This window comes from Quercus robur, chromosome 10, assembly GCF_932294415.1.
Source record: "Quercus robur chromosome 10, dhQueRobu3.1, whole genome shotgun sequence".
Lineage (NCBI taxonomy): Eukaryota > Viridiplantae > Streptophyta > Magnoliopsida > Fagales > Fagaceae > Quercus > Quercus robur.
This window is the reverse complement of record NC_065543.1, coordinates 36,422,668-36,566,846: the sequence shown is the minus strand read 5'-3', so window position 1 is coordinate 36,566,846 and position 144,179 is coordinate 36,422,668. Positions and strand designations below refer to the sequence as shown.

General features: G+C 34.3%; 5 protein-coding genes and 2 long non-coding RNA genes across 13 annotated transcripts; 2 read left to right on the top strand and 5 right to left on the bottom strand.

Moving 5' to 3' along the window:
* Window positions 1-19,371: 19,371 nt before the first annotated feature.
* On the bottom strand, window positions 19,372-22,198 carry LOC126701720 (zinc finger protein CONSTANS-LIKE 1-like). Its single transcript, XM_050400052.1, has 2 exons — window positions 20,311-22,198; window positions 19,372-20,016 (listed from the first exon to the last, which is right to left on the bottom strand). Exons 1-2 carry the CDS (start codon window positions 21,077-21,079, stop codon window positions 19,994-19,996), a joined length of 792 nt encoding a protein of 263 aa, XP_050256009.1. The 5' UTR covers window positions 21,080-22,198; the 3' UTR covers window positions 19,372-19,993.
* A 3,312-nt stretch (window positions 22,199-25,510) lies between these two features.
* Window positions 25,511-31,885, bottom strand: LOC126701719 (uncharacterized). 3 transcript variants are annotated; one of them, XR_007647477.1, is made up of 7 exons: window positions 31,552-31,885; window positions 30,233-30,375; window positions 29,064-29,207; window positions 28,446-28,631; window positions 27,993-28,117; window positions 26,300-26,585; window positions 25,511-25,780 (listed from the first exon to the last, which is right to left on the bottom strand). XR_007647477.1 is itself a non-coding variant. In XM_050400051.1 (6 exons), the coding sequence occupies exons 1-6, from the start codon at window positions 31,769-31,771 to the stop codon at window positions 26,360-26,362; spliced, it is 1,044 nt and encodes a 347-aa protein (XP_050256008.1). In that variant the 5' UTR covers window positions 31,772-31,885; the 3' UTR covers window positions 25,877-26,359. The 3 variants fall into 3 exon arrangements, 1 of the variants encoding a protein (XP_050256008.1); XR_007647478.1 differs by having other exon boundaries at window positions 25,511-25,771; XM_050400051.1 differs by lacking the exon at window positions 25,511-25,780 and having other exon boundaries at window positions 25,877-26,585.
* A 2,775-nt stretch (window positions 31,886-34,660) lies between these two features.
* LOC126704102 (uncharacterized) lies at window positions 34,661-35,182 on the bottom strand. Its single transcript, XM_050403135.1, has one exon. It carries the CDS (start codon window positions 35,180-35,182, stop codon window positions 34,661-34,663), a length of 522 nt encoding a protein of 173 aa, XP_050259092.1.
* A 29,653-nt stretch (window positions 35,183-64,835) lies between these two features.
* Window positions 64,836-73,635, top strand: LOC126703434 (uncharacterized). The gene is made up of 2 exons (XR_007648071.1): window positions 64,836-64,933; window positions 73,244-73,635. It is a non-coding gene; the product is annotated as an uncharacterized LOC126703434 (long non-coding RNA).
* A 3,716-nt stretch (window positions 73,636-77,351) lies between these two features.
* LOC126702624 (uncharacterized) lies at window positions 77,352-78,629 on the top strand. The gene is made up of 3 exons (XR_007647806.1): window positions 77,352-77,443; window positions 77,905-78,053; window positions 78,341-78,629. It is a non-coding gene; the product is annotated as an uncharacterized LOC126702624 (long non-coding RNA).
* Window positions 78,630-84,568: 5,939 nt separating this feature from the next.
* LOC126702435 (TMV resistance protein N-like) lies at window positions 84,569-102,956 on the bottom strand. 5 transcript variants are annotated; one of them, XM_050401136.1, is made up of 12 exons: window positions 102,773-102,956; window positions 101,281-101,793; window positions 99,943-101,032; window positions 99,602-99,817; window positions 98,435-99,496; window positions 97,241-98,347; window positions 94,105-94,208; window positions 90,244-90,712; window positions 89,955-90,107; window positions 89,684-89,785; window positions 89,099-89,512; window positions 84,569-84,955 (listed from the first exon to the last, which is right to left on the bottom strand). In XM_050401136.1, the coding sequence occupies exons 2-6, from the start codon at window positions 101,766-101,768 to the stop codon at window positions 97,619-97,621; spliced, it is 3,585 nt and encodes a 1,194-aa protein (XP_050257093.1). In that variant the 5' UTR covers window positions 101,769-101,793; window positions 102,773-102,956; the 3' UTR covers window positions 84,569-84,955; window positions 89,099-89,512; window positions 89,684-89,785; window positions 89,955-90,107; window positions 90,244-90,712; window positions 94,105-94,208; window positions 97,241-97,618. The 5 variants fall into 5 exon arrangements, with proteins under 5 accessions (XP_050257093.1, XP_050257092.1, XP_050257090.1 ...); XM_050401135.1 differs by having other exon boundaries at window positions 89,099-90,107; window positions 97,533-98,347; XM_050401133.1 differs by lacking the exons at window positions 84,569-84,955; window positions 89,099-89,512; window positions 89,684-89,785; window positions 89,955-90,107; window positions 90,244-90,712 and adding an exon at window positions 92,479-92,628.
* Window positions 102,957-115,690: 12,734 nt separating this feature from the next.
* LOC126702189 (agmatine deiminase) lies at window positions 115,691-125,599 on the bottom strand. Its single transcript, XM_050400847.1, has 10 exons — window positions 125,289-125,599; window positions 124,037-124,150; window positions 123,851-123,940; window positions 123,661-123,745; window positions 123,098-123,153; window positions 122,897-122,975; window positions 120,717-120,851; window positions 119,122-119,354; window positions 117,296-117,454; window positions 115,691-115,913 (listed from the first exon to the last, which is right to left on the bottom strand). The coding sequence occupies exons 1-10, from the start codon at window positions 125,373-125,375 to the stop codon at window positions 115,824-115,826; spliced, it is 1,128 nt and encodes a 375-aa protein (XP_050256804.1). The 5' UTR covers window positions 125,376-125,599; the 3' UTR covers window positions 115,691-115,823.
* Between the last annotated feature and the right edge of the window lie 18,580 nt (window positions 125,600-144,179).

Below are 144,179 nucleotides of genomic sequence, written 5' to 3'. Positions count from 1 at the left end.
TTTACATTTATGACTTAAACTGGTCATTGATAAGAAGATAGGATGATGTGAATGCCTAAATGAAATACTATTCATACAACACGCTACATGACAGAATCTCATACTCTCCTGCATGAGTTTTTTACTTTTATATAAAGAAGCATTAAGTGAGGTGGAAGACTGACAATGTTGAAATAGATACCTTGGGCAAGACTGCGGCTCAATATCAAGTTATCAATTATAAAGCCAAACAAAATAATTTCCACATGAAATTAAAAATAAAAATAAAAATAAGCAATATGGAATTTAATTCATAAAGCAATGACTTTTAGAAGGGCCTCACCTTCCGTTCTTTCCATGTGGCCCAAGCTTTGCTTCTACTTTGTGAGCATCTTTTCACCAGAAAGGGTTAAATGCACCATTGCGTTCTTTTGACGCTCAAAACTGGGAGGAGCCTCTCAGCTTCCAACAGTTTACCTCTTTTAAGCTTTAGCTCTCCTCTTGTTGGAATATTCACATTTGAATGGTGTGATTGCTTAAGTGATCAAGTCCAACATCACTCAGTTAACAGTGAGAAGAATAAGTGGTAACATTGTTGAGTAAACCCTCTTTCTTAAGTTTTAAATTAAAGTTGCAAAGCAGCTTTCTTTAGTGCCAAGTCTGAAATCCTCCATCTTGCATCTTCACTTTTTTTCAAATCAGAAATATAGTCAATAGAGGTTCTACTTAAGATAAATCTATATAGAGATAGATGATCAATATCATTTAAAACATTAGGCATAGTTCTAATATGAAACAATAAAGTCTCTAATTGTAGAAGGTGTGATGTTACTAGCTGTAGCGGTAGTTGCATAATAACCCATTTGTCTTTGCAAAACATCTCTAATTGTCCGTATGGAATCCGCTTATTTTGCTGAAACTGAAAACTTTTTACTAAAAGTACTGTAGATAAAAGTAAAAGTTAGATGAAATAGTACAACAGAACCTATAAATAGTACCAAAAAGTGCAGTAAGACTTATCACTACAAAAAAGGGGTCTATAACTGCGTTTCAAAAACGCGGCTATAGACCCCAAAACGCAGCTATAGGATATAACTGCGTTTCCTATAGCTGCGTTTACAAACCTGGCCTATACTATGCATGAATAATACCAAAAATAAACTGAATAGTAAAATAAGTTGACAAAAATAATCTTTGCTGAATGGACACTATCTAAATACTCTCTGCCTGAGCCCTCTATGAAACAGGTTGCTCTCTTTTTCTTTTTCTCTTTTTTAAAATTTTTAAATTTTACTTCTATTACATTTTACTTGTGCCGTAATGTCTTCCAATAATCTCAGGTAAATAAAAAATAAGTTAAAGGTTTCCAGATGTTTGAACGAGACAAAAAGTCATACAATATTATTATATTATAGATGGGTCATGGGTGACAATTGAACTCATCCTCGAGTACATCTACTACAATTCGATTTTTGTAAGCAAGAAAAGGAAGAATGTTTGAATAAAGTAGGATATTCTTTGTTAGCATATTCCCATAAATAAGTATTACATAGTTTTATGTAATATTATGGTTAACATGGTTTTGTAATATCATGGTTTTATTTTTCTTCTTTCTATTTTAATATGTATAAGAGCCAAAGTTAGTGGCCATTTGGTAGAGAAGTTTGAATATCGTTGTTTAAAATGATGTGGATAATGTAGTTTAAAAAATGTTGTCAAAAATACGTATTTATATTATTCATAAAGAGAAAAATGTGTTTCAAATAGTATATTTTAGTGTTAGAAATATAAGTTGTGTGATTGGTTTGTGTTTTTTTTTTTTTTAATAATAAAAAAAGCTGACAACAATACTATTTTGAATTGAGATGCCACGCTGCACTGACGCGTGGGAGAGACGTTGCTGAGATGCCACAATGCACTGACACGTGGGAGAGAAGAGACCATCTGCAGAGACGCATGGGAGAGAAGAGTGAGAGTTTACTGTCAGGTGGGCCCAGAGTGCTTCACTCTCTACGGTAATATGTTAAACATAAAACTCAAATAACACTTGTTCTGAATCACTTACCAAACACATAGTTCAACATAAGGCCCACATGTTTGGGTGTTTAAACAGTAAATAACGTTGCTGAAGTGTGCATACCAAACGGGGCTTTAGTCTTTTAGGATTTAATAGTCATATGTTGTACACAATCACGCATTCATTAATGTCATCAACATTTAATTATATCATTTGGACATTTTAAGATTCAAGAATGATAAGCATGTTCATCATATATTCAAAACCCTTTTGCATTATCTCATACAATGATCATAAACTAACCCTGACATGCATATGCATCATATTTCATCTCATGTAATCTGGTTATATAATATATTATAAACCCGGTTTAAAACACTAATATTACTATTTTTTTGTGTGTTCTAATAAGTATTACTTTTTACTCAAAAAAAATAGGGATGTTTATCCCACATTGGTTGTGTGTATCCAGTATCCGTTGCTTATAACCCCTATCTATAACTACAAAGGTTAGACTATTCTGTAGTTATACTATGGTTATATAATGTATTATAAATCAGGTTTAAAACACTAGTATTACTATTTTCGTGTGTGTTCTAATAAGTATTACTGTTTACTAAAAAAAAAATCATATTTCATTTCATAGCAATGCATCTCATCATGTTAGGGTTTCTTTCAAAAATCATATTTAATTTAATGGTCGATCAATTCAAGGTATTGGAGGTGGAAGCCAAGGCAGCCGAGGAAGGGATTATATCATTATACTAGCAAGGGATTTAGGTCTTGGGGAAGTGGTTGTGGAAGATGATTCCATGACAGTAATGTTTGCTCTATCAGGTGTAAATCAATTCCCAAGCTCTATCCAAAAAGTGGTACAAAGCTCTGTAAGTATGCTCTGAAGTTTTAAGGATTGGGAAGCAAAGTATGCTGGTAGGAATAGCAATGTTGCTGCCCATCAATTGGCTAGGAATGCGAAATCAGTTTCAGATACTGTTATTTGGGTGGAAGACACTCCCCTGTAATTGTAAACCAAGTGCTCTTGGATGTAGCTTCAATGGGCCGTTGCCCCTATTAATGAAATTTCAATGAGTTTGGCGTTCAAAAAAAAAAAAAAATTCATGGTATTTATGGATTTTGTGTTATGGAGGATATATATATATGATGAGGGGATGATATATGTTATGTATAGTAACCTAATTTATCTCTACAGCTTCTCATAAAAATAAAAAAAAAATAAAAAAAAAATTGTGTCTAGAAGGTATTTTTTCTCACCACATTTTCCCCTTCTTTGTTGATTTGCCTTTTATTTATAGAGGGAGAGGTTTTGTAAATTTAAATGTCATTCCTATCCCTCTGTCTCAAAACATTTAAACTCATATTTACCCCTAGCTCATCTATCTATATATATATATATCTAAAAAGCTGAAGTGTATCATTTATTATTATTACGTTTCAGTTAATCCACTTCAGCGTTTACATCATTATCTTTTTTTTTTCTTTTCAATTTTCCTATAATTATTTTTAACATTCACTTATTTTTTTAATATTTACACTTTCTCTAACTTTTCTCCATCCCTTACCTTTTCATCTCCTCACTACCCTCTACCTTAATATCACTATTCATCTTTTCCTTCATCTTCCTTTATTTTGTCTCTTCTTATTCATCCTCTCTTCCATTCTTTGCATAGTTTTCTCCTTACAAAAAGATTATTTTCTCTCTCTCTCTCTCTCTCTCTCTCAAATTTTTTCGTAGAGTTTTTATTTTTCTTGCATCTCTGCTTAGGGTTGATGAGATTTATTTTTGTGTTTTTTTTTTTTTTTTTTCATTGATTGTTAAATTTTATCCTATTATTGCATTATAAAGAATTAAAGATAGTATATAAAAAATATTATTATTTTATTACATAGCATGATTTGGATAATTTAGTGTTTATTGTTATATTTTTTATTTTTTCTTTTCTTTTCTTTTCTTCTCATCTTATTTTGTTCAACATTGAAATATCATTAAATTATTTATATTTTTTCATCTTTTTTATTTAAAAAAAAATTAAAATTTAATATTTTACACTTTCTCATTCCCTTTACCTTTTCATCTCCCTAAACCCTCTACCTTAAAATATATAAATATATATCACTCTTCCACTTTCTCTTTATCTTCTTTTATTTTGTTTCTTCTTATTATCATCCTTTTAACATAAATTTCTCATTCACCCTTCCATTCTCTAGGCACAATTTTCCCTCACAAAAAAAGGTTATTTCTCTCTCAATTTTTAGGTGGATTTTTAATTTTTCTTGCATATCTGTTTTAGGTTGATAAATTTTTGTGTTCTTTATAACTTTATTTTAGGTTGGTGCAATTTAGTTTTGTGTTTTATGTTTTTTTTTTTTTTTTTTTTGGTTAACTTGATTATTATTATTATTATTATTATTATATTACATAGCATTCTTTTGATAATTTGGTGTTTATTATTATATCTTTTATTTTTACCATTTTTCTTCTCATATTATTTTATTCAACATTTAAATTTAGCTATATCCTCCATATCATTAAATTATTTATATTTACTCTCCTTTTTTTATTAAAAAATTAAGCATATAATATTTTACTTAAATTTGATAAATAAAATTGTCTTCATAAAGTGGAGTAAGGCTAGGGAAATACTCATTCTCAAACCCAATACATTAAAGGAAAAATAGAACAAAACAAATGTCAATTTAGAAACACTTAATTAAAACAAATTAATTAGTACATTAAACCAAATACAACATAAAGAAACTAATAATGTATATTTAATTCCATAGAACCATCATCAAATTTTGGAAAACGATTTGTTGCCAATGGAGAGAGAGAGAGAGAGAGAGAGAGAGAGAGAGGGTAAAGAAAAGAAAAAAAAAAACAAAATAATAAAGAGTAAAAAAAAGACAAAAAAATCATACGTCATTGGTAGACGTTAATTGAAAAACAAAGAGGTTATAAGGAGAAGTAAAAAATAAAATTGAATTGTCCATACGAAAAATATTAAAAACTTTATATATAGTGTAGTAAAATAATTCGTTACATTCACTTAAAAAATTAAATCAATAATCAACAATTAAATACAATCATAGTACTAAATTTAAACTTAAAACTAACCAAACTTTAATCATGGATACCATATTTCCATGTTGGGGATATTACACAAAGTAATAATGGAAGAACAAGATTAACACAAAAGACAAATAGAAAATAGATAACTTGGAAGTATAATATCATTTTCCTTAAATAATATTTGCCCCCTCACACTATTATTGCTAAAGGGTTATCGCAAATTTGTCCCCAGGATACAATCAAGATGTTAGATTCTACAGATAGCAATTCTAGAGAATGACCACAAGATTTCTTGTGTTTCTCTCTAACTTACTATTTTGTGGACATAATCCTCTATTTATAGCCACAGAGTTATATTTCAAAAAAAGACACGTATGGAGAATTAAAATGTTTCATAAAACTGTTCATAAGACTTGAAACCTCTTCAAGCTCTCTGAACAGTCACCAGAAAATTCTGCAGAAAATCCTGTTTTTCGACTTTCGATCAATCGAGTGCTCTTTTCGATCAATCGAACAGGAATCGAATAACAATCGATTCATCGAAAGACTCCAAGATTATTTTCTTACCATTTCGATTAATCAAGCCAAAATTTCAATCGATCGAAAATGCTATATTTCGAATTTTCACTTAGAAAATTCCAGAACTTTAATTTTCACTTTAACAACTTTATGAAACAATATTCTTCAAACTCAAATATCATTATTACAATCTATCCATGTATATACCTATATATATAACATTCCAATCATAACTAAAAAGGTGATGTGGGAGGAACGAATCTTTCCCCACTTAAGTATTGTGGATTGAACAAATTTGTGAGTGTGGCATCGGCTCTTCGACCCATTCCCAAAGCAAACAATACTTGATTGGGGAAAGATTCGTTCCTCCCACAAAAAGGCGCCTTTTGGGGTTTAAGGGGAAACCCCCATCTTCCCCCTGCTAGTTCAGTAGATTTGCTCAGGAGTGTATAGTGCATGCGATGCGCTACAGTTGTTGAGACTTGCTCTATGATCACACACACTATGGTACACCCTTCCTTAGGTGAGGGTGGCATCGGCTCCTCAGCCCATTCTCAAAGCGAACAATACCTGATTTGGAAAAAATTCGTTCCTCCCATAGGTGATATTATCAATAATAATAGAAATTGCATAAGAAATAAAGTTTTATTTATTTATTTATTTTTATTTTTTATAGAAGGAATAAGAAATAAAGTTAGAAAATTTTAAATCATTTTTTTTGACATTTCATTTAACCTTTTATATATATATATATATATAATGAGATCACCAAAAAAAATTATCACGAGTAACGCACAAGTTTATGGCTAATTTAGATAAAAGTTTAAATAAAAAAACATATTAGAAAATTCCAAGATTAGAGCTTCTGAGTAAAAGTGCCAATGTGCTAATTAGGGCCCTCAAAGGGCCAATCAACACTTCCACTTTGGATCAAAATGGCGATCGACTCAGTTTTTGCATGATTTTTTTATTAGCTTGAGTGTATATTTCAAACCACTTTTAAGCCATTTTATATTCAGATTACCTTCGGAGGATAATTAAGGTTTGAAAATTTTAATTAATCACAATTTTTATATGATAATTAATTAATTATTCAAAAACCATGATTATTTATAGGAATTATCATATGCATTTATTATGCCACTGTCTTAAGATTAAAACAATGAAATTTTGACATTTAATTAATTGAAATTAATTGTTTAGGAAAAAATAAAAACTAACTAATTAATATTAATCAACATGAATATAATCTTAGATTCCAAGAATGTATCTTAACTGTCAAAACTTGATGTGTGACTTTATCTTTTGGTCCAATTTTTCATTTTTGCATTCAACGTGTCATTTTGATCGCTGTAAACTCTTATGTATTTTAGAACTACGTTTTTGTTTGTTCATCTAAGAGCATTTACATCAGCTCTTTTAAAATTTTCTTTCTATTTTACAGAAAGAACGTACTTTTTTTTTTACACAACCGCTTTTACAAAACACCCATATTAATTTATATATTTTAAACATTTGTTTCAATAAAATATTCATTCTTCTATATTTTTTTAATTATTTCCTTCACACACACACTCTCTCTCTCTCTCTCTCTCTCTCTCTCTCTCTCTCTCTCTCTCTCTCTCTCTCTCTCTCTCTCTCTCAAAGACCCAACACAACCCAAAATCACCAACAACCTACCACAATCAACGGATCAACCCACACCCACCATCAACCCACCTAGCCACCATCAATGGATCAATCCCACTAATGGATTAGCCACCATCATCAACCCACCATCAACGGATCAACCCGACTAACGAATTAGCCAGCGCCCACCCATTATCAACCCACCTAGCCACCATCAATGGATCAATCCTACTAATGGATCAGCCACCATAATTAACCCACCATCAACGGATCAACACCACAAATGAATTAGCCATCATTAGCCCACCATCATCAAGTAACTAGCCATCATCAACCCACCACTAGCCCATCCATTGTCAACCCACCATTTATCAAGCAACTAGTCTCCATTAACCCACCCTTGTTGACTACTTGACCCATATATATATATATATGTATATTTTGGTTGAGCCAGGCAGTAAAAGAGGTTGGGTTAAGTGGTGGTTTTGTGGTTGATTTAGGGTGGTGGTTTGGAATGAAGGAAAAGATGAAGAAACAAGGAAGGGAAAACGAAGATTGAGGGAAGAAAAGAGATCAAAAGAGAAGAAGAACCTTGTGTGAAGAGAGAAAAAAATTAAATAAAAAAACCAAGGAGAAGAGGTGGTGTTTGGTACGCAAACAGAGAGAGAGAGAGAGAGAGAGAGAGAGAGAGATAGGAGGACTATGGTAAGAAGAGAGAAAAAAGGAAATTAATTAAATAATTGATACATTGTAGCTCTTTTGTATATTTGCACAATTATAGACAAGCTGATGATATAGGTCAATTTGGAGAGAAATTGTGTAAATTCTACATCTTTTTCTACTATGCACAATATCTACACTTTGCTATAACGGTTCAAATGACATTTCTATTATTTCTTGGTTAAAATTACCATTTTACCCTTGATTCATGAATAGATTACAAAGTGGGGTGACTACACTTTGCTATATTAAATTGTTTATTACACAGAACCTAATATAGGTTATGTATAGGAATACATTAAACTTAATATGATAACCCTAAAATCATAGTAACCCATGGTATTATAAAACTCCATTAACCCATGATATTACAAAACCATAGTAGCCATGGTATTCTTCAAAACCATAGTATACTTATTATTTATGAGAATATCCTGATATATTCTAACATCCCTTAAACTTAAGGTGGAAGTTGGATGAAAACTCAAGTTTAGGAGGAAAATATTTTAACGCAAAAAGGGTCTTCAATGCCTATCAAATGATTGGGAACCACCAAGAATTGCAGGAAAAAAAGCACCATCGTAGAGGAAGAAACCTGCGACGTGTGTGATGCATGTGAAGGACTCTTATGGAAAATAACCTAGGTTTGAATCCCCTTTCTGCTTGTTGTTTGCAAAAAAAGGAAGAAGAAAGTCCACCGATTTTCAAGGTCCAGAAAATTTTCATTTTGTTTTCAATCCTTTATTGGTTGATGTTGCTACCTGCTAATAAAATTTGAGAGAAGTTTCTCTTCTATTCTCTACTGGATGTCAAAGTTTTTCTTGTAGATTTAAACAATCCAACGTGAATGTGGCTTTATTCCTAAGACAAACATGTTACGTTTCTTGTGCCGACCCGTTGCAACAAAAAACAAGGTATCCTTTATAAAAGGTGGAAAGCGCAGCCCAGATGAAAGAACATTAATAATGGGTAAGATGCCATGGTTTGAGCCAGTCCAATCTTTACTTTGCACTTGGATTGCTTTTTTGGCAGTTCTTTCCATGTGGATGAATTTTGTTCAGCTTTTCCCACATTTTGGCAGTTCTTTCCATGCGGTCCACTTTCTTAAAGATCTCCAATGAGAATATAGTCTTTATATCATGATTCATGAATCCAATCTTCAAAAAATTCAAACGTGTAATTGCTTCAGTGTCATGACATAGACTCAAAAACTACAACATATCTGTCTCACTCTCAAGAATAAACCTTAGAATCAAGAAGCGACTCATTGAATTCATAAAGAAAACTTTGAAATCCACTAGAAAATAGAAGAAGATAAAACCTTTCAGAAAATTTTATTAATTAGTAGTCTGAAGTGACGCCCAAGGGGCTAAAATCTCTAATTTACAGGAAAGATTTTTTTTTTTTTTTTTTTTTGAGAATGAACTTGTGTGATTTTATTAAAGTAAATCAACTACATCTGATTGTAAAACAGAAACAATATGTAATGGGGCATCTTCCATCCATACTTGAAAATCTGATATGCGTATCGCATGTTTCGCCAAACTATGAGCTACACTATTGCTGTTTTTCTTATTGTGAGAATATAACAATCTTACAAAATTATTTGCAAACACCTTCACATCCTCTACCAGCATACCTAATGGGGATAGAGTATGCTCCTCTGACTTCAATGCTTGAATCAGACCAAGAAAGTCACCTTTGAGAATAGCACCTCGGAAACCCAGTTTGTGCGCAAACGATAGAGCTTTCAGTGCTACCAAAGCTTCTATCTCGTCGACCTTGTAAGCTTGGGTAATTTTTTCAGAGCAAGATGCCAAAACAACCACCCCGATACCTGACATGTTTGAGTCTTTGAAAACGGGGCCATTAAAGTTTATCTTAACAAATCCCACTGTCGGAGTCTGCCACCTAGTTCCACCATTTCCCCTGCTCACTTGCACTTCAGTAACCTGCAAATTTGCTCAGTATTGTGCTAGCATTAATTTTGATTGTTCCGCAACTTGGTGAAGCATGTTAACATGTATAATGTTATGGGCTTTAGGCCCAACTAGATTACTTATATAGCACACATTCTTGTATTACACTCTTACTTGTACTGCACACATATGCCTCATATATATAAAGGCACTCGTGTATATTCTTTAACTAAGAAATACAATACCATTGCATTCAGTATTTCTAACATGGTATCAGAGTCATTGCTCTAATTTTCTTGTGTCTTGCAGTCCTGTCTTTGTTGGTATTTTCCGCTGCCTCGACTTTTTCGGTCAGTAAACCTTTTCCGTGCCCTCTCCTGACAGCTCCACCACCGTTAGAGGTGCCAAGGTTGAATCTTCACCATCAGAAGCTTGATCACCACCACCAAGATCACTACCTCCGTCGGATCTTTCACATGAGACATCCGATTAAGACAAAAGAAATATCACCGTGTAGATTTTCAGTCAATCTACACAAAACCGTCGGAATCATCATCATCTGACCTTCCACGCGCCGCCACACGTCGGTCAACGATTCAACAGCTTTTCCACGTGCCTTCAGTGTTGCTCCGATCATCTCACTGCCGCCGTCATCGGAATCATCTTTCTTTGATCTACATCACCGGAGATGCTCCACGCGCCTTTACGCGCCGACTGAAGTTTCGGTGAGGATTGAACCACGCACTCACGCACCCCACGCGCCGTGGGGTCACTTATTGACGTCATCGCTGACGTCATCACTGCCACGCCAGCATCTACGTCAGCCCTAGTTGACGTCATCAGATTACGTCATCTTGCTGATGTCATCACTGGGAGTTGACCGTTGACTGTTGACTTTGACCGTTGATCGTTGATTTTTTCCTCAGAGTTGACTTTTTTGCAATCCAGGTGCTCCTTACCCAATTTTTCGCGTAGATTTCATTTTTACAGTCCTTTTTTGCATATTTTTCTTCGAAATGAAGAATAAGGACAAGTCTTCTTCCTTTTGCAACAATCGTCGCTAACAATCCAACAAATGTTTTTGCAATTTTTGCAAACATTTTGGCCATAATATTGAGACTTGCTATCAATGCAACAAATTAGCTGTTTCCATTTTTGCTGCTACAGTTGCTAACATTGAGAGTTTCTAACCTATGGCTCCCATCTCTACAAAGTCTTAGTCTTCTAGATCCACTTTCACCATTTCCAGAGGTGATCTTGTAAATATCATCGCCAATGTCATTCATATGGTTGGTAATGCATCTTATTCCTTTTCTCTCTTAGCTTTATCTAGTATGTCTCCTACCTCTTGACTTATGGATTCTGCTTGTTACAATCACATGGCACCTCACTCGTCCTTATTTTCTAACCTTAAACCTGCATTGCACCCTTTTAATATTTGCATAGCAAATGGTTCCCAATGTCTGGTCATAATATAGGTTCCGTTGCGACCTCCAATCTCTCGGTTCCTGGAGTCTTTAATGTTCCTGGCCTTTCTTATAATTTATTTTCTGTTGGACAGTTAGCTAAGTTAGGTTATCGCATTATCTTTGATTATTCTGGGTGTATTGTGTAGGATCCGAGGACGGGACGAGAGCTTGGGACCGGTCCCAGAGTTGGGCATATGTTTCCCGTGGACAACCTTTGTCTTCCACTTGTTGCTCCTGTTTCTGTTGCTACAGCTGCTGCAGTTCCTTCTATTCCTTCCCTTACACTTTGGCATGCTCGACTTGGTAATGTATCTTCTTCTCGAGTATAACAATTGGCTTAGAGGTTTGTTAAATTCAGTGTCTACAGAAAATTTTGATTGTGTTTCATGTCAGTTAAGAAAACAACCAGCTTTGCCTTTCAATACTAGTGAATCAATATCCACTGATATCTTTGACCTTATTTATTCTGATGTTTGGGGGCCTTCCTTCGTCTCTAGTATTGGTGGATCTCGATATTTTGTGGTCTTTGTTGATGATTACTTTTGCTATAGCTGGATTTTTAATATGAAACATCGTTCTGAATTGTTGCAAGTATATTCTAATTTTACAAAAATGGTTGAAACTTAATTTTCCAAACGTATCAAATTTTTTGATCTGATAATGCTCTTGAGTACACTTAATATGCTTTCCAAGCTGTTTTGCATTCCTATGACATTGTTCATCAACTAACTTGTCCAGGTACCTCTCAACAAAATGGTAGAGCCGAACGAAAACTTCGTCATATTCTTGACACTATTCGTGCTCTCCTTCTCTCTGCCAAAGTTCCTGCTCCTTTTTGGGGCGAAGCTACTCTTCATGTTGTTCATACTATTAATCACATTCCAAGCCCTGTCATCCAAAATCAAACTCCATATGAGCACCTTTTTGGATCACCTTCAGACTATCACCACCTTCGCTCCTTCGATTCTGCTTGTTTCGTTCTTCTTCAGCCACATGAGCATAACAAACTTGAGTCTCGATCAAGACTTTATTGTTTTCTTGGCTATGGTGAAACTCAAAAGGGGTATCAGTGTTATGATCCTGTCTCTTATCATCTTCATATCTCCCGCAATGTTGTCTTTTGGGAATATCGCCTCTTTGTCGAGCTCTCTTACTTCCGTGCCTCCCTATCTTCCTCCTCTGTCTTAGATCTCTTTCTAGATAAGGCACATATTCCTTCTATAGTTGCTCCTAATTCTCTTGTAGACTTCTCTGTCCAACCACCATATATCACTGATTTCTTTCCTAGTTCACACTTTAATGAACAGGTCAAAGATGAGCTACCCAACCCCAACCCTAAGCTTAGGTCTCCTGCTCCTGCTCCGCCTGAAGATCTTGCACAAGACATTCCACCTCATCACTTAACTCGGTAAGATCTATTTCTGCAGATACACTTGACTATCATTGTTACACTGCCCTTGCTACACTACACAAGCCTCACACCTATAATGAGGCTTCCACTGACCATTTATGGTAACTTGTAATGAAAAAGGAACTTGATACATTATCTAAAAACCATACTTGGGGTTTAGTGACACTCCCTCTTGGGAAATCTGTGGTTGGTTGTAAGTGGATTTACAAGATTAAGACTCACTCTGATGAGTCCATTGAGTGCTACAAAGCTCGTCTTGTTGCAAAAGGATTAACACAGGAGTATGGGATTGATTATGAAGAGACCTTTGCTCTGGTTGCTCGTATCTCATCTGTTTGTACTCTCTTAGTTATTGCTGCTGCCAGTAAATGGGACATTTTTCAGGTGGATGTCAAAAATACATTCCTTAATGGGGATTTAAGTGAAGAAATTTATATACAACCTCCTTCTGGTCTCTCTGTTGATTCAAACAAGGTGTGTCACCTTCGACGTGCACTTTATGGCCTTAAACAAGCTCCACAAGCTTGGTTTGCCAAATTTAGCTCTACCATCTCTCACTTGGGTTACATGGTCAGTCATTATGATTCTGTCTTATTTCTTCGTCGTACTGACAAATGCACTATTTTACTTCTCCTGTATGTGGATGATATGATCATAACTGGTGATGACCTCAGTGGCATTCAAGAACTCAAGAATTTTCTCAGTCAGCAGTTTGAGATGAAAGATCTTGGACATCTTAGCTACTTCTTGGGTCTTGAAATCACTCATTTTACAGATGGACTTTATATTACTCAAGCCAAGTATGCTTCTGAACTCTTGTCTCGAGTTGGACTCACTGATAGCAAGACTGTTGACACTCCAGTTGAGTTTAATGCGCATCTGACTCCCTCAGGAGGGAAACCATTATCTAATCCCTCTCTTTACAGATACTTGGTTGGTAGCCTAGTTTATCTCACTGTCACTCGTCTAAACATTTCTTATGCTGTTCACCAGGTGAGCTAGTATCTATCTGCTCCACGATCGACTCATTATGCTGTTGTTCTACACATTCTTCGATACCTAAAAGGCACTCTATTCCATGGTCTTTTCTATTCTGCTCAATCTCCTCTTATTCTCCGTGCATTTTCTGATGCTGATTGGGCAAGAGATCCCACTGATCGCAGGTCCTCCACTGGTTATTGCTTTTTTCTTGATTCTTCTCTGATTTCTTGACAAAGTAAGAAACAAACTCATGTGGGACAATTAGTTGAGTTGGGCACTCATGTAAATTCTTTAACTAAGAAATACAATACCATTGCATTTAGTATTTCTAACAAAGTGGACTGACATGAATAGTCATTCGGACCTTGTTTCTCTTTGATTCCAAGCATTCCAAGCCATATAAGTGAACAGTTCCAACGACTCCCCTTCCCCAATCATCCATGACAGCAACTCCTTCACACCTATGTACTCAATCTCATACTTGAAACTCTAGGCTTCCTGATCAGCCCACACTACATCCAACTCCGAACATGACCATAATGCGTGCTTCGTATCCTCCACAACAGTTTTACACCTTTCACAGATTGGGTTAACTATAATTTTTTTTCGCATTAGTGCCTGTTTTGTTGGTAAGGCATTACAACAAGCTCGCCAAATAAAATTTTTTACTTTTGGTGGAGCTTTCATCTGCCATATCTCTTTCCATACCTGCTTGTCACGGATTGGCGGGTCTTGCGTGTTTGCTTGCATATCCGATTTCTCTTTAAGGAATCTGTAACCAAACTTGCATGTGTAGTCTCTGGTGCTAGAATAAGGCCAATATAAGGTGTCCTCTGTTGCATTTTGGCTAAAGGGGAATTTTCTTGATCAACTTAGCATCCTCTGTCACAAATAGACCGTCCACCAGCCCTTCATTCCATTTTCTTGTGATTGGATCAAAAAGTGTATCCACGGCATAATTTTGAAAACTCTCCAAGGGACAAATTGGCTGCTGTGGTGGGTGTTTTCTTGACAGCCAACATTGCTGCCAAATGTTAACTTTTTTCTCCACTTCCTTTCCTTTATATTGTCCCCCTTTGAATGATGTCTCTCCCTCTAAGGATACTCTTCCAAGCATAAAACCCCATTCTTGTATCGGCAGCCTCCATAATTGTTGAGTTTGGGAAAAAGCGTTCTTTAAACACTTTATAGAAGAGTGAGGTTTTATTATGCAAGAGTCGCCAAGTTTTCTTTGGTTAAAGAGAATCATTGAACATGGAAAGATCTCTAAAACCCATACCTCCAATAGTCTTTGATTTTGTCATTTCCTCCCAATTAATCCAATGGATTTTCTTGCAGTCACCTCTTTGTCCCCACCAAAACTTCTTGATTAGGGCCTCAATCTCATTGTACAAACCCAACAGTAATTTGAAACATCCCATAGTGTAAGTTGGGATGGCTTGTATGACTGTCTTTAAGAGCACTTCCCTTCTAGCTTGAGAAAGTAATTTAGCTTTCCAACCTTGAAGTTTCCGCCATAACCTCTTCTTTATGTAGTTAAAACTTTTTTTCCCTTGCCAACTAGAGAGGGAAGCCCAAGATATTTTTCATATTGCATGATTTTTGGAACAACCAAGGTCACCTTAATTCCATGCTTCACTTCCGCTGTTATGGACTTGCTAAAGAACAAAGGGGTTTTACTCCTATTTACTTTTTGTCCCGAGGCTTCCTTATACATATTTAGTATCTCCATCACCTTATCACATTCTTCCATTGTCACCCTACAAAAGATAAGACTATCATCTGCAAAAAGCAGATGTGTTAGTTTTGGGCCTCTCCTACAAAGGGAGTAGCCATGGATATCACCTTGTAATTCAGCCTTTTTAATCAAACCATTTAGCCCTTTAGTGCAAAGAAGGAAAACGAAAGGGGAAAGTGGGTCTTCCTGCCTAATCCCCCTTGTAGGAAAAATCATTCCACATGGTTCTCCATTTACCAAAATAGAATATAAGACTGTTTTCATACAACCCATTACAAGATTTATCCACCTCCCCCTAAAACCCATTTTCCTCATTATCCCGTCTAAATAATACCACTCTGCCTGATCGTACGCTTTACTCATATCCAATTTTAGTGCCATATATCCATAGGAAAGAAGTCTTAGGCGGCTAAAATTCCTATTTTTGGGTTAAGCACAAAATTAGGCTAGGTTTTTTTTTTTTTTTTTTTTTAATTATATATATATATATAATTATAAATCATTAAAAGTGAAACATTGACAAAATTATAGAAAAGAAACATCTTAAAACCAAAAATTATAGCAAAAGGGAAAATTACTATTACCATAAATAACAAAATTGTTTAAACAAGACCTAAACGAAGGGATTTGGTTGGCATAGGTTCTAGCCATAGGCAGTTTTGATCAGTGGTCGCTAGGGTGTACTATTTATGGCACAGTTTGGTTCAGTATGGTGTATAAGATGTAGTTTGGTCGGTTTTGAGATGATATATTTTTCAAGATGTCATGGATAATTTCTAATCTATATATCTAAAAGTTGAAGCGTAGCATTTATTGTTGCTATGTTCTAGTTGAGCCACATCATCAACCATGTCACTTTTTTTATTTTTCTTTCATTTTTTAAACAATATTAATATATAAATAAATAGTGCAATTTTACACATTCTCTAACTCATTAAATCCAACTCACCATTAATTTAGCCTTCTTCCAATTCTCAACTCTTCATTTTCCCCTTCAAAACCGTTTCGCTCTTTTGAAGTTCAAACCCTTCAATTGTCACTCTTGTGATTAATTATGTTATTTTTAATACTATAAATTTCCAATTGCTCTCTCTACCTCCACAAAAGTTGCCAAAGTAGCATCAGATTTGGAAAGTCTCTTAGAGGTGTGCTATTTCCCTTCTTATTTTTTCTTTTCCCCCTACTTTGGTTTTTCCATTGGATTTCTAAAGTTTGTGGATGATATGCTTTTTTGTGGGTTGCCAATAATGTGATCACTTTGGGGCTATGGGTGGCTAGGATTGGTTTGTCAATTATGAGAAGGGTTTTCAAGAATTAGAAATCTCTACAACAACTTCTCACTTCATATTCATGTTGTACAATTTTTATTTTATATTTATGTTTTACCCATTCAATTTGTTTATCTTTGACATTTTAGTTTTCTTACATTTGACATTTGTTTAACTCTATGTAAAAAAGAAGAAGAAAAGAAAACCAAAGTTTAATGTATTTACCTGTGATAGTTTTGAAACAATAATAGAGTATACGCTATAATTATACTCCAATTACTGCTATCATATTTTTTACTCAATGGTTCTTTTTTGTTATGGGACCTTTCTCAATTTCTGTTTGGCTTCGACAATTATAATGTTTAGCACACTTTTTCTTATTATGTGCATCACATAATAATTTGATCTTGTAGTCCAATAGAAAATAAAAAATCTTTCTCAAAAGTTTGGTCACTAAGAAATAGAAAATCTCAAAACATGATTGGGGGTGTAATTTTTATTTGATTTTGATAATACTAAACATGGAATTTGGTTCTTGCAGGGTTTAGGATCATTGACCTAGATATATGAGAGTTTGAAAATGAAGGTTTCTTAAGTGACTAGAGACATTTCTAAGAAACTTTAAGAGAAGAAAGAAAGTTTTTTTTTTTTTTTTTTTTTTTCAAAACTTACATTATTATATATAGTATAGGTATTTATAGACATTGTTTTTGGTTTTTGATTCTTCATTGATTTCATGATTTAGTTATTAAAGAAACCCAAAATAATAGATCGGAAATGGATGATACTTTTAAAAATAGTTCAATTTTTAAGGAGAACAAATTATTTTCAATAATTTTTAGAGAATAAATTATACATTATACCATATTACAAAATAATTATATATTCTTATGCATCGTGTAGATCCATGACTAGTTTATTGTTAATAATCATGACAATATAACAGTAAGTTTTTTTTTTTTTTTGGTATAAAAAATATAATATATATTTACTAACATTAGGTTGACCACTTATCATAAATATATGGGTGCAATGGGGTGCGGTTTTGTGTGGTTTTCTTAATTATCATTAAGCCACACTCCCTACCACAAAATGCGGTGCAATGCAGTGCAATTCATTGTCATTTATAGGCGGTTTTGGTAATTTTGAGTGTGGTCGTGCGATTTGGTGAACACCCTTAGCAGTGGCCGCATATTAACATTAGGGTGTTCTTGAACACCCTCAACTTGTAAAATAAAATTTTTATATATATAATTTTTTTGAATTTTTTTTTTTTTGTCTACCATAAATAAAATATGAAGACCCTAAAAATATAATTACAAAGACTAATAAGTTGAGTAACAACAAAAAAATAATACTATGGACATAACCAAAAAGCAACAAAAAAATTGAGTTGAGTTAAATTGTACATGAAGAGAGTAATGTTATGAACATAATAAAAATTAAAGTATTAAGAAAAATTATTTTTAGTAGAGTAATACTATACACACAATAAAAATATTGCAACAACAAAAATTAAAGTTGGGTTGAATTTTTAATTTAATACAAGGAAATTGTAAGATTTCATGTATTTATGAGTGGTATTTTTTATTTTTATTTTATTTTTTACGTCAATATATTTAAGTTATTTTCTTTTTTAAAGATTTTGTATAATTTAAGTCTCTAAGAGCATTTTCATTAGCTTGTGCAATTTTTTTTTTTTTTTTGTCTATTTTAGTAGAAAAATTTACATTTTCTATATCATATAACCACTTTTCAAAAATATTTACATCAAATTATTTATTTTACATTATGTTTCATAGGGTCCGTTTGGTTGGAGGGATGGAAAAGTAGGAGAATAGAAAATATTTTATTTTCCTTCTTTTATGTTTGGTTGGGAGTGAGAAAGTGGATGGATGGAAAAAATAAGTTTATATAAATTTACTCATATACCCTTATTAAAAAATGATGCCCAGTTGAAACAAAAAAGTGACAAACAAAAAAAATGCAATCACCCAAATTTATTAAAAAAAAATAAAAATCACGTGTAAATTAAAAAACACAAAAAACACAAAAAAAAAAAGAAAAAGAAAAAGAAAAAGAAAAAGAAGGAGAAGAAGAGCGATGTGATGGATGAAGCCTGCCCAGGAAAAAAAAAAAAAAAAAAAAACACATTTTAGTGAGAACTTTTTGATGGGCCTGGAGAGAAAACATATGGGTCCCATTATCATTTTCCTCTCTCCCTCTCCCAACCAAACACTCTTCAAAAAGTTTTATCTCCTCATTTTCTCTCATTTTTTTCCCATCCTCTCTAAAATCCACTCTACCAAACACACCCTAAAGCATTAGTATTTCTTTCTCAATTTTTTTATTAGTCTCTGGAATCATCTCTCTCTCTCCTCTCTCTCAAAGTCAAGAAAGTATTTTAAAAAAATTTGCAAGTGAATGGTAACTATGTATATTCGCACAATTACTGTTGCTATAAATGCATTTTGCAAAATAGCAAATAAGTTGACTTGGTGATTTTTGGGATTGGGTGTGCAAAATTTGGTTCTTAAGTCATTTTACGCATACTGATGTAAATGCTCTTAATGAACACCCAAAAAATTCCTAGAGTTGTTACTGGTTTTGATCCTCACAACAATTCCCTTTAGATCATCAAATTTCAAACAATTTCATCAGTGGTCTCAATGATTTCTACTAGTACTGCTGTACTGTTACTTTTCAAACTTCTTGCCGTTTGACTTTTGACGGTCCCTCGGTTCAAAGAAAGTCTGGTGTCTATTCTATGCCAAGACTTGAGAGCTAATGAGAAAAAAAATTCTTAAGAACACAGTCCTATTACCGTTAATGTACTGGGAAATTCTGGAATGACAATATTAATTGCACCAGAACTAATAATTCAATTATTGCACTGTATAGTAATCTACTTCTCTTCTTATTTGACTTCAGCATGAAGGAACAATGGCATAGCCATATTCTTCTATTGAGATCAACTGATCCTCTTCCAGCTCTATATCTGTTCTTCTCGCAAACCTGCCTTTGACTCGGGGTCGGGTCTCTGCATAGGCCTTTCTAGATGCATACCGTATTTTCTTCTCAAATTTCCTTGCTTTCCTTTTCTCTCGATATTTAAGGACCTTTGCTTCCCGGTTCGTTGGAGTTAATTGAAGTGGCATCACACGTGAATTGTTCTGCAATAGTTCAGTTGTCCCACTCTGAAACCTGGTATAAGAACATGAGAACTCGCTAGTTGTTTCCTTTAGTGAAATGCCATCACTCATAAAGGACAAGGCAACCTAGTGTAAAAATGAATAAACATTTAAGAATTTATGATAATATATTAACAGTAAGATAGAATAGTAGGGGGAAAAAATAGTGGGAGAGATATGATTAACTTGAGAACTGTACTAAGAGATACCATGAAAGTGAAAAATCTAATTTTCAGAGCCAGTAACTTGGGAATCAAGTTCTAAGATTTTTAGATCATTAGAAAGGCCAATGAAAATTGAAAAGTAAAGAGCTTTGAAATTTCCCACAAAAACAACCTTGAAGAAGTTAGATTTTGTACTATAAGGTATATAGAATCTTACGCTTTTGACTACTTGAAGGAGTGTTGATAAAAGCAGCTCTTGAGGCTTCATACTCCCCATTGAAGGAAATATTATGTTCTTCTTCTTCTTCTTGTATTTTTCGCACTTCAACTGATGGAACTGGCACAATGATATCACTTATATTTTTCCCTTTATGAGCACTGTATGATTGCTGCTGCGAGTACTCATCTTGGTACTGTAACTTAGTACTTGAATCATACTCAACAGGTTCCAAATACTCAACTGCCTCACTATTCATTAATTCACTGTTAGTCTGATTCTTTGTGTTTTCAGGATCAAGCAACAGAAAAGAATCTGCTTCAGCCTCATTTATTTCCCCATTGGTTTTATAAGCAACAATGTCATTTCCTACATCAAACATTGGAGCTGGCAGCTGTGGCAGCTCACAGTGGCAGTAGATATTTGATGACGCGTAGACTAGACCAGTTAGAGGGGATACTGGAACCCGGTTGTGACGGCAGGCTATTGCGTTGGCAGAGTGTATCTCAACATCACAACTGATACAGAGTGATGCTGCATCAGCCTTACAGGTGAAAGCTGCTGGGGCATTCTCACATTCAGAGCAAACCAACACACGATGGTGTTGCAAAACCTGTGGAGTCGCAGCATGAATACATTCATCATAGCTAAAGCAAAGGTAAGCTGAGTCAGTATGGCAGTAGAGGTTGCAGGCTGCTGCATGACATGCATCACAAGTACGCGGCCAGTTGCAAGGATACCCGTCTCCAACAGAATCCACATTGAACATACTTGTTTTAAGAAAGGGGAGCGAATATCTTTATTATCTAATGCTTCTTCTATCTGTAACTTATTTATTCAGGAGAGGGAGGGGGAAACTGTGAGCAAGAAAGGTAAAGAGAGAACCATAAAAGTGAATAGTGTTGAGGCTTTTTGGTGGCTGAGATAGGTTGTTCCACAATCTTGTGGTTAGCCGTGTTCCAGGTGGGGCAAAAGGTTCTTGGGGGGCTTACACTTTGTTACCTTTTGGAATCTTTCAAGATAGGGAAAAGCTGTGCTTAGTGAAATCAACATTAATAGCTGCTATGACACTATAGGATGTTTGCTTTTGAAAATAATGAAGTGGTTTCAATGGCTTTGTGATATTCCATGGAATGAACAAAACTGGTGATTATTCTTGTGGCTGAAATTCTGCATTCTAGAGTCAGCTATGTTGGAACTTCCAGCCCTTTACTCCCTTCCCTTTTAGCCTTTAGGTTGGTTCTGAATTAACTTCACTAGTGGGCATGAAATCTTAGAGCTCATGATCTGGTATCTTGGAGCCTGGACCAGGCATAAAGTGGTTTTCCATAAAGTGGGTTCAAAAGCCTTTGTTTATATCTAATTATCATAGCCTATCACCTCATTGTTGAAAACGACTCAAACAAATAAAATTGATCTCTGTTAACAAAGAGCGCGAGTTTGACCTTTTGACTGAAAAAAACATATTGATGTTTCATTCAGTTGGTTATTTTATAAACCAACATGAGCAAATGCCTCTTGTAGAACTTTGGGACAAACCAAGATTTTATGTTTTTGGAGGGGGATGGGGAACATGAACAAATTTGTTTTGACCATTCAATAGTAAGGCTGTAAACGAACTGAGTTTTGTCGAACAGTGAATGTTCAAACTCGGCTTGACAGCAAAAATAGAATGTTCAAGCTTGGCTTGAGTTTGATACGAGTTTACAAATAATGTTCAAGTTTGAGCTTATTATAAAGCATAAAAGTTTGAGCATGGCTTGGCTTGATTCATTGGTCAAGCCAAGCTCGAGCTCAATATCAAGCCCAAACTCAAGCTCAATATTATGTTTTTGAACTTGAGATCCAACATAAGTATATTATCAAGTTTATTATCTAGCCTATTTGGTTTAGATGAGTGGTCTCAACTTATAATTAATTAAAGTCTTGGAAGGATATGAGTTTACTTGTCAAGCTTATATCAAGTTTATTATCTAGCCTATTTGGTTTAGATACTAGTGGTCTCAACTTATAATTAATTAAAATCTTGGAAGGATATGAATTTATTTGTCAAGCTCATATTAATTTTATTATCAAAATCATAAATAAGTCTAGACTTAACTTGTTTTGTTACTTTTGTATCGAGCTTTGGTGTTCACAAGCTTGTTCACGAATGATATTTTTTACTTGGACTCAGCTCGTTTATTAAACAAGCCTAAATTAAGGCTTAAGCTTGGCTTGTTTATAAACAAACAAACATGAACGAGCTTTTTATCGAGCCAAACCCGAGCTATTTATGAACGGCTTAGTTCATTTACAGCCCTATTCAATAGAGATAATATACTTAAAAAAAAAAAAAAATCATTTTACTTGGTATTAACGAAATAATCATTTCTTAATACATTTCAATTCAACCCTATATGATCTATCAATACTTTCAAAATGGAACTCGAGGCTTTTCTAAAATTCCGATATTGATTTATGCAATAAGTTAGCAGCTGGCCCTTGGTAACAAACACAAGTAGATAGATTTATGCTTATGCGCAACAAATATGACCAACACAACATTGTAGAGAGTATATAGCGACCTATGTGGATAAAGTTATGCAGAACAACATACTGAAATAGTGACAAATTTGGCTGAATTTTCACAGTACTTACAATCATTTGCATAAATAAAACCAAGTAGCATACAAAAAACGTGAACTCACTGCTGAAGAAACATGCATATTCCAAAGTGGAATTCTTTTAAAACAGTTTGAACTGCAACTGAAAAGCATATACAGAGCTGAATTAAAATTTCATATACATTTGAGAGAGAGAGAGAGAGCAGTTTGGTTGGCCCCCACTAAGATACGCCATCCACGGATGAGGGATACTGATTTTTGTTCATTGTTAGATTCTATCAGAAATTCAAGCACTATAGTTTACCATGGTTGATTCAAAGCAAAAAATTTTAAAATACTTACATTTGAAGAAAGAAATGTTAGTAATAAAGAAGAAGAAAAAAAAGATTGAAAAAAAATGAAACATTTTCCAGGATGGTTTAGATGAAGAGCTGAGCCATAGACGCAGCAAAGTGTATGGAGGGGGGAGGGGAAGATAAAGTAACACACGTAGATTGTGTCAGCACGTGAGAAAGTGCAATCATGGCCATATCATGTGGCTTTCCAACAGAATTTTTTTTCTAAATAACAATAAATATTAAAAAATTTAGTTAATTGTCACGTTTCAAAACAATGTTGAAAACTAGCATCTCGAGTGTCTAAAACTTGAGTTCCAAGATAAAACTCGAGTTTTTAAGTCTCGATTTGCAACTGGATTAGTTGGAACTGGGAAAAAAATCAAGCTGAAAATCGAGTTTTAAAGACTCGATTTCCATAAATTGAATAAAAACGCCGCTATAGATCTATAAAACGTCACTATAGAGCTTAAAAACGCCACTATATGACTCTTAAACCTGTACTTAAAATTTTTTGCAAGAAAACGTCGCTATAGGGTTTTAAAACGTCACTGTAAGATTTAAAAACGCCACTATAGGTTAAATTTTTTTGCATGAAACTCGAGTTTTAAAGACTCGCGATCTAAAGCAAGTCTTTTACACTCGAGTTCTAATATGGATCTCGAGTTTCTAAAACTCAAAATGCTACTTTCCTTTATTGTTTCAAACGTTGCCTATCTTACTATTTTGAATGGCTAAAGACATCTGTTATGCACAATACCTCCTTTCCAACATATGATTTTCTAGGTTTTGCGGTGTTCAGGCCTTTTTTTTACCATTTACTCTATTTTCACAAAAAAATTTGTTAAGTAAACTCAAACTAAACTATTTTGCTAAGTAGTCTTATTTGGAATTCGAGTTCCACTAGGAACTTAAAAAAAAATTATAATAATAAAATTGTGGGCTACTTTTTTGTAGTCTAAGGGAAACTATTTGAGTACTTTCTGGAAAAAATTTTGCAGTCCCACATTGAAGACAACTCTTCCCACTTGCTGCCTTATAAGCATGAAGTTAAAGGAATAGTGTACCATCAGTTATTTAATTAAATCATGATGGGCCCTGCAATTTTCTCTCCGACCCTATCAAAATTGAATCATTCCAATTCAAAGTGAAAATACGGATGAAAATGTCTGGAAATATTGTGGACGAAATCGCCCAGGCCAATGTTCAAAGCTTTTTTGTCCTTTTCTTCTCTGTTCCTTTGGTCATTCGGTTTCTTTCTTCATTTGTGCAGTTGTTTGATCTTTTTTTTTTTTTTTCTTTTTTTGTGCTTATCTTTGCCTTTTCTTTTGTGCTTATCCTTTCTTCGGTTTTTTACTTTTTCTTTTCTTTCTTATTTTGACATTTTCTTTTTCTTTTTCTTTTATCATGTGCAGAATGTTTCTTTTCTCAAATGGTTAATTGGGTTTTTTTTATTAAAAAATTTTGGGTTCTTGAACTTCTTGCCTTTTATTTGTTTAATGTATAAATGAAGTACAATTCGTACACAATTTTGTAATAAAAAAATGTGTTACACTTTGTTTTTTTTAATAAGGAAATAAGGATATAATTGTAAATTTATGCTAATTTCAATTTTCATCTTTTCATTCATCTTTTCAACCAAACAAATAAGTTTTTCATCTTTTCACTTTTCTATCATTTCAACCAAACACAAATAAAAGAAAACTAAAATTTTTTTTATCCTCCTACTTTTCTATCTCTTTTCCATTTTCTATGCTCTCAATTTTTCACCATTCCAACCAAACAAACTCTAAAAGAGAGAGAATAGAAGTGTTGTTTGGTAAGGAAAGATGGGGAAGAAATTTTTTGGTGGGCCTAGACATTTTCTATCTAGGCTCACAAAAAATCCATCTTTCCAAATTGGAGATAAAACAGGCATGAAAATGCCTATTACTGGAGAATGACCAAACTGCCCCGACTTTTTAATGCTTCTCAAATATCCTAAGGGAACTTTCGTAATTTATTTATTCTTATTCAACGCAGTCACTCTGGCGGACAATGTAAAGGTTAATACAACCCCCCAGGTCTGTCGGGATAATTTAGAACTCATCTTTCTTATGGGTGAAATTAAGTAGCCATTCTAAACGTGAACACCAAGCCTGTGGCTTGTAGCTATGTGTTAGGTTAGGACAATGAAATATTACTCTAGGAAATGAGGAGTTTTTCCACGCCACAATAAAATAAAATGAAATGGAATAAGAAAAAAGACCATACCAGCACTAACCAGTAACCACAACTCAAAATGATGGCAGCGTGAAAATGTTAGATTTTGGTGTGCCCTTAGAATTTCTTGAAATTGAATTCATTGAGGTTTTTATAACAATCGAACAATTGAAGTTAGTCTCCAATAAACACCATTCCCATGATCCCATCTAAAGATGGATCCATAGACCGCATTGCACAAATTCAACACCCCCAAACCAAAACTCAAGCATGTCCTAAGATTCCATACCACAGATTCCACATCTCAATAGCCAAAGACTGCTTGTCCTGAGAAGATTAGGGATTAGAACCACGAGCAGGCATAATATTATTCAGCAATTTTCAACAAGAGGCCTTGCATAAATGCTAAGATGCTCCATTACATGAATTACAAAAATATATTTATTTGAACTTAAACTTGATGTACATCACAATGAAATAATTCACGAGCTTAACCAAATCCTAACTTTGTAAATTTTTGTAACAAGAAACATAAATAGCTTGAGTAGATCACAAATAATCACGCATTTACTAAGCAATAAAATCTAATCAAGAGGAGCCAGCACTTTGATGCATTGGAAGAGAGAATACTAAAAAGTTATGACAGGACAAACAAAAAAATTAAACCAATGCACAACTGCCAAACTACTTCAAAAAGGTAATCTGTGTACCATTGGACAGGGAACACTATTTCTTTCGTTGCCATATATCTTTCTTTTTTTGGTGGGGTGGTAATTTCGCTACCATATATCACTTAGAAGGAAAAAAAAAAAAAAAATGGATGACGACCAACATTAATAAGCCAACCTGCTGACATGTACATGGTCAATTGATGTAGCACACTCCCCTGGTCTCATTCTGATATTCTCAGTTAGAGAACTTTGCAATCAACTTGTCGACATGAATCACAATATCATCTATATGAGGGCGGACTGCAGCCTGGGGCTGAAGCATCCATGTGACAAACTGGTGAAGTGCGTCTGGATACTTAGGCTTAGGACCAGTTGGCCACTTTACCTGTGCATTTACAATGGCCAACTGTAGGCTTCCACCAGATTCTCCAAGTGCATATTCAAATGGAGATAAACCATACCTATAACAATTAGTCATCAGTAATGGGTGGAATAATCCATTTTCTCAAGATGACGATGCTTATAAATATATTAAGAAAAACAAGAAAAAGCCATTCGTAATTCATGAAACCAAAAGAAATGTTCCACAGTTTTTCCATAGCATTTGAATGCAGATATAAAGGCTTTAGACTAGAATCATGTCACCTGAAAACACGTGCACACACAAAAGACATAGCACATGCACAGAATATTTCAAGAGAGGAGAAAAAAAATAAATAAATAAAGCACCAAAAACATGCAGATTACTATTTTTATTTTTAATAAGTTATATCTTCAAAAGCATTCCTACCTTGCATGCCACCAAATCAAATTATTTCAATATAAGAAAATAAAGTTTTAAAAAAAGACCAAAATAATAATCTCAACCCAAAATTTCCAATTACTGCATAAAACACAGTATTGCTTCACTATTGTTCGGTAGCAATTCACATACATAATGTGCTTATATTCAGAATCACAGATGTATCGATGTGTGTATACAAGATGTACAACTATATCTATAAAGAAAATACACATGTATTAGCATTTGCAAGTATGCTCATTTGTCTAGTAAAGCAAACTACATTTTTCATGCTCGAACAACTCCCAGGTATCTTGAAGCAAGCTTAGTTGTGTGTTTTGTGATAATTCGATAATTAAGAGTGGGGAGATTTGAACTTGAGACGTCTCCATTGGAAACACTAGAAGGAGCCAGTTGAGTTACAAAGCTCTTGGCAGTTATGTGTGTTTTACTACATTTTCCTAGCACGTGCATGTGTGTTCAATTGAATATGTATATGCATATACCTCTATTATAAATTCTGCAGTGATTAAAGGCGGGCTCTTTGTTGATGCTCACAGACTTCCAAAATGTATAACATGACAGTCGTAAAGAGGTGTATAAAACATCAATCCTCACAAAATATCATGCAAAGATGAAAACAGGTTTTGAGACGATTAAGCTTTTCATTAGATGGTTTTTATTATGGTAAGTTTCATAAATATATTTTTCAAGTGAATGATATTATTGTTAGCCAGTAGTATTAGTATAAATTTATTTAGTGTTTTAAGGTAATAATCCTTTGGACAGACATCAGGTCATTTCTTTTAGAAATCTGATGCACAATATCAGGTCAAGCTATTAAAACATTCATCCAAAAGTTTCAGCCTTTGAGCTACCTAAATAGCTTGAATGGATATGCATGTATGACTGTATATTTGTGTCTATCTACATATATACAATATGTATGCACATTCTGTTTAATTGAATAGATGCTCAAATAGTTTAATCCTAAGAAGTTCCAGTTATAAGACACAAGATACAATAAAAAAGTTGCTCAATGCCAGAACTGTAGTAATCATAGCAAAAGATAAGGAATCGTCCTCACATTATTGCATACAAAGTGCATCCTAATGACCAGATGTCAGTTCTCTCATCAATATCTGCATGGCTTGGGCAATCCCATAACTCAGGTGCTCGGAAAGGAGCTGAACAATGTTCAGATGCCCATTCCTACAAAAGAAGCAACATAAATGGCCATCAGCATAATAGAGGATCCAATGGGTTGCTTGAGATAAAAAGTGTTCTCATTTAAACTAGAAAATCTTGATCAAAATGGCAAAGGTAGAGACAAGAGGCTGGCAGCATCATAACAAGGACATAGAAAATGCAATCAACATTTAAAAATTTTGGAATCAAGAATAAAGGATTAAAAATACAGTTAAAATGTCTGTCTTAATGATATGATAAAAATTAATAAGCACACTGATAGAAATCAGCTGCTGAAAGGAAGAACATCACAAATATTGAAAAGGAAAGAATAATGTGGTAAACCAAGCACCTGCAACTGTAGCGCCTCTGAACGAGAGCGAATTTGCCTCCTCGCAGGTCGAGCACTACCAAAGTCCATTAATATGGCAAGAGGTGGTTGTCCTTTTCTATGAGTTAGAACAACATTACCAGGTTTGACGTCATTATGTGCATAAGGAGGATCAAGATTATGCATATGCTTGAGGCCTGCACAAAGCTATGAAAATGAATTTCTTTGTTAAAACACTTGCAATGGATTTAAGCAATTTCAAATCAATTTGTAATATACATAGATCCAAAAACACAGCCATTATAAACTAAAAGGAGAAAAAATAAAATTACAAATGCCTCCCAGATAGAATCTTTAACACAAGAAGAGTAAACCATGGACATCCATATTCTAATAGCATATCTACCTTGGGCATAAAAAAAAATAAATGTGACTCTCAAATAGAAATTAACCAATTAGTTTCAATGATTGCCAGTTTGATGTTAAAGAATGTGTTGACAGAAGATCAAGACAGTAGGATGATATTAAAATAATTTTATTCTAAAAGGAAAGTACCAAGAAAAACAAATTATCCTAAGCTCAGAAATTAACCTTGCAGTGTCAACTGAAGTAAGAAAAAAAATTGGTTATTCCATTCACCTGTCGAAATATATGTAGAACATCTGAGGTAGAAAAGAACTCCTTTTTAGCTTTCATGGCATTTGCATTGTCCAGTAAAGTTCCATCCAAATGAACAGGAAATAACAAGTACGCTTCATGGTTCCGAGATCCTCCTGGTGTAGGCTACCAATAAAATAATATGTTTGGATAAATACTAAACCATATAAAAACTATTTTGTAAAAGAAATTGAATTACATATGAAGAATATTGGACAAGACATGTAATTTCTCAGTGAAGCAGGTAAACGCTACTTAGATAAATATAGATCCAAAGATGAGAAAGACAGCCCTCTTTAGGTTAAGTTAATCTTCCAAACATGCTGGATTGACTGCAAGTTGCAATTGATTAAAGCACTATCCACATTTTTATGAGAAAAAACTTCCACAATATGTGCCAATAAACTCTGGTTCAAATGGCACTTTCTCCTCCCACAAGAAGGGGTGGAGGGTTAAGTCGTGGGTTTAAAACCCACTACATGCGGATGTAACTAATATTTTTTTTTTAGAGAGAAAAAAAAAAAGTTCCATGATATGTAAGAGTCATGTACAATGGTATCTTACAATACTAATCATGACATACTAAAAACAGAGGACTAGTATGATATTTACTAGAACATACTGAAGCATGATCATTACCTATCAATTAAAGGCAGAATAGCTCTTATTTTATATTTAAATCACATAACACTCTAGCAGGAATCATTATATAATAAATTATGTGAAAAACAAGCTGCTATGGAACAAATAACTTGTACAGCCCATAATCTAGGGAACTATTTTATAAAATAAATAAACAAATAAATAATAATTTAAAATAAAAAATTGATTATCCAAGCAACCAGTGAGAATCCCTGCCAATGTGGATTAAAAACTTACTCAACATAGCAACCCTAACAATAATAAGTAATAACTGCCAACATGTTTACCACATTTCCTCATATTTAAATGAAATATTTCAACTTCTTGTGGCTCAGCAACCAAAGTCAGAGCCAAAACTATGGTTTTATACCATCAGTTTTATACTAAAGTAGTCCAAACAAAGCAACAGTCATGTAACAATTCTGTGTGTACATGTCAAATTTTATATTGAGAAAAATATATGAATAATAACTGTAAATTAGATAGGACTGATCACTATGACTGATTACCTTAACAGAAATGATAGCATGATCAAGAAGTGGAAGCAGATTGGGATGACTGAACAGTGAGGATACACGGATCTCCTCCCTCACCATCTCCAACTGTTCAGTATTCTGAATCAGAACTTTTTTCATAGCGTAAGTGCCATCATCTGGACAATAAACCAAATTCTGATCAAAATCAAGATTTCATCCCCTTCCCCATCCTGATACTGGAAAAATAAAAAAGAAACAAAAACAGAACATATGTATATATAGTAAAAGAATGGTGAGAACCAATCAAGATTATTAATTATTAGTGCAACACCCTATCATAGTTCTTCATATATAGAGGGCAAAACAATGATGCAGCGGTGCCTTATAAAATTCAACGGGGTCATGCCCTTTTTATGTATAATAATCATATTCTTTATAAATCTAAACTATTCAAACAAAACAATTTTTAAATTTTTCTTGAATCAACTAAGTTAAAGTAAAGTAATCAATTTCTTTATTTAGAATGAATAGTGTTGCATATATGAGCCAAACAGTAACTTTTAATTTCAAGTAAACATAGGCATTGAATGAGTGTGTGTGATAGATATATAGATACATATACACATACACACACTAAGAGCATTCACATCAGTTGGTAATATAATATCAAATTATCACCAAAGAATAGCTGCTCACTCCACCAATACAATAATTAAAAAAAGGATATAACGAATTCAATATGAGATTATTACTACAACCCCACTTTTCCAAATCGACAATGCACAATTGAATATGTATGCATTCACATATCAATAGATTTTGAAAAAATAAATACACCCAGAAATTAATAAGCTCATTTTCATTCGAACATCAAGGCCTATAAAGTTCAGAAAATGTAGTTACGTACACGGATCATCAAATCCCAAAAGCAGATATAAGAAAAAATAGAAAGGAGAAGATAAAGAACACCACCACCACCCCAGAAAACTAGAAATATAAGAATTCAAGGCTGCCACATTGTAAGATCTAACATCATAGAAAGATGCAATAGTTCCAACAGAATTCCCACATCATAGTATCAGATCACAATACAAAAACACCAATAAAGCCACCATTTTGAGAATTGAGATTCGCCCAAATTATCAAATTCAATCACTTTGAAGCTCAGACACTCAAAACTAGTGGAATTCAGATTCAAAACCGGATGACCCAGATCACAAAATCCCAAAACAAAACCATTTCTGAGCTTATAAGATCAAAATAAAACAATTTCAGATTGACACCAACATGACCCAGATCACAAAAATCCCAGAAAAAACTTGAAACAGGGTTAGAGAAGAGAGGGATCGAACCAGCGAGATGAGAAGGGTCCTTGACTTTCTTAGCCAAACCAGACCCACCACCAGAGGCGGAAGCAGAGTCAGCGAGCACCTCCTTGACCAAGAAAACGTAGGAGAACCCACCCTCGCCGAGTTGCCTCACGACCCTGAACCGGTTGTCATTGATCCACACGTCCCCTCCTCCATTAACGGCGTCGTATAGCGCATTCAGCCCAGAAAATGAGCACCCCATCTTCTTTTTTCTTAATTCTTTCTTCTAAAGATATGAAATCAGGTTTCCAGGCAAGAATTTTGAAGACCTGATTTCATGTCAATGGCTCATGAGAGAGAGTGAATTCTCTTATTTATGCTTTTTTTTTTTTTTTTTTTTTTTTTCCTTTAATGTATAGGGTCTCTCTCTCTTCTTACAAGATCTCTCTGGTCCAATCTCAACCATACACATGTTTTGCTTGTCTCACTCCATTTTTTTTATAGATGCACTCCTGGTTGTAACATACTAAACATGTCTGTATGGTCCTTGAGTTGACCTGTTGACACAGTTATAAATATATTTTATGATCTCTTTTTAATAAATTATTTTAGGGATGACAATTTAAATGATTGGGGTTAACATTTTTCCTCACGTTAATTTAGGACTTAACTCGATTTTGAGAAACTCGATTTTCAAAAGAGAGACATTTCTCTATTTAGTTTGGAAAGAAGGGCAAAAAGTTAATTAATTTTCCTGAAAAGGGCAGAAGCCCATTTTGTCCGATTAAACTATGTGAGGGAAGAAATTCATGAAAACTTTAACATCATTGTATGGCATACTTATTGCCATTGATTGGGAAAAGAAAATTCTTCTGTTCGAAACTTCCCTATGTTTCCAAAGGCAAAATGTTTAAACATTATAGAACTTGGCTCAAAGTAGTGGAGTATAAAATGATTTACATCTTTACTTATATTTGAATCATAATTATATATTATTATTATAGTCTAGCATGTGTAAACCACAAAAATAAGGAGCATTTTGTGATAAAAAGAAGAATTTTTAATTTATAAATTTAGTTCTGTTCCCTCTTTATGTCCTTGATCTATTATATAGCCTAAATTGTTTTAAAAAATCATAAATATGTATAAAAATCTGTGAGGCCTTATCAAATATGATGGGCAGTGCCCTATTATAGGTTATCAATATAATTAGTTTCACTATTATTATTTCGATATATCATAAAAGTAAAATGAAAAGAAAGTTACAATCAAAGTCAATTTTTTTTTTTTTTCAAATCAGCTACAAGATAAGAGTTTTAGTTGACATGTCAATTATTCAACCAGAATGTATTTAACAGTTTATCTGCACAAACTGGTATCACACCCCTCCACAAATTTATGAATGAGGCTTGTATATGTGAATTGAATTTGTTTGCTTACTACATGATTAGGAAAGGCTAGAGACACAACACGAGCAGCTTCATCATCTATTCCTCCCACTTTTGGTCCCCAAATTGTGTTACGATGATTACTCCATAGGCAGTGTAGAAGTTTACAGGAACGTTCAAGATAAGCACGACAAGATTTTGAACTCTCAAGCATTCTTAAAGAGGGCTTAATTGAAAGATCTTCAATAACACTAGCACAAAAGATCCAAATTAAGAGTGGGAGTAAAACACCGTCTTATTCATTGTCCATTTGTCACTTACATTTGGGATTGGTATTACCTAAATTCGGGGCAGTGAGGCTTAAGAAAAAAAAAAAAACAAAAAAAAAACAAAACAAAACAAAAAGTCCATGGCATTTTACCACAGTTTTGTGTTAGGGAAACATGATCCCAGTGATGCAATTTGAGAATTGCAATTAATAGTGAGTGTACAACTAAAGAGTGTGTGTATTTTGTTGATAACAATATATGCCACACTTTTAAAAGAAAACAACGGGCTTTATTATTGTTTGTGAAAAAGGACTTTGTAAGATGTGGAGACTCCATCTAACATTTGGCATATTATAGCACTTCTCTACATATGCTTGTGGCGAGGTAACATTAGGAAGATTTGTGAATTTTAGGTTTAAAACTTTTTAGTTGAAGGATTATGGTCAAAACAGAAAATATTTTATTTTGCCGCTGAAAGAGAAGGAAAAAAAAAAATGGAATATACATAAAAGTTTGTGATCAGTGCACATGAGTATAGTATTGTGAACATCACAGTTAGAAATAAGATAAAAGGGAGAAAAAAATAGCACTAACACTCTAATTGGCTCATCGGAACATGTAATTTGAAAAATGACTCATTTTATGGAAATATTTTTCCAAAAAATCATTCATCTTTATGTGTTTGGTTGTAACCTTGAAGATGAGCTAGAAAACATTTGTGGTGACTCTTGAACCTGTTGGGTTGGACGAAGACTCCACCTTTGGTACGGGGTGACCTTACTACTTTCAAACTAGACCCACTCAGTGGTTCATCCCCTGGCTCTCATGCAGGATTGTGAAATTTATTTGAGGTAATTTGTTGAGTATGTGACATTTTTAGTTGACTTGCATTTTTTGTCGTACCAAACATAGGAAAACACAAGATACATTTTCTATTGTAGCAAACACAGCATAAGGCCAACAAACCTCAATACCCAAAAAAACTAAGTACTTTATAGATCAACACTAACTTGTTTGAGTACTATAACTTGTTTTAGTACTATAACGCAAGATACATTTTCTATCGTAGCAAACACAGCATAAGGCCAACAAACCTCAATACCCAAAAAAACTAAGTACTTTATAGATCAACACTAACTTGTTTGAGTACTATAACTTGTTTTAGTACTATAATGCAAGATACATTTTCTATTGTAGCAAACACATCATAAGGCCAACAAACCTCAATACCCAAAATTGTTATGTTGTTGACAGTTGTGTTGTCTATTATAATTATGCAATTTTGTTTAATAAACAATTTATAATGTTAATGTAACCATTAAACTAAAATACATAAACGTTGACCAAGTATAATCCTTATACTTTTTGACCTAGAAATGAGAATTTTTTTTCCCATAATTGAAGAAAGAACTTTGGTGTTGATGTGGCTCAATTGGAGTGCAGCAATAAATTTTTATTTTTTTTTTTGAGAAGGAAAATAATTCATCATTAAAATTAAACTCGAAGGTCGAACCGTACAAAAGAAGAGATGTCTGGAGGAACAGACTCCATCCAGACCTCTAAGGGAAAAGATAATCTAGCTCTCTGGGTTAAGGCATGCGCTACTGCATTTCCTTGCCTACCAATATGAGAGAATGAACAACTCTGAAAAGAGTTTAAGTGAGACAAAATGTCTTTTAAAATGTGCCCTCCCTGGGCGTGAGACACAATTCTATCCTGAAGAGACTTGATAACAGTAGAAGAGTCCCCTTCAAAAACTGGATCGTAGAAACCCGATTCTCTAGAGAAAAGCACTACACGTCGGGCAGCTAAAATCTCCACCATTTCCGCTGCTTGTGGCTTCACAATTTTTTCAGATAGCACAGCCATAACCACTCTCTCCGAGTTCCGAATCACCACACCAATCCCTGCGCTGTCTGACTCTCCAAACAGAGCACCATCAAAGTTTATTTTCACCTGGTTTTCACTTGGTGGACTCCATCGGACTGTTGTTGCTTCACTTCTCACGGGTGGCATCTACTTTACGTTCCTATCTACAAAATTCTGCAAATATTTTCCTGCGAAGTCAGCTAGTCTGTCCAGAGGTAACATGGCTGCTTGGAGTCTAGACTTGTTCCAGTGATGCCATACCGTCCAAGCCGTGACAGCAAACAGTGGAAACAGACTAGGCTTGGTCTAGGCTAGTTGAACCAGGTCCGAGAAGGAACCTTCCTCCCCCTGAGTGATATCCAGCCAACCAAACCTCCTTTGCCACACTTGACGGACCTTAGAGCATCCCCACAACGCATGCTTAACATCCTCAGGATGATCGGAGCAGAGGTGGCACACGTTCTCTTGTAAGATGGTTCTCTTCATCAGATTATCCTTTGTGGGTAATGAGTTGGTACAAGACTTCCATAGGAAGTGTTTTATCTTTCCCAGAATTTTGAGTTTCCAAACACCCTTCCAAACAACCTTCCATAATAAATGCTACATTTCAGTTTTTAGATATACTAGTCACATCCACGCGTTGCGTGTGATAATTTTTTTAGGATGATCTCATTAAATATTTTATTAATACTATAATTTTAATTATTAACCATTGGTTTTTCATTAGTTTTTAAGTTAATAAAAACCTTAAATATACCCTTTTTTAACCTTTACATATATATATATATATATATATAATGTGAATCTTTACACATACCTCTAAGTAAACTATATATATTCTACTTCTTTGGATGCGTAAAACTATAGACTACTACTCCATAATAATAGTGGCTAATTAATGTTATCATTTTTGTAATGGTCTCATTTGTAACGCTTCTTATCATTATCATATATTTACTAATTGATGATTTTCATAATAGAGACGTTAAATGAGAGGTAGCATTGTTCATTAGATTTTCAACAAAAGTAAGTGTATGAAAATTTTATATATATAGAGATTACATAAGACACCTCTGAAGTTCTCATAATTTTCCACGTCAGCACAATATTTAAATAAAAATTTCATTTTATTTAAATAAAATTATTTTTGTTTAGTCCAAACTTAACAAAGAGTGAACCTCTATCTCTAACAAGTCCAACTTAAACTCAAACTCATCATTATCACTTTTTTAAACAAAATTATTTTTGTTTAATCCAAACCTAACAATAAGTGAAACTCTATCTCTCTAACAAGTCCAACTTAAACTCAAACTCAAACATTGATAATTTATCTCCAAATTTATGACGTTAATCATGAACACTATAAAAGTAAAGCAAACTCCAATTTTTTTTTAAAGCCAAGTAGAGGTATGGGCTCTTCTTATGTTATTTTCTTCTCCTCTACTTTGTTAAAAAAAAAAAAAAAATTATTTTATGGTTTTTCATGTATTTTTTAAAAAGTAATTTTCATACATAAACCACCAAACTCTCTTTAGCCGTTTTTTACAAGATAAAAAAGTTTGCAATAATTAAAATTATTCTTTTGAATGTAACCTGTAGGGACACAATTTTTAACGACCCAAGAATAACGTTGGTCTCGTATATGAAAAGGCCCGAACAATATAATTCATAGAGAGTGGGATAGAAAGGCTAGACCTTGGTCGTTGGACGGCGGTTTAGTCATGATTTTCATGGAAGCCCATATGAAGGTGGGTTTGGCCTGTATGGCTAAGCCTTACACGGATGTGGTTTGAAAGGTGTGTCTCCTTGGACCTAGTCCGAGGAGCGTCTCATTCTCACCATTCTCCTCTTTTCTGGCCCCCCCCCCTTTTTGTCTCTGCTCTCTTTCCCTTTTATACTAATATTTACTTCCCGTTCTTCACCTACGTGTCAGTTTTTCCTTCGTTGGGGTTAGTACTCGTCCTATCAATCCATACGTCAGAGTGGTTGGGGGTGGTTGGGGAAAGTTGAATAGCAAGGTCTGGAGTATGGGCTTGTCAGGTGCTGGGCTCCACATTACGGCGTGGACAGCTTTCTTCATTGTAATACTTTTGTACTGAGTTTGTCCTTTACTTCAGGCGTTTTGTGAGGTGTTGAGCGTGAGATCCCCCTCGACCACATTCTTGGGCCTTTAAGGGACTTTCATCATACGTCCTGGGTAGTAGGGCTCCTCGGCCTGGGCTTTGGGCCCTTAATACAAGGTGAGCTGGGGATCGCAGATTTTGAGCCCCACAATAGCCCCTCAAAATCCTACTGCCCGACCTTGTTGTTGGGGAGGAGGGTTTTGGTGAAATAGGGCCCACATCATGGCTCACTCGAATTCTGTACTTCTACGAATATTTGTATTTTCCCGCTTACATGTGAGACATGCCAAATTTAGAGGCATTCCTTATTCATTCACGCGGAGCCCTTTGATGCTCCAGTATTCGAGATGCACCTTCACGAGGATCTTCAGATCCTACGGTTGCGGATGAGGTTGGAAATTGAGCTAAGTCTGCCTTGTCTGTAGCATTCCTTGGAAACTTGCATGGATTAAATGCCACCAGTTTGCTCTCTGTATAAATAGGATAGGGGGTCATTCCCCTGACATATAAACCCTTCTGCTTCCTTCAGAATCATAATCCTTCCGCCATACCCACGATCTCCATCTCTAGTACCATTCTGCCTCAGAGCAATATGTTTGAGGCGTGGGTGGGGATGAAAGGTCTTCACACGCTTCAGAGGCACCGAATCCTTCTGGTACTCAAGGTGATATGGTCCGGACAAGGAAGGCACAGATTCAAGTCAGTCCCCCGTTTTGACAAGGGGGAGATGGTATTTCTCCCTCTTTCAGTCAAAATCCGAAGCAGGTACTGGTCGCACCAGATTCTTGGTGCGTCAGAAGCAAGGTTTTCCGCCATCAGCGCCGTCTGCTTTATCGCAGGCGTGATTATGTGGAGGCTCATCAACTTCCGGCTCCCGGCACCTTTTCTTCAACGGTGCTGGCTGCAAGATGGGTTCCCTGCACCTTTTCTTCAGCAGCGCTAGCCCGGAGTTGGGCTCTCTGCACCTTTTCTTCAACGGTGCAAGCCCCGAGTCGGGCTCTTTGGCTGCCTGAGTTATAGGCATGTAAAAATATTGAGGAATGGCGTCCTTAGACAAAATTTTGGAGCGGCAGCACGTTTCTTCTCTGCATCTCTTCTTCGGCTTTTTCTTCATGCCCTTGTATCTTTTCTTTTCGCTTGTGTAATTAGTTTCAGTATGAGCTTGTTTAGGCTCTTTCATTGTACACTGTACTGTTCTTTTGTCTTAATAAGAAATGGATTTGCTTACTCTCAAATACTTTTCTTTTTTGCAATCACTACTTTGTGCATGAATATTAGATGTGCCTTTTCCTTTAATGATGCTTAGGGCAGGAAAAACTTTGAAATAAATTCCTACTAATTTGAACTTATTGACATTATCAAGTATAGTAATGGTAATTTCCAGTAAATTAAACTCCTGAAACTAACCGAGATAACGGCTGAGCGCTTCGTAATGCATGCAAGGCGACCGTCCAAGAACGATAAACTCTAAATAATTCATCCGAGAAGGTAGCCAAGCTGTGAGGGATTTTGACTGTGTTTTTGACAACACATTGCCCTGTATTGCATCAATCCTCTTGGTGTTGAGGATCCGAGGGTAGATTCTAAGGGCCATATAGCGTCCAAGTTGTAGTTTTGCTTTTAAGTAGTTGGTTTCCCCATAGGCTTGAGTCCGAGGACCATGCAAGGCCTTGGTTCTGTCCAAAACTTGCAGTTTTTTCTTTCAAGTAGTTGGTTTCCCCATAGGCTTGAGTCCAAGGACCATGCAAGGCCTTGGTCGTGTCCAAAACTTGTAGTTTTGCTTTCAAGTGGTTGGTTTCCCCATAGGCTTGAGTCCGAGGACCATGCAAGGCCTTGGTTCTGTCCAAAACTTGTAGTTTTGCTTTTAAGTAGTTGGTTTCCCCATAGGCTTGAGTCCGAGGACCATGCAAGACCTTGGTTCTGTCCAAAACTTGTAGTTTTACTTTTAAGTAGTTGGTTTCCCCATAGGCTTGAGTCTGAGGACCATGCAAGGCCTTGATTCTGTCCAAAACTTGTAGTTTTTTCTTTCAAGTAGTTGGTTTCCCCATAGGCTTGAGTCCGAGGATCATGCAAGGCCTTGGTTCTGTCCAAAACTTGTAGTTTTGCTTTCAAGTAGTTGGTTTCCCCATAGGCTTGAGTCCGAGGACCATGCAAGGCCTTGGTTCTGTCCAAAACTTGTAGTTTTTTCTTTCAAGTAGTTGGTTTCCTCATAGGCTTGAGTCCGAGGACCATGCAAGACCTTGATTCTGTCCAAAACTTGTAGTTTTTTCTTTCAAGTAGTTTGGTTTCCCCATAAGCTTAAGTCCGAGGACCATGCAAAGCCTTGGTTCTGTCCAAAACTTGTAGTTTTTTCTTTCAAGTAGTTGGTTTCCCCATAGGCTTGAGTCCGAGGACCATGCAAGGCCTTGGTTCTGTCCAAAACTTGTAGTTTTGCTTTCAAGTAGTTTGTTTCCCCATAGGCTTGAGTTCGAGGACCATGCAAGGCCTTGGTTCTGTCCAAAACTTGTAGTTTTTTCTTTCAAGTAGTTGGTTTCCCTATAGGCTTGAGTCCGAGGACCATGCAAGACCTTGGTTCTGTCCAAAACTTGTAGTTTTTTCTTTCAAGTAGTTGGTTTCCCCATAGGCTTGAGTCCGAGGACCATGCAAGGCCTTGGTTCTGTCCAAAACTTGTAGTTTTGCTTTCAAGTAGTTGGTTTCCCCATAGGCTTGAGTCCGAGGACCATGCAAGGCCTTGGTTCTGTCCAAAACTTGTAGTTTTTTCTTTCAAGTAGTTGGTTTCCCCATAGGCTTGAGTCCGAGGACCATGCAAGGCCTTGGTTCTGTCCAAAACTTGTAGTTTTGCTTTCAAGTAGTTGGTTTCCCCATAGGCTTGAGTCTGAGGACCATGCAAGACCTTGGTTCTGTCCAAAACTTGTAGTTTTGCTTTCAAGTAGTTGGTTTCCCCATAGGCTTGAGTCCGAGGACCATGCAAGGCCTTGGTTCTATTCAAAACTTGTATTTTTTTCTTTCAAGTAGTTGGTTTCCCCATAGGCTTGAGTCCGAGGACCATGCAAGGCCTTGGTTCTGTTCAAAACTTGTAGTTTTGCTTTTAAGTAGTTGGTTTCTCCATAGGCTTGAGTCCGAGGACCATGCAAGGCCTTGGTTCTGTCCAAAACTTGTAGTTTTGCTTTGAAGGTTAGCCCCTCGACCAAGGTGGGGAGAGTTAGCTTGAGGTTGGAAGCTCCTAGAGCTGCCCATACCATTGGCACTGCGAGATGTAGCCCCTAGTTGGAGTTTATGTCGGAGCAACAACTGCATGTGACTGGAAATGGAGGAAACTTCGCGGATCTCTGCTTGATGAAGACTTGACTCCACCGCCAGCCGCGCCAACGCGCAAGCCTCCCTACAGACGGCGACAATTGTAGGGACACAATTTTTAACGACCCAAGAATAACGTTGGTCTCGTATATGAAAAGGCCCGAACAATATAATTCATAGAGAGTGGGATAGAAAGGCTAGACCTTGGTCGTTGGATGGCGGTTTAGTCATGATTTTCATGGAAGCCCATATGAAGGTGGGTTTGGCCTGTATAGCTAAGCCTTACACGGATGTGGTTTGAAAGGTGTGTCTCCTCGGACTTAGTCCGAGGAGTGTCTCATTCTCACCATTCTCCTCTTTTCTGGCCCCCCCCCCCTTTTTGTCTCCACTCTCTTTCCCTTTTATACTAGTATTTACTTCCCGTTCTTCACCTACGTGTCAGTTTTTTCTTCGTTGGGGTCAGTACTCGTCCTATCAATCCATACGTCAGAGTGGTTGGGGGTGGTTAGGGAAAGTTGAATAGCAAGGTCTGGAGTATGGGCTTGTCAGGTGCTGGGCTCCACATTACGGCGTGGACAGCTTTCTTCATTGTAATACTTTTGTACTGAGTTTGTCCTTTACTTCAGGCGTTTTGTGAGGTGTTGAGCGTGAGATCCCCCTCGGCCACATTCTTGGGCCTTTAAGGGACTTTCATCATACGTCTTGGGTAGTAGGGCTCCTCGGCCCGGGCTTTGGGCCCTTAATACAAGGTGGGCTGGGGACCGCAGATTTTGGGCCCCACATAACCCATCTTTCTCTTATATTTCTCTATTGTTTAGTTATATATATTTTGTTTTGTTTCAATAATTTCTAAGCATTGAATTATCTGATTCTTTAATATTTTTTGGTCTTTCTGAAGTTTTAATATCTGAATTTTTGAGTTATTTTTTTTGCAGTATCTGAAACTATTGGACAACTTTTTTGTAAGCCATTGCACATTCAAGCAATGACTTCTTCATCAAATTGTAACACAAATTGAAGTCATACAAGAGCAAATCATGCAATGGTGTAGTTTCTTAAATTTTTTATAAGATTATTTTAGTCTATCTCACAAATAGGTAAGTTCCCGTGTATAGCACGGGTAAGCGACTAGTTTCTATTATTACCAAAGAACATCTCTTTTTTAGTTATGATTAGAAATATGGTTTCCATAGTTAGAGTTTGATTAGTTTTAAGTTTAAATTTAGTACTATGAATATATTTAATTTTTGATTACTGATTTAATTTTTTAAGTGAATTTAATGGTTTATTTTACTACATTATAAAGTTTTTATTGTTCTCCATATGGTCATCATATTTTATTTTTTACTTCTCCTTAAAACCTCTTTGTTTTCCAATTAACGGTTACTAACTAACGTTTGATTTTTTTTCTTTATCTACTCTTTATTAATTTGTATTGTTTTTTTTTCTTTACCGTCTCTCTCTCTCTCTCTCTCTCTCTCTCTCTCTCTCTCTCTCTCTCTCTCTCTCTCTCTCTCTCTCTCCATTGGCAGCCTATCATTTTCCGAAATTTGATGATGATTCTATGACATTAGATATGCATAATTATTTTTTTATTATTATTTTTTTTTTAATTTAGTGTTTCTAAATTGACATTTGTTTTGTATTCAATTTTTCCTTTGACGCATTGGGTGTGAGAATGAGTGTTTCCCTAGCATTACTCCACTTTCTGAGGACAATTTTATTTATTGAAGTTAAGCAAAATATTATATGTTTAATTTTTTAAAATAGAAAAGGAGAGGGAATATAAATAATTTAATGATATAGATGAGGGATGTGGCTGAATTTAAATGTTGAATAAAATAATATGAGAAGAAAAATAAAATATATAACAATAAACACTAACTTATCCAAATCATTATACGTAATATAATAATATTATATTCTTATATACTAATATTTAACAATCAAAGTGAACAAAAAATAACTTAAAACACAAAACTAAATCGCATCAACCCAAAAATAGAGTTCTAAAAAACACAAAACCTTGTCAAGCTAAAGTAGAGATGCAAGAAAAATAAATAAATAAAAAATCCACCAAAAAATTGAGGGAGAAAGAGAGGGAAATATCCTTTTTTTGTGAGGGAAAATTATGCAAAGAATGGAAGAGTGAATGAAAAATTTATACTAAAAGGATGATAATAAAAATGAACAAAATAAAGGAAAATAAAGGGAAAGAGGAAGAGTGATATTCAAGTAGAAGGTTTGGGGAGATGAAAAGGTGAAGGGAAGAAAAAATGTTGGAGAAAGTGTAAATGTTAAAAAAATGAGTACAATTGATAAGGATAGTTTTTTTATTTGAATTTAAGTAAAATATTACATTTTTTATTTTTTTAAAACGAAAAGGGAGAGAAAATATAAATAATTTAATGATAAGGAGGATGTGGTTGAATTTCAATATTGAATAAAATAAGTTGAGAAGAAAAAAAATAAGTAAAATTAAAAGATATAACAATAAACACTAAATTATCCAAATCTTGCTATGTAATAGAATAATATTATATTCTTATCTACTATGTTTAATTCTTTATAATGTAATCGGATAACATTTAATAATCAAAGAGAACAAAAAATAATAATAATAACTTAAAACACAAAACTAAATCGTATCAACCTAAATTAGAGTTCTAAAAAACACAAAAATTTATCAACCTAAAGCAGAGATGCAAGAAAAATAAAAATCCACCAAAACAGTGAGAGAGAGAGAGAGAGAGAGAGAGAGAGAGAGAGAAAGAGAGAGAGAGAGAGAACCTTTTTGTGAAGGCAATTTATGCAAAAAATGAAAGAGATGATGACAAATTTATAGTAAGAGGGAGTGAATAAGAAGAGACAAATAAAGAAATATCAAGGGAAAGACGAATAGTTATATTAAAGTAGAGGGTAGTGAGCAGATGAAAAAGTAAGAGAATGAGAAAGGTTGAAAAAAGTGTAAATATTTAAAAAAATAAGTGAATGTTAAAGAAAATTATAGGAAAATTGAAAAAAAAAAAAAAAAAAGATAATGACGTGGATGCTGATGTGGCTTAACTGGAGCGTAGCAACAATAAATTCTATGCTTTAGCTTTTAAATATATATAGATATAGATAATGGCCAGTGTGGGTTCCAATTAGCTCAACTGGTAAAGTCTCTAATGGTTGAATAAGAGAATTGGGGTTCAATCCCCATCTACACAAAAAAAACCAATTGATATCTTGGTCTAATGATAAAAAACTATCATCAGGAGCAGGTACTAAAGGTTCAAACTCTCTCAAAAAGATAATGGCCAATGATTGCAATCTTATGAGCTTGATCATTAAGGACTACAAGCCCATTTTTGAGGGTTTGGATTCATTGGTTGATGTTGGAGGTGGTACTAGGACAATGGCAAGGATAATTTCCGAGGCATTCCCTCACATGAAATGATCCTATCCCTTTTGTGGATGCCATTTTGACGAAGGTAACATAATATTTTTGCTTTAAAGATCAACAATTTTAGTTCGGAATCAGGTTGTGTTTTTTAAGTTGCACATTGCTATTTGTTTTGATCATTAATATTGGTAGGAACAATTGTGTCTCGTCTATGTTTGCTTAGATGTTGTTGTCAAAATTATGGTTAAGTGAATAAGTTCAGAATAGAAGATCTCAAGTTAGATTCCTAACTTTACTCTACCTCCCATTTAAAAATGTTTAAAATTTAGTATGTTGGGTCACACTTACTAAGGAGAGTTTACACCTTAAGTGATTAAATTCATAATCACTTAACAATTTAAGTTTTTGAAAGAATTGGTAATTTAATATGTATATATCAATAATGTATTTTAGAAAAACAATTTTAACCACAGTTGTTTGCAACATGTTTATTGATAGGAAATATTAAGGATTTTGCCGACTTCCATAAGAGAAAGAACAAATATTACGACGACGCCCATACCCCAATTCAAAAGTAAATTAACATTATTTTGGAGTTAGTTGCAATATAAGAAGCTAAAGATATCATGTTCTCAATTCTAATTGAGTTGGTTAATTATTTGGCAGTGGATTTTGCATGATTGGAACGATGATGAATGTGTCAACATACTGAAGAGATGCAAAGAGGCTATTACAAGCAAAGGTAAGAAAGGAAAGGTAATTATTATAGATGCGGTGATAAATGAGGAGGAGGATGAACAAGATAGTACCACAGCAAAGCTCCTCTTTGATATACTGATTATGGCTCATGCTAATGGGAAAGAGAAACAAAAAGGAATGGGAAAATCTATTCTTGGAGGCTGGCTTTAGCCACTACAAAATTTCGTCATCATTTGGCATTAAGTCCCTTATTGAGGTTTATCCTTAAGTGATAAACAAGTTTTATCTTATGGCTACGAAAGAATGCAAGAAGCCATGAAGATCAAATAAAAACTGAGGGTAGATTATCAAAATGATCAGGGAAGATGTGAGAATAAAGGCTGGCGCTTGCAAGAAAATCAGCAACTCTGCTGTATCCTTTTGTAGTACTAAATGGAAAATTTCATTTTCAGCTTTGATTGTAAGCGTAAAAGATCCGTCGTCATAAGATCGCGGGAGTTTCTCTAATTAAGTTTGTTTGTTTGTGGTGGAAATTGAATGCCCTTTTTCAGTGGAGAATATCACGACTAGGGTGAGTAATAGACCGGATTTCCAGGAGCAATTAGATGATATTGATGCAGAGTTGGCAAGATTCGAGAATAAGGAAGGAGAGGGGGAGGGGAGTGGGCCTGGACTAGGTAGTTCGAAAGCTGATCAGCCCATGGTTTCAGTGAGCTCTTTGGCAGTGGGCCTTCTCCCATTCAAGGTGGGCCAGGTCCAACAACAAGAAATGAGCAAGAAAGGCCCAGGTAAAACAAGAGTCTTGACACAATCCAAAGACTTAACTAGAGGAAAAATGGCCAAGCCCACGGACAAAAAAGAGACCGTACTGAGTAAAAGAATTCAAAGAGAGTTTGATACAAAAGCAGGAACAGCAGCAAGTTGTAAGAAGAGCAGGGGTGCAGAAAACATAGATATAACGGTAGAGGCTGGGTCCCAGCCCCGCCAAAGCCAATGAATCTCTTAGCATGGAACTGCTGGGGGCTTGGGAACCGCCGTGTAGTTGAGGAGCTTGGTGATATAGTCCAAGCAAAAGATCCCGGAATAGGTTTTTTGTCCGAAACTTGGTCGACAAAAAAAAGATGGAAGGTATTCGTGATAAGCTAAAGTTCGATGGTTTGTTCACTGTCCCTAATGAAAGCAGGGGTGGTGGATTGGCAATGTTATAGAAAGACAGTGCAAATGTTTGGGTTGATAGCTTTTCGAGTTACCATATTGACGTTATTGTTCAAGGTGGCTTGAAAAATGCATGGAGGTTAACAGGGTTCTATGGTGAGCCTGACACAAGTATTCGGAATGAAGGGTGGAACATGTTAAGGATGCTAAGTTCAAAACCAAAGCTGCCATGGTGTTGTTTCGGTGATTTTAATAAATTACTTTAGGTGCAGGATAAAAGGGGCGAAGCACCAAGGGCCCACAATCTCATGTAGATGTTTAGGGATGTTCTAGATCAATGCGGCTTTGTGGATTTGGGGTACTTGGGTCCAGAGTTTACTTGGCATGGTCGTTGACAAGGTGAGCTGATATGGGAAAGGTTGGATCAGGGAGTGGCCAATTACGAGTGGTTATCAAGGTTTCCTACAGGTAGAATTAGACATTTGAATTGTTTTACTTCGAATCACCACCCGATCCTTTTGTCTCTTGATTCTAATGGTGAAAATCAGCGGTGGAGAAGAAAACCGTTCCGTTCCGTTGCAATTAAAGAAATGGCCCCTTTAAAAGCTCCGAGACCGGATGGAATTCCTCCGTTGTTCTATCAAGTCTACTGGACTAAGGTTGGTATGGATGCCTCTCAAGCTGTCTTGTCTAGTTTAAATTCTGGCTCTCTTTTTCAATCTATAAATCATACTTTTATCACTCTAATTCCTAAAGTTCCAAATCCAAAAAGAGTGACTGAGTTCAGACCTATAAGTTTGTGTAATGTGATATATAAGATTGTCAGTAAGGTTATTGCAAATCGTCTTAAACCTTTTCTAAATTCTATTATCTCAGAAGCTCAAAGTGCTTTTACTGCTAATAGACTGATTACTGATAACATTCTTATAGCATTTGAGTCCCTACACCACATGAAAACCACTTGCATGGGAAAGACAGGTTTTACGGCTCTCAAATTTGATATGAGCAAGGCTTATGATAGGGTGGAGTGGATTTTTCTAGAAAAAATTCTCTTAAGGATGGGTTTCCAAGAGTTATGGGTGGCATTGATCATGGAGTGTATCACTACTGTGTCATACTCCATTATGGTGAATGGCGAGCCAAAAGGTCTAATTAAACCTTCTAGGGTTTAAGACAGGGAGACCACCTCTCGCCTTATTTGTTTCTCTTTTGTGCTGAGGGGCTGAATGCTATCTTTAGGAGGGTGGTGATGAATGGGGAAATTCAAGGTTTTTCCATATGTAGAAACGGACCAAAGATTACTCACCTCTTTTTTGCAAACGATTATTTATTGTTTTGCAGATCCACTTTGGAGGAATGTGAGAAAATCCAAGAGCTACTATCCTATTATGAAGCGGCTTCAAGTCAAATGATCAAAAAGAATAAGACTACCTTATTTTTTAGTAGAAATACAAATAAGCAAATGCAGGAGGCAATCAAATTATCTCTAGATGTTCCAACAATACAACATTATGAGAAGTATTTGGGGCTCCCCTCTTTTGTCGGTAGAGAAAAGAAAGCTTGCTTCACCTAACTTAAAGAGAGAATTTGGGCCAAAATGCAAGGGTGGAAGGAGAAGTTACTGTCACAAGCTAGTTAGGAGGTCATGATCAAGGCCGTGGTTCAATCTATTCCCACATACTCCATGAGTGTGTTCAAGTTGCCGGTTGGTTTATGCAAAGATATTGAAGCCATGATCCGAAAGTTTTGGTGGAGCCAAGGAGATTCAAAGAAGATCCACTGGGTTAAGTGGAGTACGCTCTGTTCCTCAAAATCAGTGAGAGGTATGGGTTTTAGAGACATCTAAAAATTTAATAATGCTTTGCTTGCTAAACAGGTATGGCGGCTTCTCCACCAAAAGGATAGCTGCTCTATAAGGTCTTTGGTGCAAAGTATTTTCCAAATGGGAGTACACTTGATGCCACGACACATCCAAAATGCTCTTTTGCATGGAGGAGTATCTTACAAGCACGTGATGTAATTAATAAAGGTGTTATGTGGAGAGTTGGAGATGGGTGCTCTATTGATATTTGGAGTCATAGATGGTTACCTGATCAAGCAAATAGCAAGTTATTTCACCTAGAAATAATTCAACTGAGTCATGTCAAGGACCTATTCTATCCAAGTACAAGAATTTGGGATTCGGGGCTGTTGGAAAGGATGTTTGTGCCTTAGGAAGTAGAGTTGATAAAACTTATTCCTGTAAGTGAGGGGTGTGTTGAGGATTTGTTGATTTGGCCTTTAACATCGGATAAAAATTACAGCATCGGGAGTGCCTATCACATGCTGGCAAAAGAAGCAAGTAGTCAAGATTCGGACTCATCTTCAATGGGGGGATCCCAAAAGGTTTGGAAGGGAATTTGGAAAATTAGGACACCAAATAAGATTCGTCTTTTATCTGGTGTGCTACAAGAGAATCGTTGCCCACTAAGCATAACTTAAAAGCTCGGCACCTTCCAGTGGAGGATACATGTGCTTTGTGTGGGGACTTTCAAGAGACATTCATGCATTGTATTTGGCTGTGTGAGCAAGCTCAAGCTGTGTGGAAGTCAGAGATTAGCTTTGTCCCATACTACAGAAAAGGCTTTAGAAGTTTCTTTGATCTATTGGAGAAGGTGATGAGTAAAGGATGTGGCACTATTTTCTACAATTGCGTTGAGCCTATGGCAGCGGCGTAATCGTTTGAAAGAACACCAATCAGCTTGGACACTCCATGAAGTCAGGGATAGTGCAAGAGCTATGGTGGCGGAATTTATGGATGCCAATGAACAAGCTGTCAAGCCAAGAGTTAGAAACATCCCAGTTCGTTGGTCTCCACCCCAGGAAAATGTCTATAAGGCTAATTTTGATGTAGCACTCTTTGATAATATGGGTTATGCAGGTTTAGGAGTAGTGATAAGGGACTGCAATGGACACATCATAGCAACTTTGAGTAAGAAAATCAAGTTGCCTCATTCAGTTGAAATGGCTGAAGCATTGGCTGCACACAAAGTGGTAACTTTTGCAAAAGAGCTAAGCATCTTCAAGGTGGTGGTGGAAGGCGATTGTTTGCGGGTGGTTCAGGCTTTAAAGGCTTTGGATAGGTGCAAAACATTGTATGAGAATGTAATTAAAGATACTCACAGCCAAGGTGTTACTTTACAGCACTGCCAGTTTCAGCATGTTCGACGAGATGGTAATAAGTTGGCACATACCCTTGCTAGAAGAGCAGTTTTATCTGCAGATATTGATGTATGGGTAGAAGAACTACCTAGTAATTTGGAGGATGTATTCCAATCTGATTTACATTAATAAAATTGACTTAATCTGTTTCTCAAAAAAGTTTGTTTGTTTGTAAAAAGTACGAATGGGGAAGGCAGATTAAAATCCAAGGTGTTGGGGTATTTATGTGGTTGGTATACGTTTGGCATCTTAATAGGTTGGTACTTGAACTTGGGTTCTTAATGTAGGCGAGTCTAGTACTCATGCCAATGAGTCATCTATTGGTCATTGTTGTTGTATTTTCTCTTAGTCAATAAAATAATGAGTAGTTGAAAAGCAATAAGAGAGAAAAGTAATCTAGATAGGAAGAGTTATCTATACTACTATTTAAAGGGCTTTCCCTGTTTGGGATCCTCATTTTTTTGGTTCAAAAATGCCCCTACACCCCTAACTCCAACTAAAACATTGCCTAAAAAATAGGGTCACTCTATTGTTGATTTTCAAATTGCTTTATCCACTTATAAATTAGATTCTCAAAATAAAAATTATATATATAAAATAAAAACATAGGTTTTTTTTTTTTGGATACAAAATATACGTGTAATATTTGTTCATTTTTTTAAGCCAACCTCATGACACTCCTGGTTGTATTAGTAGTTCTAAACATGGTTGTCAAAATCACGATCTGGATCGTAGGCTCGCACTATTTTACGATCCCACCTCATCAAAACGTTTAGAATCGCATTATGATTGTAAAAATGGTAGGATCGTATGTAAGATTGTGTAGGATCGTATAGGATCGTATGGGATCCTACCGATTCTACCGATCCTATTAAAACATTAGTTTCTGGTTTTTTTTTTTTTTTTTTTTTTTTTTATGGGATAAATTTTTGGTTTTAATGAAGCTTTAAGGTTTTTTATTTTTCTATGTTGTGATGGTATGACTTTTATTTATTTTTATATACCTAAACAAATGTTTTATAGTTTCTAGTTCACTTGTAATCAAAATAAAGGAATGCTTCATCATTTCTAAATGAAGAATTTATATAGGTTTTGCTACCTTTTAAGCTATAATATTATTATATTTGTTTGATCAATATACTAATTTGTGTCTAAATATTACTAAAATGTTTTTCATATATATAATTTTATTAGTATGCTAGTATTTGTATATTGATTGATTGATTTTTTTGAGCTTGCTCTGTGATTGTTGTTAAGTGGTATAACTTAAATAGTTGAGTGTGAAGTTGTATTTTGATCTCTTTAGCAGCTCTAGTACACAAATATACAATGTCTACATAGATGAAATGAATGATGCTGATTAGGACGATAGTTATAAGAACCCTAGAATGAGAATAATTAAATGTTCACTTCACCTTAATATTCATCTTACTTTTGGATTTCATATTTTAGTTAGCTAGTTTCTATTTGATAACTTATTTTGGATTTTAAACTTGGAACTTAGAACTTGCAAAATATTTCCATATGTGTTGATAAATATTTTGGTATTTGGTTGCTAATTAAACAATTATTTAACTTTTTAGATACATTGGATCAAAACTTAAATATATTTGTTTCGTTAGTGTAGACGTAGCATTGTATGACATGCAAATTGCATTATATGATGCAAATCTTTGTTTTTTATGGATGAATTCACAATTTACATGATTATTCAATATACAAAGTCATTATCAATGTGTTTTATGCTTTATATCTGAAAATATGTAGGATCTTATGATCTATGATCCGATCCAACGATCCACGATCCCACTTACCTCACACGATCCTACATAGAATCCCGATTTTGACAACCTTGGTTCTAAATGTGTAATATTCATGAGAAAATGTGTAAACCTCAAATTGGAATGAATGAAAAAAATTATGACACTATAAAAAAAAAAAGCCTCATTGTACATGCGAAGTGCGTGTGATAAGGCTAGTTTTCTTTATGTCAGAAATGCCCTAAGGTGGGTGCTACAATCGCACTTCACATCAAACTAGCTAAACTAGTCTTAGCTGGACTGATGTTAAATATATAGTTTGTTGGGTTCTAAGAATTTAGGTTTAAATGTATTAGAACTTCAATTTGTAATGTTGGCAAACCATGATCAAAACATTTTAGTTTTTGTTTTAGACTTGCTCAAAGTGTGTTTATATGTAAAGTTGGAATCGAGTAGCTGCAGGATTTACTGTGTAAATCTGCCTGGCTCAATCGATCGAAAATTAGGCTCGATCGATCGAAGCTCGTGCAGATTGTTTTTCTGTAGAATTTTCCAACTCAGCCCAAGCCCGTTTGACGTGTAGGGTTTTATGTTTTGTCTTAAGTATAAAAGGGAAAACCCTAGCCACATTTTTGAGTTGCTCCTTATGCTGTGTGTGTGAATCTTTTGTGAGATCAAGAGGTGTTTGCCTTCACAGATACTTAGGGTTTCCAAGATTCAAGATTATGTCAAGAACTTGGTGATCGATTCAGTTGCTGCTTTAAGAGCTTAAAGATACACAAGCGGAGGTGCTTGTACTTGTTGGGAATCCAAGAAAGAAGTAGTCTGTGGACTCGGAGCTGTCACGTGGTCGTGGTAGTAAGTTTCCTACTCGAGGTAGCAATAGGATGTTAGTGGTCTAAGTCGTTATTGTGTAAACTTCAATTCTTTCATAGTGGATTCAGTTTTACCTTGAGGATAGCTAGGTTAAATCCTCCCCAGATTTTTACCGGTTTGGTTTCCTAGGTCATCATATCTTTGTATTCTTTATTTTCCGCACTTTACATTGATATAATATATGTGTGTTAACCTAGATCTAATTAATTTGACTAAGTAATCACTTGGCTAATTAACTAGGTTAATATGGTTGTGTTTTAAGGGGTCTAAAAACAAACAAGTGGTATCAGAACTAGGTTGCTCTCTTGTTGGAGATCCTTTAATCTCTGAGCTGATCCTTGACCCCTATTGTCATGGAACACGGACACTCTCTTGTTATTCCACCTCACTTTGATGGGAATAACTATGCTTATTGGAAAGTAAGGATGAAAGCATTCCTGAAATCTATTGATGAAAGAGTCTGGAACTCCGTTGAATACAGATGGGAGAAGCCCACTACTCCTGTGAGTGAGTGGCAAACTTCTCAGAAAGAAGCAGTCGCTTTTAATAGCAAAGCTATGAATACTATTTTTTTATACTGTTTCTATGAAGGAATTTAAGAGAATTTCTAATGTTAAGGTTGCTCATGCTGCTTAGAATATCCTCCAAACTGTGCATGAAGGCACAAAGGCAGTTAAAATTAATAAGTTGCAACAATTAACTTCTAGATTTAAAAGCATTAGGATGTCTGATGATGAATCTTTTGATGAATTTTATGCTAAACTTAATGATATTGTTAATTCTGCATATAATCTGGGTGAAATCTATGATCAACCTTAAATTGTTAGGAAGATTCTTAGATCTTTAACTGAGGATTTTAGATCCAAAGTGACTACCATCACTGAGAGCAAAGATGTGGACTCCATCCCTGTTGATGAACTTGTAGGATCTCTTCAGTCCTATGAGTTGGACTTACCTAAGACTAGCAAATCCAAATCAATGGCTCTCAAGTCTGTTGATAATGTTAATGCAAATGGATTTGATGATGAGCTCTCTGCTACAGAGATTTCTTATCCTGCCAAGAACTTTAGAAATTTTCTTAGGAACAATAATAGAAGGGCAAGAAGTAAGAACACTGCTAAACTTAGAAATTTTAGGAGGAATGATCGCACTAAGGTTAATAATACTGAAAAACCTAAAGAAAAAGTAGGTCAATCTTCTAATAATTCTATGGGTCAACAATGTTTTGGGTGTCAAGGGTATGGTCATGTGAAATCAGAATGTCTAACATTCTTGAGGTCTAAGGGTAAGGCTATGGCTGTAACCCTTAGTGATGATGAAGTTTCTGACAATGAATCTGGTAGTGATGAGGATGGAAACTTCATTGCTTTCATTGCTACTGCTGTATTTGATGAAAGTGTTGCTATTGAGAAGAACCCTTCTGATGGAGAACTCTCTGAGGATGCAGATTTACAAAAAGCCTACAATAAACTCTGCAAAGTTGCTGCAAAGGATGCTATAAGTGTTGATTTAGGCTTAAAGAAAATTGCATCTCTTGAACTTGAAAAGAAAAATTTGCTTGTGAAACTGTTTGATGCTAATGAATTGCTGAATAATGTGAAGACTGAGAACATGCTTTTGCTTGATAAAGTTAAGAATTTGAAACTTGAATTATCTGTTACTAGAGAACAAACTAATAGGTCTACAAGCTCCAAACTTGATCACATGCTGAGTGTTCAAAAGTCTCCCTCTGACAAAATTGGCTTAGGTTTTGTAGAAAGCATCTCTGTGCCTGCACCCCATTCCACAAACTTTGTTCCTTCTTCTTCTTTTTCTGAACCCCCTGTGAGTGAGGTTGTCAAACCCTCTGTGAGTGAGGCTGGTAAATCTGTAGAAGTTACACCTCCTAGGAAGATTAGGGTTTGATCTTCAAGAGTCTAAACCTAAGGCTCCTAACCCTCCTAAGGGCAAGTTGCATGATAGCCTGCTTGGGTTTGTCATTTTTGTGGAAAGTCTGGGCACATTCGTCCAAACTATTTTAAGTTGCAAACTGCTAAGCGAGCAAATAAACCTAAAGTACCTGTGCCTTAAGCACAAGATCCTATGGTACTTATTGGTGAATTGGTAAAGGCTCTAACCTTTATTCCAATCTTGGAGTTGGAAATCATTCTAATATGAATAAGAACTCCAATGCTCGAGGTGCATCTAAAAAGTTTTGGATGCAAAAGGCTCAATCTAATTGAGTCTTTCTGACATGGTCTTTGTGCTTCGTCACTCTACTCTTTGTGACCATTCTTCTTTGTTGTTCTTGATTTCTTTGTTTTTCTAGGATTTGCATTGCATAACATTCATGCATTTCATTCTAGGATTGTTTTTGTTTCTTCTTTTCATAAAAAAAAAAAAAGAAAAAAAAAGAAAGCAAAATGTGTTTTGCATTATTTTCTTGAATTTGAAATCAAGGTTGGCCAATTTATTTTTACATAACATGTTTATGTACTTTGTTTAGCTTGGATGAGCTTATTTATTACATTTTACTAGTTTGAGCTTTGTAATGCATGTTGTGTGGGAAGATATTTATAGTTTTTGATCACATGATCTTGATCTTGAAGTCACATATTTTTGATTGTCGGATTTGAACTTATTGAGAAAGGCATAAATAACCATCTCACCACTGTTTACTAGCCAATCATGAACACCTTAGTGCATATCGTAAGATTTTGTGCTCGAGAAAGTGTAGCACATGCACAAAAAGAACATAAGGTGTAGCCTCGGTTTAAATGCTAAAATTGGTGTGTACATTATCCCGACTATTATTAATAAGTTTCTAATCAAATAAAACTTGTGTGTACAATATGAGACAAATCAAGAAACTTACATGATTGCAAGCTTTTATTCGAGGAGATGTGAGAGTTATATGATGTAACATTTTAGGTGATAGTCTCTTTTAAATTCTATGTGATGAATTTTGTAGAAATTGTGATTAATTTATATTTTCATATCACCTCACATGTATCTTAAGCTTTTGCTAGTTGCACACACTACACAAGTTACTCTTTGTTAAACTCTGTACATGTTATTGTGTGTGATTTTGGTTTGACCAACCAAGTTTAAAATTCCTTGAATTTTATGCAAAATGTGTTTGAAACTTGAGAATTTAAGGAGAATTGTTTGAAAATCTTAATTTTGGGAAAACTGGGTTCAAAACAAGTGTTTTTGAAAAGCATTTCATCTCATACTCATGCATTTTATTCATAAAAGACTATGCTTTGAGGAGTTTCTGCAGAAAATTGTTTTGTTTTTTCAAAAAAAAAATTTTCCAGAATTTCGATCGATCGAACTTGTTTCTCGACCGATCGAAATTGCGATTAAAATTTTGGCTAGGCTCTATGTGTTTCGATCGATGCTCGATTGGTGTTGGATCAGTCGAAGCACTTTCGATTAATCGAACCTATTTTTTTGATCAGTCGAAAGTCATATAGAGAGTTTTTTAAAACCTTTGTTTCTCATGTGTTCTGTCACTTTCAAACTATTTCAAAAACTCTTTTCTCTTTCTATTCGATCGGTCCAAGTTTCCTAGCAAGATTTTTGTCGTTTTCATCAAAATTTCTTCAAGGGTTTTTGTCTTCATACACCGGTAAGACCTTTTTACCCTTCTTTTTCCATTTATTTTGGTTTTCATGCATTTTTTCATCATTTAAGGGATATTTTTGGACCTATGAAAAATTGGGGTTTTTGGTGTTTGTGATAACTTCTTTCACAATTGATCACTGGGTTTTTGTTATTGGATGATATACATGATTCATGTGGTTTAATTTGATCAATTTGGTGATTTGTGAGAAATTGAAATTTCTAGGGCTTGAATATACCCGAATTGGGGTTTTTGTTCAATTTGGTTTAAATTGATGAAATTGGCTAGTTAGATTGATTCATTTGATCATTATAATATGTTATCTATCTTGTGTAATGATCAATTGGTCAAATTCTTTAAAATTGAACAAGTGGTTTTTCAAATTTTGGGGTTTTTGTTATAAACTCTATGCTTAAGCCAATTTTGTGATTTTAAAGTTAAATTGAACTTATTCTCACTACATTAGGGTATGCATCATTTGATTATACTGTTCATGCATCATATAAATTGTTATTTTCTATATTGTTTTGTGCTAACTTGCAGTCTGCCCTTGGTTTTTCTTATTTCCTTTTTGGTTCTTTTCTGCTTGTCTTGTCCTTTCCTTAGCATCATGCCTAGGAAGACTAGAGCCAATAGGACTTCCACTTCTACTCCTTCCCCCTCTTTTGATCGTGAAAGGTTCTTGAGTGAGAAAAACCAAGAAGCCTATGAGAAGCTTAACCTTAAGAGAAACATTTGGGATAAGAGAAAAGTGTTGTTAGATGAGTTAAATGGTGAGATTAGGAGAAATTTTGAGCGTAGGGGTTGGCTTCCTCTGCTGGACATTTCTCATCCTCCTCCGGCTACCTTGATCAGAGAGTTCTATTCGAACCTCTCTGTCCACTCCTATGATGCCAACACTCTAGTGAGGAGTTGGGTACGGGGTGTAGGGTACACCATTACCCCTTCGATAGTGGCTGATGCCCTTGGGGTGCCATTGGTCCAGCATCCGATTTATCCTTATAATGAGTCTTCACCCCTTAATGACATTATGTCATTTATTACCGGTACATCTATCTAGTGGGGTTCCGATCCTCGGATCACCTCTTACGAGTTGACCGAGACTCATTATCTCTTTTTCCGGATTTCTTGCCATTCCATTTGGCCTATCTCTCATCTGCACACCATTCCTTTGGAAAGATGTGCGTTTTTGTATGCACTTGTTTCTGATGCTCCTATGAGCTTTCCTCATCTTTTCATTCGCTCCTTGATTGAGGTGCATATGAGTAGTTCTACTGCACATGCTTTGTTCTTCCTCGTTTTTATTCACCGAATTTTGTTACATCTCGGTTTAGATGAGTTTCCGGCGTCTGAGCCTGTCCATATCATAGCTCCCATAGGTGCCACCTTTCTTAGGCAGAGGGCTGTTCAGATGAGAGGTAACTCTAAATGTCCTAGGGTTGAGCCTTCCGATGTTGCACCTCCTCCTCCCTCTTCTACAGGTGATACTACAGCTGAGGTATCCGTTGATCCCGCTGCTGATGTTGTTGCTGCTGATGTTCCTTCACCTTCTACCTCGGATGATTTAGACATTCGACGTATGTTGGAGATTGTCATGATCGTTCAGGCGGCTCATGGTCAGATTTTGGTGGACATGCTTGATGAGCTTCGTGCCTTGCGAGCAGATTTGGAGCATTTGAGACAATTGCCTCCGCCGCATGATTGCCCTTTGGCATTCCGTCACAAAAGGGGGAGTACATATGTAGAGGAGATTTTGTAGTTAGGGGGAGATTTTTGATGTTTTGAGCTTGCGGAGCTATTAGATTGTATCTAGGTGCTTCATTGTGTATTTACATTTTTGGCTCTTGATGTATTCTTTGTTTTGTTTTGGTTATTCATGATAGGGGGAGATACATTGATTGTATATGTTTCTTGTTTCACATTGCTTATTGATTTATATTTATGAGGTTATTCATGATATATGTCTTTATTTTGTGTTATGTGAAATCAAGAAGTTATTTACGTTTTACTTGTATTTTCCACACATGCGTTTATGCGTTTGTTGAGTGTTTCAGGAAATATACAGGTTGATTCAGTCGTGCTGCTGTCTACACTTGCAACTGATAGATAGTAGTTAGGTTGAATTTGTTGTGTTGGGCAATAATTTTGTAATGGGCTGTTTTTTGTAAACTTTGAGCATTTTGTTTAAGTTTGTGTTTTGTCACGGATTGCCAAAGGGGGAGTTTGTTGGGTTCTAAGACTTTAGGTTTAAATGTATTAGAACTTCAATTTGTAATGTTGGCAAACCATGATCAAAACGTTTTAGTCTTTGTTTTAGACTTGCTCAAAGTGTGTTTATATGTAAAGTTGGAATCGAGTAGCTGCAAGATTTACTGTGTAAATCTGCCTGGCTCGATCGATTGAAAATTAGGCTCGATCAATCGAAACTCGTGCAGATTGTTTTTCTGCAGAATTTTCCAATTTAGCCCAAGCTCGTTTGACATGTAGGGTTTTATGTTTTGTCTTAAGTATAAAAAGGAAAACCCTAGCCACGTTTTTGAGTTGCTCCTTATGTTGTGTGTGTGAATCTTTTGTGAGATCAAGAGATGTTTGCCTTCACAGATACTTAGGGTTTCCAAGATTCAAGATTATGTCAAGAATTTGGTAATCGATTCAGTTGCTGCTTTAAGAGCTTAAAGATACACAAGCGGGGGTGCTTGTACTTGCTGGGAATCCAAGAAAGAAGTAGTCCGTGGACTCGGAGTTGTCACGTGGTCATGGTAGTAAGTTTCCTACTCGAGGTAGCAATAGGATGTTAGTGGTCTAAGTCGCTATTGTGTAAACTTCAATTCTTTCATAGTGGATTTAGTTTTACCTTGAGGATAGCTAGGGTAAATCCTCCCTAGGTTTTTACCGGTTTGGTTTCCTAAGTCATCATATCTTTGTATTCTTTATTTTCCGCACTTTACATTGATATGATATATGTGTGTTAACCTAGATCTAATTAATTTGACTAATTAATTATTTGGCTAATTAACTAGGTTAATCTGGTTGTGTGTTTAAGGGGTCTAAAAACAAACATAGTCAAACACTCATAAAAAGTTCACGTATCAGACTTCTCAAACTATCCAAAAATTTTAACAATGAATTGTCATTCTTCTCTCCTCTCCAAAAAACAAAATATTTACCAAAAGTTTTTTTTTTTTTCTCTAAGCTTTAAATTTTTTTTTTCTTTCTTAAACTTTGCAAAGAGGTTTTTTTTAATAGTATAGAAACAATAATAAGAATGAAAAAGAATTTTTTTCAATAGTTTAGAGACGAAATTTTTTAAAATAAAGTTTAAGGAAAAAAAGTAAAACATTTTTAATAGTTTGGTGACAAAAAATTAACTTTTTAATAGTTTAAGGACGAAAAACAAACTTTTGATAGAGTTAGGGTCAAAGTCTCCAAGATAGTATTTTACCATTTTTATTTCATCTGGCTCTCTCTCTTTCTCACGGGTTAGGCTTCCATGGCCAAACTTCAAGCAGTTCTGCTCCTTCCTCAGACCGCCGTTCACAGCCAGTGATGCCATGCTTGTATTGGCCTAATCGTTTCTACCAAGTCTCTATATTCTACCAGCTCCACTCCGCTACCACTTACCCAATTATTTATTTCTTTTTATTTCTTTTTTTTATACCAACTAAGGAAGATATAGAGTTTATCAATATTACAAAAGACTTGGATCAACCCAACTATGGTGTAATGGCATTCTGATTGCCAATTTTGCAGCAACATAAACAAAATCAAGAACATAAGAGGGGACAACTAACAGATTACACAAAAGTCCACTTTGATACAAAATATCCATATCAGCAATCAATGATCTCTCATGCCAAGCTAGATTCTTAAACCTATGTAAAAGCTGGACCAGATTCTTGTTGTTGGTCAAAAGCAGAATCCTATGAAATCCGTAGTTTTTGGCTGTGATGACTGCTTCCATCAAAGCCTCCTGTACAGCCCCATTTGTTGAACTTGCATTGCTGCTAGCTACACCATACAATTTGATAACTCCATGAAGATCCTTAGCTTCATAAGCTCAAGCACTTCTATTACACTTAGAGTTTCTAACCCCTGCTACCTTGATTAGCAGCTGCCAGTGCCCTGCAGCCGTGTTGTGTTCAACTCCTGATCCAATGCATCTACTGTTTGATCCATAGTTGATGGAGTAGGCTTCCTTATACCTGCAATACAAACTTTAAGCTGTGAGAACAACTTCCAAAGGATTTGGTTGTATTTCCTCGTGAACCACCCTATTCCTATGGTACCAAATGGTCCACAAGGTGATGAATATGTTCTGCATATACTCCATAAAAACCTCATCATCTAAATTATGAGACACAATCAACTCCCTTAACCATTGTTGCACAGAGATACCAACAAGATCAGAAGTGTGAACAGCTAAAGGTAATCCATGCCAACAAGCTCTGGCAAAAGTGCAAAGAAGGAAAAAATGGGTAATGGATTCTTCTTCACAGTTGCAAAAGGGGCAAAGACCTATATCCATGATTCCCCTATTTCTTAGAAGTTGGCTGGTGGGAAGACCCTCCTGCAAGAGCTTCCAAACAAATATACAAATTTTTTGTGGAGTTTTAATCTTCCATATCAGCTTGCAAACTCTGTTATCAGCATTGGATTGGCTGTGAAGTTCATTGGAAAGTGTCAGATAGTCCTTAAGCAGAATTCTATATGCTATTTTAACTTCAAACTCTCCACTGTTTGAGTACTTCCATAACAACTTATCACCAGCAGAACTGATTCTAGGCAGAGGAATTTGTAAAATCTCCTTACAGAGAGGAAAAGGATAAACATTCCTTACTAAATCAGCTCTCCACTTATGAGATTGTTGATTTATAAGGTCTGCAACTGTACCAAAAGTCAGACAAGGGTGATTAAGATTATAAGGTTGACCCCTCAACCAATCTTTATGTATAGGAGGGATATTGTTTCCTTTGCCAACCCACCATCTCCCTTCCCTAAGCTTGGAGTTATCAAACTTGATTATATTCCTCCAAACCCATGACTGGTGTGATTTAGGAGAACAATCCTGAATGGACCCCCTAGGAAAATACTTAGCCTTGAAAGTCCTTGCAACCAAGGAATTTGGATTTTGACTTATTCTCCAATATTGCTTAGCTAACATCGCTTGGTTCATAAGATTGAATTTTTTAAGACCTAACCCTCCCCAAGACTTAGGATAGCAGATTTTGTTCCAATTAAGCAAATGCAACTTCCTAACCCTAAGATCATGACCCCACCAAAAAGCATTGACTATGGAGTCCATTTTTTTGCAAATTGTTTCAGGAACCTTGAAACAAGAAAAGGTATATAAAGGGAGAGATTGAAGAACAGAAGCTATAAGTGTAGTCCTTCTAGCTTCGGAAAGGAGATTTAATTTCCACGTTCACATTAATCATTCTGGCCAGGCATTCTTGCTCCTCATTAGACATGTTAGGAGAGCAAAACAGATCAGACTTGTCATAGTTAATGCACTGACCAGATAAGTTATAGTACCAATTCAGAATACCCTTCAGGTTTGCTAAAGATTTATTATCATTTTTGAAGAAAAACAAAGAATCATCAACAAACAGAAGGTGAGTGAAAACACAACCATTCCTACCAACCCTAACTCCATTGATTAATTTATCAAGCTTAGCCTTTTGTAAGGATAAGGATAAGACATTGGCACACAAGAGAAAAAGATAAGGAGAAAGGGGATCACCCTGTCTTAGACCCTTACCGGGTTTAAAGGAATTAGAAATGCTACCATTTACAAGAAGAGTGTACTGTACAGAAGTCACACACTCCATAATCCATTTGATCCACTTTTGATCAAAGTTCATGGCCATCAATACAGCTTTCAGAAAATTCCACCTCACCCTATCATATGCTTTTTTCATGTCAACCTTTAAAGCTCCAAAACTATTTTTCCTACCCTTTTTCTTTCTAAGAATATCCATGATCTCATGAGCAATAAGTATATTGTCAGAGATACTCCTACCTTTAATAAAGGCATTTTGAAAGGGGTAAATGAGACTATCCATAATAGGCTTAAGTCTATTAACCATAATTTTTGATATGACTGAAAGCTCGAAAATGTGTTGAAAACACGAGCTGTTTAGACCCTCAAATTAAAGTTACGGCTCGATTGATTTTACACTAACTTATTACTAAGTGTGGAATAGTGTAAATGCGAGCGGATAAACAAACAAGCTACTCTAACACATATTCATATAATCACAGCAGTAAAATGAAATGTAAAAGAGTAGGGAAGAAGAATGCAAACACAGATAACACGCCGATGTGTTATCGAATAGGAAACCGAAGAACTCGGCGAAAAACCTCTCCGCCGCCCTCTAAGCAGTAATCGATCCGCTAGACAATCAGTTGGGATACATGGGTTAGCAAGAGACCCTCCAAGCCTAATCTACCCGCTATACCTAAGCTCTCCAAGCTCCTACTCCAACAAGGCTTCTCGGAACCATGTCTTGTCTAATTCTCCGGATCCCGCAACAAGCTCCATGTTGCATCTGCCATCCTTGGCTTCTTCCAATGCTTCCCAGTAGCACCAAGACCTCACTGGACACTCTGAAAGGGTGTGGTAAGTGTTTAGGCTATCAACCTCATAATGATATGGAATTGGAGAGGTAGGAGTTGAGGAAATCCACAAGCTTATGTGTAGAGATATATGGGTATGATAATCTCTAACTCTCAAGGTGTTTGGCTAGGGTTTTCTCTCAGAAGCACTCCTTAACATTTGTGGGTAATGAGGGTATAAATAGTGTGGGTACAGAAAGTGTGTATCAGATAGTACAGTCTGGCAGAACAGAATGTTTCGCGGGTGTCTCGCGAGAAGGCCTTACCCGCGAGCTACTCGCGAAACACAGTTGTCTCCATCTGTACTGACTCTTCGCATTCCAGTCATGTGCAAGGCACATGCTTCACTTCGCGGGATGCTTAGTCGCGAGCTACCTGCGAGAAATCTTCTGGCTTTAATTGCTTGAGTCTTCACACTCTCTCTCTATCACACAACCCTTACAATCAAATCCCACAATAAATACAGGGTACAAAAGATTGAATAAACTTACAATCAAATTTGGCACGGAATAAAAGCCAAAAAAATACGTATTTGTAAATCACAACTTTACAATGACCTTATAAATCACATTACAAAGACTGATAGACCTAAAATGAGACACTTGATCAGGAAAAGAGATTTTGGGGATTAGGGTGATAAAAGTATGATTAAGAGGCTTGAAATGGGACCCTGAATGAAAGAAGGCTTGGACAATGTTGAACACATCAGTTTTAACAATCTCCCAATACCGCTGATAAAAGAAAGCAGGGAGTCCATCAGGGCCAGGAGCTTTGTGAGGACCCAATTGAAAAACCGTGTCCTCAATCTCTAGATTTGTAATTGATCTATTCAGATCAAGACACTAATTATGTGAAAGTTTTGGAATATCAACATTTTGGAGTTCATTTAGGATAGAACCAACATCACTTGGCAATTCTTGCTATTAATTGTTTAAAATTCATATCTTTGTCAATAGTATCCACATTTAAGAAGTCGTATTTCACTCAGTTCTTTGATCATATTATTAACTTTTTTGAGTAGCAGAGAAGATAGAGAATAGTACAAATTCTATAGAAACAAAACGGCATGGTCACTCTTAATTAGTTCTGAGGTTTGATGGTGCATGACAGAGTTGCATCAACAGCAAGGAAGTATGTGGCTTAAACTCTAAGAAATCATGGATTCATCCCTCAAGTATACTTTTTGTATCTTTGAAAAATACTAATGTTTTGAGAGAGAATGACAACGATTGAAACACTCATATAAATTGTTTTTTGGTACATTGAAACAAAGGAACAAAAATTACACAAGAAGAAAAGAGTACAAAGATTAGTGGTAGAGAAAGGCTCTCTCTTCATGGTTGCCTTGTTCCAAGAAGTCTGTAGTCCATGAAATAGAGACAAAAGACATTGAGAAGTACTTTATGTTCTCTAAATTGCCCAAAATACCCTTCAGTCAGCTCTTGATCCATGCCTGAATTAAGTAAGGCTGAATGAAATTAATATTAAGGGAGAGATCAAACCAGATTGCCATAGATAATGAGCGAGGAAAAAATAAAAAATAAAAAACTGGCCTATGGTGTATCTTTGACACAGCTCAATTCCTCAATCCTGATATGTCTGCTCAATTTTCCTCGTAGCATTCAATAAAATCCTCCAAACAAAGCTGATTATTTTAGAAGGTAAATATAACCTACATAACTGGCTCCAAAGCTCAACGTCCTCACTTAAGGTTATGTTAGTAAGATCAAAAATCGACCTGCCCACTTGGTTTCTACTTTCTACAATTCCTACCATGCAACAGCCAGTATCCTTTTTCAACCAAATAAGCCAGAGTTAGAAACAGGCCTTACAAGCATGTCAAAAGCACAAGTCATTTGGCTAAGACATGAATTATTAAAGAAATGCTATTAATATTACAGGCTGATGAGAAAATTCAAGTGATAGCACCCATTTCCATTCAAACTTGACATTAAATATATTCTACTAGAATCGTAAATGTTTGAAAAGAAGACGGCAGGAGAGGAAAATAAAAAGAAAAGAAAAGAAAAACCTAACGAATAAATTGCAGAAGAAATGGACTTGTCTCTTTCTAATGATTGCATGCAAACATGTGCCAAAGGCATAAATTAGTCCATAAAGATGTAAGATAACATCAACTTCTTCTTCTCTTTTTTTTTTTCTTTTTTCTTTTTTTTTTTTTTTTTGGACACAATAACGTCATAAGATTTGGCTAGTAGTAGAGTACAAAAAATTTTATAAGACTTTGAAACAAGAGTAGCCAAGGCCCCAACATCTGCAGTGACTCTTATGCACAACATATATAACCACTAGCGTTCTCCAAATTTTATGCACTTGAGGTCTTCAATCAGCATAGCAAGTTGCCAAGGAACCTTCTTTCTCAAAAGAGGTTCTCCACTCTAGAAATTATCAAAACAAGTCTTCAAAAACCAAGCTGTATAGCCAGGCATCTGGTCTAGCTGCACGCCATTTGGTTGCATATGGAAGAACAACAACAGCATGCCAGCGCATGATTTGATTACATAACCAAAACCACCCTACATCCCTGCTAGTGTCCCTCAATAGTCAGCCACACCTATAGCCCTCCACAACTGGAAACTCTTGCCTTGGTACTTTCCTACAGTTACTCTGATCTGCCTATTATGCATTAGAGACTTGTGCATACTGTAGAGAGGAAAAATTCCCGACCTATCACAAGCTGACACGTCACATTACCAAGTCCACAAAATACAGCCAATTACAAAGCACCACGTATTGTTGCTAGGTTTTGCTATCACTATTCAAAAACCAACAGAAATTTGCCAAGTGTCATGCAAAAACCAATCACACATCAGCGCGTGTAAGCGATGACACAAGCAGTCCAGTACGTGTAAGCGATGACAGAAGCGGACCAATCAGGCTGTGACATGTGTCACCAATCAGACTCCACCACGTGTCTTTCACCCACCCCAAAACTCCTATAAATAGAAGCCTTCCTAAGGCATTTAGGAGGACACCAAGAGATCTTGGGAGGACACCAAGCCATCTAGAGCACAAGCAGCATCAAAGAAGATTCAGAAGTACTGAAGCTCTGCTGGAATCAAGCCCTGAAGCCTCCAGTAACTTCAAGAACTTCGACTTCGAATACAAAGAACATTCGAAGCAAAATCATCCAAATCATCTTCCTAGATCTCAAAGGTCACTGGAATCAAGCTCAAAAGCCTCCAGAAACTCCAAGAAACCACAAATTGGTGAAGCTCTACGGATTCAAGCCTCCAAAGCCCTGAAGAACTTCCACTACAAACCCTCAAATACGAAGAACATTCGAAGAGGAATCATCCAAATCATCTTCTTAGATCTTAAAGTTCACTGGAATCAAGCTCAAAAGCCTCCAGAAACCTCAAGAAATCACAAATTAGTGAAGCTCAACGGATTCAAGCCTCTAAAGCCCTGAAGAACTTCCGCCACAAACCTTCGAAGACGAAGAACACACAAAGAACACGAAGAACGTGAAGAACAAAGGATTTCCAACAAGCTCATAGCCAGAGATTCATTGTAATTCTGTTCCAAAGATCTTCGATCCATTCTTTAGCCATATTGAAGTACATTGGGTGTTCGAATCAAAATCACATTACTACAAATCCAATCAACAAGTCTTTTAAGGAGATCAAATCAGAGGATAACTCTTTTGTAATTACAGAGAATTGTACCACACAATCATCAATACAAATTCGCATTTGTGAAACTATTTTACTTGTTTGATTTATTTCGAATCGAGAAATTTAGTCGTCCACAAATTCTGGCACGCCCAGTGGGACCTCTCTGCCTCTCATCTCATTCTCCTTCAAAGAAAGAAATCTACATCATCTTGCTACCAACTTCAATGGCCTCTAGCAAGAACATTCAAGTTTCAACAATAGCTACTTCAACTAAACTTGGTATGGCTACCACCAACAACTGCATTGGTGTAATCAATTGTAGCCAATCCAAAGCAAACAATCAACTTCAATATCAAACAACCAAGGAAGCCAAGGTCCAGACAAACATCTCCTTAGACCCTTTTATAAGAAATAAGGTCATCAACAAGGACATCTCCACCTTGGAACACCTCAAGTATGGGGGCAAATCTCCTTCTTCCTTCACAAGAAGTTGGTCGCATGATTTCTCTCCCATCAAAGGGAACCCAAAAGATGAGATTTCACAAGCTCACTTCAAATCACTTTCTTCTCCCTCATCTTGGGAAGTTGTGTCAGTCATGATGACTAACACCTCTACCATGGAAGAAAAGATGGCTGAAATGGAACAAAGAGTTGTCCTTCTCACAAAAGCACTTGAAGATAAGGACCTCCAAATTGCAACTTTAATGAACAAACTTGAAGTACAAGATCTTGGTGAATCAAGCCATGGTCATAAATTCACATCTACGAAGGATGACGAAGGGAGAGAAATTGAAAACACTCCCCGACGAGAACAATCTACTTCAGTTGCTTCGTTGTCAGTCCAACAGTTACAAGACATGATAACAAATACCATCCGAGCACAATATGGAGGTTCTTCTACAAGTTCTCTCACATATTCAAAACCCTACACAAAGCGCATTGACAACATGAGAATGCCAAATGGGTATCAACCCCCCAAGTTCTTGCAATTTGATGGCAAAGGAAATCCTAAGCAATACATTACTCACTTTGTAGAAACTTGTGAGAACGCAGGGACTCAAGAAGATCTTCTCGTGAAGCAGTTTGTCCATTCATTGAAGGGGAATGCCTTTGATTGGTATACAAACTTGGAACCCGAGTCAATCGATAGTTGGGAACAACTTGAAAGGGAGTTTTTCAACCGATTCTACAGCACATGGCACACGATAGGCATGATGGAGCTTACCAATACTAAACAGTGGAAGGATGAGCCCGTCGTTGATTATATCAATCGGTGGCGTTCTTTGAGTCTAAATTGCAAGGATAGACTTTCTGAAATATCTGCTATAGAGATGTGCATCCAAGGCATGCATTGGAGACTTCTTTACATCCTTCAAGGGATAAAGCCCCGAACATTTGAAGAGTTAGCAACTCATGCCCATGACATAGAGTTGAGCATTGCTAGCCGCGGAAGTACAAACCCTCCCATACTTGAGGAAAGCAGAAAGGAAGTAAGGAGGAATGACAAGAATGCAAAAAGCAATCTCAAAGACTCAATGGTTGTTAACACTGTCGTAGTTAAGGTTCCAAGAAGAGGAGTAAAGGCAAATGAAAAACAGCTTGAAGGATGGCAAAAGAACGAAGTGCGTCACCTGACTTTTAAGGAACGTGAGCAAAAAGTATATCCGTTCCCCGATGAAGATGTGCCAAACATCTTAGAACAACTATGGCAATTGAAGCTGATTGAATTGCCAGAATGCAAGCGGCCAAAAGACATGGGGAAAGTTGATGACCCTAACTACTGCAAATATCATTGCATCATTGGCCACCCAATCCAAAAATGCTTTGTCTTCAAAGAACAAATCATGAAGCTTGCCAAAGAAAACAAGGTTGATCTAAACTTTGATGAAGTTATTGGGTCAAACCATGTGACCGTTGCTTGTGATGTACTTCCAACTCTCAGGCAGGGGGCAAACACCATTGGAGCTTACAAATTGATTGACAATAATGGCGTAAGGATCGGCCCCATCAATGGGAAGTTCCTTAAACACTTCTACACTTGAAAATCAAGAATTGCTCCTTGGTAAGAGTTTAAACTACCCACTGTAGCGCTGCGAGAGTACATGATGTCTTTCCATTACCCTTGAAAGCGTACCAATAAGGAGAAATTAATCCCACTCTATGTCACCAATTGCGAGTGTGGCGTAGTGGTTGGATGCCCGTGTCACCCTTGAGGCCAAGGTTTTGGGTTTGATTAGTTGTGATACCCACTATTACACACTATGCCCTCCTTTTTGCAAAAAAAAAAAAAAAAAAAAAAAAAAAAAAAAAAAAAAAAAAAAACAAAGAAAAAAAAAATCTGTTAAGTTCAGTCACATGAAAAGAAGAAGGATTGCCTGTCTAGCTTGAAGAGTTTCTCCATAGGCCATCAACGTGCTTTCAAGAACCCTTTGATTGGCAAGGCATCACTTAAGATCAGTCAATTGCTCACTACATGATGCTCAAAGATCATTATGGTAGAAAATGACAGCTGCAAAGAATTGGTGTTACTCAGCTTTCCTTTAACTAATAATAAACATAAGTTGGTTCTTGGTTGTGGAGTAAAATAAAATCTTCATCCTCTTTTGCAAGGAATGAAGTCTACATGGCATTACTCATCTTCTGTGGACATCCTCCCACATCTTTGAAGTATGCTTTGCATCACTTATCTCCTAGGGGCATCTTCTTGTACCTTACAAGTCTAAGCTATATCGTCTCTCTTCTAGGTTGTGCCACTTCACAACTCTGAAATTTGAACCACATCATCTCCTTTCTGAGTGGTGCAGTTTCACATCACGTCTCCAAAAGTTGGACAATGTCACCTTCCTCCAGCATCTGAAGTTGGTGTTGCATCATCTCTCCTCCAAAGGCATGTCCATGCAATGTCAAATTCTTGGCGGCATTCTTCTTGAAACTTCAAGGTTTTGTTGGCATCTCCTTGCATTTTCAAAGTTTTAATAAGAGCTCCTTGCAATGTCAAAGTCTTGGCGGCATTCTTCTTGAAACTTCAAAGTCTCATTGGCATCTCCAAAATCTTAATGAGAAGTCCTTGCAATGTCAAAGTCTTGTTGGCATCTCTGAATTCTTGATATCTGGCTATAGTGCTATATACCCTTGATGTCTGAGCTATATTGCTTCTAAAAATTGTTGCTAATGCAGCTTCATTATAAAAGCCAATGTTGGTGCAACTTTAGTGCAAGTGCAAGTGTCAATATGGCTTCATGGAAAAGTTGAATGTTGGCGCAGCTGTAGTGCAAGTGAAGTGTTGACGTGGCTTCATGTTGAAAAAGCTTCAATTAAAAAAGACAAGTGCAAATTTGATTCAGTAGACAAAGTAATGGTGATGCTTCAATGCAAATGCAAGAGTTGGCACAGCTTCACGACAAAGATAAGTGGTGACGCGACTTCGATATAAAGAAAGGTATGGATGCAACCTCAATGCAAATGCAAACTTTGCGCGGCTTCATGATAAGAACAATTGGTGTGGCTACGTTGCAAAGACAAGTGTGGAACACGTTCATGCAAAAACAAGTGCTAGCATAGTTCCATTAACGACCAGCACTAGTATTGCTTCATTGCCAACACCCGAGCCAAATACGACTCCAACGACAAGTACTGGCAATAGCATTGTTGCCTAGCTGAATATCCTTATGGAAACGTCGTTGCAAAGATGAATATCACTAAAAGATTGTTGTTGCAAGAAAATAATGTAACAACATGAAGGCATACGTTACTGCAAGAACGTTGCTATCAATGAAATACAAAGCCACCAAATGAAGGCAAACACTTCTATGAGAACTTCAGCGTAAAGTTTGATGTCAAAACCTAAAGATCAAGGAAACTGTGCTGCAAAACAAAATCAAGCAACAAAAAAAATTTGTCAGGGAAAAGATCTCATAGCACGTAAAAAAAATAAATAAATAAATAAATCTTGAAAACAGGAGGAGAAAGCTGAAGGTTGAGCATGTATCTCAGTGATGAAGGAAGGCAATAGCATGCCTTTATATAGAAAATTTCTGAGACAATAGACCAGAAAAATGAAGAAAGTCAACAAACCATTAAATGGTTCCACCAACCGGCCAATGGAAAAAACTGCATTCACATTTCAGAAATGTGAAAACAATTAGAGCTCAAAGTGAGATTTTGCAAACTCACAACACTTAAGTCAAAGAAGACTGCACCAAAGGTTGAAATGAAAGATGCCATACAGAAAACGGTAGCTCATCACCTACCTTCTAACCCTCAAGTCTAAGCACAGGCGCCGCCTTGTCAGAGCCGCCCGCAAAAAAGAACAGAAAAGTCATCATAGACAAATTGTCACCCACGGCCTTCTCTTCCAAATTTGTGAAAATCCAAAGATAGTTTCAGAAAACTGACCCCACAGGGACTTTAAACGGACTTCAATTTACAAAACCCTGAAAAATCAAGGTCACCGGAGCTAACACGCGCCTCCTTCAGATCTGTGCAAATATGTTCCAAATTTCAGAAAACGGACAATACCAGGAGATCCAGCGGGCTTCGATCTACAAAACCCAAAAATTTCAGGCTCAAAACGCCATCACACGTGCCGACAATCACTCACGCGTCTCCATGATGCCTCACGCGCTCACACGCGCCCCTCCAGCATGATGACGTCATGATGACGTCATTATCCACTAAGGTCTAACCCATTTGTCCAGGCCGAACCAGTTTAACCGACTTGGAAATATGACCCGGTCCGAACCGCTTGCAAAAAAAAAAAAAAAAAAGAGAGAGAGAAAATGCTTTGACCAAGTGGACCTTTGACCTTGACCAAAAAGTCAAAATTTCAAAACAGACCTATCCCAATTAATTTTTCAAGTACATTCCGATTTTAGGACCTGTTTCATCCTTCGAAACTCAGAAATTGTGTAAATGTCCAATTTCCAGAAGTTGACTTTTGAGCAAATGTTGACCAAATGTCAAAATTTTTAAGATGGACCTATCTTGCTCAATTTTTCGTGTACATTCCAATTTTGGAGTCCGCTTCGTCATTTAAGACTCAGAAAGTGCACAAATGACTGAATTCCAAGGTAGTTGACTTTTGTGTTGGAGTCGACCTAAAGTCAAGATTTTCAAGCCAGACTTGTCTTGCTCAATTTTTTGTGACTTGGAAACCACCAATCTGACCCACTTCTCTGAAGTACTAGCAGTGTCCAAAACTTAAGCTTCCAAGATCAAAATTTGAGATTCATCCACTTGGTCTGGATTCCCTTAAGGTTATTCTCCAGACTTCATCAAGGCTTCCCTTTCAAAGTATAAATGAACTCCAACAAGTGTGTCTTGAACTTGAAATTACACTGGATCATTAGTTCAACCTACCATTCTCGTTCGGTGCTTACCAGTCTCCAACTTACCATTCCCGTTCAGTGCCTACCATTCCCACCTACCGTTCCCATCTACCGTTCTCACTAAAAATTCTCAACTACCAGTCTCAACTACCTATCTACCATTATTCGTCTCTCTGCTATAAATAGAAGGGTCGGATTCATTAAGAACTCATCAAAAAAAAAAAAAAAAAACACACTGAATCATGAAATGAAGATTTGCTTCTTTCAAATTTTCAAGTCCTCCTTCTCACAGCTATTTCTCACTATAGCTTCATCATTCTCAATACCTAACAACCAATATTGCTTCGTAATCATCTTGAACTCAACCTTCTCATGGTTCAGTAAAAAACCTCTTCACAACATCATTGTAGTTTTGAGATCCAAACAAACTTTGTTTCTCCACTTAACGACTACATTTGTCCATAAAATTTCTCATAACATAGCCTGTATCATTGTTTCTTGTAGTCTCAGATCTACCTAATCAGGAGATCTAAGGCCAACTGAATCTCTCGTACCCTAGCTCAAGGAGCTTCCTAACTGCTTTGGGAACTCCATACTCCTTCTCAAGTTGTTTGGTCTTACAGCAAAGGTAGAGGTTCGAAACAAACAGCAACTTGTTTGGTTTCCAAACCAGGTTCACAAGTTAGCTCCATCTTTCATTTTTCTGTGCTTTTCCAACAAGTGGCAGTAGGTGAAGATGGTAAAAAGTGTTGGGGTATCCTACAAATTGTCTTCCATCCAACACTTGAAACAACCTCCAAGGCATCAGCTCATTAGAATTCAGCCTTTGGGGCCGGTAAATGGTCACCAAAGCCTTATTCCATGTCCCCACCACTGTGGGACCCAAAGGTCATCGTTGCTGGTACCTCAAAACTCACTTTCTGGTACCTTAAAATCAGCTTGAAGAATTTCAGAAAGTACTCTTCTGAAATTACTTCAACTTAACATCCGTCGGCATGGTCCCATCATGCATGCACATTCTACGACTTACCGTCGGACTTCATCCAGCATGCAGTCAATCCTGGATCCCAAGGTGTACTTCCCAGAAACATCTACACCAGTGGGTCCCCAACATATAGGGCCAGCACCATGGTGGCGTATATTTCACCCATTCGCTTTGCTTCATCCCCGTCTTCTTCACCACCAACATCAGCATCCCTAGAATCCATAAGCTTCTGAAATTACCTCAACTTAACCTGAGTGAAACAATTACACATGCGCATTCAACCACTTTCCCACATGTCCTCGTCGTAATCCAAAGTATGTTCTTCGGAAATTACTTCGCCTGGACTTCTTAAAAACACGAGGTTAGCCCCATGACTCTGCATGCTGTACCCAGCCACCATTCTCTCATCTTCCCCATCTTCTACACCCTGTGATCGCCGCCAACGATCCAAAATACTCTCCTGAAATTACCTCAACTTAATCTCTGCTGAAATGATTCAATCTTGCAAGTATATCCAACTTCTTGCAAACAACTTTCATCCTCTCCAACCCATTTCAAATACCATAGAACACTCTTTTGAAATTACTTCAACTTAAACTATGCTGAGAAGGCTCGGTCACGCAAGTACATTCAAATACTGGCAGACCCCTTTTCAGTCTCATCAAAGTCTTTCATATGGGTGGGTCTACTCTTCGGAAATTATCTCATCCTGCTGAAAGCTCCACCACCTTCAACTACTTCACTTAAAGAGTCAAGTGTAAAAATCCGTTTTCGAAACTCATTCCCACACTACACTTCGAAATTGTGTGCGTGAACGAGTCTCGAGGGGGCATTTGTAGAGAGGGAAAATTCCCGACCTATCACAAGCTGACACGTCACATTACCAAGTCCACAAAATACAGCCAATTACAAAGTACCACGTATTGCTGCTAGGTTTTGCTATCACTATTCAAAAACTAACAGAAATTTGCCAAGTGTCATGCAAAAACCAATCACACATCAGCGCATGTAAGCGATGACACAAGCAGTCCAACACGTGTAAGCGATGACATAAGCGGACCAATCAGGCTGTGACATGTGTCACCAATCAGACTCTGCCACGTGTCACCAATCAGACTCCGCCACGTGTCGCTCACCCACCCCAAAACTCCTATAAATAGAAGCCTTCCTAAGGCATTTAGGAGGACACCAAGAGATCTTGGGAGGACACCAAGCCATCTAGAGCACAAGCAGCATCAAAGAAGATTCAGAAGTACTGAAGCTCTGCTGGAATCAAGCCCTGAAGCCTCCAGTAACTTCAAGAACTTCGACTTCGAATACAAAGAACATTCGAAGCAAAATCATCCAAATCATCTTCCTAGATCTTAAAGGTCACTAGAATCAAGCTCAAAAGCCTCCATAAACTCCAAGAAACCACAAATTGGTGAAGCTCTACGGATTCAAGCCTCCAAAGCCTTGAAGAACTTCCACTACAAACCCTCAAATACGAAGAACATTCGAAGAGGAATCATCCAAATCATCTTCTTAGATCTCAAAGTTCACTGGAATCAAGCTCAAAAGCCTCCAGAAACCTCAAGAAATCACAAATCAGTGAAGCTCAATGGATTCAAGCCTCTAAAGCACCGAATAACTTCCACCACAAACCTTCGAAGACGAAGAACACACAAAGAACACGAAGAACACGAAGACTGTGAAGAACAAAGGATTTCCAACAAGCTCATAGCCAGAGATTCATTGTAATTTAGTTCCAAAGATCTTTGATCCATTCTTCAGCCAAATTGAAGTACATTGGGTGTTCGAATCAAAATCACATTACTACAAATCCAATCAACAAGTCTTTTAAGGAGATCGAATAAGAGGATAACTCTTTTGTAATTACAGAGAATTGTACCACACAATCATCAATACAAATTCGCATTTGTGAAACTATTTTACTTGTTTGATTTATTTCGAATCGAGAAATTTAGTCGTCCACACATACCTACAAATAGGGGTGGCAAAGTAAGCCCAAACCCATTTGCCCACCCAAACCCACCCACTCTAATTAAACCCAAACGCACTCAATTATTAGTTGGGTTAAATGGACATCAACCCAATTAGACCCAGTAATTATTGGGTTTTAACTAAAATCCCATTGAAGCCCATTTAACCCAAAAACAATACACCCAAATTCAACCCAGCCCTTCCCACAAAAAAAAAAAAAAAAAAAAAAAAACCCAGCCCTCAGAGTCTCAGACGTTTCAGGGTTTCAAGAGGGTTTTCATTTTCCCTCATTTTCTTGGCCTTCAATCACGTTTTAGTCATAAACCTAACGGCTTCAACAGCTTCAAAGCTTCGGACACATCAAAACTCTTCAAAGCTTCAGCAGATTTCTGAGTTGTTCGCCGGAATATTCACATTATCTCTTTCCGGTCACTCCGGCACTCATCGGAATATTCACATTATCTCTTTCAAGTCTTCTTTTGCTTTCCTTCGTTTTCTCCGTTACCAAATAGTTTACATCTTCTAATTTTATTGATAGGCCAAAAATGTATTAACCCCTTTGTGATAAATTAATTGATTAATTAGCCAAATTTATTAATTAATCAAATTAACATACAATGTACGTGGTAGCACAAACAAATCACCAATTAAATTAAGTATGCAACGGAAATTAAATTGACACGATGATTTGTTTACGAATGGAGAAAACCTATACAGCAAAAACCTCATCAGGTGATTTTAAGGTCACCACTCCCGAGAATCCACTATTATCAAAACAAGCGGTTACAAGTAAAGGAATCCCAGTACCTTATACCAACCTACAGTTGAACCCTTACCCCAATACCCAATTGGACTTGTTCTGTACAAACACAGTAGCTTCTTCAAGAGAAAAAAGAATTAGGGCAAACTAGGTCTCCGGTCACACTTTTCTTCACTCTTGTGAAATTTGCTCTTGTGCAACTTGTGTCACCTTTTACAGCCCTTAAAATAATCTTTATATATGTTTAGGGTTGTGAGAAAAGAAAGCCCAAACATACATTCACGGATTGGATGAAAAACAGACCCGAAATTCTAAGTTTCATAAACCTCGACAAATACCTTATCTGTCGAGTTGCTGTCAAGCCACGAGATTCAAACAGCTCTCTAAGTCTTGATAGATGCAAGCTGTCAAGCTAGCCATCGAGATTTAATGAACAGCACTTTCTGACTTGGTTCTTGGACATACTTGCATGGCTTTAACACTTGAACTTGAAACCTTGTTTCTTGAAGCGTTAAACACATCCTAGATCTACCCAATTACAAGTAAAGTGCATTTTGTTAAAGGATTAGCCAATTACATAAAATAGTGACATATGTTCCTATCATTGAATCACATATGTCCTAACATTTATCTTTTCGGTAAGCATTGGCAATGTTTTGTTGAGTATGTTTGTGAGGTTTGGTGATTTGGGTAATGCTTGTACATGTTTGGGAAGATGGAGGAGAGGGATGTGTTTTCTTGGAATGTGTTGGTGGGTGGGTATGCAAAAGCAAGGTTTTGTGACGAGGCATTGGATTTGTATCATAGGATGTTGTGGGTTGGTATTAAGCCTGATGTGTATACTTTTCCTTGTGTTTTGAGGACTTGTGTTGGTGTACCGGACTTGGTTAGGGGAAGGGAGGTTCATGTGCATGTGTTAAGATTTGGGTTTGAGTCAGATGTGGATGTGGTGAATGCATTGATTACCATGTATGTGAAATGTGGTGATGTTCAAAGTGCACGGTTAGTGTTTGATAGAATGCCAAGGAGAGATAGGATATCATGGAATGCAATGATTTCGGGGTATTTTGAGAATGGAGAGTGTTTGGAAGGATTAAGATTGTTTTTCTCTATGCGTGAACTTTCTGTTAATCCAGACTTGATGACCATGCGTGTGATCTCTGCTTATCAACATGGAAGCTTTTTGAGGACTCATTACATGTTTTTTTCTATAGGTTTTGGTAGTGGGAGCTAATTGTTCTTGTTTTAATTATTATGCCTTCTGGCACATTTATTACTTCAGTATACCTTTTCATAAATTGCTAGTTCATGGGATATATCCATTTTATAGAGAATGTTATATTTACTTGGTCTTCTTGGGATGATATAACTTTTGTAGTGAGAGTTGCCGTGGATGAGATTTCTTAAATATAGGTCCAGATGTATTGACTGATCGTTTCACTACATGGAGGATATATGTGAATATTTTGGCTTATATAAGAAGTTTTGTGACTTGATAGTAAAGTATATTGGATGACATTATGTTTTTCACTTCTATTTTTCTCCCTTTCTGTGCAACTCGTATCTGCCGCATACAAGAAAAAAGAGGTTAACATCTGGGATGCTAAGGCTGCAATTTTTTTTGGGTTCGAAGAAGACTTTCTTGGGGATACATTTAAAAATGTATAACCTGCATTAATCATTGAGTGCAGTCTTTTTTATTTTGATTGGGTTAGCGATGGCTCATCCTTATAAACATGTAAATCAGAATCTGGAAAGCATTTTAAAATCCTTTGCTACTCTTCAGTTTCTTTGCATTTTCCAACTTACATTATTACTACAATTACAAATAACAGTTTTTTCATAGCTATAGTAGTAGTAGTAGTTGTAGATTTGTGTCTTTCGTAATTCATATTATGTTGATGCAGTATGGTAACACATTTTGGTGCACAAGACTTTCGTGTTGTATGGATAGTGATATCTCTATAAAGAATGCATGGTCATACTTCAAAATGATTTTGGCAGTATTCTGAGAAAGACATGCGGGTCAATTATAGTGTGTATAATTGTTTTATCATATTCAAATGTCTCTGTTGCTGACATGCTAAACTATCAGATTTGGTCGCCAAATACAGCAGCTCTAAATTTAATTCCTGTGTATATGTATAGCAATTTCAATGAGACTTAAAACAAAGATAATGACATAATGTCAATATTACTATTACAAGTTACAAAAGCCCAACTGCTCCAATCCCAACAACCGGCCCCTTTAGTAAAGACAAATCAATCAATATATATATATATATATAAAAGCAGAGACCTCATGCGTGAGAGCATGAGATTCTGTCAAGTGTCATGTGGCTCTCTAATCTTGCATATAGCTTTCCACATTAACTTCTTCTTGCCATTCTTCACAAAAGAACGTTTTAAAGTAGCCAAAAGTTGCGACTAAAACACCATCCATCGTAAAAAAACTCAAGCTCATCTTTAATAGCTTATGTAAACCATGAGAATTAATTAATGGGCAATAAATAATATGCCATCCCTTTTCACCTCTGAGTCTCTGACTCTTCCAGTTCTTCAGATGCTTCAGCTACCACCCCCGGAATTAAATTCCTTTAAGATTTCCAATTTCTCTTTCCTCTCACACTGTTTTTTACCAGTACGAACTCAAGGTGAGTTTTTCCTCTTTTCCTCACATGATTTTTTCTTTTCTTTTTTTTTTTTTATATAAAATTTTTTATAATGGATTTGTGGCTAATCCGCTTTAGATGTATTTATCCATGCGTAATTGGTTTTCCCTGTGCTGTTTGGTTTGACAACTTTGTGCTTTTTGGATTCACAATTCCAGTTCAATGTATAATCTTTTGGTATTTTATGGCATTAATTTGTTTGAAAATCCCATCTCTTTTTGCTTCAATCGGTGGAGCTTGGGTTTGGTTCAATCAGTGGAGCTTGCGACCCCAAATTCTTTGGGCCGCAGTGGAGAGGCTTTTAAAGGCCTTTGTATTAAAGGTACTTTCTCTTTTGTCTCTTTTGATTATGTTAGCTATATTTTTCCGCAGTTGCTGATTCAAATTGCTATGAAGTTTTTGGGTTTAGACTACATGTTTGTTGAATAATCATTGTTTATTTTAATACCATAGTTGTTCAATATATTCCTGTTAATTGTTAACTATGTAGAAACAAATCAAAAAGGAGGTGTAATGGAGAAAGGAAAGGAGCTCTTTGAACACCCTAAGAAATAGGCTTTTGCTTAGGTGTAATATTTGGGTGGATTCATGTTGCAAAACATTCATCTTATTCCCATTTGAAACATGCAAATCATGTGGTTGATAAAATGCCTCACTCACTTTTGCATTAGTTTAAGTCAACTTCACACAAACACTCAACGTTATAGCTAAAGATAATTATGCCATACATTTACGACTTCCAAATTTCATTTTCTCATGTTGATTAATGGTTTAATTTTGTAGGATTTGAGGATCGTTAATGGCATGTTGTGTCTATGGAGGGCTATAGTATAATTACAATTCCAATGTCACAGAAGCTGAAATGGAGTTCACTGTACAGAAGTTGCCAACTCAATTTTGTGTCCAAAATACTCTCTACTGGCAATGACAAAGTGAGGTTAATTTGGTGGGCTTCTTTTTCCTTTCTTTTCTTAATTCCTCCAACAGAATTCAAAGAAATCCTTGAACCAAATTTCCCCTACCTCCATCCAAAAATTTCTACCTTTGTGTAGATTGTTAATATGGACATGCAATTTATATTGGAGTTACATGCGCCAAATGTGTGACACATACAAATTAAGGAGATGTTTTATTAGTTAGTTAATGCCAAGAATTTACAAATATTTATTCTTATCTTAATTAGAATGTAATAATGCTGGGTTTTTTTAATGGATTGCAGTATTTGGGTCAGTAATGAGCTTGAGGCAGGACATCCATTTTGTGATATTAATGGTAACAGATCACAGAGAACACATATCTTGAAGAGCTAAGGGAAAATAAAGAGGAATAGATGTTGCCATTAAATGAATGAAAAATAGTTATTTTACGTGTTGCTCATTGGAGCAATGAGCAAGGAAGATTGTTGAGATTTCTTTCCTTCGATGGTTCTATCAAGTGAAAGTTAATGATTAATTGTAAGGATATGAACGAGTCAATTATGAAAGTTTCAATTGCAATGTGAAAGTCAAGGTGCCTATTTAATATTTCATTTATTTTACATGAATTGTGATCTAGAACCATGGGAAAGGAGTTTCATTCCCAATTTTCTCCTCTTCCTTTTTTTTTTTTTTTTTTTTTGGAATCAAACACACACAAGGGATTCTGCCTTTGTGTTTGATTCTCTTCTTAATCTATCTCAAATCATGAATAACTATTAATGTTTGTGATTCTAAAAAAAAAACAAAAAGTAGTTCATGATAATATAAGGAGGAACCTATATAACATCATTTAAGTATGGAATAAGTCTAACTCACCCTCTTCCAGCTCTATCTCTCTACATCACCAACATCAAGTGAGCTTCTCATATATGTAACTGATTAGCTAATGTCACAGGTACAAAAAATTCTAATTGAAAATTTAACTGCAAGTATATTTTGGAATGAGAAAAAATGTGTTACTTCATGTTATTACTTTAAAATGTGTTAAACATTCTACATAACCTTTTCATATACCAACTTACAACATTATCCGCGCATCGCGCGGGCCCTTCGACTAGTTCTATACAAAAGCTCTTACAAGTTTCATAAACTCACATCCACAGTCAAGAGCATATTTGACACAGAGTAGTCTCACAAGTTGGTTTCCTTACAAAAGTTCTATAGAAAGGTTACAAATATCTCTATAATTAAGGGAATAGAATGAGAATATATTTTTAAGAAATATTTCATATATTTAATTCTCAGTTTAAAGAAAAGGAATATACTAATAACTAGTAGAAAATGCTATTGCACTATGTTTCTTTCTAACCATTTTTTTTAGTAGTGGGATGAATATTTATCTTTTAATAAAATAAAGGTAAAATATCGATTTTTTTAGTAGTGGGGGATGAATATTTTGGTAAATTTTTGGGTTTTGGGGGTATTTTGGTAATTTTTTGGGTTTCAGGGGGGTATTTTGGTCATTTTTTGGGTTTCAGGGGTATTTTGGTCATTTTTAGATTTCGGGAGTATTTTGGTAATTTTTAGGCTTCGGGGGTATTTTGGTCATTTTTTGGGTTTTAGGGGTATTTTGGTCATTTTTGAAGATTTTAGAGTACTTTGGTCATTTTCACTTTAGTGGCATTTTGGTAATTTTGATAATTGAGTAATTGAGTGGGTTGGGGTTTACCCATAATAATTGGGTTGGGTTGGATTTGGGTTAAAAACAATTAGTTAAATGGGTTTTATATACCCAACCCAATTATGTCCACCCCAAACCCACCCATTTGCCACCCCCTACAAAGCAAAGCATTAGCACTTCTTAAGAAGAATGTTTTGTACCCTAAAACATTAATCTAGAGAACATCACATATTCCTATTTTTAAATTTTTGGAAACGTCAATCTAAGGCTCAAATCTAATCCAAACAATACAACCTGAATAAGAGTGCACTTCAGGAATAAATGATCCTAATTTTCCCATTCTTTATTGCATAAGACGCACTTACTATCACTCTCTATGTTTCATTTCACTATTCTGTTTTAATGAGTAAGTCCTCATGCCAAAACTTCCACACAAAAATTATTAACTTCAAAGGAAGCTTCAATCCCCACAGATGTTTCTAAGAGATATGACCCTCCATTGAGAATCCATTACCTGAGTTCCCCCTACTTTCAATAATAGCTTAATTTTGACCTTATATCGAACATGTGTTACATTGAGCCATTGAGGCCATATCAGATTATCAGTAGCTCCTCACCTTGAGATAGGGGTGGTTAAAAATTGAGCATCCACTTCAGGAGAGTATCGCTCCCTAATCTAGTCCTGTTTCCAAGCCAAAGTGTAAAGATAACTTTACTTATTGAAAGATGCACATTTGACTTCCCTAGGGGAATCCAAAAAATATTACATAAAAAATTTAAATTTTCAAAAATGAATGACAATGATAATCAAAATTTCACATCATTTCATTGTGAAATTTAATACGTTCAGCTAAAATAACAAGCCCAATGGGAAGAAGGTGAGAAAACTTAAATTTAAGATGTAAAATAACAATGATGGTTAGTAGAACAAGAAGGCTTACCAATATAAGCAAGCTACCTTCCGCATTTTGCAACCTTGTCTACACAGTTACTTGCCTTCCTCAATTTGAGCACTGTTAAGGAAAATTTGCTTCAGATGTTATGGTTAGTAATATATAATCATGTTTGTTGTATGATCCGGTTTCTCTTCTGTCTATAGTTGTCCTTCAATTATAATTCTAGTTGAGTCTCTTTAATGGAAACTTTCAGTCAATAATTTGATTCAGAGTGAAAGTTTTAAAAAGGTGGAAAAACTGTCAAGTACATCAAGGGGAAAAAGCACAAAAGACTTATGGTAAAGACTTAAATACTTAAACAGCTGCTTCATAATAAAAGAGTTATAAATCATTAATCGTGTGTGTGTATATATAACCTAGAAACAAAAGACTAAGAAAAAAATGTTACTTTGAAGTGGGATTGAAATCAGATCTCACCAATGCTTCGACACAAGCATTACAGAGGACAGTGATGTGAATAATGATTTCCTAAAATCAATATCAATATATATATAAAAACAGAGACCTCATGTGAGAGTGCATGTGATCCTAATTTAATAATGTTGCATTTACCATTTTTTACCTCTTTTCATTAAGTTTTTTTTACTATTACCCAATAGATCATAGTAATTTATTTTTACTATTATATAAATTTAGCATTTTTCACCTTTTTTTATTAAGTTTTTTTTACTGTTACCAAATATATCATAGTAACTTCTTTTTACTATTATATAAAATATGGGTTGTTCTTGACAATTAGACTAATTAGATCAAAAGTTATTCACTACAACATGGACTGCCTTTTAAAAGTAGACCAAACCTTATGAAAAACTCAAAGATAGTTATTACCTTACATATCATGACCCAAGTTTGACCCTACCCACGTGTAAATCAAAACAAAAACTCTTATCCTCTTACAAACTCTCTTCTTCCTTCCCCATGTATAGATGATACTTCTAGAAAATCTCATTTTCATGAAATCATGTCTCCATTTTTCCGCAATTTCAATTCAATATACTTTTGCTATTAATAATGTTCTAATTTAATAATGTTGCATTTACCGTTTTTTACCTCTTTTCATTAAGTTTTTTTTACTACTACCCAATAGATCATAGTAACTTATTTTTACTATTATATAAATTTAGTATTTTTCACCTCTTTTTATTAAGTTTTTTTTTTTTTTTTTTTTTTTTTTTTTTTTTTTTTTTTATTGTTATCAAATATATCATAGTAACTTCTTTTTATTATTATATAAAATATGGGTTGTTCTTGACAATTAGACCAATTAGATCAAAAGTTATTCACTACAAAATGGACTATCTTTTAAAAGTAGACCAAACCTTATGAAAAACTCAAGGACAGTTATTACCTTACATATCATAACCCAAGTTTGACCCTACCCACGTGTAAATCAAAACAAAAACTCTTACCCTCTTACAAACTCTCTTCTTCCTTCCCCACGTATAGATGATACTTCTAGAAAATCTCATTCTCATGAAATCATGTCTCCATTTTTCCCCAATTTCAATTCAATATACTTTAGCTAATAATAATGTTCTATGCAATTTATGCAGACAAATTCTTTGTCATTGACCAGTGCAACAAAAATATATATAAATCTTGAGATCCTTGAGGTTGCTGAAATAATTGACAAGTGCATATTTCTAAAATTTATAATAACAAAAAGTCTAACAAATAGCATATACTATCTCACTAAATGCCATTAACTTAATATTTTCTTTAAAAAAATTCAATGATAAGAATGGTAAAAAACATGATCCTATACAAGAAATACCAAAAGTTCATGCAAAACAATTTTCATAGGAGGATTTATCTTTAAATAATATGAAGACAAGAGTAAAGATAAAATGTACTGAATGAGATCCTACGAAACAGGTTTGTTAATCATTTAAGATTATACTCATCATTTATGTAAAAAAAATAATGATACATCATATTACTTACATTAGAAAAATAATACATATTAATTTCAAAGTTTTTTTTTTTTTTTTTTGAGCATCATATTAATTTCAAAGTCCATTGCAAGATGTGAACTGCTAGGGTATTGCAATAATAAGTAACATTGATACAACAATGGGTTGGTATTACATTTTGTACGTATTTTGTGAAATGAATGTCAAACCACAAGCAGGATCATTTTGGTTTGCAAAATGTGAAACAAAAACAAATCTTTCTATCCCAAAGTTAAAGGCACTCACATTAACTATATACTCTCCAAATATATACAATTGCAAACTACTTCAGTACAGGATTCAAATTGAAGTTTTTGATGCAACTAACAAAACAAATTTTGTGATATTTGATCAAAATGCCAAGAAAATCCTAAATAAATCTACAAGAGATTTTGCTGAAAAATAAACTGAGGTACAACTTATTTAAATTATTGTAAAACTATTGATATTAGAGAAGGAATCCCACGTGATTTGAAAAAAAAAAATTAGGAAAAAAATGGATTTTCCTACTTCATTTGAATGAATTCAATCTAAATGATGGCTTTGAAAATTACATAGTTGTTAAGATTTTTGATGCACCTTCAAATGACAAAAAGGTATGGAAGAAAAAAAATACACAATCCAATATGCTATATTAATTCTTTTTGCTGCACTATTCCAAAATTAAGAAAAATAAAAAATAAAAACATTTACAAAATACTGTCATGGCATTGAAATTTAACATAAATGTAAAGACCTACGAAAAATCTTAGTGACAAAGTCCAAACTTTATAAAATCCAATCAAGAATCTCCCAGTGCCAATTCATTAGTGATTAACATAAATGATGCAATAAAAGGAAAAGGTGATGAAAGTTAAAAAATTGAACAAATATGGACGGACTAAACTTCAAACGTTGAAGATGGAGAAACTGATGATGATAACAAGCATCACCATACCGTAATAATAAAGCATTGAAGAAACAAATATATATATATATAAATAAATATATATATATATATATATTTCGTAATGAAGCTTTTTATTACATCACATAATAAAAATCAATAATATAGAATGAATTAATATGCTTTTATCAACTTTTATTATACAATATTACTCCAAAGTTGTTTTAATTTTTGCTCATTACTTGAACAAAATAATTATAATAGATATATGTGTGCAATTTATAATTGTTACTTTTTATGATGAACTCATTATTAACAAAGTTTTATAATAAATATGCTATAATATATGTATAATAATTTCCGAAAACAAATTTACATAAAACTTTATAACATTATTTGTGCATCGCACAGGCAACTTACTAGTTGCAAAATAAAAGCAGCACATGGCTAAGGCCATTTAGTTCAACTTACTATTCAATATTCAATTATGGTAAATCACAGAACCATTTAGGCATGTCTTAACAATCTGCAATAGATAGTCATTTATAACAATGTTTTGGTGAAGATAAATCAAAATTAAATGCTTTTAGCTTTGAAGGTTGTCTCCTTATGAGAGTTTTTTATTTGGTTGGTTATTGCACATCTATTTTCATAAAGTAACAAGCTTAGGTTCCTAATAATGATAGCTTAAGCAAATTACCAAAAACATCACTACAAGAAATTTGGTAATTTTCAACTGTTGAAACTGTTAAAAAAAGTATTTTCGACGGTTAAAATGGCTGTCGAGATCTATTACAGAAAACTATGTCGAGAATACTTTTCTACAGCCTATGCAACCATTGAAAAAAATGTTACACATTTATCAATGATTAATAAACGTTGAAGTGGTATTGCTTATTACTTTTATCCACATACACTCAACTGTTGATAAATGGTATCTTGAGATTAGTTTCAACGGTTTGTAAACGTTGAAATAAGTTTTTTTTCTTAAAAAAAAAAAAAAATCAATTTGGATGCACTCTTTCACATTGATCAAAATTTAATAACCTGATGCAAAATATAAACACATACACAATTGCATTAATACCATCAATATAATTTCCCAAATGATTTTCACATGTCCTAATATATTTTTCTAAATGCTTTTACAACATGTACAGCTAAAATCTTTTTTAAGTTGCAAATCCAGCCCAAAGGTTTCACTCAAACAAAAGTAAAAGTGACACAATAACATCCAAAATGACAAAAGAGAAATGTCAAAAGAGATTTGATCTGTATCAGGGTAGGGCCATTGATCCTAAGCCAAACATTTGAGATTGCAATTACTTGCCTTAACAAAGTTTGCAGTTTCCCAATTTTCAAGAATCCAACTTTATCCTTTTACCATCAAATAAGGCCTTGAGCTTCTCATCAAAGAAGATCTCTATCTTATCTGTAAGATTCTGCAGGCAAGAAGCGCACAAATATTTCATCAAAACATTAATTAACCAAAATTCAAATCAACAAAAGATGAAGGAATTAATGTCTACCTTGTCAGAAAAGAGGTAAATAAAGCAATAACAACTACATTAGGTATTACCAAAGAAATGGAGTTTCATATATGAATGTGATTCCTTCGTATATCAATAAAATAACAATTCTATTCACCTTTTCTCTTTTCTTTTCTTTTCGATATGTTGGTAAAGATTGAACATATATACCCTCCCCTGGTTGATGAGGGAGATGCAAGAAAATTATTATTTAATAATTTGCAAGTCAATTGTATTTTTATGTTTTAGGTCCTAGTAGTTTATTGGGCTATTAGTATTTTAATTTGGAAAGCAAGGTTATTTTTGTAATAAAGCAATTAGGGTTTCCTAGCTAATTAGAATTAGGGTTTAGCAATCCTTTATAAGCAACCTATTGTACTCCTTGAGGAGATAGTTGATATTTTGATGAATGAAAACAATAGCCATTTGGTCTTTCTTTGGTCTGGTGCTAACTCCAGGTCTACCCTAGGTTCTGACTCCTAATGGTTTTCTTGCTTGGTGCTAACTCCTAAGTCCTATCTTTTATTTTTCCGTTATTTCAGTTTTGTTCTGGTTGTCCTGCGTCATATTTGGTATTAGAGCAAACACCGATCTATTTGAAGCATCACCGCAGTCATTAACCAGAAAAGTATTAAAAAAAAAAAAAAATTCATTCGTTGCCATGTTTCTCATCCCATCAAATCACAATTCAGATCCACAAGAAGTCAGCGCCGCCATTAGCCTCCATCACCAACAACGTCCCCATCACACTGGCGACTTCCAATTTCGTTGTCCAGTGCCACCACCACGACGATCCAACCTTCAAACCGCCATCTGCTCACCTGCTCCAATCGAAGCCATACCATCTCAGTCGACCCGCGAGCCCGATCTTGATCCTTGTCAGTGTTGCACCACTAGAAGCCCTTCATCTGGTGCACCATTGCCAGACCAAACTTCGATGTAGATCTGACCAGAGCTCACTGTTGCTCTCACCGAGACCTATCCCGAGCCTCACCTGAGTCTACACAACCTATATTGCATTGTGAAGTTTTGCTGTTTGTGTTTATTAGTCACCTCAGGACAAGGCAAACACGTGAGTTCACCTCAGGACAAGGCAGACACGTGGGCCACGCCACTTTGGGTTTGAAGGTTCTTCTCTTTTGGTTTAATTTGCTGGTTTGAAATATTGTCAATATATTCTCTACGTGTATACCAAAAAAAAAAAAAAAAAATACAAGACCCAGCCCACGAAATCCAAGCCTGTCAACCAGCCCAGTCCCAGCAAATATTTGAGAGAATAGTCTTAGTTAGAGAATCATGGTAATATTAGAAGAACCTTATTTTGATGGTTATGAAACTTATCCACGAGATTTTGTCAACTAGATGAATGGGATGGAGCAATTCTTTAAGTAAGCAAATTTTGCAGATAACAAAAAGGTTAGGTATGCCAAATTGAAGTTAAGAGGTAAAGCACAAAGGTTTTGGGAGAATCTTGAATATTTCCGCTATATGAGGTATGAACCTGCCATCAGTGTGTAGGAAGATAAGAAAGAAAAGCTTTGTGATGAGTATTTGTCACCATACTATCGAGCTAAGTATCTACCCCAATCTCAGTGTGGTACTTTTCAAGTTGAAGCAAATACAATGAATCATCATCCTCATCTCATTTCATGTCCTTAGCGCACTTTTGAACAATCTATCAAGGAATTATCTACCAAGGAATTAAAGGAATTATCTGAAAGCTCATGAAAAATGTTCAAGACAGGATTGCTCAGATGAAGCAAAAGAAGACTCAAACTGATTCAATTGGGAAACCAAGGATACTAGATCACAATGAACCGCCCCAATAGAAGACAACATTGATGATGATATCTTGGTCGTGGAGAATCCTCCAGCAACACCAAAGCCTAATGTTGACACAGACATACATGCCTCGACGAGTGTTGCTTTAACATGCGTGCAAGGAAATGAATCTATTGAAGAGCAGCAAGGTGAAGAGATGGTGCTTAAAGAGAGTATTATGTTAAAGAGTGCATATGATGTGAAAGTTGAAGTTGTTGAACGTGCTTCTGATCAACCCTCCACAGTCCTTGAAGATCTACATCTTGGTGAAGTCGAAGAGGTTAAAACCACAGTGTTTCCTATGGTTCATAAGGTTCAAGAAGAGATTATACTGATTCCACACATTGATTTTGTTATTCCAAATGAGTTTGATGTGGTGGAATTCAAGGTTTTTCTTTTCTCTGTGCTCCCTAAGGTGATTTCAAACTTGAAGCAAGTGTTATTTGTCAGCATCTTAATCCTTCAATGCTTTAAAACTCGAGGTCGAGTTTTCTCCAACCAGAGAAGAATGATGCGGGAGATGCAAGAAAATTATTATTTAATATTATTTATGTTTGCAAGTCAATTGTATTTTTATGTTTTAGGTCCTAGTAGTTTATTAGGCTATTAGTATTTTAATTTGGGAAGCAAGGTTATTTTTGTAATAAGGCAATTAGGGTTTCCTAGCCAATTAGAATTAGGGTTTAGCAATCCTTTATAAGCAACCTATTGTACTCCTTGAGGAGATAGTTGATATTTTGATGAATGAAAACAATGGCCGTTTGGTCTTTCTTTAGTCTGGTGCTGACTTCAGGTCTACCCTAGGTGCTGACTCCTAGTGATTTTCCCGCTTGGTGCTGACTCCAAGCCAGGCCTAGGTGCTGACTCCTAAGTCATATCTTTTATTTTTCCGTTATTTCAGTTTTGTTCTGGTTGTCTAGCGTCACTAGTTTCCCATTAATCTCAAGACATCAAACCTAAAACTCAACTTCTTGGATATAATTTACATAGAAGATAAGGGCCTGCACAACACCAAGAAAACAGAGACAAAGTAGATCAAGTTCAAAAGAACTTACACTTCCTAAGTCCTAACTAATCTACTCTAGAAGTCACGGACCCAGCTACACCTGTTAAAAATCAATAAATTACTGCAACCGTAAAAGGCGGTCCAATTTAACTAGGCTGACATTACTTGCTGACCAATTACTTGCATTTAAGCCACAAACACTGAAAAATAAGAAAGACTCCAGGGGGAAGGCTTGCTACATAATCCATTTGGACCTAATGTCAATAAACTTTGCTGTTCTCTTTCCAATTTTTCCATTTCACATCTATTGATCGACTAATCTTTCAGCACCTATCCATCCAAGATGAGAGGTACTAAAGCATTTTTTAGTTTTTTATTTACTTATTTTTTTAACTGGGGAAGAGAATTTGGAGAATAAGATGAAAGTCTGACCCAAACAGCCACACAATGCATTTACTATACATCAGATGTGACACTTCACGTTAAGCAGCAACTCCTGGGGCAAGATTTGTACTTTCATAACACTTGGTTGAAACTGAAATCAAATCAAAGTTCTCGGATACTAAGGAAAAAGTCATTTTAAGTACTTGAATTTAAAAAACAATACATGAGTTGAACTTTTCAGATAAAAGTAATTCAAAAAAATAATAACAAATCTTGGTAGTCAGAAAAACTTGCCAAAACATCTGCTAAACCCAATAATCTTCCCAGCTACCTGACAATGCCCCCTTTTATTTAATAAGTAATATGCTACTTGAAAATACCTCAAGTTGTCAGGTATTGTCAGCTACTTGACAATACCCCTCACCAGGTAGTAATAAAAATCATAGGCAATAAGGAAAAAGAAATTACTATCTGCCTAGCCAATGGTACACCTCCGAGTCAGTAAATGGACAGCAAGTGGATAGGTTGCCATGTGTCATAAGTCATACGTTTGCATAAGAAATCTAGAGGACTAATTTGACATGGATACCACAAAGACAGTGGGGAGGGAAAACAATTGAGTGTCAATCTAGTATGGCAAAGCTGATTTTGCAGGTCCTAGGCTATCTTTATATTATTTTTTAAAAAATTTATAACTCAGAGGTCCTGTGGCTATCTTTAATAGCCAATGACCAAGTTGATGGGGGTGTATTTGTGATGAAGTCATCAACACCACAGTGGCAGTTCAACTTCAGACGTAAAACAAAACTTTCCACAAATGAATGCTAAATGATTAACAAACTAACCTGATTGGTAAAGTTAGGAAGAACTATCAGATTGAGCTAGCTCAAATGGAGCCATGTTTTTCAGTACTTGTGCTAGCAAACTCTCAACCCGATTAACTTGTGCCTTCAAGAGTTGTACATTAGCGTCACTTTCCTTGCGGTGTTCCTCGGATTCTTTCAATTTCCTTAGAAGGTTAGCAGCATTCTCCTTGCTTCTTTCCTCAAATTCTTTCAATTGCCTCAAAAGGTTAGCATCATTCTCCTTGCGTCTTTCCTCAGATTCTTTCAATTTCCTTTGGAGGTCACGAATAGTAGATGAAGAGGAACCCCATAATTCTGTTGGACTAACACCATCTCCATAACCACGAACACAACCATGATGTTAAGGTTCAAATACCTCTACAAACATTTCATCGCCAAACATTTGCAAAGACCCTTCAACCATTTCAGCAGTAAGTCTCTTAAATGTCATTCACTCATTTGCATTAAAAGAGCATTTATACCACATTTGCTAAAAGCACATAAAAAAAATATATATACATTTTCTAACAGCATATAAAAATAAATATTAACAAGTTATACAAGTATTTTTAGAAATTTTCATACCAATACTTCTTGTGTAGTTTCATTTGCAGCTTGTCCATTAGATCTCATATGTGTGATCTCAAATAATTGAAGTCAACTAGGATCTTCTCCAGTTTTCTCCCTCTATCTTTTAAACAACACAAAGCATAGACATTCCATAAAATGTCTATCATTTAAACAACACAAAGTATAGACATTCCATAAAATGTCAAGCACCATAAATAACTATGCAACAATATTTTATCTTGAAAAAAATTAAGTTTCAAAGATTGAGAAAATGATATGTACAAACCTCTTCTTCACTTCGTTGTTGGAAACTTTTTGATCCAGTAATGTGAACGATAAGATTTTTGGAACGACTATACTTGTTTTTATCACACATTTTCCTTTGTAAAAAGTTTTGCAAGATTTAGATTCCGTGTAGCCCCTTGCCCTTTCTTATTTCCTGTGTAGTAAAAAAAATTGTGGCACATGTCAACAATAAATGTTTGCAAATATTAGAATGGTAATTATAGTAATTCAAAATAGATATAGAATTTTTTTAATTTAATTTTTTTTTTTAAATGTATTGTTTTAGTTACCAACTCGTGAGCCACCACTTTCACTTGTTCTAGACTCTTCTCTTGCAATAGCTCCATTGTTTCTAGCACTTCCAGCTGACTCTTCTCTTGGAATAGCTCCATAATTTCCAGCACTTCTAGCCGACTCTCCTCTTGGAATAGCTCCATAATTTCTAGCATTTCCAGCCGACTCTTCACTTGAAATAGCTCCATAATTTCTAGCACCTCCAGCCGACTCTTCTCTTGCAATAGCTCCACTGTTTTTAGCACTTCTAGCCGACTCTTCTCTTGGAGTAACTCCATGATTTCTAGCACTTCTAGCCGACTCTTCTCTTGGAATAGCTCCATAATTTCTAGCACTTCCAGCCAACTCTTCTCTTGTAATAGCTCCATCGTTTCTAACTCTCTAACTCTAGCCATAGGTAGATTTTGACCTCTTCTCATTGAATATGCTTCCACAGCTACCTAACAAGAATGAAGGATGACAGCCCTGCAATATAAACAACTTGTGTCAACCACACTAAGCCATCATGATACATAATAGAGTTCTTCTTATGAAAGTAAATGCACCGGTAATGTGAACAGTGCCTGCAATAACTACTCATTAAAGGCTTCATTTTCTTGCTAATTGAACTGCTAAAATAAATATCTAGCTCATGTCCATTCATGAAACTACTAATATTTTAACACGAGGCCCACTGATTTAAATCTAATCAAATTGCAATAAATTGAATGTCCCTGACCAAATTTATATGTACAGAATTTTCCATTAGGCATCCTTCATCAAAAATAAATAAATGAGGCATCGAGTTACTGTTACAGGTAAGGCAATGAGCCAATGAGTACAAGTAATTAACAAACAAGAAATTGTTTAACTGAACATAATATAATATTAACTAACTTTTACAATCAGGTGTGTGCAAGTCCAACACATGGGCACAACTAACAACAACTACAAGGCCAAGACACAGATGCAAAATGACTGCAATAGATCCCTTTTTTATTTCTTCCCTCTCTAAAAGTGCCATGATAGCAGCCTAAAGCAAACTCAGGCTCTTCACAGTTTGCAATGTCCACTATTTTATCCATGCCTTTTCTTTAATATTTATGCACTAATTATGCAATACCTCCTTCCCCCAAAAACTTCTTTTAAGTGCAATATATCCTAAGAATGAATCATTCAAACTAGAGGTTGTATTGGACATGAACTTCCACTATTTTTTAGCTTATTTTCTTCTAATATTCTAAAATTTGACCACGTTATCAGCCTCATTTCACAATCCACATTTTATAAAATTATTGCAGACCAATCCAAACCAAAATTAGATAAGTTTTCTTTTCAAAACAATTAGATGATTTTTTTATTTTTTTTACAGAAATATATAGTGTTAAAACAAAATCATTACATATGGATCATGCTTAGTTCGTTTTCAGAGAAACCTATTACTATAAGCCTCAAAGCTATATACCCTTTACATATGGATCGTGATTTTTTATGTCTAGACTGGTACAGACCAGGTTGAAGGATAGTAAATGTTTTCCACTTCTAGTCAAGGAGTTAGCAATGAGAAATACATCAACTTAACACAGCAGCTAGGAAATATCAATTTAAAAACATATGGCTTTATCAAAAGTTATTCTATAGTTGAGGAAGTGTTATCATTGACTTCGTCATCACATCATGATGGGTAAGTTATCTAAATTAGAGTTGCCTAATGCCTAACACTACTCCTCCTATGAGTAGTCTGCAATTAAAGGAGATATTTGAAGCCAAAATAGACGAATTGAAAAACAAACCTAAACTCAAAAGCATTTATGTTTACTTCAAGGAGTAAAAGTCCTATGACACCAAGTACAAGCCCTGCGCCTCCAACAAACCCAATGGACTCACCAAATAACAAAGATGCAAGTATAGCCACTGTTAAAGATTGAGAGTCAATTATTTGATCATCAAGACTCAATTTCATGTTTAAACTAGCATTTCCATTGGTCAAGAAAGTCAACTTCAATGGCAGTAAATAACAATTCAGCTATTTTTGTGATAAGTAAGAGTAATTATATTAATAAACAAATTAGGTTCCTATACTCAGACAATATAAACAATGCACTAATATATTAGGTTCCTATACTCAGACAATACAAACAAGAAACCATGACCATAATAACAACAACGCACTAATATATTATCACATCCACCACAACACAAGTTACATATCCACAGATAGCAAAATTACAATCACAAATTATAACGACAAATCAATAAAACATTTTCAGATTTAGCAAAAGACCCAATACACCAAAACACAAATATATAGATACTACATGCCCCTTGGATTCTCTTGCCAGTGATAGGGCACTTGGGTCCACTTGCCCTCTTCTTAGTGGTCTGATACACCAACTACCCACCTTAAAAATCCACAAAAAAACACAAACCTATATCAAAAAAATCAAACTAAAACACCATTTTCAGAACAAAAACAAAAACCCAATATAAAAATTTGAGATTTTTAAGCAAAGTTCAATGGTTTTTACCAGGGGTCTTGACGACCCCTAATAAGTGCACTACAAACTAATAAGTTCATTTTTCACCTTGATGAGGTTTCCCCACCCTTAGTTTTTCTAATGAATAAGTGATATTATTGATCAACAAATGAAACTAGAAATATAAACACCAATTCTCAGTGGAGGAAACCTGAGACTCCAACAGCACACGGTCAGAAGTCAAACACCAACCCTTAATCTGTTCTAGCACTCAAAACAAAGAAAGAAATGTTCCACTTACTACATAAAACCCTATAACAATGTGAATTGGTCACTGCTTTGCAACTACCTGCACACAACCTCACATAATCTTTGATTTGTTGCATTAGAGCCTCCTCTAACAAGATTCTTCCATTAAACACTGTAGCATTTCTCTGAATCCAAACATGATACATTGATGCAGCCCAAACTAGTTTACAAAGGGAGGATTTGAACCCTCTTTTCTGTAGATTAGTTAAGGGGAATTATTAAGAACTTCAGCCTAGGTGCATGTAACTTGGTTCACACCACACAAATGCAGTAGCTAAGACCAAATTCTGCATGCAAATGAATATTAAAAAAAAAATGGTCACAACATGCTTAGGATATGTTTGGTAACTGTTTTTTCCTCTTATTTTCTATTTTAAAAAACAATTTTCTATTTTTGAAACTAAAAAACTTGTTTGGCAACTCAAAATGGACAGAAAACAAAAACTATTTTCAAAACTCAATTTGTGAAGGAAACTGAAAACATGCAAAAGGCAGTTTTCAGTTTCTAGTTTACAAAAGTCAAAGAAGACACGCATTTGATTTAATAAATCTGTCTCATTTAATGAGTTAACATTAAAGTTCAAATCCTAATAACAACATATTTTAGTATTTTTTTTTTTATTTTTTTCTTTAAAAAACTATTTTTTTTTTAATTTCAACTAACCAAACATGTTTTTAATTTCAAAAATACAAGAAAATTATTTTTTCTTTATATTCCCAAAAACAAATTTTTAAAAATAGAAAACAAAAACTGTTACCAAACATAACCTTAGTGTCTTTCTACCCTATTATTTATTTTATTTTGGGCCAATGGTGAAAAGTTTAATCACTTGTCTTTCTACCCTATTATTTATCACAATATTTTACATTCTTTAAGGGGATTGAATCTGATATTACATCAAAAAAGGCATGCTTAGTGTCCACTGCAAAAGAATTTATTCTAAAACCATATGCAAGACAATAATAATTCATAGTGGTGAGGTCACAACTACTCCAATTCATCACAAATTTGGTAAAAAAAATAATCATAATAATAATAACAAATTAAAAATTAGAACCACATTAAGCATGAAGCTCAACTAAAGAACTTACCCAGCACTTGTAATTTGAACTCACAAACGTTCTAGCTTTCAATCCCACAAATAGTGAAATTTGAACTCTCCTTGACCATCCATTGAGCTGAACTTCCAATGCACCTACAATCACATTGAAAGCACGCAATACACAAAACCACAAATTCAATTTTGACATAGCATTTTAAATTCAAGAACAAAAACCACAAAATTTCAAAATCTTCACAGCGAATAACAGAGTATGGCCAAAATTCGAGTCTAAGAAAAAACAAACTGATCAAAAATAAGTTTTTAAAACAACGAAATCGAGAGAAATAGAAAAAATACCTAATCGGAGGGAGAATAATAGAAAAATTGAGTCGAGAATCTGTTTGGTTGCCTAGAAAATTACAGGAAAATCAACCGTCAAGACCTATGAGAGAGCGAGAGCAAGAGAAAGGAAGCGATTGAATTCTGTTTGGTTGCCTAGAAAACCACAGGAAAATCGACCACCAAGACCTATGAGAGAACAAGAGTGAGAGCGAGATATAGAGCGAGAGAGAGGGAGCGACTAGATTCTGTTTGGTTGCCTAGAAAATAACAGGAAAATTAACCGCCAAAACCTATGAGAGGAGTGATAGAGAGAGAGGGAGCAGTTGTAGGATAAAAATATTTAATAGTAAAATACCTATATAAGCTCTGTGTTTTTATTTTCAACATTTATAACCCGTTGATTAAAACATTTAATTTCTTTTTTCAACATTCATCCAACTGTTGATATAATTATCCCTATTTAATCAGTTGGCATGTAAATTTCTCACCACTTATTTACCATTTATTTCAACAGTTATGCCAACTGTGGAAATACATATGTGAATTTCTCACCCCTTATTTCAAGTTATGCCAACTACGAAAATACATATGTGAATTTTCAACAGTTGAGTGCAAATGTAGAAATTAAAGGCTTTTATCAACATTTTTTAATGACTGTGGATACAAATATGTTGAAAAAGCTCATGTTTGTTGTAGTGCATAATTTATGCTGATGCAAATCCTTTTTTCAATTGACCCATGGATCAATCAATTATGAAAAATGTTGACGTTATTTGGATATTTCAAGAACTCAGTTGAATGATTTGGTCAATAAGGAAATTTTTCATATCCACATTAATTCCTCATAAAAAGTTAAGTTATAATCAAACTATGTTTGAAAGTTTGTACATTTACTAACTTTACATCCTAAAACATGCTAATACGAATCATTTTAATAAATTCTATGATTGTTTTTACATTAGAATAATGAAAATTTCAGAGCAAAATAATAATAAAAAGAAAAAAAATACAAAAATAGAAAATCAGCCGGTCTTTTTATCAGAAAAAGAGCATTTTCATTGGTTAAAGGTTACTTAGTACACAACAGTAGAAAACCTTCAACGAGGAAACTTGATGCTACATCTAGCTAGACTAATCATTCTGATTGCGATCTATACATGATTTCACATATATCATTTGTAATGACATAACAATTAATTCTGATTATAAAGTTTGCAGTGGCATACATATATTGTTTTTGCACTTTGAAAATCTATATCTATATATCTATATAATAACTAATAGCCGAAACATTTGACTTTTTGTTGACTACGTTTTATTGCGCCACATGGCTACACAAATTATTGTCACGTTTACATTTAAAAACACCGAAACATTGTGTCTTTTCGTTTGGTAGAATAAGAGAAACATTTTAGTGACTGCATTTTATTGCGCCACGTGACTACACAAATTATTGCCACATTTACATTTAAAAATACCGAAACATTGTGTCTTTTCGTTTGGTAGAATAAGAGAAACATTTTAGTGAATTAATACACAATCACACAATGTTCTGTTTCAAACAAACGCTTCTTTTTGGCACCTGGGTAGTTACAAATTATGCACCTTTCACATTCGTTCCCACAAAAAAAAAAAAAATACGAGTACACTTCTTTTTTATCTTTTTTTTCTTCCCTATACGCTTCTCTCTCTCTCTCCCCCTCTCTCTGATAATTTATTTTCTGCACAACTTTGATACATTGCTCTATACAAGTTTTCCTCTCTTTGCCAAATATATCATAACACTCTCCAATGGGATCTACAACTGTCTCTTCAAGGTACAGAATTGGAACACTGTAAGTTGCATGTTTCACTTTTCTTTTTGGTGAAAAACAAGAAACAAAATATTAAATAAAGGTTTTTTTGTTTTTGTTTTGTTTCTGTCTTAATTTTTTTGATTCATTTGTAGAACCAAGTGCAGGAATTGTGGACATAACAAGCACGGCTGTGGCCATATCAAGTAAGTTTATCAAGATCTGAATTTTTTCTAACCTCTGGTTTTTTTTTTTTTTTTTTGTTAATTTGGAATTCTGTTCTTTAATTTCTTAAATTTGAGTCCTAATTGATTCACATAATTTCACGTATAGGATCATTGTCTCCTCAAAATATCAAAGACTGCCACTCCTGTAAGAGTCTCTCCTCTATTTGTCTTTCTCTCTAATTTCTTCTTCTTCTTTTTAATTGAATTTGATCAGTCTGATTTACATTGTTATTTTATATTTTTCAGTGATATATATGGGCCCTGAAGCCCCATAGCAGATAAGGATACAGCAGTCAAGTTATTAGAATAATTGTAGCAGTTTATCCCTAGCAAGTGACAGTAGTTTTCTCTATCATAAAAAACAAAAAAGTAGCAGTAGTTTTTTGCGTTTTTTGTTGATAGGGTCAAGTAGCAGTAGTTGGATTTGAAATAAACTCATTCTTTTTTGTAGAGTAGATAAGGTGATTACGTTGGTTGTCATTGCTCATTAGGATGTTATTATATCATTAGCCAATTGTTTCGGCTATTTTATATAGAAAAGTGATGAAATAAAGATCATTAGAAAATTTAAACCAACACTCTTCGATGTTAGGATGTGCTGTCAATTAGGGGTTTCATTGTACATTTTTTTCTTTTTTTGCAAACTGATTATTAATGTACCCAAGCAAATTAAATATATATATATATATGATTATTATTGAATTATCCCGTGCATCGCACGGGTTAGCGACTAGTTTTTAAAATGATGAACTATATATAGGCAACAAAAGTTCAGATTTTACCCAGTAATCTAATAGAGAGCAAGTGAAAATCAGAAGCATACAATGGACAGTCTTCTTGCCTCTTGGTGATGTGACATTTTCTCCTCATGAACAAGTCCTATAATCCAACATCAAGGGGGCAACCAACACAAACAACTAACACAAAAAACTGATTCGAAAATACCATAATCATTATGTTTTAAAATCTTATTTTTTGCATTAAACAAGTACCTTAAAGGAAAAAAGATAATGCAGCAAGCCAGCAACCGACAAAACTAAAGATTAAAAAAAAAGACAATGACATACTAGTAATCAAGAGAAAATATAGTAATTAATTTCGATTCATTGACTTACAGAGTATTTGAAACCTTCAAATTCCATCAACATTTCAGCTCACTTTCACTAGATTCCTGCCAATCACTAAACTCCTCAGCACATTCCTACTCGCTTGACTCTGCACAATTAGAGTTATCTTCTGGGAGCCTTTCAATCCTTTTTGGGTGTGGCACATCATTAGAGCTTCCTTCTCCACCAGGTCCAGCCCCATCATAATCATCACGGGTTCGCTTTGCTTGATTACATTCTACTACCACTGCTGAATTGTTGAAATTATGATTGTGAACATCCAAGTCCTCATAAGGAATGATGCTAGTGATGCTACTCTGAGCCATAGTTTGGTTTAGATCTTCTATGTCTTTCTTGTATACCACACGGAACCCGCATTTTTTCACCATGACTGAATAACTGGGTTTAATTTTAATGCCAATTTGACTGAATTCATTTGCTTCACATTCCTTCAATAGTTTTATGTCCTCCTCCTTGTAGTATTGTTTAAGCAAATAAAGTAGCCAAATATTATCTGATGAACCAATGGTTGACACAGTATCTGTTATAGCAGGCATTTCATTTCCATTCACTACTAACTGACAGGATAGTGTATGCTTAACAATGATATCATTGGATTTGCAATGTGGAACAGAACAATATATAGCGCAAACAGCAATCCCCATCCAATCATTAGTACACAAATGAGAAGAAGGTTCTTTTATATTCACTTCAGCTCCCATACTTTGGTGGCTAAACCACTTTGGAATTACACTTCCAGGAATAACGAATTCATATCTCCAATTGAAATCAGGATTGTCATATCTACCGTGAAGAGAGAGTCCCTAAAACATACAAAGCAGATCGTTTTTTAGAGAGAGAGAGAGAAACGAGAGAGAGAGAGAGAGAGAGAGAGAGAGAGAGAGAGAGACCTGAAGTTGTTTTCTTATCACTGTAAAAAACATGTCAATGAAACCTTGATTGTCAGCCAGTTTACTACAATTTGAAAGCCAAAGCTCTACCTCACATAAAGAATTAGGTCTTAGTAAATCTGGTACTGTTTCCAATGAGGTACAACCATCTCCCCAAACAAATACGAGACTTAATGGAAGCTTTGGCAATGATCGAAGACTCGTGCAAATCTTCAAATCCATGCTTCTCAACTTACATAGTTGATTGATGCTGTCAGGAAGGCAAACAAAACTATTTCCCCTTAGATTTATTTCCTCTAAAGAGAATAAGCAACCAATATCATCTGGGATTGCCCTGAGATTGCAGTCTCTTAAATTCAATTTGGTCAAAGAACACAAACCCGATAGAGAGAACAATCCCACGGGATTGGGACTTTTTGGCCTTGAATAAAAAGGGAGGAGATCATACCAAGATGTAGATTTACATTCACGGAAAGATAGCATAAGATTTTTTAAGAGACCATTGGAAGAAGGCACCTCTTTTATAGCAATTCCACTCACATCTAACTCCTTTACACTTTCAGTGTTCCCCAATATCTCAGGCAGTCCCTCAAGTTTTGAGCATCCAGAAATATTCATTTCTTTAAGTAACTTCAAATTAAAAATGGTGCTCGGTAGACACGTGAGACTTTTGCAATCTCTTATATTCAACAAAGCAAGGTCGGTCAAATGCCCAATTGATGTGGGTAGTTTAGTAATAGCAATTCCATCTAAGTAAAGTTTCAACACACGCCGCATGTTTTCTCCAAATTCTGGAATCTTTTTAATTTTTGGGCATCCAGAAAGAATAAGAGTCTCAAGAGACCCCATTTCAAGCTTGGTTGGAAGACTTTTGAGGTTTCTACAGCCTTTTATACAAAGATGAATTAACTTTTTATGAACTCCAATTGATGGGTGCACCCCATGTAGATTTAAACAATCTACAAGAACCAATTTCTCAAGAACTGGGATTTTGTTAAAATTAGGGGTTTCAATAAGGTTTGGAGACCCAATCAATTGGATAAGTTTCAAGCTCTCAAAATTCTGTTAAAACCCCCCCAAAAAAGAAACATAAAACAATTAGCATTTATAAAACCTTAAAGTTGAATGCAAAATAAAAATAAAATTGTTTAGGGGTGGCTATATTACCGTTAGATGGAGACTTGATGGCAAAGATTTTGAAGAGTACCCACTCCAAATAAGAACTCTTAAGCTATCTGGCAAATGTTTGGGATCATGTAAAAGGTGAACATTATCAATTCTAAGCAATTTAAGATGACGCATCTTTGAAAATGATTCAGGATTCCAATTTGCCTCTTTCAATTCAGGCAACTTTAAGGCCATGCCTTGAATTGCTTCTGTTCCCTAATAATCATGAACAAAAGGGATTACTTAATTGCAAAATGTATGAGTGCCAATGCTACTATAAGTTGAACTAGTTTGAATAATATGATAGGCTATATGCACAAGCTTTCTAAATAACCACTTACCGTATTGTTTTTTAGTACATTATTAATGTCCTCAAATGACCATAGTATGCTACGCTTTCCAGGATCTTCACGGCACTCTTCACGAACTATTTCTTGGCACATTTCTTGTAGTAAATCATGCACACACACTTCAAATTCATTCATTTTTATGAGAGATTTATCAACAAGGACCCTTAATCCAACATAAGGGAAAAGATCAAGATAATCTAGTGTTTCTACTACACTATTTTTTTCCTCATGATTAAAAAAACATGCAATATATAGAAATATTTTTTTCTCTGTTTCTTGTAGTCCTTCATAACTTATTTTAAGCTTTTGAAGAATTGCAGTTTCAGGAAATTCTTTAAGCCTCTTCAATGTATCTTTCCATATATCAACACCTCTATTGAACAAAAAGGAACCCAAAGTTTCAATAGCTAAAGGAAGTCCTTTGGCATAATGCACAACATCTTTGGACAACTCTTGAAAATCTTTGGGAGGATGATCTGTTTTAAAAGCTTTCAAACTCAAAAGATGAAGAGCTTCACCATCATCCAATCCCTCAACATCATATATGTCATCTGCATGTGCTAATCGTAGTAAATGCCTATCCCTTGTTGTTATGATTATTCTACTACCTGAACCAAACCAAATATGATTCCCAGCTAAGTTGTCTAATTGGCCTAATTGATCTACATCATCAAGAATGAGAAGAATTCTTTTATGACGTAACCTATTCTTGATTGTGAAAACTCCATCATCAACATCATGTATACTCATACTTTCATTCAAAAGTTTAAGAATAAGTAATTGTTGGAGTCGAACTAAACCACTTTTTTCAGATTCTTCCCTAACATTGGATAGAAAACAACAACTTTCAAACTTCTCAGAAACCATGCGAAAAACAACTCTAGCAAGAGTTGTTTTACCAATTCCTCCCATCCCCCAAAGTCCTATAATGCGAACATCATTTGACCCTATAGACAAAAGTGACACCAATTTCTCTCCTCGAGAAATTATTCCAACTTTGCCTTCATTACATTCAGAGAATGCATAACTCAATTTATGCCATATGTCTTCCACAATGTTTTGGATGATTTTTGACTCAGGCCTGCAATGGAGAGAGAACGTAATGTTATGTGGTGAGTTTAAACCACCAATAAATAAGCCACACAAAAGAAAATAAGTAGAAATCCAGTGCTCTTTTTTTTTACTTGGGAAAAAAAATTAAATTAATTGGCTAAAGGAAAAATTGAAAGAATCATGAAGATGTATGTGGGTTTGCTTAAGCCTCCAAACAAGATTAAAGATAAGAAGAGTTGAATATTTAAATGAAAGAAATATGCGAAATTGGATTACCTATTCACTAAATGCCACCCTTTAAGATTGGCGACTTCTGTTAAAGCAATTTTCCACATTTCAACCTTCTCCATATTTTCCATAAATCTTTCTTCATATGCAACAAAAGCTTTTTCAAAAGTTTTTAATTGTTTTCGTACATCAGATGGATCCACGTCATAAAAAACTGGCAAAACTGTCATTCCCTTCTCTTTCATGCAATCAACGATCTTTTGAAGTTCATCCAAGCACCATGTAGAAGATGCATAGTTTTTTGAGAGAACGACCAGTGCAATCCTCGAATCTTCTATTGCTTTAAAGAGCGCTGATGAAATAGACTTTCCCGTCTCAAGTTTTTCCTCATCTCTAAAGGTAATAATGCCCTTCTTATTCAAAGCATCATATAGATGATCCGTAAAAGTATTGCGAGTTTCCTCACCTCTAAAACTAAGAAAGACATCGTATTTCCAACTTGGTGTTGAGGAAGAAAATGATGAGGAGGAAGCCATTTGAAATATATTGCCAAATCTTGAACTACAATAAAGATTATAAAAAGCAAAAATAAAAAATCAAGTCTTCAATTAAAAAATCAACCCTTTCTCTATAAGTAACTTCCTCATTTTAATTTATATTTTAATTTATACCAAACAAAAAAAAAAAAAAAAAAGTATTGTTCCTTACAATGAAACAACGCTCCATGATACTTTTACCCTTACTACGACTGACTTCTTAATTACATTTACTCTTGACTATGCTTTTTTGGTTTCTTTAGGCGTGGTACATGGATGAACCTAATTAGTGCTATTGCCTATATGCATGTAATTTACTCCTCCATTAAGAAAAGATAAGAGAAGAAAGAGTAAGTTCCTGGTAACTTTATTTGGTTTTTTTTGAGAATCAAAGTTCCTGGTAACTAATTAGTGCTATGTGCTATATTTACTCTTTTTACTTTTACTACAACTACGACACGAACATTTTCAATAATAAATATTGTCAAAGTTAGGCTTTGAAATAAAAATGAAGATATTTTTTTCTAAAAGGCTATTGAATTTCTACATTGAAAGGAAAATTATTGCAAAATCAATCATAGAATATTTCATTATTTAAAAAGAACATCAAATTCAATTTAGAAAACAAATAAGTTGTATTTTTTTATTATTAAAATGTTGTTAATATTGATTGTATATTAATTCTATTTTTCATAGTTTATTTAGTCTTCATTTTAGCTTTTTTTTTTTTTTTTTTTTGGGCTTATGCCTTGGCCCCATAACCTAGATTTCTGGTTTCATCCGTAGTATTAAACGAAAATTTAATTAATTTATTTGACGATCACTACAAGAGAAGAAATTCAGATATAAAACAATAAGAAAACACACACAAAACCCCGATAAACAAATTTTATGTTCCTTCCTTTTCCCTCTACTTTGTCATCATTCAAATTAAATATATAAAGAAAAACAGAGAATTCTGAATTCAGACAAAGAAAACATTTGCATAAGAGAAGAGAGAGAACCTTGAGGGTGTGAATCACGTTGTCAAGGTCGACGAAATAAAGAGGCTTAAACGATTGTTCGCAAAAAAAAACCCCTTTGTGTGTGCTCAGTTTGAGAAAAGAGAAAATAATAGAGATCACAGACAGACAATTGTGACAGAGAGTGTATGATATATGTTACTTTAGTCCACTCGTAGACGAACGATTTTTCTCTTCTATATCAAAATGATCAAATACTCTTAATATATGTTACTTTATCTGTTAAATTTACGGTATCTTTTGATTAATGGAATATTCCTTTTTGTTAAGTCCCAAAAACTCCCATTAATAACAAATTACCGAAAATGACCCCTAATTAAACCCCAGCTAAATTAACCTCACATGATAAACACAGTTCACTACCTATGGTAAACAGCAAGCTAAACCAAAACACAATTGACCCGATAACCATATCACTGGTAAAAGCCATCAACGGCAGCGACATGACAAAGCAAAAAACAAAAAATACCACCTAAGTTTTGGCCATTTTTGCTAAAACCAACTTCTTATTCCACTTTGTTAATTCATTTCAAAGCCAGATTTAGTGCATATTATTTAGTGCTGGTTAAAATAAAATTAAAAATATGGGCATTGGAATCAAAGAGAGATAGACTGATAGTGTCACCAGCTGCAAGAATTCACATCCTCGTTTAAACAAACAAGGGTGCAAGTGGGAAAACGATGACACAATTCAACTACATAAAATAAAATAAAATAAAAAGGAATATAATCACGAGAGAGACTACAATGACAGCCTGGAGCAAAGTTCTTCATCAACCTGACAACCTGATTATTCTTTAATTAAAACATTGAACATGCCAACTATTTTTCTGTGTAATTTCGTCTAGGTGAAGAACTTTATTGGAAATTTTTATATTTAACTCATTTGGCATTGGTTATCAACACCTGTACATGTGCAGTTTTTTTTTTTTTTTTTTATAGGTGTACATGTGCAGCAGCTTAATGTATTTAGGACTCTTGAAATATGACTAAAAAAAATTTAAATAAGACTTAAACTTTATTATCTTGTTATAGATAAAAAAAAATTTTACTAATTAACATGAGCCAGATATATTTTTCTTTTAGAAAGTCTATAGATATAAAAAATTTGACAAAACTTTTCATATTTGTTGATGTGGTAGATTGACGGTGGTAAAAAAATATTGTGAATTTTTTTTATATTGTTTTTTTTTTTAAAGTGCTACTTTCACAATATTTTTCACAACAAATTCTAGGTGTTAAGTTGTTATTAATTATAATTTGAACTCACAATTGAAACTATTTTTTTCTATCAATAATAGTCTGTAATAATATACTACTTAAAATTTGTTGTAAAAGTGTTGTGAAAAACATTGTGAATGTAGCATTTCTCTCTCTCTTTTCTTGTTTTTCATTTGATAAAAAAATATTATTCTATTTATTAGCTAATATTTGGACTTAATTAAATAAAAATTTGGAGCCCATTTTTTTTAATTGGAGCATTAGGCGACCGCATCAATTACTTATATAGTGGAGCCGCACTATGCACATGTTAGAACCAAGCTCTTACCCACTGCACCAAAAGCGATAACTTAGGGTAAGAGCGCAATTTCATTCTTTTAAAGGCTGATTGTTCAACACCAATGGGTTGATTGAGACGCAAGGTCAAAAGCCATAACTTTGAATTTCCATCCAAGATAATAGCAAAATTGACGGTGGGGTGTAAAATGTAACATGTGTTATAGTTTAGGGTGTTAACTGTGCATTCTGAAAGTTTAGGGCATAAAGTGTTATTTGGAGTATAGATTATGCATTTTCTCACCAAAATTGTAAGGAAATAACCATATAAAAACATCTCTAATAGATTAGGTATCAATTAAAACTGAAGAAAAAAAATAATAAAAGGAAAATAGAGTAAGGAAGAAGAAAAAACAATTTGATATGCTTTTTTTTTCTTTTACAAGGAGGGAGGGAACAAAAGACATAAATGCGTGCAAGAAGAGTAAGAACTTACGGATATGAAGAATTGCAGCAATTGGTTGTTGTCAAGCTAAAAATCCTCTTGAAAGTTGAAACAAAGCTCCTGGATACAGTTCTAAGTTCTAACAGAAGAATACCTTATTTTGTAGTATTTGTTATTGTGCTTAGGCAATGCTATCACCTTTGTGTGAGAAAAAACTATTGCAATCTTTTCTTTTATCCTTACTACCACCGACTTCTTAAAACTATTGAACCAAACTAGTGTTATATGCAAGTAATTCACTCCTCTCCATTTAGAAAAGAAATAGTAAGTTCCTGGAAACTACAACTCATCAAGTTTTGTTTACACTTCACATTTTATTTTGCTTTTTTATCAACTTTTTCACTTGCTTTAGAGGAAACATTTATTTTGTTGGGATAGGTAGTAGTGAAAATTTGATGAAAATTACTCTACACAGTCTGCGTAGACAAAAAGAAGAGTAAGTTTCATGGAAGCCAGCTATAAAGTTATTTGTATTGCTTTTTGATGACAGATTATAAATTTCTTCTATTCATACTGCTTTCTTTCTATCTATTCATATGTGACTGACACGCATAAACTTCTTTCTTAGATTACTCTTTTTTTTTTCTTCTACAACTACATGTCTACAACACGAACAAGTTCTAGGAAGTTTCGTGATTGACTCTTATTAGTCCACTCGTTGCCGTTAGGACCGAATAATTGAGCTTTTCTTTATTTCCTCGCACTTACTCCACTCCTATAAATATGAAAATTATAATAATTTTATTACACTTTCCATGATTTTTATAACTTTATCATAGGGTTTTTTGTGGGGAAAAAATATTTTATCCCTTCATGTTTTGGGTAGTTCATAATTTCACCTTATCTTTGAAATTAATAAATTTCTGTCCTATGTTGAAAAATTAGCAAATATTCTCAATATATTACTTTATTAGTTAAGTTAATAGTATTTTTTGATTTGTGGAATATTCCTTTTTGCTAAGTCTAAAATATCCCAATTAATAACAAAATACTGAAATGCCCCCCTTAACCCAACCGTGTAAAATAAAACTAGAGGTACGTTTGGTACACTGAATGTAGATTACAACAGGAATGGTAATATTTATTATCAGGAATAAAAGGTGTTGTAATTGAATAACTAAATCTATTCATTAGTTTGGTTGTGAGTTGTAACATTATAATAAAGCTTATGATCTATTTTAGGAAATATCTCATTCATATAAATATATTTCTTAGAAAATAATATATTTTAAATTTTAGAGAGATGCGTTATTTTTTGATGATTTTTTATTTCCATAATTATTAGGTGGATATGGAAAATTTATTTATTTAGAAATATATTAATGTTAGAAATTATTACATCTACTAAGGAATAACTATTACAACCCTTTTAGAGAGGAATAGTTATTCCTCATTTTAAAGAATAGCTATTCATAAGGAATGACTATTCCCTGTAATAAAAACATAATCAAATTATTGAATAGCTAAACCATAGAAATAACTATTATATTACAGTGTCTATTACAATCTACCAAACATGCCCTAGGTAATCGTGATTCTTAACCCAACCTAGTTAAATTTAGCTCGGGTAAATTAAACCTCTGCCAAATAAAAACAATTACACTACCTATAGTAAACAGTAAACTAAACCTAAACTACCTACATTATCAATCATTCAATTTGTCTCGATAATCATATGACCGACAAGCCATCAACGGCATCACCTATAGCCACCATCATGAGTGTAAGCGTGCACGTTGCTTGCTGTCTACCATGTCTTTGTATCTCCAAGGAAAAACAAATTAATAACAACAAAGTTTTAGTTCCAAATTTTTAAGGTTGGCTATGGATCCTTGATAGTGGATTTGGTGCATTTTTGGCCATTTTGATTTTTTTAAATTGAAAAAAAAAAAAACAAAAAAAAAAAAGACAAATACAAAGTTAAAAAAAAAAAACCAAAAAAAAAACAAAACAAAAACAACCACCTAAAGTTTTGGCCATTTTTGCTAGAACCAACTGGTATGCAATAATCTGTTTTTTAGATTACCCAGCCCAGACTCTAGTTGTAATAACTTCTAGTATGAATTGAGATACCAATCTGCATTTTGCTTGTTAGTTGAGAGAATTCTTAATTTTTTTTTAAAATAGATTGAATTTATATCATAGATTGTTAATGTTTTTGTCAAAGGATGATTTGGGGATAATGTGTGCTCTATACAGATTTCCACGTTTTATAGTCTGAGATGTTCAGCTTTTGGAAGTGCCTCATCAAGCAATCATTAACAATTGCGAAGTATCTCAAAAGACTCAGACTTTCGGGTTTGCCAAACAACCCTTTTTGGACACAACTTATGATTAGCCTTTATTACATTTCACTCCATGCCAATGCTCATAACTCATAAGTAATCAGTGCTGACTCACAATTCAGGCTGGAATGGCTGGTTGTTGTTGACTAATGCAATGTATGTTTCCACCCTCCAAAACAATCTCTCTCGCACCTTCAATTTCGTACCACCGGAGACACCAAATATTAAAAGGTTTGTTCAGTACCAATATTCAACAAAAATAAACATCAATTCAATTTAAAAGGCCATACATATATTATTATATCACTACTAGGATATTAGACATGGAGATGATGAAGAGTACAAAGTAATATTCAACAAAATGGTAGAAAGGGATAAACTGTGAGCTCTCTCAAACATTTAAAAAGAGATCCATGACACCGACCACAATTTAGCTGGGATTAAGGCCTAGTTGAGTTGTACCACTTCTAGGATTTAAGTTAAGGAAAGGAAAGCCACAAGCATTTTACTTTTATCAATATTTCCTTTTGAACAGTGATTGCTAATCTATGAATGCTCCACTATTATTTTGTAGTACAACTCTATGAATGCTTAGATCTACTTAGATCCGACGATTTTGGCTCAGATCCTGTAATATTTTTCAAAACATCGCTCAGAACGGTGACGTTTAAGCTCAAAAATCACTCAGATTAGTGACGTTTAAGCTCGGATCGGTGACGTGTAAGCTCAGATCGGTAACTTTGGCTTAGATCCGGCGATGTTTAAGCTCAGATCGATGACGTTTCACTCTCCTCCAACCAGATCCGATGATGGTTCGTTCTCCTCGGCTCGTCGCCACCTTTCGTCAGTTTCAACCGAACCGACCGATCGTTTTTTAGAATCCGATCCGACTCGACCCGTGGTGATCGGTGGTCGATTGCAGGTCTGATTCTCTCCCACCCGACCTGAGCGGGTCGAGTCCGGGTTGGGCACAAACCCAACCCGGCTCGACCCATGGACACCCCTAGGTACATGACCGCTAACCATTTAGGCTACAGAAAGCATTGGTGTATAGTTTAATGTCCTGACATGATTATAGGTTATAAACATCACAAAATAAGGAATTATACCTAAAAGTGGACTTTAAAGTTTAAACAATTTCAAATTTCAGACTATCGTACTTAATTTTTTCGAATTCCATCCTGTCAATCTTAAAAGTATAAAAACATCTTTAGTTCCTTATAAAATCTTCTTGTTTCCATAAATTTTCACTTGATGTAACTCGTGTAGCTATTGTTACAGGATGAACTCTAAAACCCCTTGAAACAAAGCTCCTGGATGCAGTTCTAACAGAAGAATTTCTTATTTTTGTAGTATTTGTTATTGTGCTTAGGCAATGCTCTCTCACCTTAATTTGTGTGAGAAAAAAACTATTCCAATCGTTTCTTACTTCTTAAATACATTTACTCTTGACTTTGCTTTTTTTGGTTTCTTTAGGCGTGGAACATGGGATGAACCTAATTAGTGCTATATGCGAGTAATTTATTCCTCTCCATTAAGAAAAGAAAAGAGAAGAAACAGTAAGTTCCTGTTAACAATTACTCATGAAGTTTTTGTTTACACTTATTTTGCTTTTTTTTCAACTTTTTGACTTGCTTTAGAGGAAACTTTGTTTTTTGGGGGATAAGTAATTTAGTGGAAATTTGATGAGAGTTAAAAAGAAGAGTAAGTTATTCGTGTCGCTTTTTGACAAACTATGGTTCTTCTATTCATATTGCTTTCTTTTTATCTATTCATATGTGACTGAAATGCATAAATGCGTGTGGAATCTGTGAACCTTATGACCAATAAAAGACTGACACGTATAATTGCGTGTGGAATCTGTGAACCTTATGACTAATAAAAGCAGTGTGTAAATTGTAAAGCAGCTGAAGAGAGGGTACATCCACCAACTTCTTTGATTGTATCTTATACCTACTTTTCTTTTTTATAATACAAATCTACAACACGAACAAATTCTAGGAAGTTTCCTGAGATTGACTCTTAGTCCACTCGTTGCCGTTGGGACCGAATAATTGAGCTTTTTTGTTCTATTTCCTCGCACTTACTCCACTCCTATAAATATGAAAATTATAATAATTTTATTACGTGATTTTTAAAATTTTATCGTGAAGTGTTTTATGGGGGGAGAAATACATTTCTCCCTTCTATGTTTTGGGTAATTCACAATTTCTCCTTACCTTTGAAATCAATTAATTTTTTGTTCTAAATTGGGAAATGAGCAAATATTGTCAATCTGTTACTTTATTAATTAAATTAATAGTATTTTTTTATTAGTGAAATATTCCTTTTTACTAAGTCTAAAATATCCCAGGTAATAGCAGAATACCAAAGTGCCCCCTTAACCCAACTGTGTAAAATAAAATTACGTAATCTTAACCCAAACCAGTTAAATTTAGCCTGGGTAAATTAAACCCTGCCAAATAAAAACAATTACACTACCTATGGTAAAAAGTAAACTAAACCTACACTGCCTACAGTATCCTTCATTCAATTTGACTCAATAACAATATGACCGGTAAGCCATCAACGGCATCACCTATAGCCACCACCATGAGTGTAGGCATGCACGTTACTTGTTGTCTGCCACATCTTCGTATCTCTAAGGAAGAGCGAGATAACCAAAAAAAAAAAAAAATCCTTAGTCCCAATATTTTTTAGGCTAGCTATGTAATGCAAGATGCAGAAGTATCAAAAAACAAAACACATCTACTTCTAGAAAACAAAAAACAAAACACATTTGCTTCTAAAAATAACCTCGAATCCACAAGGGTCCTTAAATCCACAAGGATAAAGGATCTAGAATCCACTAGAAAATAAAGAGACAAAAAGTCTAAATTTTATTGATTGAATAATTATTATAAAAAAAATGTTTACAAACAAGAAAATATATTCTAAAATAACTTATAATTAATATCTAACCATAATAGGAACCAACTTTGACCTAATCCTAAAATAACGAAAATTACATAAAAATGTCAAATATAACAAATTACATAAATTAATTTCAAGATTCTATCCTACATCACTACATATCCTTGATAGTGGATTTAGTAACAAAAAGTACAATGAGAGCCATAAATAGTTAAAAAAAGAAGCTAAAAACTCAAATAAGTTTAAACTTATAAACTCATGCCAAACGGGCTCTAAGTATTTGCTATTTTTGCTAGAACTTCAAAAAAAAAAAAAAATTCTGATTCGAATTTGTTAATTCATTTCAAAACAAGGATTAAATGCATATTATGTAAAGGTCATATTAACAGGTGCCCTTAGAAAAATTATTAATAAACTATTTTAGGAAAGTTTTGCCACCAATTTATGAGAAATATAAAAAAGATCAAAAAATTAATTATTTTTTTATTTTTCTTTAAATAATTTCTAAAAATAATTTTTAAACTGACATTAGTTAACATTTCTCGTAAATATACTTTCTTTTAAAAAAAATGGTTTGCCTATTGAGAGAGAGAGAGTTCTTGTTACTTGCTTGAAATTGTGATAATTTCTTGATTACTCGCTATAGGTTGTTTAAATTAGCTAGGTGTACTACACTGTTATTTGATCATGGGAAAAAAAGTCCAGATGAGAGTTGGAATAACTGCCAATAATTAAGCTAAAGCACAGCTAGCAAATTAAAACGATGCAACTATAAAAGGTTTCATGGAAGCCAGCTATAAAGTTATTTGTATTGCTTTTTGACAAGCTATAAAATGTTCTTTAATACATGTTGCTTTCTTTCTATCTATTCACGTGTGACTGACACGCATAAATATGTAAAGCAGATGAAGAAAGGTACATCCACCAACTTCTTTTTTTTTTTTTTTTTTTTTTGAGGAGCCATCCACCAACTTCTCTGATTGGATCTTAGCTTACTTTTCTTTTTCTACTGCAACTACAAGTTCTAGGAAGTTTCCTAATGGACTCTTTTAATCCACTCGTTGCCGTTGGGACCGAATAAATGATTTTTTTTTCCTCGCACTTACTCCACTCCTAAAAATATCAAGATTATAATAATTTTACTGCGCTTTTTATGAGTTTTATAATAATAAAAAAAAATTGATTCTCCCAAAAAAAAACTTTAATAAAGTGTTTTATAGGGGAAAAAATACATTTTCCCTTTTATGTTTTAAGTGGTTCATGATTTTTTCTTTTCTTTTAAACTAATTAATTTTTTGTCCTATATTTGAGAAATGAAGAAATACTCTCGATTTGTTACTTTATTAGTTAAATTAATAGTACTTTTTGATTAGTGGAATATTCTTTTCTACTAAATGTTTGTTTGGTAAAAATTATTTTTACCAACTTATTTTATCATTCAATTTATTTTTCTACTATTCATAGTTCTTACTATACTATTTCAACTAACTTTTATCTTTATGTACAATATTTTCAGTAAAAAAATTTCAATTTCAGCAAAATAAGCAGATCCTAAATGGGCCTTAAGTCTAAAATATCCCAATTAATAAAGAAATACCGAAATGCCCCTTAACCCAACCAAGTAAAATAAAACTAGGTAATTTTAACTCAACCTGGTTAAATTTAGTCGGGATAAATTAAATACCTACCAAATAAACACATCTTTTCTACTAAATGTTTGTTTGGTAAAAATTATTTTTACCAACTTATTTTATCATTCAATTTATTTTTCTACTATTCATAGTTCTTATTGTACTATTTCAACTAACTTTTACCTTTATGTACAATACTTTCAGTAAAAAAATTTCAATTTCAGCAAAATAAGCAGATCATAAATGGGCCTTAAGTCTAAAATATCCCAATTAATAAAGAAATACCAAAATGCCCCTTAACCCAACCAAGTAAAATAAAACTAGGTAATTTTAACTCAACCTAGTTAAATTTAGCCGGGATAAATTAAATACCTACCAAATAAACACAATTACACTACCTATGGTAAATAGTAAACTAAACATACACTAGATATAGTATCCATCGTTCAATTTGACTCGATAACCATATAACCGGTATGCCATCAACGGCATCACTTATAGCCACCATCGTCAGTGTAAGTGCGTACGTTACTTACTGTCTGCCACATCTTCATATCTCTTAGGAAAAAACAAATTAACAACAACAAACATTTAGGGCACGTTTGGTACACTATAATGATTATTACATAGGAATAGGAATAAGTATTACAAGGAATACATTAAGTTGGAATGTAATAAGTATTACTATTCATTAGTTTGGTGACCATTTAGGAATAGAATCCTGAATATGCATCGACAATTTAGTAGAGTATAAAAAAAATGTGCAATTAAATCATTTTTAAGTCAAATTTCCTAAAATACACTTATTTTAGGATGTTCAAAATAGAGTTAATAATTAACAACAATGAAATTTTATTTTCTTTCCTTTCGAAGATGTGACAACTAATGGTTTTTTAGAAAATTTTTTTAAAAAGTTATTACATAAGGTGAAGGAATAGATATTCAGTACTTTTGATAAAGAATAGTTATTCCTCATTTTGAAAAATAGTTATTCATAAGGAATAACTATTCATTGTAATAAAAACATAACCAAACAACCGAATAGTTATGCCATAGGAATATCTATTACATTATAGTATCTATTACAGTCTACCAAACGTGTCCTTAATCCTAAATTTTTGAGGTTGACTATGTATCCTCAACAATAAATTTAGTGCATTTTGCCATTTTGATTTTCTTTTCTTTTTTTAAACAAAGATAATAAAAAACAAACCCCACCACCTAAGTTTTTGCCATTTTTGCTAAAGTCAACTTCTAATTCGAATTTGTTAATTCATTTCAAAGCCACGATTCAGTGCATATTATGTAAAGATCATGTTAATGGGTGCTCTTAGGACAATTATTAATAAATCATTTTAAGAAAGTTTTGCTACCACTTTTGTGGGAATGTAATACTACAGACATAAATTATTTTACAACATTTTTACAAATTGTTAATGTAGCAAATTCTTACTAATTCTAATATGGCCCATCACTAACATCACATCTTTACTTACAATAACTATTTGGAAAATACTAAAATCATATCAACAGTTTGTAAAAATATTATAAAATAGTTTGTCTATAGAATTACTCAAAAATTAATTATTTTTTTTATTTTTTCATAAAAAAACTTCTAAAAATATTTCGTAAACTAACATCCATTAACTTTTTTTTTTTCATAAATATACTTTCTTTTAAAAAATGGTTTGCTTAGGTCATAAAATTCCACTTTAAAATAATAGTGAGAGTTATTAAGGCCACGTTTTAAGAAATCAAACTGTTGACCAAATTAAACTCTTTTAATGCTAAAAACAAAAAACTCTTTTTATAATGCTTATGCGATAGAATGCATTTTAAGAAGTTCAATCAAGGCACAAGTTAAGCTGCAAAGACGAAAAATATCTCGCAATAATAACTTCTAGTATGCAATAATTATGTTAAGAACTCAGTTCTATTCATATTACTTTCTTTCTGTCTAGTCCGAATCTAGATACCAGTGCATGTGACACGCACAAATGCCTAATAGAATATGTAAACCTTATGACTAATACATACACTAAAATAATAAGCAGTGTGGGGTTCTATTCATGTTAGTCCACTCGGGACCAGATAAATAAGCTTTCTTTGATTTCCTTGCACTTCACTCCTACTAATAACAAAATTATAATAATTTTATTACACTTTTCATGATTTTTATAACTTTAATTTTGGGTTGGAGGGGATACTTTCCTCTTCTATGTTTTGAGTTTGGAAAATAACTAAATACTTTCAATCTTTTTTCTTTTTTTTAAGAAATAATTACAACATGCTGCTAACCCTGCAGCTCGAACCCTTTTCCCCCTAGACCCCCAAGCACTTTGTGCATGGGAAGATGCCAATTCAGCTACAAGGCATTTGGCTACTTTCAATCTATTACTTTATCATTTAAATTAACCATATCTTTTGATCCTTCAAATATTCTTTTGGGCTAAGTCTAAAATACCCCAATCAATTGCAAAATACCGAAATGCACTTCTAACCCAACCGAATAAAATAAAATAAGTAATCTTAACTCAGTCCGGTTAAATTTATGGTAAACACTAACTTGGGACATTTATTAAACTGGTCAAAATTCATCAATTCTAACACGACTTGTTTATTAGACGAGTCAGCCTTGTCAACCCGTTTATGAGATTTTATTATAGGGGAAAAAATACAAATTTTATTAACCCAATTGATTTGAACTATGAAAAACCAAAAAAATAATTTTTTTTTAAATATAAAATTTAGAACTAACAAGTAATTGCATTACAAATAATCATTCAAAATTAAAACATATCTCAATATTATAAAATAATCAATCACAATATATCAAACAAAATAAACCACAATAACTAATAAGTTTATCTACCTAGAGTTTTGAATGGTATATTGGCAAAATGATATTTAGTTAAATGGGTAAAACAAGTTCCATGGATTGAACACGAACACAACATTTTTTATTAAACGAGTCAATTGTGTCAACTTGAATATGACACAAACCTGTTAATCCTCTACCTATATCCTACTAACTTTGTGTCATGTTGTATCGTGGCGTATTCGCAAGTCGTGTCGGATTTTGTCACCCCTAACTAAACCTTCTCTACCTATAGTATCCATCGTTCAATTTGACTCAATAACCATATGACCGATAAGCCATCAACGGCATCCCCTATAGCCACCATCGTTAGTGCAGGTGTGTACATTGCTTGCTATCTACCACATCTTCGTATCTCCAAGAAAAAAAGAATTAATAACAACAAAGTCTCAATCCCAAATTTTAAAGTTTGGCTATGGATCTTTTTTTAAGAGTTTCAACCTATAACGTCTGCTCCTAATAATAGCTCTTTATCATCAAGTTTGGCTATGGATCCTTGATAGTGGATTTAGTGCATCATTTTGATTTTTTGAATTAAAAATAAATAAATAAATAACAACAACAACAACAACAAAGACAAATACAAAGTAAAAAAACAAAACAAAACAAAACAAAGTAATGAACCAACCAAAGCTTTGGCCATTTTTGCTAGAAACAACTGGTATGCAATAATCTGTTTTTTAAATTTACCCAGCCTAGACTCTTGTTGTAATAACTTCTAGCATGCATTGAGATACCAGTCTGCAATCTGCATTTTGCTTGTTACTTAAGAGATTCTTAAATTTTTTTAAATAGGTTTGATTTATATCATAGATTGTTAATCTTTTTTGTCAAATGATGATTTGGAAATAATGTGTGCTCTATATAGATTGTTAATGTTTTTTATGCGTGCTCTAATGATTTGGAAATTTCCACGTTTTAGTGGTGCAACTTTATAGTATGAGATGTTCAACTTTTGGAAGTGCCTCATCAAGCAATCATTAACAATTGCAAAGTACATCAAAAGACTCAAACTTTCGGGTATGCCGAACAACCCTTTATGATTAGCCTTTATTACATTTCACTCTATGCAAAAGACAGATTTTCTATTAACCCATGCGAGGGAAGGAATTCCTGCAAACTTTGTCATCATCGTATAGCATACTTTGGAACATGAACAAGCAAATTGCAGATTGGTATCTCAATGCAGAATAATCCCCAAACACCACAAAGCAAATGAAAGTTATATAAATAAATGTGTTTATCGTTTAGCTAGTGTAATACAAACACTAATAAATCCATGCCAATGCTCATAACTCATAAGTGACCAGTGCTGATTCACAATTCAGGCTGGAATGGCTGGTTGTTGTTGAGTAATGCAATGTATGTTTCCACCCCCCAAAACAATCTCTCTCGCACCTTCAGTTCGTACCACCTGAGACACCAAATATGAAAAGGTTTGTTCAGTACCAACATTCAACAAAAATAAACATCAATTCAATTTAAAAGGCCATACATATATTATTATATCACTACTAGGGTATTAGACATGGAGATGATGAAGAGTACAATGTAATATTCAACAAAATGGCGGAAAGGGATAAACTGTGAGCTCTCTCAAACATTTAAAAGGAGATCCATGACACCGACCCCAATTTAGCTGGGATCAAGGCCTAGTTGAGTTGTACCACTTCTAGGATTTCAGTTAAGGAAAGGAAAACCACAAGCATTTTACTTTTATTAATATTCCCTTTTGAACAGTGAATGCTAATCTATGAATGCTCCACTATTATTTTGTAGTACAACTGCATTGTAAGAGACATATTGTGCTTGAATATGCCCCCAAACCAATAACGACACCTCCCTTTCTGAACGGCCAGTGCAAGGACCCATTTTTTAAATTGATCATTGCAAGTAATCTCTACTAGCATCAGAAACAATACTGCACATAGTAATATGATATTCATAGTCACTCTACAGGAGACGGTCACATGCTTGTCAGGTTTTTCATATCTTATATATTCCTAAATATCAACACCATCATGATCAGTACCAAGCCTCACACTTTTGTCCTTGAGAGTGGGTATATGACCACTAACCATTTAGGCTACAGAAAGCATTGGTGTATAGTTTATATATTTAAGGCTTACAATATAGGGATTCATCTTTGAATCAGATTAATGTCCTCACATGATTATAGGTTATGAACATCACAGAATAAGTCATTACACCTAACTCCTAAGTGGTAAAAAGTTTAAACAAATTCAAATTTCAGACTAACGTACTTAATTTTAGAGAATTTCATCCTGAAGGTATTACATCCTGTTAATCTTAAAAGTTGAAAAACATCTCCAGTTCCTTATAAAATCTTCATGTTTCCAAAAATTTTCACTTTATATAACTTGTGTAGCTGTTGCTACAGGATAAACTATGAGAGGCTGCATCCCCATATAGATTGATAGGTCTCACTCATTTTCACTCGTGTCCTTAATCTATTAAATAGCCTAAATTGTTACAGAAATTCTCAGATATGTATAAAAATGGGTGTTGCCTGATCAAACATGATGGAGCGTGCCTTATTATAGTTTATCCCTATAATTATTTTCACTATTATTATTCAAAAATCTCATAAAAGTAAAATAAAACGAGTTAGAATCTAAATCAATTTTTGAAAAACATCATCTACAAGATAAGGGTTTTAGTTAACACATCAATGAGTCAATTAGAATATATTTAACAATTTATCTGCACAATCTGCTATCACACCCCTCTATGAATTTATGAATAGGGATTGTATATGTAAATTGAACTGCTTACTTCATAATCTGGAAAGGCTAGAGATACAACACGAAAAGCTTCATCATCCCACTTTTGGTCCCCAAATTGTGGTAAGATGATTGCTCCATTGGCAGTGTAGAAGTTCACGTATGAAGCAGCAAGTCTTGTACCTGGAAGTCTTGGTTTGGCTTCACCATCCTGTTGCAGGAACATTCAAGATCAGAGAGAACAGGGAACTACAAGATATTGAACTCTCAGGCATTCTTTAAGGGGGCTTAATCAAAAGAACTACAGTGACAGTAGGACAAAAAAAGATATATGCATCAAATCTCCAGACCAGAAGCCGCAGTGGACCATCTTCCAGTAACTTACTTCTCTTGAATAATGCATATGTGAGAGTGGAGTAGAACAACATTTATTCATCGTCCAGTTGTCACTTAAATCTGGGATTGGTATTCAGCTAAATTCAGGGCAGTGAAGCTAAAAGGAAAAGTCCGTGACATATTTTACTACAGTTTTGTGCTAGTGAAAAGTGGTCCTTGGAATGCAATTTGAAAATTCCTGTTACTGGTGTGCGGACAACTAAAAATTGTGTTATGTTGTTGATGACAATGCCACACTTTTAAAAGATAACTGGCCATTGTTACAGATAAACAATGCCACACAACAGCCCCCAAGCAGCATGGACTAATTTCTTTCTTTGACTTTTGTTTTCAATCACAACAAAGTGACAAACAAAGAAGATCCTCAAAAATCTGGGCTAGAAAAGGAACTTTTTTTTTATAGGTAATACAAATCACTTGCCCATAAGGAATTGAATCTGTGACCCAGCTTCAATCATTAGTTGAGGGGGCAGGAGATGCCATTTGGTCAAAGACCATTGCAAAGAAAAAAGGAAGAATCTTCTCATATATGTACCACTTTCCTTATTAAATACGTATATCACTTTGCTTCCTTTTAAAACAATTGGAAGGAAAGTAATAGGCACATTGCTTTAAATACAATATCTATTCTGTGATAGCTAAGAAGCTGATTCAAATAATCAGCCTTTTTGCCTTCTTCTTAAGAACACTGCATTCAGTTCATTTAATGAGATCTAATTCAAATTACACCTCCTTCCCTAGAAAAGTATTATGAAGGGTGACGTTGTGGGTTCACTAGGTGCATATGTAACTCAATAATTAAATAATTTTTTTTTTTTTACTTCAATTTTTAGCCTTTTCAAACTTTTTTACCTAAAAGCTTCCTAAACAAAGAAAAGAGACATCGTTTTTTAAACATTTTTTGCTTTTACTATTTTAATAAATACAATATCTTATCTGAGATAGCTAAGAAGCTGATTCAAATCATCAGCCTTTTCACCTTCTTTTAAGAACACTGCATTCAGTTCATTTAGTGAGCTCTAAATCAAATGAGACCTCCTTCCCTAGAAAAGTATTGCAAAGGGTGAGGTTGTGGGTTCACTAGGTGCATATGTAACTCGACAATTAAGAAAAAAAAAATTTTACTTCAATTTTTTTGTCTTTGCAACCTTTTTTACCTAAAAGCTTCCACAACAAAGAAAAGAGACAACTTCTTTTAAACATTTTTAACATCTATTTTTTATAAAGGTAATCTTATATATTAACAATGGTGGATCTTCTTAACTAGCAAAGAATTCTACTGGCAAACAACAAGAAAGATGAGCAAAAGTGAGTTCAATTCATGCAAATATAAGAATGAACCTCAACCATTTAAGTATCAAATAAAAGAACCATGGGAATGCCATTTTCAGATTTTAAGTTACCCATCACACCCACACCCCCCCCCCCGGGCGGGCCCCCCCAAAAAAAAGAGGGAAGATTCTGGGCCTGTTAAATATTTACCTGAGCTACTCCAGCAGCCTCTTCATCCGTCATATAAAGTGGCCCTGGTACATGTAGTTTAATTACTTGTAATTTCCTACCAATGGCATCAGTAGCATTGGAAAGAACAGAAAAAGCTTTTGCAGATCTTTCATACTGAGGATCCTTTTCATCATCGGTCCAGGACAACAGAACCACACCAGGCTTTACAAAACAGCACATGTTGTCGATATGACCATTAGTATCGTCATCACCTGTTTAACATTATGTAAATTACATTTCAAGAAACATAGAAAAGGTGACCAAATCCTATCTGTGTTTGAATATTTGCTGCAGGTGCAAACATATTTCTAGAAAGGTGGGCTTGAATGAGAAAATTAACAAAGGAATTTGCCGGATAGAAAAAACCTTTTCAAAAATTCTCAAACTAGAAAACTATGTTTTTTTGGATAAGAGGGTGGAGTTTTAAATCCATGGAGAGATATGGGGGGCCGAAATCCTCTTTCTGATTCCACCAGCATACGTGTCTAAATGGTACCCCTCCGTGTAAGTAAGTAGCTAGGCACACCTTACTAACCTCATCACTATCACCACCACCATCTCACCATCACTATTGAAACAAATACATAGGAGGATACACCATATCCTCCCAAGAGGTTAAATATAAAGCTTAAGAGAGCAATAAAATCCAAAAAGTGAATAACAATGGATGCTGCGTAAAGCATGCACCCAATATTGCAGAAGACACACAATCTTGTACACATGATAATAAGATAAAAGGCCATGTAGAGGGGCTTGGACATTTTTTCCATTCTCATTCGTTAGTTTAAGCTAGTGATGATGGGAATATGAAATACTTGGTAGCTAGCTTTCTTGGGATTGCTTGCTAGCTGACTATGACGAGCAGCAAGGGAGAGTCAGATAGTACTGCTTTTCAGATGCAAATAGGTGCCCCTTTGGCTGTTCATCATATTCCCTAACCGATTGCTTCTAGAGGCGGATTATAACATATAATAAAAATAACTCTTTCATGACACTCGCCCATCCTAAAAAGCCTTGTCCAAGGCTCCTTTCCTACAAAGCCTTGGTAGTCTCCTACCAAAAAACTCTCAATCAAGCCCTCACACCCCTAATAGGTTAAAACCTTCAAACAGAGAACAAGCATTAAGAGCATTTTTTTGTGAAAGATCTTTTGTTTGATTGGAGGAATTGGTTGGGAAAAAGTTCATCGAACATTTAGAATTTGGTTCCACTTTGTTTGATGTGGATTCCTTGGTGAGAACAGTACAGGAGAATGCTTGAGGATATGGAAAGTACAAGGAACCAGTTTCTAGCTCATTTTGTTGGGACTTTGTTTGATTGGTCTAGAGCTTGGGGACTAACGAACAGAGATTCTGTTTCTATGTTTATTGAGTCTCTATCTCATTGTATATAATTTTTTTGTATTTGTTTGTAATTCTTTGGGCTACTTTATGTCATTTTGCATGAAGTAGCCTTTTTTTAATAAAATTTTCTTACTCATCAAAAAAAAGAGAGAACATGCATCAAGAGCAAAGAAGTTCGTCAATACAAGAAGAACTTTAAGCTATATAATTAAGTCACATAATATTGCATACCATATAATCCAAGAGGCAACCAGATAACCTTCCTGACTCCAAGATATGCCTTAAGTTCATTCTCTATTTGCTCCTTATTCAAATGCGGGTTGCGGTTTTTATTCAAAAGGCACTCCTCTGTAGTAAGGCAAGTCCCTGAAAGTTGAAAAAATATGCAGAATCAATACAAAATGAGACCATTTAATCGGCAGAGAGAAGAAGTATTCAGTAAGTTGATGAAAAGTTTTGCAAGAGGGGAGGGGAAAATAGCACTGGATCGGAAATTTTACTACATGAAACAACACAGTGAGTCATTCCTTGATACCTAAATCAATAATACAGTCTTTGCTAACCTTTCTGGAGAAAAGAGTTTGAGAAAGAACGAGTGTCAACAATAAAATCAACATGCAAGCCCTCGAACAATATTAATATAATGAAAATTTATCCCAATAAATTTAAAATTTAAATCTTCTAGTCTGCAACTTGGATTGTAAGCACATTCTCCTTTTTGAGTCATTTTTCATACTTACCACCCAATGGGTTTAAAATCACGACATCACCCTTCAACTTACTATTACAAAGGGAGGAGATGCAATTTTAGCTAGAGGTGATTGACTCGTTTTAGAATAATCTCTGGCTTAAAATTAGCCAGAGTTGTCTGCTTTAACCCAGAAAATTATAAATATGTGGGACCATAAATGCATGTAACAAACTGAAATCAAGTGCATCTTTCATCAAATGCAATCCCTTAATTTCCAAACAATGTGTAACTCCTTTTATATTGCATGCTCATTCTAGAATAAGAAAACTTCATATTTTAGGAGTTTCACACTTAACAATTGGTTCTTTCAAAATTGAATATGTTGAAATAATTAGAGGAAGAAGGGGTGCCAAGCAATGAATGGTAAAATCAAAAAGTTGGAAGACAAAAAAATTTCTCTAGTTTGGTAAATTACTTTATATTTTTTATATAGGAAAAGTAAACAGGCCAAAACTAATACGGGTTAAAAAATGGAAGAAAAAAGTTCTGAAAGACTGACTAGTTTGGAAGTCTGGTCGCCCTGCCTGAACCAACTTGAACCTGAACTACGATTCAGATTCTTACAATAATTACAAATGGATAAGGATGCACCATCTCAAAAATTAAAGACAGATTCGGGTGAGAATGCTTCTAAAGCAAACTAATTTCTTGAAAACAATTATCAAGTAAAAGAAAGCAATCTCTGCAGTTACAGATTTCTTTAAATGAATAGGCAGCAGTGCCGTAAGTTCCTAGATGGAGTAAAAAAACCTTCAATCATGTCAGAAGCTTTAGACATTAATTTTGCTTCTTTTTTGTAAATAAGTTACATGTAACTAGCTATATACCAAAAATGAGTCCAGTATCTAACCTTCTAAACCTAAGTAGGTCATCTTGAAGTTGCAATAGCCATCAGCATAATCAGTAACTCTATTAATCAAGTGAGAATTATATCACTTTTAATTGATAAAGCTCTAACGAAATCCATATAGCACAAAAGAAACCAAGTCCCTCAGTTACAGATTTTCTATTTGGTTGGTGGAATTGGTTGGGGAAGCATTCGTCACACAGTTGGAATTTAGCTCCGTTATGTTTGATAAGGTATATTTGGACGGTGTGTAATCATCAGACTTTTGAGGACTTGGACAGATCTTATGACCAGTTGCTTGCTTCATTTAGCAGTTCTCTTTTTTACTGGTTTAGGGCTTGGAGACTCACATCTAGTGATTCTCTCCCTTTGTTCTTTAGTTCTCTTCTTCTTTGTAATTAATTTCATTCTTTGTTTTGTTTTTCTTTTTGTTTCTGTAACCTCAGCTTGCTTTGTGTCTTTTTGCATAAAGCAACTTTTAGAATATACATCTTTCTTACTTATCAAAAAAAGAGTCACGCCATTTCAGTGCACTGGTACATTTACATTAGGCGACATTTCCAAAAACACGTCTAAGAGTTTAATACCCTCATCCTTATTATATAAAATAAAATATGCATGTATCTATAATCCATATGGCAATGTCCTCTTTAAGTAAAACAGTACAACGAGGCAACTTGCCAACTACTTGGTCAACATGGACAATAAGCCATAAATTTATTAGCATTTCAAAGCCATTTGTTTTATAATTATCTCAAAAGAAGCACAAGAAGTACTCTGAAAATACAAAGCAATCAGTACATAAATTGTTACCTTCTCCATCAACATGGATGCTTCCGCCTTCAAGAATAAGAGACTGTGGAAACCTAGGAAGCCTCTCAGTCACCAAAATCTAACAGAAAATGATAAGAATATTAGTAACTATATATAGAAATTGTCCTGGGAAAACCACGGGAAGACATCACATTTTTTTTTTTTTTTTAAGAAGGCTATGATCTATTGAGCTACAGTAACCTTCCTAGCAACAAGGAGGTCAAGACTCCAATCTTGGTAGCAACCATCATCAACACCTAGAAATTTTAAGAGTAACTTTAGTTAGAGAAGGCACCCAGCACACAAGATCATAGACATCATAAAAAATTAACTAATACAGCTAGAGTCACTCACTTGGCGGTTTGATGTCCATTTTTTATAAAAAAAGACAAAAAACAAAGTGCAGGAGATAATTTCCTTTTAAGATTACCAAATAACCACTCATGAACAAGCTTATCATTCGCTCAAATTTGATCCCTGATTAAGTTCCTCAAATTACTGATGTAGATCAGCCATTTTCCTTTTTTACAGAAGAGGATCATCAAATTACTCTGGTGTTGCATACAGTATGTTAACAAATCATTACCCATTCTATGAACTTAATAGAAGATTAAATTTCTGAGATTTTCGTACCCATAAAGCATGATAAGTCTGGCAAAATGTTGAACCCTTTTTCTTTTTCTTTTTCTTTTTTTTTTAATTAAGATATGAAAGCAAACACTATATCTATGATAGATATGAGATTTGACCATTCTAAAACTTACCTCCCCAACTGTTAAAATTCCAATCAATGCCGGCAACCTTATGCTCTGAGGCACCAGAACACGATGCACTCTTCCTTACAACAAACTATTATAATAAAAACACAAAACACCATTTCCAGAGTCAAATTAAATATCAAACTGATGATAATACTACTCCACATGTCAAAATGAGTAAAAGAGGAAAGCTCACAGTAGGTCCAGTATCACGAAACCATGCGTCATTTATACTCATCTCAATCACCCTTATACTTTCCGGTAGCTGACTTCGTGCATTGGTCCACTGAGCATGTAATAATGTCACATTCCAAACTTGGTTTAGAACATTATCAAAACAAATTATGAGACTAAATCTTCATCTCTTATAAATTTGACCAACCTGAGCAGCACTTGCGCAGACAGTTACTGGCTCAAACCTTGAGATTGCAGATGCTACCTTGGCATATACACGTTGGGCATGCACTGCATTGTCTCTCCAGTTATCTGGGCGTTCCTGTTACTCGAAATGAAGCTTGACCATCATAACAGATTATGCATGATAGATAGAATGCCATGGTACAATCTATGATTTTGCACATAGAATCAGGAGATATAAAGCTTAGATAGATATATATATATATATATATATATATCAAAAAGGGTTCTTGAGAATTGTATTTCTGTAGTGCAGATTTCAATAATTACAACTGGAAGTGCTTTCAATCTGTTGGAAAAACATGAGCAGATTTGGTGGTGGCTTAATATATTCGTCATGTAAAAGGAACTGGAACAAATTTGTGATATCTTTGTTCATGGAAGGTATCAAATTCATTTAAATTAATTTGAAAAGTATTCTAATCCGCTTGGCAAAGCCAACAAGCTCCAAATTTTAGTTTCTTTAAGAAACAAAAAAAAAAAAGGGGGGGGGGGGGGGGGGGTGGGGGGGCTTTTTGATTTTTTGTGATGGTACAAAAGCATACGGTCACTTAGTCTCATCAACTGTAGATGTAGTCTCTTAATGTCACCAAATGTACACAAAGCCTACAGTTTCCCAGAAACATCAATTGTTCAAAATACCACATTCCAAGCACATAATATGACTCATAGGGTGCATGTGTAACTTACAAATAAAACCGATACAACATTCCAGGCACATAAGATATGTTATTGGTAAGTTACAGACACCCTGTGGATATTGAACCCACAACCTTACCCTCCACTCCTTATAGGACAAGGAAGTACCATTTGAGCCAGAATTCATTGGCACATTGCAAGCACGTAATGTAACAAAATGATTTTTAATCTTCAATTCATAAATATTTATAGAACACATACCTCCACACAATCCAATTAGAAAACCAATTCGATAATTAACAATATACAAAAGAAAAAAGATCGAACACAAGAATGGCATTCCAATAAAATCTCAAATCCAAAACAAACTATCACTAGACATCCAAAATTGTCACAAACGTTATTGAGGCACCACTAATACATCTGCTTTACCATTATGATGGATTATGTATCTGGCAAAGAACAGTTTTTTATTATTACTATTATTAAGAAAAAGTCAGTAAATTTTCATGACCCATGAACCTGAATAACATAATAATGTCATGTAAACTTGGAAAAATGAATATGGATGTACTTACAGGCCAACCCATCCAACACTGTGAATGGGGTTCCCACTCAGCAGGCATGTAGAATCCATGGCTAGCAGGAGGTCCTTCTAAATCCATCTAATTGTGTGTGAATTGGCTAAACTGAAAAGGTAAACAGGATTGGATAGGGAGTGAAATGTGTGTGTGTGACTGACACAGTGAGAATTGGCTTTTATTGGAAAAAAAGTAGGCAAGAACTGAAATGGTTGGACGGAGTGAGAGTTGGGAACTTTGAAGTCTGAGCCCTGACTTTATGCTGCTTTGGCAAATTTAGGAGTGTTTGGTAGAATTGAGTATTTTCGGTGAAGAAGTGAATGGAAATATGTGTTAGTGTATTTGAAAGGCTTAAAATGTTGCTCAAAATAGGCTATCACACTGAATGGAGTGGTGGGGTCCAATGTGTGACTCTCTTCTGTCTCAATTTTGGAATGCATACTGTGTCTTCCTATGCTATTTTGTTTTTTTTTTTTTTTTTTGGGTGCAAATGCTAGTTTTTATATCATGTTTTGGTTCTACTCTTTTGTTTCTGACATTCTACCTTGTGTTTCTCAAAAAAAAAGAAAAGACAAACTACCTTTTTTTTAATCATGTTTTGGTTCTATTTGTTTGTTTATGACATTTTACCTCTGTCAAATATATATATATATATATATATTAGTATATGTCATGTGCACTACGAGTTCTTCACAAATTGACTATATTCCCGGACTAAAGAGTTAAAGACTTACTAATATATTTTTCAAATAAAAAAATAGTTTACTAGGTTCTAGCACTCTTTTTTATTTTATATTTTTTATATTTTGGATTTAGTATCATAATATTTAAAAATGAGATAAAGATAATATTTTAATTCTTAGAATCTTTCTTTATGTGAGTTTTTTTTTTTTTTTAATTAGTCATTTGTATGTGAGAAATGAATTAACTAAAATATAGAGTTATTTTAGAGAGTTTTATGTAAATATATTTTAATACACAAAATGAAGAAGTATATCAGGCATAACTTTAAATAATGTTATCATAATCGTTACTTTACTTGGAACGTGATCCACAATTAGATTGACTAGTGTCAGCATGTCTGCTCAATGTATCGAACCTGTAAATTAAGCAGCATGTCTAATATTATTCATAAATTAACTAGGTTCTTATTTAAAAATACTAATAAAATGACTACATTTGAGAAAGATAAAAATTAGTGGATTCAAAAAAACAGTCGGATAGTATTTGAACATGGTACATGAATCAAGGAAAACTAGCGGAGTGCCTTCTTCTTCTTCTTTTTTCTTTTTTTTTTTGGGGGGTGTTTTCTGTCAATATGAAGGGTAATATGTACAATGAGTAAAAGGAAATTTGAATATTAAATGGTTCTATAAGAAATATTAGAATGTGTTAACCAATTAAGGCACAAAACTCTTGGTCATATTTAATGACAATCTCTCACTAAGTTCAAACACATTACTTAACTCAAAATACCACTACAAAATGGCCTATTTAAAAATTTATATAAATAGGTATATCAATTTGATTTATTACGAAGTTGCCTCATTAATGTTAAAATTATGTTATTAAATTTATCATTTTTGGTTTAAGTTTTTGGGAGAATTGAATTTAACATCTAATTGTACTTGTGGCTATACTAGCATCATGTGTGCTAAATGTTTTAGCACACCAAATGCCAAAAAAAAATTAGCAGAAGCTATAGTAATGTTCTAATTTTAGAAGGGTACCATTAAGAGCATTTACATCAAAAATATTATAAAATATAACATTTAGCATTTCAAAATGTTACTTTATCCATTTTTACTCACTTTATAATACATCCAACATTAAATATTCTATTATTTTACCACTTCATTTAAATATTCTTTTTTATTCTTTCTTTATGTCTTTCTTTACGTTTTCCTTTAACTACCATGTACTTGTCTAAATAAACAAGTAATTTTTTTTAAGAGCAGCCCACAGTACTTGGGTGTCAAAATTTATAGCAAATAGCATACTTAATGTAGTGTGCCTTTTTGGAGTCAGATCTTAAAAATAGCATTTTTAGCTTTTGAAACCTTTAATATGAATGCTCTAATGTGCTAAAATTTGAATATTTGATTACTTTTCCTCTCTTCTATTAATAAAGAAATAATCAAAATAATAATAATAAAAATTTTATTAAAATAGATAAAGTAAAAATGTTTTTTTTTAAACACAACTAATGCTAATTCTGGGAGGAAAGAGCATATATTATGTAAGGCAAAGGTTGAGTGGATTGCTCTAAGAGGAATCAAATATGCTTGAACCTACTGGCATGGGAATTGGGACTAGTGGAGCTGGACCATGTCTTCCATGATGTTGACTGCTACCTAGATCCATCTTTTGGCTGGGAAAGGGTGGATTCTCTTTGTATCAATGCCTGTTATGGGACTTTTCCTGTTTGAGTAAATCTGTGTACATAATTTATTTCATAAACTTTTTAACAATTCATTGAAGTGACAAAGTTGTAATTGGTGAAAAAGTCATGATAATAACTCCACGACCAAATTGGCAACATATTAGTGTTATTTTGTGATTGGTGTATTTAATTTTTTTTTTTTTTTTTATAATTAAGTTCTTATAGTAGTCCCATGTGTTAGTGTAGAGATCTACAAAATAATACCCAATCAAGTTGTGCAATTGGGTATGGTCGTAGGCACTTTGTTGCTAATTTCGGTTTTCCTCCATAGGGATGGCAATGGGGCGGAGCGGGGCCGAAGGATGGGGTCTTCGTCCCCGCCCCGTATGGTTTTGTCTTGTCCCATCCCCGCCCCGCCCCGCCCCGCATAACGGAGAATACTTTCTCATCCATCCCCGCCCCTTGGGGCCCCACGAAGCCGCGTCCCACCCCATAAAACTCTACTTTTTGTTAATTTGCCCTACAACTAGTACAATTTTTTTAATGAAACATATTTCATTAATAAAAATATACTTGAAATTACAACTAAATTTATCCCATCAAATCAAATTAATTTTTAGAAAAAATTGAATAATATATCTAAGTGTTTAACAAGACAATCATTAAAAAAATAATAATAAATAAAAATCTCATAGTATAACACAACAAAATAAAGGTAAAGAATCACATTGGATAGAATAAAATATACTAATATTAATATGTTTGTTTAAATAGTAGGGTTTTGAGGTATGAAAATTTTACAATTATAACCTTTAGTAACGCAAGGCGGGGCAGGGATGGAGAGGGGTGGGGCGGGGTGGGTCTAAAAAGCCTAAACCCATCTCCGCCCCGCCCCGTGGTGCGGGGCTAAAATCTTGCCCCATCCCCGCCCCACCACCTTTGCAGGGCAGGGAAAACCCGCGCGGGGCGAAGCGGGAAGGGGCGGGTTAAGCGGGGCGGGGAAAAATTACCATCCCTATTCCTCCACTGTGTTATAAATAACAGTTTGGCACCTATTGTGTACTGTCCCTTGTGTGATAGTTGAATGAATAGTTTCCTTTTACAGAAATAATAATAACAATAATAAATCACTCTATTCATGAGCCCCTCAACCAGTGAGATAAGTAGTTTTGATCCCAAGTTTTTGGTATAACTAACTATAGAATGGACAAATTCAGGAGGCTAGTTATTTATTATTGTCACCATCTATACCTAATCTTATTGGACTTATCGATTCTACTTTGGAAAAGAGTTAGATCCATCCATGTTACTAGTTGCAACAAGAAAGGGAAACTGATGTTACTAAACCAGGATGGCCATGTGGATAATAATCTTATATCCTCTGCACAAGCAGCTGAGGAGTTCTCATAATATATATTTGTAATTTTGGATAAAATTGTGTGACTCTAAGTTTTTTCTTTTTTCTTTTTTTCTTTTATTTTTTTTTTTTTTTTTTTCTAAGCATCGGCAACCATCTAATTTGGTCAATGATTAATATTAAATAATAATCCAAATCGTGACATCTTCACCATTGTGTTTTCTATAAAGTATAAACAAAGGCTTCTTTATATAAGAAAAGATAGACACTTAAAAGCAATATTCTACTGGCAAGGATCGTCATCTCTAGTTTAAAAGGAGTGTCTTTGCTCATTCAAAAGTTTAAGAATTTTTCTTTAACATTCTTTTAATTTAGTTCAAGATCAAGCAGCCAAATATCCAAAGTTTCTTTTAAAAAATTCCACATTAAATTAAGTACTAAGAACTATAAATCCAGATTGGAAGTAAAAGAAGAAAAATGTTAATGCCACAATAAAATATACAATTTTTGCCACAATTCACTCATGTGATGAGTTATGGCGAAAATTGTGCATTTTATTATAGTCCTAGCATTTTTTTTTTAAAGGAAACAGTTCAAAATTAAGCTTTATAGCCATCGGATTGTAAAGCATCTTAAAGATCAATTAAGAGAAACTCCTTATATTAATTTTTTTAAATAAAGGACCATACGAAGATTTGTACCCTCTTTTACACATATCAATCAAAATTGATAGTTTGATACACTCTTTTCGTACCTTTGTGATTATCAATGCTAAATTGTGGGTGTATAGTTTGGTTTGTCAATATATGTTAAAGCCTTGCTATGTTAGCTATGAAAAAGTGAGTGGGACATTTTATTTTTGATGAGTGAATAATTGAGTGTAGTTTAATGGAAAAATAAATTCTATGAAAAAATGTTTTTCAAAGAAAGTGTAAGTTACAGTTTTGCATTTATTTCTAATGTCATTCTTGTTGTAGTGTAAAATGAAAAAGGAAAAACATGGTACACAATGGAAACACATTGTAACTTAAAGTCATGTTTTTAGTGTATTTGGGCAATATATATTTGTACGTAGTGTGTGCAATAAATACTACCCAATGAAAAGATGTCCATATGTTAGCAAATGTATGATTATTTGTGATAATAATAATAATAATAATACATGATGATTTGTGAAAATCTGACATGGGTAGCTCCAAGATGGGGTCAAAGATTTCAATTTCTGCTTTCACCAAAAACTAATTAGTGTCGTGGTTTGATGATAAAGAGTTATCATCAGTAGTGGATGTCATAAGTTGAAACACTCAAAAAAAAAAATCTCATGAGATCTTAGAAATCATTAGCTCAGCTCTTAAGGGCTAATAACACTTTTACATGCTAGTATTATATTAGATTAATAGATGAGTAATGCAATATCCATAATGATTTCACAACAAATTTTAAATAATAAATTGTTAGTGGTTAACATTTCTCTTAGGGTCTGTTTGGATAGAACTTATTTTGCTGAAACTGAAAACTGAAAACACTGTAGCAAAATAATTTTTAAATGTGTGAATAGTGTCGTGGGACCCATTTTTAATGAAAAAGTTGATAAAAAATGAAATTTGTGGGTCTGTGAACAATGCACGAATGCACTGTTCACGGAAAACTGGTCAAAAGATGCGGCTACTGTTCATGTACAGTACATGAACAGTAGCCGCTTGTGGGGGAAAACGCGAGAAAAAAAAAATGGGGAAAACGCAGAAATGCAACGCAGCAAACGCAACGCTCTATCCAAACATTACCTTAATATATGAGGTACTACTAACATAACTTTTTTACCTATTAATAACAACTTATCACTTATGATTGTTGTAAAAATACTGTGACATAACATTACTCTTAATACATTTGTTTCAAAAGAGTTTTTTGGGTCTTATCTGTTGCTAGGAGACACTTAGGTCAGACACACACTAATCTAAACATGGAAAGTGATAAGATAGTTAATTCTGAAGAATATAGCATGAAAGATATAGACAAAAATTTACTAGAATGGAATAAATGGAATATACGAACTGAAAGAACTGATAAAATCTATAGACAGACTACTTTTTCTAAATTATCTTTCTCGACAGATTACACTATAAAAACTGTTGAAAGAACTTACTCTTTATTTAATGAATATGAAACGATTCAGTTATTTTCAATAGACTCAATTAACAGACATAGAGAAAAATATGCATTTTTACATGTTGGCTTGGTTCAAGTAGCTGTTAAACCATTAACAAGAGAAGCCTTAAATGCAAGTGTTTTACTTTGTTTAAGAGATGACAAACATTTAAGATTTAATGACTCACTCCTAGGAATGATGGAAACAAGTTTACATAAAGGACCAGTATATTTTAATTGTTATCCTAACTTTGCTTTAAGCCTATCTAACAGAAATATTATGGATGCTTTAACTTTGAATATAAAAACAAACGGTTATTACATGAAAGAAGGCTCAGAACCTTTAGCTATTATTTATAGGATTTATTATAAACTGATGAAAACCACCTTAGACCCTCAATCAATAGTTGATCCTTCCCCTAAAGGTTAGACTTTCCTTCTGCAAGCCTCAACCCGAAACACTAGATTGCGGGTACCTCAACAAATACAATGGAAAGATATAGCCCTTCCAGATAGATGGCAACTTGAGGCCATTGCCCCTACACCAAATATAGAAAACACTGAACCAGACTTCATAGCCCAAAATACAGATGGTACAGTTATTATTTCTTTTAATAATAATGACAGACACATCGATAGTCTCATAAGACCTAGTAGTTCTACAGGCAGAAAGACCCCTATGATGTTTACCCCTAGAAGCTCCTTTTCCTCTAGGACACCTTTCTCTGATTCTAGACCTTTACCTCCTCAGAATCTTCCTCCAGTTATACACCTTCCCCCTATAAACACTAAGAAAACCCCTGTCCAGACAGAAACAGCTTATTATCCGACAGATACCACACAACCTACCCCTAATGTTCACCAACCTCTTTATCAGCCTCAACCTCAACCTGATTCTCCTACCCACACAGATATTTTAGGATTTACAGATGATAGACAAATCAATGTTTTATCTAAATAATTTGTTTTAGATAAAGAACTACTAAAATATGATTACTTAAAACCCGAAAATAATGACAGAAAAAACCAATGCTTTGAAGAATACAATGAACAAGAAAGAAATAATTTAAGAACTAAGTATTATGAAATGATGACAAATTTACAGACACACTTCAATTTCTTTGACTTTTTGGACTATCATAACAAAAAGATAAGTGTAACAGAGAAAATATTGTCATGGACAAAGACAGAAAATCATGAGAAAGTGTATCAGACTTATCCACCCTTTGAATCAATTATATTAAGTCAAAATAGTGGAGTCCAAGTGTTGGCTACTCCTATCAAAAGACCTAGTCTAAGTGATGATAATAAGAACCTAGATAGTATAATTCAACAGAACAATTACACTAATACCTACCTAAAAACAATTGGTCAAAAGCTACAAGACATAGAGGACAGAATGACACCCCCTTCTACAAGGACGGAACCAGGATTCGAAATTGGGGGGGGGGGGGGGGGGGCAAAGTATAAACACAAAAAAGTTTATGAAAATCAAAACTAACATCTACTCAAGCTTTGTTGAATTCCATCCCATTTATTAACATTATAATCTCATATTTTCACAATTTGGATTGATACTGATTTAATTGGTGGTAATTTTTTGGAATTTTGTTTGAAATTTTCATGAATTGGGACATCAACACTAGAGGCAATGCTGCATTATCAACTTCAAATTATTTGTAATTTTTTCTCTTTAAAAAAATCAAATATTATAGATAATTTTCCCATCATCAACCATTCAAATAAAAGTTTCATTATTTCCATTATATAGCTCTATAGTTTCAAAATTTAGTCCAAAAAATAAACCAAACAAACATACCTTGCTACAACAACATTAATGTTAATAAATTATTTTCTAAAAATAGTTAATAATTTATAAAATAAATCAACAAACAAGCGTTATCAATTAATAACATTTATTACTAACCACTACACACATTTGATTCATAGTTCCCAATCCCACAGGCTTTACTTTTTTATTGCCATTTTCTAGTTTTTTTATTCTTTTTATTTTTATATTTATTTTTTATCTCATTTGTCCTTATTTGACCATCTTTTTTTTTCAAATTCAAGAGTCAAGGATGACTTCTTAAATTAAGTACAAAGGATGACTACTTAAATTAAGTACACAGTGCTATATTTTTTTCAAAAGAAGGGGGAGGGGGGGTGGTAATGGCCCCCCTCTGCCCCAACATGGGTCCGTCCCTGCCCTTCTACTTCTATAAAGAAAGAAGATACGTCCAATACCCCTTTGTTTATCCCTCATGAAATACCTCCTCACCTTAGAACACCTTTAAAGAAACCCATGACAGAAAAAACTAATAATTTACTTAATGAAATAAATAAAAAACTAGACTTAATGAAACTAGAATCATTAAAGAATATGGAGCCATTAAAAAACAAGAATATTGTAACGTTAAATACAATAGGACGAACTGACTCTTCGAAGGATGAAGAATCAGAAGACAACCAATTGACAGATTTGATAGATTTATCTGACATAAATAATTTGGAATCACAATTCACAGATAAATTAGAAATTAATAAATTAACTTTAGCATCTTCATCGCATGATCGTAAAAAAGGAAGAATTGAAGATTTATACCCCAGAAAGAATTGGTATCCTAAACCTACTCCCCCTGATTTACAATTTGAAGAAAGACATACTTATGTTAATTCGTCTTATTCGCCAGATTTAATTTATGAATGGAATATTGATGGAATGTCAGAATATGAAATAATAAATCTTTTACATGAAATGACTTTGCTCACTAATGTTTATAAGAATCATGGAAAACATGACCATCAGATAGCTCATTTAATTGTCACTGGTTTTACTGGCCAGACGAAAGGTTGGTGGGATCATTATTTAAATAATGATGATAGAAATGGAATATTAACAGTTGTTAAAAGAGAAACAGATGGAAGTGTTATAATGACAGATAGACAGCCTTCACAAGATGCAGTTAATACTTTAATTTTTACCATAACTAAACATTTTGTTGGTGATCCCAATCAATATAAAGAAAGAGCTTCAGATGTTTTAATTAATTTAAGATGTCCACAACTTTCAGATTTTCAATGGTATAAAGATGTTTTTATTTCAAAATTTTTAAGTAGGAATGATTGTCAACAATCCTACTGGAAAGAAAAATTCATTGCTGGTTTACCTTATTTCTTTGCTCAAAAAGTTAGACTTGATATAATTAATAATGACGGAACTATAGACTATCCTAGCCTGACATATGGAGACATAATATCTTCAATTAATAAAATAGGTCTATGGCTATGTAATGACTTAAGGCTAAAAAACCAAATAGAAAAAGAAAAAAGATATGCTAAAAAAGAGCTAGGAACTTTTTGTGAGCAATATGGTTTTGATCCATTAATTGCTCCCTCTAGGAAAAGAAGAAAAGAAAAGAAAGATGATAGAAGCGATACATACAAGAACAATAATAGAAGATATTATAAAGGTAAGTCTAAAGACAAGAAAGAAGAATCCAAAAGAAAGAAACATGATAGATGTAGGGAAAGTGACATTACTTGTTTCAAATGTGGGAAAAAGGGACACATTAGCAGATATTGTAATTTTCAAAGAAAGATAAATAAACTTGATATATCAGGAAAACTAAAGGATAAACTAATGAGTATAATAGAACTGACAGATAGTGATGAAACAGATAATGAAATTCACCAAATAGATAATAGTAACATCACCTCATTGTCATCTAAAGATGTTTCTTCACATGATGAAAATGTTAAATTATGTAACTGTAATAATCCTGATAATTGTTATTATAAAAGAAAATTAAAAATAAGCGTCTTAACAAAACAAGAAGACATAATAATGGATTTAATAGATAAAACTTCCAGATCTACAATCTAAGAAAGATTGTTTATCTAAATTAAAAGAATCTTTCACTAAAATTGATAGATTTGAAATAGATCTAAAAGATTATAAGTCAACTTATAATTTTACAGAAATTATTGATAGATTTAAACCCAAAAAACCTATAACTGTGACAGACCTACAAATAGATATTAATAACCTAAAAAATGAACTAAAAAAATTAAAATCAGAAAATTTCATATTAAAAGGCATGGTTGAACAGATAACTGCGCAAGTAAATAGCATAAAAGATAGAATTAAATATTGTAATGAACCTCTGACAGACTCCCCTTTTCTTGACAGACATAATTATACTGGTGAAAGTTCTCATAAAGAGGATGATAAAGATGAATTTTTAAATATAATTGACAGAATGATATTCCAAAAATGGTACATGGAGATAACTTTGGTAGTTCATAAAGAATTTTCATTAACAGTTATTGCCCTTGTTGATTCAGGTGCTGACATGAATTGCAAACAAGAAGGATTAATACCCTCTAAGTATTATGAATCAACAACAGACAGATTAACTCAGGCTAATGGTGATAGACTTAAAATAAGTAATAAACTAACTAAGGCATACATATATAATAATGGAATCAAGTTCAGAACACCTTTCTTCCTAACAAATAAGTTGTCCTCTAAAGTTATATTAGGAAATCCTTTTTTGGCTTTAATCTACCCTTTCTTCACGACAGATAATGGAATATGTACTAAAATTTTGGAAATAGAAGTATTCTTTAAGTTCCTCCTACCCCCATTCCCCAAGGATATACACTTACCGAAAGAAATTTCCATCTCAAAGGATAGAAGTACTGACAATAGTGACTTAGTGATAGATAATGATGAGATTCCTACAATGGTAGATAATACTATTCTACCCAGTAGCAGTAGTACTTAAGTATATATATACTTAAGTATGTATATATATATATATATATATATTTTTTTTTTTTTTTTCCTACTATTGTTGACTATTCTAGTCTTTCTTTTGTTCCTACGTATCTTTCCATTATTTCTCCTATCTCTATGCCAGGATCTTTGTCTTGTACTATAGGATCATGACTTTTAGTTCTTTCTTGTCCTTTCTCAACATATATTTATTCCCATCTCGTTGTCACTTCCATAATGGCCTTTAATTAGTTAATTTTGAAATTAACGATCAATTGCCTGGCAAGCAAGATAGCCATTCTAAGGCTAAAATCTCAGACCAAATTCTGCCAAAATAGAAATCTTTAATACAGATTTCAGTTAAAGCATGAAGGCGTCTCAATAGAGACAATATCCCTTCAGAATACAAGGTCAAAAATGACAGTGTATTCAAGTGGTGATCGGAAAGGTTTAACTACTATAACTACCAATTAGACAAAATAACAGACAAGATAGACAACTGCGCCAGGTCACTATCCCCTTGCGCCAGATCATTTTGATTTCCAATAGATACAGACAAATGTCCCCAAGTCATTTCTACTGTTCACGAGCATGCGTAAAAAGAGTTCAAACAAGGACAAAACAGATTTTAAAAGTCAATGCTATTCCAGAGTTCCAAAGTTATTGCCAGTTCGTATGAAGATTCTCAGATAGACCCAACAAATTCTAGACAAAAATGGACATAAAGTACAGACAAGCATTTAAAGTTACTACTGTTCACTAGCATGCGTACCCGGACAAAGTGCTAGATAGACTACTGTTCATAAAACTTTTATTGTTCAAGATTCTACCGATAGATTAACTTGAGTTCACTTTACTTAATCCAGGTTACCTTCGAAGACTTACCATGGTTCACTCCATCTATAAAAGGACAGACTCCAAAGATAGAAGACAAATCACAATTTTAAGGTTCAATTCTCAAGTTCAAAGCTTAGGTCTAAGATAGCTCTCCCTCTCCATCAGAAAGACTTTTGTAATCTCTCCTCTCTCTTGTAATCCTGTAACCCTTCCCTTCTAGACAGATATAATCTTGTAACCCTTTACAAATTTTACTTTGTAATCTTGTAACTCTTCAAACAGTGTTTATTTTCAAGCTTGTATCAAAGACAGTTTGTTTTCAAGTTTAATCAAAGACAGAAGTTTTATTCAAGTAAGATTTTATTAGTTTCAGTTTTCATATTCCATACTCTGTTTAAATTTATTTTGACTATATCTACTTTGCTATCTTCTTCTTTATCATCTATTTTATCATTGTTTATGCTTCTATATTACTGTTGTGCTCTCTCTTTCCATTATTTCTCCTATCTCTATGCCAGGATCTTTGTCTTGTACTATAGGATCATGACTTTTAGTTCTTTCTTGTCCTTTCTCAACATATATTTATTCCCATCTCATTGTCACTTCCATAATGGCCTTTAATTAGTTAATTTTAAAATTAATGGTCAATTGCCTAGCAAGCAAGATAGCCATTCTAAGGCTAAAATCTCAAACCAAATTTTGCCAAAATAGAAATCTTTAATACAGATTTCAGTTAAAGCATGAAGGCGTCTCAATAGAGACAATATCCCCTCATAATACAAGGTAAAAAATGACAGTGTATTCAAGTGGTGATCAGAAAGGTTTAACTACTATAACTACCAATTAGACAAAATAACAGACAAGATAGACAACTGCGCCAGGTCACTATCCCCTTACGCCAGATCATTTTGATTTCCAACAGATACAGACAAATGTCCCCAAGTCATTTCTACTGTTCACGAGCATGCGTAAAAAGAGTTTAGACAAGGACAAAACAGATTTTAAAAGTCAATGCTATTCCAGAGTTCCAAAGTTATTGCCAGTTCGTACGAAGATTCTCAGATAGACCTAACAAAGTCTAGACAAAAATGGACATAAAGTACAGACAAGCATTTAAAAGTTACTACTGTTCACTAGCATGCGTACCCGAACAGAGTGCCAGATAAACTACTATTCATAAAACTTTTACTGTTCAAGATTCTACTGACAAATTAACTTGAGTTCACTTTACTTAATCCAGGTTACCTTCGAAGACTTACCATGGTTCACTCCATCTATAAAATGACAGACTCCGAAGACAGAAGACAGGTCACAATTTTAAGGTTCAATTCTCAGGTTCAAAGCTTAGGTCTAAGATAGCTCTCCTTCTCCCTCAGAAAGACTTTAGTAATCTCTCCTCTCTCTTGTAATCCTATAACCCTTCCCTTCTAGACAGATATAATCTTGTAACCCTTTACAGATTTTACTTTGTAATCTTGTAACTCTTTAGACAGTGTTTATTTTCAAGCCTGTATCAAAGACAGTTTGTTTTTCAAGTTTAATCAAAGACAGAAGTTTTATTCAAGTAAGATTTTATTAGTTTCAGTTTTCATATTCCATACTCTGTTTTAATTTATTTTGACTATATCTACTTTGCTATCTTCTTCTTTATCATCTATTTTATCATTGTTTATGCTTCTATATTACTGTTGTGCTCTCTCCTACCATTAACTACCCAGGAGAGAGCACAACAGTAATATAGAAGCATAAACAATGATAAAATAGATGATAAAGAAGAAGATAGCAAAGTAGATATAGTCAAAATAAATTTAAACAGAGTATGGAATATGAAAACTGAAACTAAGAAAATCTTACTTGAATAAAACTTCTGTCTTTGATTAAACTTGAAAACAAACTTTCTTTCATACAAGCTTGAAAATAAACACTGTCTGAAGAGTTACAAGATTACAAAGTAAAATCTGTAAAGGGTTACAAGATTATATCTGTCTAGAAGGGAAGGGTTACAGGATTACAAGAGAGAGGAGAGATTACAAAAGTCTTTCTGAGGGAGAGGGAGAGCTATCTTAGACCTAAGCTTTGAACCTGAGAATTGAACCTTAAAATTGTGACCTAAAGATTGGACCTGTCTTCTGTCTTTGGAGTCTGTCCTTTTATAGATGGAGTAAACCATGGTAAGTCTTTAAAAAGTAACCTGAGTTAAGTAAAGTGAACTCAAGTTAATCTATCGGTAGAAGTGAACAGTAGTTTGTCTGTCAGTTCGCATGCTAGTGAATAATAGTTTTATATCTGTGAGAATCTACGTGCGAATAATATTCTGTGAAAATATCTTTCTGGATCTGTCTGCATTCTGTCATTTTATCTTTTAATCTTTTGTCTTATCTGTCACATGTCATAGGGGTCTTGAGAATCTTGGAATGCTTCTAGGTGAGTCCTGTAGTTTGGAGAGGAGGATGCCATCACTGTGTCATCTTCATCGTCTGAAATTTGTGATGCAGCTTTAAGCAGTTGCTTCTTGAGCTGTCTTCTATCTGAAACAGAGGCAAGTTGGCACTGAACTTGACTTTTTTCTAGAAAGAAATTAGAACTTTCTGTCTAGGAGGAAGAGGCCTTTTTCTGTAATTCTTGGCAAATATGATCAAAATTAAACTTATTCCACCATTTTAATTTAAACTTTCTAGCGAGCATAGGAAAAGGATACTGGGGATACTTTTCTATCTTATATTCCCATCTAATAATCCATGGGAGATCTGGAAACCTGTAAAAGAACTGCAAAAGATGTGGGAAATCCGTAAGATGCGGTATGTTTGGTTCTTTCTTGAAAGTCTCATAGGCTTTTAAAAGATCAAGGGGAAGAATCATAGCTTCAAGACCATAGGAATTCCACCAATCAATAAACCATCTTGGAATCATCATATCTTTCTTTCTGTACATATCAAACCGGAAAAACCAAGTATGCCTGTTAATATTATTTTGGAATAAAAGAAATCTGTCCCAAGCTTCCATATAGTCATAATAATTGTAAAACTAAGGCTTAAAAAGTACAGAAAAGTTCCTGGTGATCCAGGGTTGTGCTTTCCACTGGGCAGGAGTGAGAATCTGTTTTATAACAACTTTAGAGTAACCAACTCTGTTTGGTTCCTGGGAACAAGGTATATGTGTTACTAATATTGAGTCTATATCAACTAAAATATGCTCATAAAATGTCTGGGTCTTAAAAGTTTCTGTCTTAGGATGTTCCCATCCTGGGGGTAAGAGCTGTCTGACTAGAGAGAGGGTGTCTGTTATGTGCTGGTATTCTGGTTCAATCCATAAAATAAAATTCCAAGAGTCTTTTGGGAGTTTAATGCTGTGATCTTCCTTTGGGGTTTGAGTTTGAGTTTCCTGAGAGGTAGAGGATCTATATTTTGGTTGGTTGGAGGGAGAGGCCAAAGGAGGAAAAGAAGATGCGACTACATTAAATGGTTTCTTTAAGGGAGGGGTTGAGGAGGTTAAGGGTAGGGCATAAGTCTGTTTGGATGTTGGATTGGGGCTTGGGGAGAGTGGTTGGAAAGGGTTTGGACTACAGGTTAATGGGGTTCTTTCATGAGATTTATTTGAAGAGAAAGTGGGTGAAGTGAAAGAGGGACAAGGGAGGAATCTGCTAGGGGGAGGAGGAATCAGGGGAGCAGCATAAGGTTGTCTGGTTTTGGGTTTTAGGGATTTGCTCTTATCTGCAGGGGAACTCATCTTCCCTGTAGAAATTCACAGATTAGAATATCAGGAATCGAATTAGTTTCCCCTTTAATATATTCAATATCAAAGTAAAAAATGCTTAAAATAGCCTGCCATCGAGCAAAACTCTGTTTGGAAACAAGATTTTGAACATCTTTTTATAAAACTTCTTTAGCACTTTTACAATCGACTCTGATTAAAAATTTTTGATTAAAAATATCATTTTGGAATTTTGAAATACATAGTATGATAGATAAAATCTCTTTCTTAATAGCGCTGTAATTCTGCTGGGTAGCTGATCAAGAGCCAGAATGAAATCTAATAATTTGTTCTTTAGCATCATTTTTTGCTACTTGTTTTAGAATTCCACCATAACCTATGTCAGAAGCATCTGTCTCAACAATTTTGAAAGTATCAGGAGAGGGGATAACAATACAAGGGAGTTGCTTAACATATTTTTTAATCTGTCTAACTATCATAGTATGTCTGTCTGTCCAAGGTGGAGGATTCTTTTCTAATCTTTTATACAAGGGTCTGCATATTTTTCTTAATCCCTGAAAATAATCTGAAACATAATTTAAACTGCCAAGAAATTTCTGTAATTGATTTTTATCTTTAATCTCGTCTGGGAATTTATCTGCAAATTGAATAGCTTTGTCAATAGGACTTAAAGTTCCCTTATAAATATTATGACCTAAAAATCGAATTTTATCCTGAAATAAACTTATTTTAGAGGCTAAAACAACTAAACCGTTTTGTTTGATTACTCTAAGAAATATATTTAAATGCTTCCAATGGTCATCTATTGATTTAGAAAAGATTAGGACATCATCTATATAAACAATGGAAAAATCTGTGAAAGGTGTAAATATGTCATTCATTATATTTTGAAATTCACTAGGTGCATTCTTCAAACCAAAAGGCATAACATTCCATTCATAATGACCGAAAGGAACTGTAAAAGCAGTTTTGTATCTATCTGTCTCATCTATCTGTATTTGCCAAAATCCACTTTTCATATCAAATTTAGAAAATATGGTTGTTTCATGAAGTCTGTCAAGAAGATCTTTCTTATTGGAAATAGGATATCTTATCCACTGTAATGCTTTATTTAAAGGTTTATAGTTTATAACTAATCTTGGAACTCCTCGCTCCAATTCAGCCTATTTATTAACATAAAAAGCAGCACAACTCCAAGGAGACTTGCTCTTTCTGATTAATCCTTTAGTTAAAAGATCTTCAATTTCTTTCTTACAATGTTCTAATAATTCATTATTCATTTGTATTGGCCTAGCTTTAGTAGGTATCTGTCTTTCATTAAAATCTTTTTCATAAGGTAACTATACTATATGTCGATACCTGTGCCAAAAAGCAGTAGGGAGATTGGAACAAATCTTTGTCTCGATCTGTTGTCTGAATAATTTTATTTTATTATTTAGTATGGGGTCTGTTAATTGATCAGCAATTCTTTTGTATATTATTTTTGACTTCAAAGATTCCAAATGTCTATTCTTTCTATCAATTCTTTCTTTATCAATTTCCTTTACTATGGTATTAAGTGAATAAATATCTTTTGGAATCGGTGGGAGAATAAATTTAAAAAGTATATCTTTCCCTAGCACAGTGGTTTTAATACCTTCTTCTGTCGTTAAAAAAGGGTAAAGTAAAGTCATAAAAGGATTTCCTAGAATGATTTTAGAAGAAAGGTCTTTGATTAAAACAAAAACTGTTTCAAAACAAACTCCATCATTACATATGTGAACACTAGGTATTTTATAATTAATTATTAGCTTTTCGCCATTAGCTTGAGTTAATCTTTTAGATGATTTTTTATAGTACTTTAAAGGTATTAATCCTTCTTGTATACAATTCATGTCAGCTCTTGAGTCTATTAAAGTAATTTCTATATGCCATTTTTGGAAAATTACTCTGTCAATTAAACTTAAGAAATTTTGTCTATCATTATCATCAACTTTTCTGTTTGTGGGATTAGAAAATTCTTTTAAGTTTATTATTTCTGCAATATTTCGCTCATTTATGTCTGTGGAATTTTCTTCCTTAATTTCTTTAATTTCCTTTTTTACCATTTTTGCTTCTGTCATTAAGTCTTGTAGAGCTACTGGTTTTATCTCTACATCATCTTGTTTTATTTTCATTTTTATCTTTTCTTTCTTGTCTTTATCTTTCTTTCTACAATCCGTAACATGGTGTCCATATTTCTTACACCTAATACAAGTAATAGGTATTTCTATAGAATCTTTCAATTTTAATAAATTTTCTTTGTTGTCTTTATGGTGATTCGGTAGATTTTCTATTAGTTTCATTATTATGTCTTTTTATTTTCTTTTTCTTTTATTAATTTTAAGTGGGTTGGTTGATTTTATCTCTTCCTTTTTCATTACTTGATCTATCTCTCTTTGCTTAACATGAAATATTTCCAATAATTCATTTATTATATCTTTTTGAAATTCTAATTTACTTATTTGTTTAACTATTTTATTATGTCTGTCACATTGTTTTTTAGTATGTCCATATCATTTGCATTTATGACAAATAGTATTACTAACATGTTTGTCAATTTTCTCATTATCTGATAACTCAGTAGTATTTAAAATTGCTATGTCTCTTTCTCTGTTTATCTCCAAAGGTGAATTTAAAATTTCTAATTTTTTAGTTAATTCTGTCAAACTATCCGTTTGGGTATATATTATATCTCTCTCAATAGATTTTAATTTTTCATCAATTTTTTCCTTTAAACTATTACACTTCTTGTCTACTTCTACTTTTACTTTTACTACACTATCACTATTTGTCTTTTCTTTTAAATTACCATTATTATTGTTTTTCCTACCTTTGTTGACTTTTCCTATCTCATCCTTTGTTTCAAGTTTCCTACGTAGAGATTCTTTAAAAGCACTATTTTCTTTTAGCATGTCATTTCTTATTACTTTCCCTACATCTTCTTTTGTCTTTAACTTTCTACAAATCTTTTCACTATTCTGTCTTTCAGTCATTTCTTTTGCTTTGTCTTGTACTATAGTATTAGTCCTTTCTTGTTCTATCTCTTCTTTTAACTTCCCACGTAGAGTATTATTATCTTTCTTACTTGTCTCTATTAGGCTCTTTTGTCTTTCTATGTTTTCTATCATTTCCTTTACTATGCCTTTCCTTATCTTACCTCTTTCTTTGTCTTCGTTTATTATATCTTTGACACTTTCTATAGTACTTCTATCTTTTATGAGATCTTTTCTTTTATCTTCTATACGTGTTACTCTTTCCTTAATTGGGCTAGTTTCTTCGTCAACTAATCTGTCAGTTGCTTTTAATGTCTGTAAGTTCTTATCTACAATTTCTTTTAAACTATTATTTATATACCAATTATTTGTCATAGTTTTTGCTAAAGATGATCTATGATGGGGTTCAAATTCTTTTTCTTTTTCTAAAATTGAATTTAAAGCTTTCATTTTTTCATAGAGGTCCAAAAAACTATCATTTTTCTTTTCAATTTTAGTATATATAGCGGATCTGTCAATTTTTTCTAAAGATTCTAATTTTTTATTAATTCTGTCTAAAAAACTATTATTGTGTTTATTAGTCTGTCGGTTGATTTTAAACAATAAATTGTTAGTGGTTAACATTACTCTTAATATATGAGGTACTACTAACATAACT

Bases quoted from the DNA above. Each gene is read 5' to 3' on its own strand.
- LOC126704102 (XM_050403135.1), bottom strand. From the start codon at position 35,182: ATGCCACCCGTGAGAAGTGAAGCAACAACAGTCCGATGGAGTCCACCA.
- LOC126701719 (XM_050400051.1), bottom strand. From the start codon at position 31,771: ATGGGGTGCTCATTTTCTGGGCTGAATGCGCTATACGACGCCGTTAAT. The intron at 30,376-31,551 runs GTTCGATCCCTC...TTTATTGTCCAG, and splicing joins GGACCCTTCTCATCTCGCTG to ATGATGGCACTTACGCTATG. The intron at 29,208-30,232 runs GTAATCAGTCAT...TTTTATTGGTAG, and splicing joins ATGCTATCATTTCTGTTAAG to CCTACACCAGGAGGATCTCG.
- LOC126702189 (XM_050400847.1), bottom strand. From the start codon at position 125,375: ATGGATTTAGAAGGACCTCCTGCTAGCCATGGATTCTACATGCCTGCT. The intron at 123,746-123,850 runs GTGAGCTTTCCT...TTATTATAATAG, and splicing joins TTCGTGATACTGGACCTACT to TTTGTTGTAAGGAAGAGTGC. The intron at 115,914-117,295 runs GTAAGCAGTTCA...TTGGTGTCTCAG, and splicing joins TAGCCTTTCCAGATTATGAA to GTGGTACGAACTGAAGGTGC.
- LOC126701720 (XM_050400052.1), bottom strand. From the start codon at position 21,079: ATGTTCAATGTGGATTCTGTTGGAGACGGGTATCCTTGCAACTGGCCG. The intron at 20,017-20,310 runs GTAAGATTCTAT...TTTTTACACTAG, and splicing joins TCCTTCAAGTAGTCAAAAGC to GTTGCCTTGTCCTTTATGAG.
- LOC126702435 (XM_050401136.1), bottom strand. From the start codon at position 101,768: ATGGCTTCCTCCTCATCATTTTCTTCCTCAACACCAAGTTGGAAATAC. The intron at 99,818-99,942 runs GTAAGTGGTTAT...CATGATTATTAG, and splicing joins ATGTACTAAAAAACAATACG to GGAACAGAAGCAATTCAAGG. The intron at 98,348-98,434 runs GTCTCTCTCTCT...TGTATGTTTTAG, and splicing joins TGATAAGAAAACAACTTCAG to GGACTCTCTCTTCACGGTAG.